The 127,248-nt window shown below is 36.5% G+C and overlaps 5 protein-coding genes across 6 annotated transcripts; 1 reads left to right on the top strand and 4 right to left on the bottom strand.

Annotated features, from left to right (window-relative positions):
- The first annotated feature begins 8,259 nt into the window (after positions 1-8,259).
- Positions 8,260-59,431, top strand: LOC127792926 (187-kDa microtubule-associated protein AIR9). The gene is made up of 38 exons (XM_052323589.1): positions 8,260-8,678; positions 9,593-10,430; positions 13,077-13,148; positions 14,138-14,203; positions 14,527-14,598; positions 14,667-14,732; positions 14,844-14,906; positions 14,983-15,048; positions 17,495-17,594; positions 17,950-18,051; positions 19,432-19,664; positions 19,749-19,863; positions 19,960-20,080; positions 20,255-20,430; positions 21,017-21,152; positions 21,933-22,033; positions 22,147-22,194; positions 23,808-23,992; positions 24,074-24,191; positions 25,605-25,732; positions 26,837-27,005; positions 28,595-28,713; positions 28,907-29,075; positions 29,339-29,423; positions 29,513-29,586; positions 29,706-29,825; positions 30,911-31,106; positions 31,206-31,327; positions 31,892-32,099; positions 33,375-33,448; positions 49,002-49,140; positions 51,750-51,931; positions 53,119-53,274; positions 54,418-54,549; positions 56,161-56,219; positions 56,798-56,830; positions 56,964-57,095; positions 58,990-59,431. The coding sequence occupies exons 2-38, from the start codon at positions 9,594-9,596 to the stop codon at positions 59,164-59,166; spliced, it is 5,151 nt and encodes a 1,716-aa protein (XP_052179549.1). The 5' UTR covers positions 8,260-8,678; position 9,593; the 3' UTR covers positions 59,167-59,431.
- A 657-nt stretch (positions 59,432-60,088) lies between these two features.
- LOC127793166 (cationic amino acid transporter 1-like) lies at positions 60,089-61,969 on the bottom strand. The gene has a single exon (XM_052323952.1). The coding sequence runs from the start codon at positions 61,829-61,831 to the stop codon at positions 60,089-60,091; it is 1,743 nt and encodes a 580-aa protein (XP_052179912.1). The 5' UTR covers positions 61,832-61,969.
- A 2,378-nt stretch (positions 61,970-64,347) lies between these two features.
- Positions 64,348-67,643, bottom strand: LOC127793081 (cationic amino acid transporter 1-like). The gene is made up of 2 exons (XM_052323856.1): positions 67,179-67,643; positions 64,348-66,302 (listed from the first exon to the last, which is right to left on the bottom strand). Exon 2 carries the CDS (start codon positions 66,293-66,295, stop codon positions 64,517-64,519), a length of 1,779 nt encoding a protein of 592 aa, XP_052179816.1. The 5' UTR covers positions 66,296-66,302; positions 67,179-67,643; the 3' UTR covers positions 64,348-64,516.
- A 1,235-nt stretch (positions 67,644-68,878) lies between these two features.
- LOC127792966 (cation-chloride cotransporter 1) lies at positions 68,879-118,183 on the bottom strand. 2 transcript variants are annotated; one of them, XM_052323669.1, is made up of 13 exons: positions 117,847-118,183; positions 111,013-111,162; positions 110,714-110,792; positions 109,368-109,459; positions 91,117-91,231; positions 82,118-82,218; positions 81,886-81,947; positions 81,199-81,426; positions 78,046-78,160; positions 76,259-76,453; positions 74,949-75,349; positions 73,757-73,918; positions 68,879-70,163 (listed from the first exon to the last, which is right to left on the bottom strand). In XM_052323669.1, the coding sequence occupies exons 1-13, from the start codon at positions 118,029-118,031 to the stop codon at positions 69,073-69,075; spliced, it is 2,976 nt and encodes a 991-aa protein (XP_052179629.1). In that variant the 5' UTR covers positions 118,032-118,183; the 3' UTR covers positions 68,879-69,072. The 2 variants fall into 2 exon arrangements, with proteins under 2 accessions (XP_052179629.1, XP_052179630.1); XM_052323670.1 differs by lacking the exon at positions 117,847-118,183 and having other exon boundaries at positions 111,006-111,152.
- A 1,030-nt stretch (positions 118,184-119,213) lies between these two features.
- Positions 119,214-125,732, bottom strand: LOC127792967 (BTB/POZ domain-containing protein At1g30440-like). Its single transcript, XM_052323671.1, has 5 exons — positions 125,471-125,732; positions 124,894-125,284; positions 123,247-123,316; positions 120,517-121,731; positions 119,214-120,026 (listed from the first exon to the last, which is right to left on the bottom strand). Exons 2-5 carry the CDS (start codon positions 124,950-124,952, stop codon positions 119,478-119,480), a joined length of 1,893 nt encoding a protein of 630 aa, XP_052179631.1. The 5' UTR covers positions 124,953-125,284; positions 125,471-125,732; the 3' UTR covers positions 119,214-119,477.
- Between the last annotated feature and the right edge of the window lie 1,516 nt (positions 125,733-127,248).

Below are 127,248 nucleotides of genomic sequence, written 5' to 3'. Positions count from 1 at the left end.
CATCAACCTTCACATCGTCGTCGTCGTCAGAGCCGAACGCCTTCATCGTCGGTTTCTTCTCCACCCAACTCCCCTCACTCGTCGTCAAAACATCAACCCTAGCCCTAGGTCCTTGGTGGCTAACCCTCACCTCTCCATCGACACATTGTCGTCCTCGTCGGACTCAAACGCCTTCAAGCCCTTCATCTTCGGAGTCTTCCCTACCCGAGTCCAACACCCAGTCCCCTGGCCCCTACACCCGATAACCCAATACCCAACCCCCCGATCATCAAAGCATCGACCCTAGCCCTAGGTCATTGGTTAACCCTCACCTTGCCCTCGCCGTTAAACCCAAACACCTTCACCTAGCCCTAGGTCTTTGGTTCGTTGATGCTTTAACTTGGCTTTGTGATTTGGTTCATTGGCTTTACGAAGTCGTTGTTTCTCTTTTAATTTGTAAGTATATTTTATGTGTTTGTGTTTTGTGATTTGACTTCAGATTTGGTTATGTTTTGTGATTTGTTGTTTGTTTAACCTATAAATATATCATAATACATTCCATGTACCTATTGATTTTCTTCTTATGTAGTTGTGCTTTCTGTTACTGTTATTGTTTAATTTGTCTTGCGTTCTGCTGTTATTGTTTTGATATATAAGTGAATTGTGCAACAATGAATGTTTTTTTTATTTTGTTGGTTTTTAGTGTTTGCTATTGGTGTTTTGCAGTGCATATTTGTATTGATCAGGTGAATGTTTTGCAGTGCATATTTGTATTGATCAGGTATTTTTTCTGTTAATGGGTTTTTAGTGTTTACTGTTGATGTTGGTGTTTTTAATGTTTTCGGTTTTGTTTTTGGATTATTTTTTGATTTAATTAGTTTAAAGTCCAAATCAGTTAATTCAGTTCAATTTTTGACCTATTTTTTCAGTTCAGTTAGTTCAAAGTCCAAATCAATTAATTCGGTTTCGATTATTTCGGTTATTGTATTAAGTCAGTTCGATTATATCCACAACGACAGTTCGGTTCAGTTATGCAAAAATGAGGCGATTTGGTTTGATTATAACTGAATGCACAACCCTTAGCATGGTCCATTCACAAAAATACAACAATGCCTTTGGGTAGCTTAAATAAAAAGAACAAAGAAAAAAAAAAACATGGGGCTTTACATTTGCAAATAAGCAAATAGAAAAATAACAATTTAAAAATTTATTGACCAAATTGAGATAAAAAACACTCTTATATTATTTTTTATAATATAATTATTATAAGGGCTATTAGCACCAAAAAGTCAAACATTTTCGGTTTTGACAATTTTATCCAATGCTTTCAATTTTTGCAATAAGAGCTCAATTTCTGAAATTATTTGCAATTTTAGCCAATATTATCACACGGCATTTATTTTTTTTTTAATTTTTTTCTTTATTTTATGATGAAAAATGCTATCTTTAACATACACACCAACATATACACACACACAACAACAACATGTATATATACACACAACAACATATATACACACAGGAAAAGTCTGATCGAATAAGTATGATAATGAAGGTTGGAATAGTTTGATCAGAAAAGCCCGATCGAAAAAGTCCAATCGGAGAAGTTTGATAACGAAGGCTGAAAAAGTCCGATCGAAAAAGTCTGATAATGAAGGCTGGAAAAGTCTGATCGAAAAGTCCGATTGGAAAAGTCCGATAATGAAGGCCATAGAAGTCTGATAATGAAGGTTGGAAAAGTTCGATCAGAAAAGTCCAATTGAAAAAGTTCGGTCGGATAATTCCAATAATGAAGTCCATAGAAGTCTGGTAATGAATGTTGGAAAAGCCCGATAATAAAGGGTGTAAAAGTCTGATAATGAAAGTTGAAAAAGTCCGATCGAAAAAGTTCGATAATGAAGCCATAGAAGTCCAATAATGAAAGCTGAAAAAACCCGATTAAAAAAGTCCGATTGAAGAAATCTGATAATGAATGGCATAAAAGTCTGATAATGAAGGCTGGAAAAGTCCGATTGAAAAAGTCCAATTGGAGAAATCCGATAATGAAGGGCTTAAAAGTCTGATAATGAAGGCTGGAAAAGTCTGATCGAAAAAGTTCAATCGGAGAAATCTAATAAAAAAAATTCGATAATGAAGGCCATAGAAGTCCGATAATGAATGCCGAAAAAATCCAATTGAAAAAGTCTGATAATGAAGGCTGTTGAAGTCTGATTAGAGAAGTTCAATTGGAGAATTCCAATCGAATTTCTTTGATGAAAGCCGTCGAACTTCATCATTGATCTCTCTCTCCCTCCCGCCAGTGCCGCCGTCACCCCCACCATTGCTCAATCAGTCGTCCGTCACCCTCCCCGTCGTCAGCCACTGCATATTATTGTGTGTGTATATATGTTGTTGTATGTGTGTGTATATATATATATATAAATGTTGTTGTGTGTGTATATAAATATATGTTGTGTGTGTATATAAATATATGTTGTTGTATGTGTGTATATATATATATGTTGTGTGTATGTGTAGGGAAAATAAGAAAGAGCATTTTTCTTCAGAAAATAATGAAAATAAATTAAATGTCAAGTGACATGCCACTTGAGCAAAGCCACAAGTTAGTCAAAATTGATTTCAACATTGGTTAAAATTGTAACTAATTTCATAAATTGGGCTTTTCTTGTTAAAATTGAAAGCATCGGATAAAATAATCAAAATTTCAAAACGTTTAGTTTTTTGTGCTAATAGCCCTTATTATAAATATTAAGATTAGTATTTATTTAGTCAATCGCAAAAGAAAGAAAAATATGGAATGGATAGATGGGCAAGTGAGAAGAACTTTACAGAAAATGTTTAATTTAATTTAAAAAATAATTCATTGGATTTGGTTAGCAACCAAATGTCCTATTAGTAACTATTTATTCTATTTGAGTTTCACGTGGCCTTTTGACATATATAATTTTAGATAAAAAGGTGAATAAACTCATAATATTATCGTTGAAATTTGAATGATAATTTTATAAAATTATTTGATAATATCTATACAGTATATTGAGCCATAGCGTATTGCAAAAATATATAAATTATTTTTAGAGATTGACGGAAAAGTTACTTAGAATTAGATGTGACATATATATATATCTTTTTAAATTGATTTCATCTTTGTTTGTATCTAATAAAGGTTGTTAGAAATGGACCAAATCATAGAAAATTTACTTTATTTTCAATCGATGAATTGTCACGTTAGATGTCAATTGTATTCCTAACCACATAAAGGAAATCCTACCAATCACTTGGAAAACTTGTTGAATATGGTTGTCATGCAAAAAGGTAAAATACCCACGCCAACTACGCCTTAGGTATGGGAGAGTTTAGCCATCATTTTAATGTTATTATAGTCATAATGTCACTTTATACAAAAACCAAGTCCAACATGTATAATTGTAAATTAGGTTAAATATATATTTTTTATTTATATATTTGTACCTTTTTTTTTATTTAGACGCTTAACTTTTAATTATTTCAATTACACATCTCAACTATCCAATTTCGAGTTAAATTTTAATCTCTATATTTTGATATTTTTTTTAAATACTTAAATTTTTTATTATTTCAATTATATCAATTAATTATGCATTTTCGAGTCAATTTAACTCATTTTCTCAAGAGTAATATCTTGCATGATTGGTGCATATAGCATTTGTATTAATTAAACACGAAACAAAATACACAAATACATAAGTGTTATGCTAAATGTCACTTTAAAGTGTCAAAATATAATTTTTTTTAATAAATCATGGTTTTAAATATGTTTTGTAAATTTATAAATTAAATAAATAATTATATAATACTAATTTTTTCGGATATAATTAAAGAAAAAACATTAAAAAACCAACAGAAAATTATATAATTTAAAAAAAAATAAATCTACATATAAAAAAAATTGAAACTTTAAACCAAATGAAATAATTGAATGCAGATACGATGCCATTGTAAAATATAATAAGCTTAAACTTCAATTTTACGCCAATGACCTCTCATTTGGTTTGAAAATTTAATTTTATTATATATATATGCATATATTAAAATATTTATCTAATTTTTTGTTATTTTAATGTTTTATTTTTTAATTGTATATGGAAAAAGTTAGTATTATATAATTATTTATTTAATTTATAAGTTTACAAAATATATTTAAAATAATAATTTAAAAATATAATATTTGAGCACTTTAAAGTGACATTAGTGTAACACTTTTGTATTTGTATATTTTGTCGCGTGTCTAATCAATACAAGTGTTAGATATACCAATAACACATAATAGTACTCCTGATAATGGGTTAAATTGACTCGAAAATGTATAGTTTATACGTATAATCGAAACAGCGGTAAGTTCGAATGTATGCGTAAAAGAAGTTAAAGTATAGGGATTAAATTAATCTTAAATTATATAATTCAATTGTGTAATTAAAATAACGAAAAATTTGAGTGTGAGTATAAGAACAAAAAAACATGTAATTGGCCTTATAAATTACACTAACAATAATGTTTCAAATTATCGCGGTAACAAATGTCTAATGGCCATGGGATGTTTATCCTTTTTGTTTATGACACAACTGCAGTTTTTTTTAAGTTTTGGTAATTATTTGGGAGAATGTGAGATAGTTTTATCTTATTTTGATGGGTTATAACAGTACTGGGATCAATTAATTTCATGTGATATGATATATTAATTTTATGTGATATGATATAACTATAATAGGTGATATTATCCTATTCATATATTTCAACTAAGTGCTTAGTAAACGATTAGTCTTGTGGTACTAAGTGATTGCAGTTGCAATCTTAGGAGTTTACTCCTTGCAATGCTAAGTGAATAGTGATGTAGTGTCGAATATCTACTATTGAGATGGTACGCGATTAGATTTACGTTATATCAACGTTATATCAAGCGAATAGTCTTGCATTGTTATATGATTAATATTGTATTATTATACGATTAATGTCGCAATATTAATAAATGATTATGCTCGTGATTGATACACTATTATTCTTGTGATTAGCTTTTCAATGTTATGTGAACAGTAATATGCCATTAAATGACTGCTCTTGTGATAGTAGTTTATAATCAGTTTTGTAATATCAAGTGATTAATCTCATAATATCACACAATTAGATATACTTAAAGTGAAAAATGAAAGCTCAAAAACGAACACAAAATCAATGAAAGAATTAATAAGTTTTATTGGCTTTCCATAAAATCGTTACACAAATGATAAATAACTTTATTTAGCAATAATAACATGACGCAAGATGTGGACATATCTCACAATGAATCATATTTAATAAGATGTGGCCACCTTGTTACACACATTGTCCAAGCAGCTAGTCAAAAGTCGAATCTTGGGATCAAACCTTTAGTCAGCTCCTTGGCCAGCTTTCGTAACAGTAGTGCAGAGGGACGAATCCAAATTTCTAATGCAGCCAAGGTCCCCTAGGTCTAGCTGCTTCTATTTTGATTTTAATGGGTCGGGTCTCCCGAGGAACATATGATCTGCCCTTCGAGTATTTTATTTTATCCTGAAAATCAATTTTGTAAAACAGCTTTTATAAAAATATACTTTGAGAAATAGTGCTGAGATCTACATTAATTGAAAAATGCATGCATTAGTAACATTTTAAAAAATATATAATGACCATCCTTACACCTTAATATCACATTGTTCTTTTATCTCTTATCATTAATTAATCATAATTTTATATTTAAAATAACCAAATTACCTTCATATATTAAAAACCGATACTCTTCCCTCTCTTATTTTATCTTTCTCCTGCATTATTTATTTTCACATTCTTTATCATTTTCAATTGATGCCGACGACAGAGTCTCTTTATTATCTTTTATTTCCAATTAAACAACAGCAACAAGCTCTATTTGATTTTCAATCAAGCATTTGCGAACTTTTTTTGTCTCTTGATATTTTTATCTCTTTTATTATCTCTATTTTTTAATAATATTTATTAAAATGAGCAAAATAAAATAGTATCAATATAAGATTAAAATATTTTTTAGATTAAGATACGAAATGGTCAAGACAATACTATAAAATATTACAAGATTTATATCAGACTGTTTGTTAAATTTTTTAAAATCTATTGAGAATTGTACTTTATTTTTATATGTTTGTAAATGTATATGATAAACAAAAATATAATAATTTTTTTTATCAAAAATATCCCTATTATTAAATTCATATTAACTGTATGTTAACATCAACAATCAATTTATAATTAAAATAGTATTTTATGATTAATGTGAATTGTCAAAAAATCAAAAAAATTATGTTTTATTTTCTAAATCCATATTCAAAAATAGATTCTAAAAGACTCAACAAATATAAATAATTATTGGTGGAATTATAATAATTCTACATAAATAATTAAAATTTGCCAAAACATATTTTCATAATAGATAATCAACTATAAAATTGAATAAAATAATTTAAAAATCTGTGAAAGGAATTTGTATCATATAGTAAAATATATATGTAGAGAAAATTAAATTTAAAAAATCGATGAAAGGAATAATTTCATTTAAATTTTAAAAATTACCAAAACATATGATAATTTAAAAATGTACTAAATAACATTAATTATGAGACCTAAATAAATATGTTATTTTAAAACTAATCTTATTGTAAAAATAAGACTTAATAACTTTAAATTTAAAAAATATATTAAATGATATTAATTATCCTACAATGATCATATAGATAATTTATACTTATTTGTAAAATATTAGATAAATTTATATGAGGGAGACCATATAAATTTATCTATAAAAAGTAAGACAAAAAATCATGTGAGAGTTTTTTTTTTAGAATATCAAAGAAGTTTAACAAGCACGTTAAAAATTACAAACATCCGAAATACTTTTCATATATAATATTTTTCATCCCGTACATTGGTTAACAAACACTATCTTTACATATAAAATCAATGTATCAATAAACTTTATTTTCTTGGGACCATAAGGAATAGTTTAGTACCAATACGATATTTTCACCATAACTGAACTCCATTCACTATTGACTCCTAATGTCTTAATATTTTTGTTTTCTTTCTCTATTTTTTTTGTTATGAATTTATCAAACCTAAATGATTACAGGTTTGACCATTTTCTATCTATATTACTTGGGTTTATTGAATTCAAACTCTATGTGAGTTTAACAATCACTTCATTTATCAAATTTTAATTTCTATATATTTAATTTTCTCACATTCTATTTATCTCATATCATGATTTCTAATGCTCCTATTTATTTTTATAAGAATTCTAAAAATTATTGGGGTTCGTACTAAAACCCTAAATATTTAGAATTCAATCATAGAACCCAAATGATTCAATGGGGTTTTGTAATAAACCTTTAACGATCACTAATAATGGTAAGTTGTCATCGAGTAACATAATTGATTTTTTTTTTTTGTTATCTTTAATTTTCCAACTACTTTAAAATCAAATGACATTTTGTTGCTTAATCTCTCTTAATCTATTACAAGAATAAGTACTCCTTACTACTTTTAAAACCTTAGCCCGTTTTTTTAATCGCAATGATGATCTTTATAACTTATTCAAACCAAGAATGTTGTGTTGTCCGATGCGGGCTTGCATGAGGGGGTGTATGGGTCTCACCCCCCATTAATTGATTAATACTAATTTGCCTTAGAGCCTCATAGAGAGGCTTGTCAATAAAGGTTAGAAAGACAAAAAAAATTCTCACCCAAATATAAATTTATCCCATTTCTTGGTTTCTTGGTGTAACTTCCCATCTCCTCTCCCCTTTCCATGACCACTATCTCCAATAAACTCTAGCATTCGTGTCGTCTTGCCTCGCCTCATCTCCCGCTAATTTTGTTATTCAAATACTTTTAATTGATCAAAAAATAATCATACTTTTACATACGTTTATTATCTCAAAATTATTATTTTTATTTACAATTAAAAAAATTATCATTTATTAAAATTGGAAAATGTCTTTTATTAACCAAATTGAAATTGAGGGTAATTTTAATTAAATTATTTGGAAAATACTTAAACTCATAGACACATCAAAGCATAAAAATTAAGTTGGGGGTATTCTCATACATTAAAATACATAAATTAAATTAAATAATTTATAAATTTATATTATTTAACACAAAGATGGGCAGAGAGTCCGCCATTTTTGCAGGCGGAATTTGAACAGGAAGTGGCTTATAAGGATTGACCACAGCGTCCGCCACTTCAATTATTGTGCATGTTTCGAAATTAAATTAAATCAATTAATATGCCTTCGCGAAGGAATGCTCAGTTCTATCTGGAGTGCAGTCGACTGAGCATAGTGCCTAACTGGCTTGCGGCTTCTCCAACACCGTCAGCGTCTACCTGTCGCTCTCAATCCGCCAATTTCCTAATACTTTTATCTCTCTACTCCACCATCTTCGCCTGATTCTCTCTCCTACTTTAATCCGCTTTTTCTCGAGTTTTTTAAGCTTTTTTCCGTGTCACGCCGGGAGAACTTTCGCGTCTTACTATATTGCTACTGATTCTACTCTTCACCAACTACTGTGGAACCCTAGAGGGAATTTGCTTTGGGGTTTGTTGTTGCCTGTTGTTAGGGGTCAGAGTCCTCGTGGCTTCCGCCGGTTTTCTCCAGATCTGGACGCCATTGTAGGTGAGAACAACTCTGCTTACATTCCGTTTCTTCTGCTCCTTTTCTTTGTTCAGATTTGTTTTCCTGCGGTGCTGGGTTTTGGCTGGATCGGTGAAGGATGGTTGAATTGTCGAGGCAAAGGGGCTGCATTTTGTGCTTGATGCAAGTAGAGTGATTGCAGTTCTGTGATTGGCTAGTTTATACTGGTTGGACACTTGGTGGTTCTTTTTTTGGGGAGAGGGTTATCTTTGTGCTGTAATGTTAGGCCATGTTTGATGAAATTTGGACTGCATAAAGTGAAAAGAACACCTTTACTAGACCGAATTGCTGAATTCAGTCTGGTTGTGTACTAAGCTAAACTGGCGAATAATTAGAATAGCCAATCTCTATAGACGTCCCTGCAGGTAAAGGAACCCACATCCTCTCTCTCTAATTGTGTTATTTTGGTTAGATTAATGAAAGGAGCAGCCTTTCCCTTTTGTGCTAGATCCAAGTATAGTAATTGCTGTTCTATAATTTGTTAGCTACGGTGCTTGGGTTTCATTCTGGATTCTCTTTCAGTTACAGCAAGCTCTAGTTGGTTCAGGAGAAACGTTATGAAAAGAACATGCATTTGGACTGGAATGTTATGCATGGTTCCACAAAGTGAAAAAAAACACGAATAAAGTCAGATTGCTGAGTTATGCTCAGTTGTAGGTTCTATAGAGCTAGATTGTTGAATTACGTTCAGTTGGAGAAGAGTTTTATTTGTTTATCTTGAACCCAATTTCATTTGACCAACAAAGTTCTGGAGCTTATTTATTGTTGTTGTTGTTGCTGCTGTTTTCTGCAATATTCTAATGTGAAATTACACGATTCTCAGTTGATGCAACATGATTGTACTTGGATTAGACTATTTATTGCTGAATAACCAGAAATTTTGAGTTTTGAACCAGAATGGATGACATATCAGTTCAATCTGGAGAAGATCCAGTTGAAATGCCCCAGAAGACAGAATTGCATAAATCAGCAGAGACTGTGAAGAGAACACCAAAAACTTTAAAACCTAATTCCACTGCAGCTCGAAGGGATTCAGGAGCAACTGGGACTACAAGAAAGAAAATGGAAGCAAAGAACAGCTCAGAATTGAGTACACCTGGAGCTAAATCAGCTGCAATCAAATCTAGCTCTTCAAGGAGTACAAATTCAGTTCCATTGAGTAGGAGGAGCAGCACTGGAGGTTTGCCTGAGAAGCAGTCACTCTCAGTTACTAAGCGGCAAACTAGTGTTAGTTCAATTGCAGACAAAAGAGCTAGCCCTCTGGCCTCAGAACCATTGAGGCGGTCTCTTCCTGAAGTTCGGAGGAGTTCATTGCCTGCTGTTGCTTCTAAAACAATGGCACGTTCAAGCATCTCAGAGACTAGAATGTCAGCTCCCTCTGTACCTGTTGTTCAAACTTCAAGACCATTGCCTACTTCCAATGCAAAGAAACAAGATTTGGGAAAGAAACCATCTGTGAAACCATCATCATCATCAGTTTCTTCCTCAAAGAGACTTCCTTCTTCTTCATCTGACAGCACTGCCAGCAGCTCAACCAAAAGGGTGCTGTCAAAGGTCTCTTCTTCATCACCTCGGACACCTTCAGGTACCAATGGACCAAAAGGTGGCACTTTCTCTTCATCAAAGAACAGGAGTTCTGGTTTATCCAGTCGTGGGAAAGTGGCAACTCCTGAAAGTCGGGACTCTCGTCTCATAATGCTTCCACAGGTGGAGATCAAAGCTGGTGATGATGTGGTAAGAACTCTAAAAACAAACCTTGAGACAGACTTGGATAATGACACACACACACACATGACCAACTACCAAGTTTGATATATTATCAGGTTTGCTCCAACTTTTTAACTTGCCAAATTCATTTGTTTGTGGGCATCTCAAATACCAGAATATGTCATTAATTGAGTGGGGTATTAGTCGTCGTCAATCTTTTACAATCTTGGGCAGACACATAACTATTAAGTGCTTCAGCAACCAAGATTAATGTTAACTACCTGCATGGCAATAGCTAGAAACTTAAACTTCTTACATTGATATAAAACAGATACCCATACCTGCCAAATTTGACCAGTGTCATATCTGCAAAAGCTTACAATAGACACTACATTAGTTAATATTAGATCACTGAGAAAGCATAAGGCTGTTGGGAAATGGGTCATATTAAACCATATAACTCTTAAGAAATAATGACAACAATCCCAAGCCTTAATCCCACTAGACAGGGTTGGCTACATAAATTCTAGCTACGCAATCATCTCTATTTAAGATATGGCCATTCTAACCCTTGTCATATTGAAGGGTTTTCCATCAAGTTTTTTTGATCATTTTCTACCCCTTTTGCCACACTCTTGTTTCATTCCATCCACTTGCTTGATAGGTGAGTTTATTGGTCTTATTCTCTCTTGTCCGAACTATCTGAATCGTGATTGTGCATTTTATCTTTTAATAGGCTCCACTAAAACCTTATCATGTATAAATTTTGGTTTCAATTCTATCTTTTTTTGTATGGTTGCATATATTTTGTATGTGCCAATATTTAGTGTGATGCCTTCAGAGAGAGTCTTGAAAACTGTGCCATGTGAAATGAGATTTTGAGTATTTTATGACAGTTTGAGGTACTTAACTTTAGGAAAATTTGGAATAATCATTTTAAATTATTATTTAAGGACTTAGGATACACTTGAAGATGATACCGGAAGAGAAAAAATGGTAATTCACCACAAAGGACAAAATGGCATACCGTAAGGATAGAAATGGGAAATTCAAAAATTTGAGGAAAGGGCCTGTATGTTAGATGGATTGCTTAGGAATAGAATTTGGGCCCAAAAACCATAGAAATCAGATTGCATAGTGGTTGTTCCATGAAATTTGTGAGTGAAGTCACTGCAGTGTGGCTGACGAGCCAAATTTGAAGCTGATTTTGGTTGACCAAGTGAACAAATGTTGATGCCAAAACTTTACTAGATAGTATGGTGTTGTGAGTGTGGAACTAGTAAGTAAACAAATTTCATTTTTATTAAAGCGTGATGGGTTGAACATAGTGCCAAAGTAGGCCACTTGCACAGGCTGCACATGCAAGGGCCTAGGTAAAAAAAAAATGCCTGTGCGTGGCAGTAGGGTGATATTGTGAGTTGGAATGTAAATGGGTCCCCAATTAATCCCATTTACATACTTGTTTTAATAAATTTTCAAATAAGTTTTGTACCTCTATTCCCATTTCGTACTTGTTTTAATTTTAAATGGGATTAATTGGGAACCATTTTCATCCCTAATTATGAGGGGTAACTGTGGTATTTCTTCACCCGTTCTCAGGAGAATAAGGTAATGTTTGTAAAAGTGGAATGAAAAATGTACTATGTGTATCTGTAAAACATTATTACTACGTATATATTACTCTCAACGGTTCTAAAACCAATCCTTCCCAGTTTGAAACTGAGCCGTGAACACATGAAGTTCCCTATTTTTTGTTCATTTTCTCATACTTTTCCTTCAAAATAACTTCTAAAAACTCGTAAAATTTAATGAGGAAACGTGGTATTACAAAGGTGGTGGCAGTGTTTCCATAGTGAGTGCCTTGATAGTGCTTTTGGTTTTTGGTCAAGTACATACTTATTTTGATGATGATGTTATGATGGATGTATGATCATACAAGGTTGTGGAGGCTCCTATTGAAGATAAGAGGTGTGATACACAATAAAGATAGTTTGGTTATGCAAGGAGAAGACTGATAAATGTTAAAGTGTAGAAAATGGAAGAAGTTGTTAGCCAAAAAGGTAGAGGAAGACCCAAAAAATAAAGGGTAGAAAACTATTAGGCACAATTATAATGGGTTTACAAAATATTTAGCCATAAATGGAGATGATTGGCAAGTTAGAATTCATATAGCTGACCCTAACTAGTGGGATAAAGACTTAATAGGTTGTTGTATATGCTTATTTTGATGATTTTAGGCTGTAAATGAAATGTAAAATGTATTGCAATGTAATTTGGTCATTGATTAGTGTCTAAGGGCTTTGTTATGTTTCATGTGGAGGTTGGGGGTGACCATAAATGATGTTGTTTTGTGGTTGCATCTATTATTTTGTGGTGGGGACTTTGCATGAATAAATGGCAATGGCATTGTTGGTTTAGTTGCTTATATTTACATGCATGCATGCTATGATCTAAGAAGCACCAACATGGTAAGCTAGAATTCATATGACCAACCCCACATTTTTGGGATTAAGGCTGATATGTTGCTTTTATTGGTATTTTTATGCATTTTAGTGATATTATTAGAGGCAAGCACTTATTAACAATTTTCATGCTTATCTCTAGTGTGCTTATGTTGTTCAAACCCTCATTTGTACTAATCATTGCTTATTGTTAACTTCCTTCTCATGTCAGAGATTGGATCTTAGGGGTCACCGAATTCGAAGTCTCACAACTAGTGGGTTGAACTTGTCACCTAATTTGGAGGTCTGCTGCTCGTATACTTTATTTCTCTTGTAGTGTTTACTTTTTTTTTCCCCTTATTGTGTTGTTGGAGCTATAAACATTCAGGTTTTCCTCATATTAAAAATAAATGTGTTTTTTAAGCTTACTCTATGTATGGCATACAGTAACAGCGCATTCTTAGTCTATGTGGTTGGGTTCCTTTGGACTAGTAATTGATGAAATTTTGATTATTGAAGTTGACACTTAAGGGTTTTTCTCCCTCGTTTTACAAGTAAAATGTTAGTATATAACAATGCTGATGTTATGCATCAGGTTTCAGGTGCTTTCCTTCCACATTTGGTGGTTTACTAGGATGTAGTTTAGCTTCAGCTGATCATTGCACACTTGATATATGCATATATTTCATGATTTATGGATTATTTTAGCGAAGGACATGGACACATTGGTCAAAAACTACTTCCCAATAAAATAATCTAGAAAATCTTGCACAACTATGGAGCTAAGATGTTCCTAACCCTAAAATTGAACATGGAAAAGAGACATTCAGTTTTCTGGTTAGTGCATATCCTATCTTTTGTCATATCTGAACCTTGTCAATATTTTCTTTGTAATGTTAAAACATATTTATCAGGGACTACTGTCTATTTTAAGATCAACAAACTGCTAGTTTTGGTGCCTATATTGTTCAAATTTCAAAAGTATTAGTTTTATAGTAACGTAGTGGAAACTTAGCTAGCAGGGCTAATTAAAGCATGTTATTTTGGTTCAGCACTTAAATTTCTATAACTAAACTTCCAATTTGATACTCAATCCATGGCAAGACAAGTAAATGTTATCATAATTATTTTCCTCGTCACTTTGCAAATTTTTTCATAAAAGCATTTCTTTTTGTTTCATGATAGCAAATAGGAATAGGCCTGATACACAAGGTGCAGCATAAGTTTTATATTTATTGCCTTGTTTGCATGGATATTTATTGCTGATGCCTTAACTTACTCTGCTTGTTGCAGTTTGTCTATCTCAGAGACAATCTCTTATCCATGCTGGAAGGTGTTGAAATATTGAAGAGGGTGAAGGTTTGTTTTCCACATATACTTGTCATAATTTCATCCTTATTATATCAGGCTATTCTTTTTTTTTTTTTTGGTTTGATTCCCCCAAAAAAACTGTAGCCTTTTTCAATAAGTTTCTTGAGTTTCTATTGGAAGATGTTCTTCATGTGTCTAGATCATGCTTTTGGATGTAAAAAGTATTAGTTTCATAGTTTGACATGCTCTTTCTGCCTGAGGTTTGGTGTACTGATGTTTATCATGTGCTGATCATCTATCCAGAAAAGCAAATTTTTAGTTTGTATTTTGCTGTGTTCTAGACTAAACCTCAGCGTAATATTTCTTTTCAGGTTCTTGATTTGAGCTTTAATGATTTCAAAGGGCCTGGGTTTGAACCACTTGAAAATTGCAAAGCCTTACAGGTTGTCTACCATATCTTTTCATATGTGCTAATTCAACAATGGCCTAAAGTAGTTTCTTATTCTTGTAGCAACTCTATCTTGCTGGCAATCAAATTACATCACTAGTCAGCCTTCCTGAGCTTCCCAATTTAGAGGTGAACATTTATAATTCTTCATTTAAGATCTTTCTGTTTAAGGAATTTTATCATGGTCTTCAGTACTGTTTCCACAGCTAATATCCTCTCAATTGCCTCTCCCCTTTCCAGTTTCTTTCGGTTGCACAAAATAAGTTGAAGTCTCTTTCAATGGCCAGTCAGCCTAGACTACAGGTTTGTTATTCATGTAATAGGTTGGTAATGTCTTCTTCAAATTCCTCTATGAATCATATCTCCTCTTCTTGCACAGGTGTTAGCTGCAAGCAAAAATAGAATCTCAAGTTTGAAGGGTTTCCCGTACTTACCAGCCCTTGAGGTTCGTTCTATATATCTAACTGGGGGGCCTCATTATCATTTCATGTTATTCTTTTGTAACCTGTTATTTGTTTTATGCTTCAATGTTTGATGGATCATTCTGAAACCCATTTTCTTAACTGCCTATCCCTCTAAACAAGAGGAAAGGAAAAGAAACATCTGACATGATAGGAAGCACCAGTGAAGTGAGTTTGCCTCTGTATTGCATAAAATCCAGGCACCTGTTGAGAAAATAAATGACAACTCTCTCTATAACAACTTTAAGTTTTTCAGGTGAGGCAATGGTCAATTGTTCAACTTGATACCAGATTAGGCAAAATGATTTTGGGTTCAAATCTTCTTGCTGACTCAATAGTACTTGCATTTTCCACTTTTAAATGCAAGTACTTCTAGAAGAAACAATAAAGTTATCCCCTTAGTTGTTTGAATCTTTTAGATGTGATGGTCACTCACAAGTCAATTGCAACCTTCCATGTATCGTATTGTTCATGTTTCAGGATAAGGTGTTTTAGCTAGCAATTCCTTTTTTTTTTTTTAATTTTATTCACTTTAATTTCTAAGCATCTAGAGTAAATTAAGGGTGTTGCCGTGTACAAATATGACCCTCTTTTGACCCTAGCAGAGACGGGAGCTTCATGTACTATGGATGCCTTCTTTTTTTTCCTTTTATTTTTAAATAAAAATTCTAAGCATCTAGTGGGGTTTGCAATTGATCTTTTGTGGACTCTCTTTTTGGTTTTTGCTATAATCTCCCAACACTTGGTTATGATTTTTTCTTCCCTAACCCACTTTGTCATGCCCATAAATTTTTTTATGTACCTGTCAAAATTGTAATATTACCTCTTAACATCCTTCCCAGCAAAATATTCACTTATGTAATTGCTCAGATGCCTTCAATCTGTCTATTAAGTTTTGTGAAGTGTGATTAGGGTTTTGGGTGTAACCCTTTCAGCAACTTGTATTGCATGGACGCCTGGATGTTAGTAAAGGAATTAGTCTAGGATGAGAGATAACGGATTGGATCATGGTCGAACTTTGATAGGAACATTTATAGAAGTGGTGCAGGTAGTAATCAAAAGAAGGATTAATATTATTTGCCTCCAAAGACATGATGGGTTGGGAAGAAGGCTAAAATGTTGGCGGAGTTTGTATACAAGCTTTAGTACTCAGGGAAGAAAATTTTCCTTATTTGATTATGTCTTTCAGTTTTCTGTGGAATTTATATCCCCAAATGCTCTGACATAGAATACATGAACTCTTGAACTTGATGGTACAAGTGGGCATAAGCACCCTATTTATACTTGTTTACCTCTTTACGACTATATAAATTCTCTAGAATAATCCAAAGAGATATGAGATATCTACTTTTCATGCTTTTCAAAGAATATTCTAGGATGCTCCTGTGTACAATTGTACTTTCATGCTATATGGTGTCCATGTAGTATTTTCATGGCATGCATGCAACTTCTTCCTGGGGTTCTCGATGCCTTGGCCCAACTCGTCAAACTAACTTGCTCTGTTGGCTACAACAAGCTCAGCTTTTGCAAGCTGTCCTTCTAAGGTTGCTAACAGTCTGTCAAAACAGATTTATCCTTCTTGCCTTTCCCCGCATTAGGGGTGCAGTCTGTGTAAGTTTCAATTCTGTCTCATTCTCTAGCTTTAAGTCTCTAATATAGTCATGGGCTTGAATTCAACATAATTCAGTACTTGGACAACTTTTTTCTCCTTTTAAAGTGGTTAATAAGCCTTTTCTCTCTCCTGAGCTTGGAAGAGAAAGCTTGAGAGCTTGAAGACAAAGGGATAGTAGATGAACGCTCTTGCATAGAATACTTGAACTCTTGATCTTGATGTTTACAAAATGAGGAGGTTCTCTTATTCATACTTGTTCACCTTGTCAATTGTCAGTTTGGATTAATTTGATTCTATGGTTACAATATATTCTCTAGTATAATTGAAAGAGATATCTATGCTTCATGCTTATTCTAGGACATTTAAAGTGCTCCCTCATATACAAGTGTACTTTAGAATCTAGAGTGTTGTATGACTTGTGGTCCACCATGCAGAATCCTCACAGCATCTATGCAGGTGATGACATGGTGGGCTGTGACACTGGTTACTGGATACTGGATACTGGATAATAATTGAGAGATGTCATTCTATGAGATGATTAAGGAGATTGGCACTCTTGATGACCTGTTCTGTTAGTTTTGCAACTGGAAATAATAAAGCTGGTTGCTGAAGTCGTTACTATTTTAATTTTCTTACCTTTCATTTTGTCTATATTGGTTTCCTTTTTTTTTTTTTCGTTCTTTTTTTTGAAGTATGTGGTGGGTGGTGGATAATGGACCAATTTGAAGAAATCCAAACATTGGGAATTACAAAATATTAGTCTGTCTGTTCTCTTAACATGCATGCAATTAAATTTTTGCTAATGTGATTGGCTGCAGCATCTGCGGGTGGAAGAGAATCCTATACTTGAAATGCGGCATCTGGAAGCAGCTTCTATTTTGCTTGTTGGACCAACTTTGAAAAAATTCAATGATCGAGGTACTGAAATTATTTATTTCTTTGCTGTAGTATTTGTTTGCTATGGTATTTGTTTTCTATGTTTTCCTTTTTTGTTTTTTTATTTTGTTTTTGTGGAGCATGGAAACTTGTTAGTTTTGATGTGCTTCAATCCCAAACCTTCTTCTGTTGCAATCCATACTGTTTTTTTTCCTTTTTTCTATTTAATATTTCTTTCTTTCTGTTTTGAATTAGGTGCAAGTAAGCTAATTCATTTTGTTGCCAGATCTTTTTCTCCTTTAAAGAGTGGCTTCAAAAATGTTCATCTTATTTTTTTCACCTTACAAATTAACTTGCTATAACAGTCTCTAATGTACAAATCTGAAAATTCTTATAGATCTTTCTCGAGAGGAGCTAGCATATGCAAAGCGTTATCCTGCACAAACTGCCTTATGCATTAGAGGTGGTTGGGAGTTGTGCCGTCCTGAGCATGCTCTTGGTTAGTTCTTGAGAAATGCCTATTGCTTTACTGGTTTTTTTTTATGTATTATCTATAAATTGATTCTCTCTTACCTACTCCAGAAACTCTCTTTCCACCAACGCACACAATAAAGGAAAAACTGGCTACATATGACAGCTGTGGAACTCAATTATTTTCACCATTATCAATGTGTAAAGGGTTTTGTCATTGGCCTTGGGTGGAGAAGTTGCTAATGCATGTGGCTGCAATTAGTGGACATAGAGAGCATATAACTATCATGTTCATGTTTTAATACTTACTATATTGTTTATGGTTGGAAGAAACAATGAGGTGAAATCTTGTTCTTTTGTCCTCCACAAAATGTCAAGGGTATGGTGCCATGGCTTGCTTTACCGTTTTTAAAGCATATATCCAAACAATGTATTGTAGAATGTTTAAATACATGGAAGTGACATAACTGCATGTTAGACAACCAATTTCTTCTTGAAGCTTAAGCTGTTTCATGGTTTGGATAGGAGTTAAATTATCCATTTGTGTTCTAAATGAACTAAAAGAGAGAGAACTTCTATTCCTAATGTGAATTTAGAACTTTTGAAGATGGTTTCATGTGTATATTATTGGATTATCTTTCCTCACTGTGAGAACGATAGAAGTGAATGCGGGAAGAATTATAAAATATCCATTCACTTTGGACAGAACCATGATGCTTAGGAGATTGATATTAATATTATTAGATTCTGTTATGAAAGGAAATGATGTATAGCTATAAATAAAACTTTGAGGGGTTTTTCGAATTTTATTAACTCATTGGAGCTAATGCATGTTCCCTCAGAAGATGGCCCTTTCACTTGGTCCGACTTGTGGGAGAATCCTTCTATGGCTTTCTTAGATGGATTTTTAATTATGGGTGATTGGGAGGCTCAGTTCCCAGTTGCGCAGCTGTTTATCCTCCCAAGAGCTGTACTCAATCATTTGCCCTTATTGGTAGAAAGTTTGGGATTCTGGGCAGGTCCTTCCTTTCGGGTTTGTGAAATGTGGCACAAGAAGCTTGATTTTTTTGGGAATCAGTAACAAATTGGTGGAGTAGCTTTATAGTTAGCAGCTCACTTAGTTTTTTCTTCACTGAGAAGCAAAGATTAGTTTAAGTTTGACTCAAAATGTGTACTATAGCAACTGTTGAATTCATGTCGACTAGCATGGCCAGCATCCTTCTTCTTTAAAGGTTATCAATGTTAATGTGACATATGGAGCTTTGGGACTTCTTAACACAATTAAGAAATATACATTTGAGTAGAAAGTTCATGAGAATCAGTGTTACTCAAGATGTAATTTTCCTGTTTGTTTCTACCCCCCTCTTTTTATCTTATTTTTTCTAATGAAATTGGAATCCTTGAACAGATTCAACTTTCCAATTTCTTTTTGAGCAATGGAAAGATCAATTTCCTCCTGGCTATCTGCTCAAGGAAGCGTCTATTGATCAACCTTTTGAAGAAGATGCTTGTTTCTGCCACTTCAGTTTCATCACAGATAAAACTGGGAGCAATGATTCGGACTTGATCTTAAAGTACCAATGGTTTATAGGAGAGAGAACTCCCTCAAATTTTCTTCCCATCCCTGATGCAACTGGAGAGGTAATAATTATCTGTGTTATTAGATGTACCTTCTTCACATTATGAATGGTTTCTGTATCATGTTGATAATTACATGATGTTTAGGTTTACTGGCCAAAGCATGAGGATATTGACAGGATTCTAAAAGTGGAGTGTACCCCCATCTTGGAAGGGACCAAGTACCCTAAAATTTTTGCTATATCTTCACCAGTTTCACCTGGTATGTTCTTTGCATGATTTGGAGATGATTGGTTAACATTCACATTCATCTAAATCATTCTCCATCAGATCATTCTCATGCTGTTTTATTGCTAAGGAACTGGATGCCCAAAGGTTTTGAAGATTGATGTGCGGGGCGAATTAGTAGAGGGAAATGTTATTAGGGGATATGCTGAAGTTGCATGGTGTGGTGGAACTCCAGGAAAAGGTGTTGCTAGGTATGCCTTTATATCCTTGCTATCTAATAACTAATTATCTCCCCAATCACCCAAATGAAAGAAAAACCTAATATAGAACTGTTTGACTGCTTTATCAACCTTTGTAAAACTATTAGTATTCCCTAAATGTGGACTTTACTCTTCTTCTATGTTTGTTTGATATGAAATTTCCAGCTGGCTAAGGAGGAAATGGAATAGTAGTCCAGTAGTAATTGTTGGTGCAGAAGATGAGGAATACCAGTTGACACTTGATGACATTGATTCATGTTTGGTTTTTATGTATACTCCTATGACAGAAGAAGGTGCAAAAGGAGAACCTCAATATGCAATCACAGATTATGTCAAACCAGGTATAAGGTGGATCAAAATTCTGTATGTATTATTTATGTTTTCCGTTTGTTATTAGTGAACTTCAAAAAAAGATAGAAAAAAACCCTAATCATCTCAATTTGGTGATTGATTTCCTCTCAATTTTCCTACACTAGATCGTATTTGGCCTCGACCCTAACTTTCTCCCTTTTCCATTTCTTTTTTTCTTCAAAAGTTGCCAACATGAAGATCATTCGCAATCTACTAGACCTTGAGAAATTAAAATGACCAAACCTAGTTTCTAGTAAGTCCCACTTAAAATCCTAAATTAGATCTTATATATAAGTATGTAAAATCACTTTCAGGTGCTCCATGTTTCTAAATTTTTGTTGTTTCTGTTGCTTTCTATATGGACTGAACTTTGGTTTCCCTGGTGAAGCTTGTAATTTGTTCTGTTGTTATATTAGATCACTTGGAATTTAAATAGCTCAATACCTTACCTACTTTTGATTATGGTTTATGAAGTAGATATGTTTATAGCAGTTTTCAATTTTTTTGGGTCCATTTTAATTCAGTTTATTACCTGAAAGCATATTAAGGTTTAAAAACTAATTATTCTACTTGCAGCTCCTCCATCGGTCAATGACGTGCAGATTATTGGTGATGCTGTTGAAGGAAGTACTATCAAAGGTATTGGAAAATACTTTGGAGGAAGAGAAGGTCCCAGCAAGTTTGAGTGGTTGCGCGAGGACAAGAACAGTGGGTTAGTATCATTTCCTTTTGTTATGTATCTTACTAACGGTGGACCGGAGGAGACAGTTAAACTTCAACAAGCCATTTTGACCATTATTATTATTTTTTTTCACTTTGCATTTGGAAAATAGATGATAGCCAAACAAGGTTGTTCCCATGGTTTTCTGACATTTCTATTTTAGTTATTGTTAGTGAAAGACATACAAATTATGAACTGAAGCTGCAAAGATTATAAAATACTTTTCTAGTGGGATGCGATGGTCTAAAATTTTACATACACAGAAAATTTTGTTTGATTCATTTTAATTTGGTCATAATTCCATGCTTTGTTAAGCTTAGTGATTATTGGGTGGTCAGGATAAGCTGATTTTTTCAGGAACAACTTGTTCCATAAGAAAGCAAATCCATCAGCTGGGTTATTGTTTGATCAGTATGTTTTAATAAAATTGGATGTAGTTATTCTCATCTATATTGCTATTGTATATGATTTATCCTAAATCATTTTTTCCAATAAGGATAACGCTTTTTCTTCCTTGCTTCCTTCCGAAACTAGCAAATACCGTTGCTTGTTCCATTCTGATCTGATGAGCTGACGTGTCTTTCTACTTTATTTTGTCTATACCTATTGTATCTGGACATTGTATTAACAAGGTCTTTTCTGTTGAGAGTAGAATGCATTACTCACTGAACTACATTACATGAAATAACAGAGTGCTCAGTTTTTCTCAGTCAATTTGTTATCCCAATCTTTTTTTTTTTTAAAATCTAATTTATTGTTTAAATCTGGCAGGGAGTGTTTATTAGTGTCAACAGGTACAACTGACTACGCCTTAACCAAAGAAGATGTTGGGTGGAAATTGGCTTTTGTATATATACCTGTCAATTTTGAGGGTGTGTACATTCTCTCCTAGATTGAAGATAGATATGCTACATTTGCTACATATAATTTTAATGTACCTATAGACGGTAATATGTTTTCTTCTAACTTTTGTTTCATTTAACAGGCCAGGAGGGCAAGTCTGTATCAACATTGTCTCCAACAATTAAGCAAGGCATGTTGATTTTGTATGTGCAATTAAATAATATGTGCATATAATATCTGTTATGGATGTATTTACAATATTTAGATTTGCTTTCTGAATGGAATCTAGAGCCACTGGGACTGAACTTGTTTGTATTCTTTCCCCTCGGAGCATCTGAAATGTTTTTGTATTTACTCCTTTGTATATCATAGACTTGCATTCCTTCTAAACTATGATTTGCCTTATTTTTCTTGTGTGTGTTTGTGTTCAACATTGTATAAGAGGTCTGTCTTTTCTAGGAATGGAACTTGTTAATGTTAAACGAAATTTTAGAAAACAAATAATGAAGGTGCTGTCATCTATTCGTCTAACACAATTATCCAAAGATTTTCCTTGTTCTTTGGCGGTTTTATCTGTATGAATATATCTGTTTAGTTGTTGTTAGATGAAGTATGTCATCTGTGGTTGTAGAAGTGTTGCATAAAAATTAATGTTTTGGTTTTTCAACTTCAAATTGCCACCATGCATGATTACTAAGTTGTGGAAACAAATTAATGTGGTCCCCATCTCCATTGCAAGGTACACCTATTCTGTTTACTTACCTTGGCATGTTAGCGTGGTTGTGACTTGCCATGTCTCATGGACTGACCTGAGTCACAAAGCCTGAATCTTGCGATGGGTGGTGATCAAAACATTTCGTCATTTCATGTCATACAATCAACTGCCTCAGACTGATCAACTTGATGCCGCAACATTTAAGCTTAATAAAGTGACATGCTTAAAAATTACATACATAATATCGTGCATATCTTCTCGACTCATCTGGCCCAGATGGGTCATCCTACCTATCCCTTGCATGCTCTGGAACGATGAAAATGCAATGCATAAGAATACAATCTTAGTATGTTGTTACAAGGGAATGCAACCACATCAAGTGCTCATTGCTTGAACTAGTTTCTACTTCAGACTTCCACACCACTGCAGAGAGGAGCCTATATAAACTTTCTAGTGATTTTGGGCTCCCGTTGTCAACAATAGAGCTACTTTGTGACCGTCAACTTAGTTTCACTTAGTGGATTAAAAATCTCAGGTGTTTTTAATTGATACGTTTAGAGATTGCTCTACAATAATTTTTCTTTCTTAAACCATCTTATTTTTTTGGGAAGCCGATTAGGTTCCAAGACCAACTATATCATTGTGAACTAAGTTTTATGGAACACATTATGCCAGTACACTCAAAATGTTACAAAATGATGCCTCTGGTGGTATCTCTCATATCTCACATTATGCAAAATCAGGGAAAGAAAAAGGTTTACCTAGACTATATATATATTTTTTACTTTCTATCCATTCTCATTTTGTCTTTCTTTCACTGTTGATTTCATCTCAATGTTTTGGAAAGTTGAGATTTTTGAATTGAAAAAGTCTAAAAAAAGTGATAATTTCATCTTGTCCTTGCTTGCCCCATCCTTTTCTACTGAGCACGGGTTATGGTGTGAGAAGATCTTGGAATTTGTTCCATTTTCTTTTCTGCTCAATAGTTTTCCTATCTCTAAAAAGATGATTGCTACGCATATCAGCATCACATTATTGTTTTGCTCTTTAATGCTCTTTATCTTCTGTTTTGCCCTAATCTAATTCAGCTCCTCCAAGAGTAACAAATGTGATGATAATTGGTGACTTGAGGGAGGGAAGTAAGGTCACTGTTACTGGTATGGTGACTGGAGGAACTGAAGGAGCTAGCAGAGTTCAATGGTTTAAAACAGCATCATCAACATTGGAGGGTGAAAACGGTCTTGAAGCATTAAGCACATCAAAAATTGCGAAGGTGCTAGTTGTTATATGTTGGCATTTGTTTTTTAGCCTGTCAGTTAACTGCATGCCTAAATTCACCTTTGACTTTGTTTAGGCATTTCGCATACCTTTAGGAGCTGTTGGCTGTTTTATCGTTGCAAAATTCACTCCCATGACTCCAGATGGTGAATCTGGCGAACCGGCTTATTCTATATCTGAAAAAGCGGTTGAAAGTAAGTAGCATATTTTGCTTTTGTTGATTAAAGTTGGTTGAAAATTTAAATAAAGTGGAAAAACTATGTGGGTAATATGTGGATTAGATTATGTTCGTACAAATACTTGGTGACTGGAGGGATGAGAAAATGGAATCCTCTGTCTCTAGCCTTCCCCGTACCATCTCTCTCTCCCCCCCCCCCCCCCCCCCCCCCCCCCCAAACACACACACACACACTCTCCCTTCACTCTGTTGGCATTTGAATTTTTGGTTTTACACGATGCAATTGAGTTGGTAATTTTATCATACAACACTGTAACATTTGATCGCTTAGGCTTAGAAATGGATATGATTGTTATCACCATTTAATGTTTTTGTTGCAGATCTATTATTTCAACTTACATTATGTGATGTGAGGTTCCTCAACTGCAACAGAAGACTTTATTGATATGCTAAAATTGACGCTACAGTTTCTTTTGCTCATCCGTTAGTCACCACATCAACAATTGAGTTTTAATGGGATTACATCCCAATGTAAAAAATTTAGTAAACAAACATTGACAAGTGGTAATCAAGTTAGCTATGATGGTGGTTCTAGTTTATTAGAGTGGCAATATGATTCTCCATCAATACAAGTTTCTTTTTAAGTTCATGTATCTTGTTCCCTGCATCTACATCTTTCCATAGTTTTAGATTCTTTTCCCTTCCCACCAAAAAAGTGAAACCAGTCTTGCTGGTCATTAACGTGAAATTTCTACAATCTGTGACTGAATTTTTCTGTGTTTATTATTGTCCACATCTTTGCCTGTTGCTAATAATAGATTCATGTGAGAATAGATAATACATAATCACAAAATATTCTATGGATGCAGTTAGGATTCCTATCAAATGGTCTAGTATTTGCTACAAACTTTTGCTAATTGTGATATATTACCATCTTCCCTGCTCCCATTGTCTCTTTAGGGTGTTGCTGACTTCACCTCGTGGGATTAAGGCTTATTATGTTGTCATCACCTTTGTCTCTTTATGGTGTCGATGCATTGTCCTTATCTGATCATAGTGGAACCAATACATTTGGGCTTTTCTCTCTTGGAATGAAATGTTCAATATCTTTTTTATTGAGTAATAAATTTTGATTTGCTTGTATCTTTGTGAGGTCTGGATGCATGTAAAGTTGGATCTTGTTTAAGATAATGGCCACTGTTAGGAAGGTTTTCTTGGTGCTATTTGTTTGCTGGTATGTACATGTATCACTCCATATGGACTTTAGACTTTTATTTTTGTGAATGTTTAAGAATTTAATTGATATTACTTTAAAGTTCATCAACTAGTTCTAATTCTGTTATCCTGTTCAGTACAAATTTGTTCATCAATTTTCCCCCTCTATACTCTGACCATTGCTCACCACTAGTATGTGTAATCATCTTTGCAGCTCTTCCCCCGAGCCTAAATTTCTTATCAATTACTGGTGATTACTCTGAAGGCGGAATATTGACAGCTTCATATGGTTACATTGGAGGTCATGAAGGAAAAAGTATTTATAATTGGTTCCTTCATGAGGTATATGACCCTTTGCTTTATTGATGTATTACTTTTCACCATGTGATGGTTACATTGGAGGTCATGAAGGAAAAAGTATTTATAATTGGTTCCTTCATGAGGTATATGACCCTTTGCTTTATTGATGTATTACTTTTCACCATGTGAAAGCACAACTGTTGTCTTGCATATTTAACTTTCTCTTACATTTTTTCAGTTCCTATGTAACTTAATAAATTCTTCCAAAAAAAAAAAAAAATGATTGTTTGGTGAACCAGCTGAATGTAGCCCAAAAATTACTCTTATCTCTAGCCACCTAAGTGCTTTTTGATGAGTTTGTTGTCAACAATTTTACTAGGTATTGGAACTGATAATAGTCTCTGTTCAAGTTTCACCATCAACTTGATGTTCAAGTAGGTACAAGTGTTTGGTCCAACTATATTGTGAAGTCTGTCATGTGTGAGGACCTGTATTCAGAGTAAAAAAGTAATCTAGAAGATTTACGTTTTTCTGTAATAACTTAATCTTTTAGATAAGTTGGTGGTCAATAATTTGACAATAGGAATACTCATCAGCCTGCAGCTGATGGCATGCATTTCTTTTTTTTTTTTGGCATTTTTATAAGCTTTGATGGCCACATGATGTGCAATGCAATTCTGTTTTGTTCTGGATCCATTATTGCCATGAAGCTAACATGAAAGGAATTTTTTTTTATAGAGAATTGCTTCCAGGTAAGTCCAAAATTGAAATTTCTTTTGTATTAGATGGAAGAAAATGTTTTCAAGGCTGAGGAAGAAGTAGAAAGCTAAAAGCTATTACACCTTCCAAAATTATTAATTAGGCTGGTGATTCTGCAAAACACATTCAGAAAGCTCTTTAGAAAAGTATTTCTGGTTTTGCTGGACATTCTTCTTTTGGTGTCTGATTAACAGTTGCTGTATGGAGATGAAGAATTCAACTTATTTGTAAATTTCATTATTATTTCTGCAAAATATTAGTTATTTGATGATTTCTTGGTTGATCTCAGTTTCAGAGTTTCTTTTTTGACGCACAACAATTTGATTGTGCATATTTTTAGTTTGTTAGGACTTTTTCTTTGATTTACACCTGCCATGTCACATGCAGGTTGAAACTGACTCTGGCAATCTAATACCAGAGGCTTCAGGTCTTCTCCAATATCGGGTTACCAAAGATGCCATTGGTAAATTTATTTCCTTTTCATGTACCCCAATTCGTGATGATGGGATTGTAGGTGAGCCAAGAACTTGCATGGGGCAGGAACGCACTCGGCCTGGTAACTGTTTTCTGTCTAATAATGAATCAATGTTTATTTTCATTGACATATTTGTCTTTATGTGGTTGCCAGAGTATGTGGAACTACAAATGCCTAATGTTTATAGACTGTCAAGAGTAATGTAGCCTTAGTTTTCTTGTAAATTGGAGGTTAAAAGGTTTTTCCATAGCTTAGTGGAAATTGTGCTGTGATAATGCTTAGTACTGTTTCATAGAGATCAATAGATTGGAAAAAAAGGTCAAGTTGACATATAGTATTTGAGACAGAGTTGAAGATGATCTTCACCTTTTCATGTTTAGCCCTTCTGGGAACCCTTCATTTGTTTTTGCTTTACAATTGGCCATTTTTGTATCTTAAAACCAAATGTAAGCTATGCTCTTGCGTCAAGGGTTGTTTAGCAGGAATGACTAGAAATATTATTCAGGGCTTACATTGTGAGAGCAAATTTTCAAGCTTTTGAGTTTGTCATTATGACAATTATCCAGGTACTCTATTTTATCTACTGTACTAAATTTGTGAGGTACCTTTATCAGGCACTTACACATAGGATATATGAGATGTGTCTTGTGTTTTGTTGGACATGTATTCAACAAATATGTTAATGCAAAAAAGGAAAAAAGATTTGACATTTCAAATGCGTTGATACCTGATGCTCTTATCTTAGTCCTGGTGACATAGTTGCTTGTTGGGGTCTGGTTTTTGTCTGCAAGATGAGGATATAGTCACATGCAGAGGTCCTTGCTTTCTAGATCGCTCTTGAGTTCCCTTTGTTGGTGTTGTCAATTGCCATAAATTTTACTAATTTTGCATTCAATCCCTAAGCCTATTCTTTTGTTTTAGTTGTTTTTGATAGTTATTTGCGTTAAGTATCAAATAATGCTCCAAAACACACATGGACAGAGACACAGACAAATAAACTCACACCTAAAGGACAAATGCGCAATGACTGAATTGGATAACATTTAATCTTGTCAGGATACCTCCAGGGTTGGACTTACTATGTCCAAAGGTTTCCCGTCTTTGACAAACTATTTCTAGTTATTGACCCTTCAAATTTTAATCCTCTGGTCTGCAACCTGTACAAATTTGCCTGCTTCGAAGCTGACCTTTTGACTGTTCTCTAACTTCTACAAACGCCATCTATGGGCACACGACTCTTGTTTCTGCTAAGTAGTGAACAATTTATTTGTCAAGCCCTATGCTTTCTACTGTTTTATTTCAATAGTTGAGTTATTGAACAATAATATATCTACTCTTTCTAAATTCTGTTGCTTCAGAGTTAAAAAACATGTACATATTTATGAAGAGATGAGGTTACAGTAACTATCTTGTTGCAATTGCTCTGATTTTCCCTTAAAGATTGAGATCAGGATAGTTGAAAACAGTTTATGTTTTACAAGGATTTTATGTCTCTCATCCTTGTAAAAAATGTTTGTGCTCATTCACACACCACACACACTAAGGATAATGGCACAGAATTCACACTTCCACCCTAAAATCATGTGCAGGTCCTGTGTGAATACTTATGGGACTAGTATGGGTAGTGATTATAATCACTGATGTCTAAAATGACTGCGGTTGGTTACCAGGTAGCCCAAGATTACTTTCTTTGCAAGTAGTTGGAACTGCTGTTGAAGGCTGTACGCTGACTGTTGATAAAAAGTATTGGGGTGGTGAAGAGGGAGACTCAATTTTTCGTTGGTTCCGGGTACTTTTGTTTGACATAAGTTTGTCGTACTCCCACCAATGCACATTTCCATAACCTGATTCTAAAGAATCAGTTGATTGTGTTCATTTTATGCTGTTAACTTAAGTAATTGGTCCATTAACTTCAATTTTTGTTCAATGACAATTGATTGTTGGCTGCTTCACTTGCTGAATAATAGAATGTGCTTGTGCAGACTAGTTCAGATGGCACTCAGACTGAAATTAAGGATGCTACTACATCATCATACATACTCTCTGTTGATGACATTGGCTACTTTATATCGGTTTTATGTGAGCCTATAAGGAGTGATTGGGCTCGTGGTCCAATTGTGCTTTCTGAACAAATTGGCCCAATAATACCTGGTATGGAAATGTGTCATTTTGTTGCTTTTGATAACATAATGGTCACGCTTCTTCAGTTCTTGCTTAATAAACTGGACCAGTAATGCCTGGTCTGCAAGTGATTTCTTTGCAGCAGTTTCTGATAATGTGATGTTCGGGCATTAGTTGGTTGCAGTTTTCTTTTCCTTTAAGAATGTAGTGGAGTTGGTGAAGCCAATCATTCGATTTGCTATGCTGATGATGCCTATGTATGTTCCTAGTAGTAATATCATTCCTTATTGCAGGACCACCTACTTGCTGGTCGCTTGAATTTCTTGGATCATTTGTGGAAGGAGAACGCTTGAGCTTCATTGCTTCTTATAGTGGAGGGTGAGATATCTGGTCAACTGTCTTATTGACTACTTTTATTTCTGAACTTGATTTGCCCCAGAAATTGAAGCATTTAAATCTTGATTCAGAGAAAAAGGAGAATGCTTATACGAATGGTTTAGAGTGAAAAGTAATGGAGTCAAAGATAAACTAAATGCTGGTGGTTAGTTATCTTTCTTTGATATTATTTTCTTTATCTACTTCTTGTTTGTTCATTCTTTTCTTGTTATAACATATCTTATTTGAGTATTAGATTAAATGCTTAAAATATTCCATTAGCAGACTTCTTGGACTTGACCTTGGAAGATGTGGGAAGATGCGTGGAACTTGTGTACACACCTGTTCGCAATGATGGAATGAAAGGGTGTGCTAAGAGTGTGGTCTCTTGCGTGGTTGCTCCTGGTAAGTAATTCTTTCAAATGGAAGCTTTGGCTTACAAGAGTAGTGAATATTTAGCTATTGTTCTTTAGACAAGATATTGAGCATGTTATATACATCCTATATTGAGAAAGGTTAATAATAATAAAAAAACAACCAACATGTTGCTACATTATATGTTTAACTTTTTGTTTGCTTTTTATCTGTTTATATTTTAGTTTCAGATTGTGCTACAATGGAACATCAACATGTTGCACCACCAACTCATTTTTGTATATTTACATCACAGTTGCTACATTAAATTGTTTAAGGAACTCATTTTTGTAGAAAGTGTTTTGTAGTTGGAGAGATTTGTCACATGGGTTCTTATTTGTAGATATCCCCCAGGCTTCCTCCTTCCTATGAATTAGGGAAGATTTTCCTTTTAGTCTCTCTTATTTTATGTAGTTTGCATATGTAATGTAAGTTTCGTTATTCATCTTCATTTTGGGTTTGCCCCTTTTTATTTAGGTTTTTTCTACAATAATTTACTGATAAAAGAAAAATGTCACGTACCTCTCTTATCTGGAAAATAGAGGTTGGCTTTCAATAAGACTGCAAAAACTTTTTTCTTTTAATAAATAAAGCAATATTAAAGTTGGTGAACCCTATGCAGCAAAATAAGATAACAAAGTTGAAATTACAGCAGGTCATCTAGAAAAAGAAAAAAAAGAAAGAAAAAGAAACAGAAAATGATCCAAACTCTGGGACTACAAAGATGAGTAAAGGAAGAATTGAGTCCTCGATGTGATGAGTTGAATGCTTAATCTATTCAAAGCCTTTATTGTTCCTCTTCCTCCACAAATGCCATATAACTGCAAATGGAATAAGAGGCTATTGCTGCAAAGCTGGATATCTCAGTAGGGAGAACAGTTCCAAATATCATCTCTAGCGACATCCGAGCAGAAAAAACCCCCTGTTCTTCTCTCTCTCTCTCTCTCTCTATATATATATACATATACATATATATTTGTATATGCATACATATCTTAATCTCTCGCTGTCACCTTTTTCTTTTGTTTATACATTTGATTATTTTCTTTACATTAATATAATTTTTTTTTCTACAGCGGATCCAGTGGGTATGGAGCTTGTAATTCCTGACTGCTGTCAGGACAGGACAGTGTTCCCTAAAAAAGTATACTTCGGTGGAGAAGAAGGTAACGGGGAATTTGTTTGGTATAAGACTAAGAGCAAATTGCAAGGGGCGGCTCTCATGGACATAACTATTGATTGTGAAGATGTCTTTATATGTGGAAGAACACTGTAAGTCAAAAATGTAGTTTTTTTTTTTTTTTTTTTTCAATTTACAGAACTGTGTATGTGCTGCAAATATGTTACAGAAATTGACATCCTATTGTGCAGAACATACACACCATCACTGGAAGATGTTGGGGCTTATTTGGCTTTGTATTGGGTGCCAACTCGTGCAGATGGGGAATGTGGAAAGCCCTTAGTATCAATTTGTGATTCTCCAGTTACCCCAGGTACTACCTTTTTGTTCTATAGTTATCTTTGCAAAGTGTATCTGTCCACAGGACCTGTTGCATTGTTGAGAGTTTTTTTTACTAGTCATTGATAGAGCTAGAGAGGGCAAGCCTTGGGCCCAATGATAAGGTTGCTTCCTTATGACTGGAAGATCCCAGGTTTGAGTTTGGTAACAGACTCTTTGCAAAAAAAGCAAGAGAAAGGCTGCATACAAATACAACCCTTCTCCCACCCTCATAGAGTGGGGAGCTTTGTACACTAGGACACCCTTTTTTATTATTCGTAGACCAACTTACCATTTATTTTGTACTGACACTGACTTTAATGAATGAAGTTTCATTTATTTCTGTTTGGTTACATATTGTTTGCTGCTTTATGCACCATGGATATAAGTACTTATTTGCAATTGATTGTTTTAGACTTAGAGATTTGCACATGGAAGAGACTGAAAAGTTATTCTACTTGGTCACTTTTGACCAATTGTTGTCATTGATTTCTTTTGGCCTCAATTATGCCTTGTGATTTTTTGTACTTATTTGTTCCAAACATTTTGAATGTGGCAGCTCTTCCTGTAGTTTCTAATGTTCATGTAAAGGAATTGTCTTCGGGCACTTACTTTGGGGAAGGAGAATATTTTGGTGGTTATGAAGGGCCAAGCTTGTTTAGCTGGTATAAAGAAAGTAATGAGGGAACTATCATTCTTATTGAGGGAGCAAATTCTAGAACTTACCAAGTTACAGATTTAGAGTACAATTGCCGTTTATTATTCGGGTAACCATCCAGTCTACTCTTTTTTTTTTTTTTTATGTAAATGCTAAATAGTTGCTGCTAAAATATTTTGCTTCTAAACTGATGACTAGCTTTATATATATTGTCCTGGGGTGCTAAAAAGCTAACAGTATTACCTCGAAAAAGCAGTGATTTCCCAGTGTATGTGCTAAATATTCTGTTTTTATTTTACTAGTAATTGTATGTTTGTGTTCTTTCATATGAATAATTTGAATTTTTAAATTACACACAATATGTCCTAAGTCAATAATTGTGATAAATCTCTAAATAAGTCACATTTCAGCAATTTGTTGCTCTATTGAATTTCATAACTATATGAGCATCTTGCTAAATTGATTTTAGTTTGATCCTCCTTACAATGGTATTGGAAAAGTCTTATTTGTTTATTTATTCGTATATGTGTGGGTGCTGCCCCTCACAAGCATTCTAGTATTAGTCAATATACCATGGGGTAAATGTTGAGTTTTGTTGAGAGTAAAACTATCATTTGTAAAAAGTAAAATTATCCAACACCCCTTCCCCCCCCCCCCCCCCCCCCCCCAAAAAAAAAAAAAAAAAAAAAAAAAGACCACCTTTTTTAGATGAGCTGGTAGTGAATAATTTGACATGGTATTAGAGTAGGTAAAGGTCTTGCATTCAAATTTACCATCAATCCAATAGTTTGAATGCGTTTGGTTCAGCTTTGAAGGAGTATATGGCAACGTGCCAGGGGGACCTTGTTAAGTGTAAAAATAACAATATAAAAGATAAAACTATTAACAGCTTAAACTTCTACATAAATTTGTCGTCAACACTCTTTAACAAGTTGAAAAGTTTTGCAATTAACAGAGATTTCACATTTGTATTAATATAAGGTCTTTGACCATATAAGGGTCTTCAAGTGCAATTCAAAAGCCCAAACACTTGGTTCTCACACTTGTAACCATATGTATTGGACTCGGAACATGTCAGACACGTTATGAATATAACCATTCATTGGTGTTCGATGGTGTCACCAATTTTCCAGTATCAAATTGGTTTTACAATTTTTAGTAATGCAGCAGCCTAATACTCTTGAATTTAATGGAATTACTAGCTTTTCTAATTCCCGATTTGTCTTTGCACCAGAAAGCTTTGTCTTTCTTAGTTGGCTTATCATGGTGCAAACAACTTTCATGTATATTGGTGGTTCCTGAGCTCATTATCTTAAAAATTTGTTATGTTGATTCTTTTGCAGAAGTAGTACATATTTTGAAATACTGGTTTTATGCATGACAGATACACACCAATTCGTTCAGATTCAGTTGTTGGAGAGCTCAAATTATCTGAGCCAACTGGCATTATTCTCCCTGGTAAGTTTGTCTCATCTTATAACAGTGTGGAATCTTGATATATGATTTTTCTGAAATGGGGGGCATGTGATCACCAAATGAATTCAAAATTTGCACGTTATTATGGTTGTCATATTTGTACCTTTATGCTAACCTTATTTATGGCCAGTAATTTGTCTGGGTCCTAGTTCTAGATTCTTTTTTCTCATGGGGTTCTCTTTCTCGGTGTTTTTGAAGACACTAAAAGTTGTGAAAATTTCACTGAAATTAAAACCTATAGAATACAAAGTTTTTTAATTTTCTTTATGAATGCAAATTTCTGAAACACTATTTGAAATTTTTATTCTTGTTTTTCTGCCTTGAATAATGTGAAAAATGATGTCTTACAATTTTTGATATAAAAATGTGAGAGTATAGCGGGCTTATTATTGTATTTTTATGTTGCTGTATTATATTGCTGCTTCTATTTATTTATTGTTGTTAGGTGGTTATAAGGTGCCTCGGTGTAAGGGCTCTTTAATAAGGCAGCTGCTATAAATAGCAGTGTCTCTTCTTTGATTTGTATTGTATTCATTTTTTATTCACTGGTGAATATTGAGAGTTTCTTTTCTTCTCTTTGTTTTCTGTTCTAAGTTCTTTTCAAGCTCTTGCATACTGTTTCATGGTATCAGAGCCTTTGACGTAAGTCATGAATCCTTCGCCCGTTCAAGGTGCTTCCTCCCCTTCACCACCTCGCTCATCATCTACCTTTTCTCTTTCTTCGCAATCTGATTTTGGTGCAATTGCGAAGGCCTTCCAATTCATTCCTATCAAATTGGATTTTGGAAACTATATTTTCTGGAAGACGCAACTTCTAACTACAATTCGTGCCTATCTTGTTTCCATTATTGAATAAGGTTTCACCACCGCCTAAGTATGTTGCTGAGTCTGGTGATAAGGAAGCTGGAGGACCGATGTTGAATCTAGAGTATATGGTGTGGTTGCGATCGGATCAGCTCCTCCTTGGCTGGTAGTTCTCCACAATTGATAAGGACGTACTGGCGCATGTAATACACTACGAGTTGTCATCTGAGGTATGGTCTACACTTGAGAATTTGTATTCGAGGCAAACTATTGCTAGATCGTTTCAGCTTAAGCAACAGCTATGACTAGTTAAGAAAGATGATATGTCGATTAACGACTATATTCACAAGATTAAGACAATTGGACATTTGCTAGCTGCTATGGGTGAACCTTTGGATGACAAAGAATTGCTTTTTGCAATTCTTAATGGTTTAGACCATGACTACAAAACTGTAGTCAGCCTAGTGACATACCAGATGAATGATGTAGATCTGGATAAGGTCCAGTACTTGCTGTTAATGCATGAACAAAGATTAATTTCTAAGAATTTACCATAGTTGACGGTTAGTTTTGACTTAGTCACACCTTTAATGCAAGTTAATTTGGCTGATTATAATAAGAGAGGACGAGCTAATAATTTTCAGAATATGAGAAGAGGTCAAAATCAGAGAGGAAGTGGTTTTGGTACACGAGGAGGACGTGGCTGATGCCGTCAGTCTGGTAGACGTTTTTATTGCCAATTGTGTGGCAAACCAGGGCATCTGGTCGATCGATGTTATCATCGCTTTGATAGAAATTTCCAAAGATCCTTTGGATCTGTTCCAAGCCAGAACAGGTTTGGTAATTCACCAGTGAATACACAGTCAGATTCTAGCTCCCTAAGTGACTCTAATGAGGGCTACATGAGTGATGTTGGTTCAGTCCAGAGTGCTCACTATAATCATTTTTCTCAACAACCTTTTGACCGTCAACCACCTATTTCTGATCAGTCGTGGTTTGTTGATTCTGGAGCAACAAATCACATCACCACCAATTTTTAAAATCTCTCATTGCATACCCCTTATAGTGGTGGAGATAAAGTATCTGTTGGTAATGGTAAGAAACTCTCAATCTCAAATGTTGGCCTTGGACAATTGTATTCTCATTCTCAGCCTATGTTTTGTATTACCTTACTTAATGTTTTACATGTTCCTAACATGCGGAAAAATTTAATCGGTGTCTCTTAGTTAACTAAGGATCATGACCTTGTTGCTGAATTTGATTCTCATACTTGTGTGATTAAGGACAAGAATACTGGGCAAGTGCTACTCAGAGGGCAGCTTAAGGATGGGCTATATCAACTAAATTCAGTTGTTGCTTCTGCTGATTTCAGGCTTCCAGCTCATTCTTTAGTCCTAAGTCTCTTGTACACAATACATCTCCTTCAACATGTAATCATTTTTCTTTTCAAAATTGTAAACAGTCAGCTTCTTCTAATTTTGGACTGTCCTCTACTATAAATGTAAATGTTGCCTAAACTAATAATGCTTGCAAGCAGTGACATGCAAAACTGGGGCATCCTTCATTCAATGTACTGCGATTGGTGTTGAATAAAATTCAAATTCCATTTTCTTTGTCATCTCTTTCCTTTTGTGATTCTTGCAAAGCTGGTAAGCTCCATCAGCTTCCTTTTTCTGATTGTGAAATCACAGTAGTTAGACCACTTGAACTGGTCTATTCTGACCTATGAGGGCCTTCTCCCACTTTATCAATCGAAGAATATCGTTATTACATTATTTTTGTTGATGCCTACACTCGCTATACTTGGCTATACCCTCTAAAGTTAAAATCTGATGCTTTGTTAGTTTTCATTATCTTTCATAAACTAGCTAAACTTCAGTATAATGCTAAGAAGCTCTACAAACAGATAATGGGGGAGAGTTTAGAACTTTTCTACCTTATTTACATTCGCGTGGCATTCAATCTCGTTTTACCTACCCTCATACGTCTCAGCAGAATTGTGTGTCACAACTCATGGGTAGCGAGAAATGCATTATTGTAATAAGGTTGTAGTAGTTAGTAGGAGGTATTTTGTGAGTTGTTAGGAGCACATGGGTGCTATTTTCCAGATTTCAGTTACTATTGAATAGCTTATAAATAGGCCCTAAAATGTAGAGAAAGGTATGTTGATGAATGAAGTGATTCATATCTCCCTAATTCTCTCTCTCTTGTTTCCTCTCTAATCTCTCCCTCTAACTCTCTCTCTTTGAATTCTCTCTCCCTCTATTAATTCTATCATCCTGTTTCGCTCCCAAATTCCAGTCACAACCCTAGGTAACCCTAGGTATGTGACAAATGGTATTAGAGACATCGTTCCTCAACGGTTTTCTTGTTGATTAATTTCCAACTGAAATCGACGGCTGATGTCCGAGGCAGTTGATTCTCAGAATTTGATTTCGACGTCAGGCCGCGTGTTGATCGATTTAATTGAAGTGCGCCAGAAGGTGTTTGGAATGGCGGAAGGCGATCGATGAATCACTTCGAGTCCAGTGATGATTCGAAATTAAACGTTGATGTTCCAATGATTCGAAAATTGAAGCGAACATTGCTGTTCGGACGATACGAAAATTGAAAGCGTACTGGAAGGCCTCTTAACAAGAAGGAACGTGACTGGAAGAGACAAGGCGTGGAAGCAGAACAAGTGAGTCCTTCGATTAACTTTCGGTGGACTTGAAGGCGCGGAAAAGGTCTGGGCTAGCGCGAAACCCCAATGATTTCGATTGAGATTCCAGTGAGGAAGGAAGGCGGTCGATTATAGATCAGTTGCAAGTGGTGAGGCCAAGCAAAGCAATTTCGGCTCGGAATTGGAGACGAAGCAGCTAGGTGAGTTCCGACAGTGACTCTGAGAGAATCTGAAGGTAGTTCAGGGTGGTGTGGTTGGAAGTGGACGCAGGCTTGGGCGATTACAAGCGATTACCATAAGAATCCAGGCGATGCTGGAATCCGCAACGAATCTGATATAGAACAGGAGGATCGTGATCTGCATGCGGCCATAGGCTATTGCTCTCAGTGACGAAATCAAATTAGGTAAGGAGGAGTTACGCAGCGGAAGTTGCTTCAAAAGCAAGACGTTGGTCGGTGATTGGGTGTGGAATCGAACAAGTTACGGAAAGAGATTCAAGAAGCAACAAACTTTGGGAAATTCTGGAGCAAATTGGACGGTGATTGGGCATGGGTTGGGGCGATTGTTGAATCTGATTGACCGAAGGAAGCTAGCAACCGATTCAGAAGCCTCTTATTGATCCTTGAATCACTTTGATTCTGGCAAACTAGTTGTATGTGGTTGAGGCGAGAAAGCTGAATGCGGTCAGGTGCGGAAGTTCAGGTCTAGGTCAATGCATGTGACCGAGTAGTGAAAGAAGGTGCCATCGGAAATGGTCCAGAGGAGAATTCCGCAAGCAGCGATTCTTGTTTGCCTTGATTTTGATTGTAATCCTCAACTTAGATTTGGAAGTTGAGCGAGAGGTGAGTCCTAGGCGAATTCTAATTTGACTCGGGCAAGAAGTGAAGAAGTCTCGCGGCTGTGAATTTCAGCTCATATTTGAATTGCCAAAGCGAAGCTGGTGGAATCCTTGGCTATTTGACCAAGGCGACTACTATGAGGTGGGTGATTCTCCTAGGCGACTACTATGAGCTGATTTCGGACATAATTTCGGTGACTTGGGAAAGTGAGAGTCGGCAGTTCACAAGAAGTTGCAACGGGAGCCAATCAAACTGTTAAGAAGCTGAAATTTAGAAGGCGACAGTCCTTAGATACTCCATCGTAACTAAGGCAGAGGTTTTGGGTGAGTTGGAAGCTGATAGTAGGCTAACTCGAAGGCCGAACAAACTCGATCAGATCTCGGAGATTGATTTGGAGGACATTCAACTGCAGCTAAAAAGCTGATTCAGGTTTAGGCTATTGCTAGGGCAAGGTCTGAGGCGATTAAGGTTGCTGAATTGGAAGTAACAATTGTATTGGCTTGGGTTGCTGAATTTTAGTACAAGAAAATTTCGGAAGAGATTTTTGGAAGCTGATCAAGAGGCGGTTGCAAGGTAATTTCAGGGAATTGAATTGAGGAGATGGCCGAAGGATTAATTGCTGCAACAAAAGAATTTAAGGACCTCCGTAGGCAGTTGGACGATTTTTTAATCCTGCATTCACATAAATTTTAGACTGCTAATCGGACTTTGTTGACTTCAATTCCAAGTGCTGATTTGCCCACTCTTGCTCCATTGGCTATTCTGGTGTTTGACAGGGATAGGCCAAAATGGTGGATTCAGCAATGTGAACGAGCATTCTACCAACACCGAGTGGCTGAAAAGGAGAAGGTAAAAATGGCTGCAACTAATCTAAGTGGAATTCCATACATTTGGTTCCAGAATTGGAGCTGGGGAAGGGTGGAATTGAGTTGGCCGCAATTTGTAATTGACTTGAGTAATCGGTTTGGAGAAAGGACCAAAACCTATATGATCAATGGAGCTTCTACGGCTGTTAATTTGGAGATGCAAGAAGCTGATGAGGAAGAAAAAGAAGTAGTAGAAGGGATCGAAGAATTGGGGGATGGCAGTCCAACAATTGGCAGCATCTCAAGCACTCTCACTGATACTGAAAATCCAGCCGCTAGAATCCTCAATATGACACCGTTGGAGGAGGTAACTGTTGAGGATAAAGTTGAGATGTTAGCTAACAATCTGGGAGCCAAAGATCTTGGAATGGAAACGCCCACAACAGCCTTAGATTGTGGAGATTTTAAATCTATTTCCCTCAAAAGAATAGGAATGGAAGGAGTGGCTGAATTACCTACTCTGAATCAGGTAACTCCAACTGGGAAATCAGTCAATTGGAGGGAAATTTGTGCCTTCATCGAAATGGATAACCAATGGAGGGCAGTTAAAGAATGGTTAGAGGTTAAGGGAGGATGCTTGCATGAAATTGATTACACTAAAACCTTCCAGCAGTATGTTTCTGATTTAGAGCAATGGAGGATGCAGAAGGATAAGGTGAAACAAGATGAAAGGAAGAAAAGGAAGGGATTCTTTGTTGAAGGAACCGAGACCCTTGTTGTTTTGCTTACTCATGTTTCCATTGGTGTGGCAGCAAGACATACTACTGTTGCTGCTGAGGAGACGGAAAAAAGAAAGCAAAAGAGAAGGGAAAAACAAGATAAAAAGAAGGAAAAGTGAAGAAGAAACCAATGGGTGAGGACGGGCATTGGATGAAGAAACAATGACTTGGTTGTAATAAGTTTCTTGGGGACAAGAAACCTTTCAAGGGGAGGGGAATGTCACAACTCATGGGTAGCGAGAAAGGCATTATTGTAATAAGGTTGTAGTAGTTAGTAGGAGGTATTTTGTGAGTTGTTAGGAGCACATGGGTGCTATTTTCTAGATTTCAGTTACTATTGAATAGCTTATAAATAGGCCCTAAAATGTAGAGAAAGGTATGTTGATGAATGAAGTGATTCATATCTCCCTAATTCTCTCTCTCTTGTTTCCTCTATAATCTCTCCCTCTAACTCTCTCTCTTTGAATTCTCTCTCCCTCTATTAATTCTATCATCTTGTTTCGCTCCCAAATTCCAATCACAACCCTAGGTAACCCTAGGTATGTGACACTGTGTTGTTGAAAGAAAACACTGTCACATAGCTAAAATAGGACTCAAGTCATGCTGCTATGCCTCTTAAGTTTTGGGTTGAGGCTTTCCAAACTACAATTTATCTTATAAACCTGCTTCCCTCAGCTCCTCTCAAGTTTTGAACACCCTTTGAGGTGTTATCTCTTAAATCACCCAATTATCTCATCCTTCAGCCTTTTGGCTTTGCATGTTTTCCCTATCTTCGTTCCTATGCCAAGCGTAAGTTCAGTTTTCATTCCACTAAATGTATCTTTATTGGGTATAGTCATGGTCATGCAGGCTATAAATGTTTGCATCCTTCTGGTCGTGTCTATGTTTCTAGACATGTTCTCTTTAATCCAGATGATTTTCCTTATACTAGTTTGTTTCAGTCTGCTTCTTCTTCATCTGGTGTTCTTTCTACTATTCCTGGTCATCCATCTACTTTGGTATTTCAGTTGTTTCCTTCTTTTTCTTCCTCGTCCTTTCCTTCCTCTGCAGTAGCACAATCTTCGGGTTCTTCCTCCATATCTTCTTCTCCACCTTCTGCAGCTTCATCTCCTGCTGCTTCTGCTTCTCAACCTTTACCTTCTGTCCCTCAACCTCATTCTCCTGTGTCCTCGTCATCCTTGTCCTCTCCATTGTTGGAGCCTCCTTTGGTATTGCCAACAGCCTCTCGTGTTCCTAAACCTTTTGTTCATCCTATGGTCACCCGATCCAAGGCTAAACTTCTTACCACTTCATCCCCTCATGCCTTAGTGAGCTCTTTGGAACCTACTACTGTTCGTGAGGCCTTCTTAGATTTACAATGGGTTAAGGCTATGGAAGAAGAATATACTGCCTTACAACGTAATCACACTTGGGATTTAGTTCCTTTCTCCAAAGACATGAATGTTATTGGTTGCAAGTGGATTTTTCGGATTAAATATAAGGCAGATGGTACAGTTCTTCGTTACAAAACACGTTTGGTGGCCAAGGGATTTCATCAAAATCCCGACATTGACTATGCCGAGACTTTCAGTCCTGTTGTTAAAGCCCCAACAATTCGAGTGTTGTTTTCTTTGGCTGTTACTTTTGGCTGGGACATCCAACAAGTGGATGCCAACAATGCTTTCTTGAATGGTGATTTGAGTGAGGATGTCTTTATGTTTCAACCGGAAGGGTTTGTTCATTCTCAGTTCCCTACTCATGTTTGCAAGCTGAAAAAATCTCTTTATGGATTAAAACATGCACCAAGGGCCTGCTATACCAAGCTGAGGGTTGCCCTGCAGTCTTGAGGTTTCATTAGAGTAGTTTCAGATGCCTCATTGTTTGTTAAGAGAACTGCTAAGTTTGTGCTATTTGTTTTAGTCTATGTTGATGACATACTGATTACTTGTTCAGATTCTTCAACCCTTAGAGCTTGTATTAAGGATTTGAATACACATTTTGCTCTCAAAACTATGGGTTCTGTCAGCTATTTTCTTGGTTTTGAGGCTCACCGTAACACTGATGGACTTTACCTCACTCAAACTAAGTATACAATTGATCTGTTAAAGAAAATTGCCATGTTAGATTGTAAGCCTTGTGAGAATCCAGTTAACATAGCAGACTCTTTAACTGATGAGGGTGAGTCTTTCTCTAATCCTTCTCTCTATCGCACTGTAATTGGCTCCTTGCAATATCTCACCTATACCAGACTGGATATTGATTTCATTGTTAATTGGCTCAGTCAGTTTCTTTCAGCTCCTAATCATCAACATTAGGTTGCTTGCAAGCGTCTGCTTCGGTATCTTAAAGGTTCCCTCAGTTTGGGGTTGTTCTTTTCTCCCTCCTCAGCTAATCTCTCTCTCACAGTGTATACAGATGCTGATCATGCCGGTTGTCAGGTCACTCGTCGATCTACCAGTGGACTGTGTGTGTTTCTTGAAAGTAATTTGATTATATGGAGTTCTCGTAAGTAGTCGGTTGTAGCTAGGTCAGTAGGAGAAGCCGAATACAGAGCAATTGCTCAAGGTGTGATTGAAATTATGTGGTTAAAATCCTTGTTTTCAGAGCTTGGCTATCCGTGTGCTCATGTTCTTGTTCTCTGGAGTGATAACCTAGCTGCTAAAAGCATTGCTGAAAACCTTGTTTTTCATGCTCGCACTAAGCATTTGGAAATTGACATTCACTTTGTGCGGGAGAAAGTTGAGAACAAGGTGGTTGAAATTCGCTATGTTCCTACTGACTATCAAATTGCAGATGTTTTTGCTAAAGGCCTAGCTCGAAGTCGTTTTCAACTTTTATGTGATAAGCTACGTCTAAGGATGCCTCTTGTTCAGAAGCCTGATCTCCTAGGAGTCTCTCTCAAGTCAACAGTTAAGGAGTAGCTTGTTTGTTGTTTGCTTATTGTCTGCTGATTCTCCAAGTTGCTCAAGGATCTAAAGTCCTTACTCTATGGGGTCTGATTTGAGGGGGAATGTGAGAGTATAGCGGGCTTCTTATTGTATTTTTATGTTGCTGTATTATGTTGCTGCTTCTATTTGTTTATTGTTGTTAGGCGATTATAAGGTGCCTCGGTATCAGGGCTCTTTAATAAGGCAGCTGCTATAAATAGCAGTGTCTCTTCTTTGATTTGTATTGTATTCATTTTTGATTCACTGGTGAATATTGAGAGTTTCTTTTCTTCTCTTTGTTTCTGTTCTAAGTTCTTTTCAAGCTCTTGCATATTGTTTCAAAAAAGAAGTATATGAATATGTTGAAAGTAAAAGTAATATAAAAAAATATTTATGAAAAAAAAAAAGTAATATAAAAGATAAAGTTAACCCATTATCTACCTATTTATGTTTTTAGATGAGATAGTGATTAACAATTAGACATGATATTAGAGCAGACAAAAATCTTGAATTCAAATCTCACCATTGATCTAATATTTAAATAGTTGTACATGTTTGGGCTAGTTATGCAGGCTTCACATGTGAGAGGGCATGTTGAAAGTAAAAATAATAATATAAAAGATAGCTTTTTATTTACCAGCTTAAACTTTTAGATTAGATGGTGGTTAATAGTTCAACATCATAGATATTTGTAAGATGAAAAAATCAAGGATTTGTAAGAAGTTGCATTGTACTTATAAAAATTTGTTAATTGTCAATGTCTACTTACAATGCTATGTACTTTTTTATTTTTCTATTATAAAATATCATATCATTGTTGCATTTTTGGTCTTGTACTGAAGTCTTGCTTCTTTGGTTTCTGCTTTTACTTTCTTTGTTCCTTCATGTGTGAGATGGATTCCTTATCACATTATTTTGCATTCCTTGTGATGTTGTCTGATGATTGGTCTTGAAGTTGTGGCATCCATTCCTCTCATGAGCTTACCTGCTTGGGTTATACATTTCTTTCATGCTATGATTCTATCTGATCCCTGTTGTATACTTGCTCCTCCTTGGTCATTCAAACGCTAAAGTTTACGTAGCTATTCCTCTGTAGTCCTTTTTGTATTAATTATTATTGGTTTGATGTTTGAACTAGTTGATAGGATGGCCTTTTAAATTTAGTTCCACCAGAAAGAAATTAAAAAACCTAGAAAAAATGATCAGTTGCACTTAGGTTATATGGACTGTTGTAGTTGTTTCTAAATCCAGCCCTTCATAGGTACTGTTGGAGGAAGCTAAGGAACTATAAGAGGCTCGGGATTACAGCTTCGTGTAATCAGGAAATTCAAACAGAAAGATAAGGTAGAATAAGGATAATTTAGTCATAAGTTATCCAAATTGTTGAGTGGTCTAAATCGGTAAAGTAGATAGCAAAGTGTTGTAATCTACTCCTATAAAATAGGAGAATAGTTAGAAAAATTAGGAGGATTTTTAGCAGATTTTTTAGGACTTTTGAGTATATATTTTTTTTCAGATCAATGAAATTATTTACGGTGGTTTGATTCCCTAATTCATCTACCTAGTTTCTTCATAGTATCAGAGCCATGTTCTTGTGGCACCCAATAGCTAGTGTTCTATTTCAGATAGGACTCTTAAGCTCACGCAATGGATGAGATTCCAACAGCAAGCGAGACTTCAACCACCAATCCTCTTCCAATGAAGAACAATCTAGTTCCAATTACTCCAATAACTCTTGATAATCATTCACTCCAAACTACTCTATACAAGCTGAATGGAACCAACTTCCAAGAGTGATCCCAATCAGTTATGCTGGTTGTTCGATGGAAGGGTAAAGTAGGCTATCTAACAGGAGATATTGCAAAACCAAGTCTCGAGTCAGCAACTTATGAAGTATGGGAAGCTGAGAATGCTATTGTTATGGCCTGGCTGGTAAACTCTATGGAGTCTAAGATTAGAAGAACTTATTTATTCTATAACATAGCTAGTGAGATTTGGAAGGCTATCACGGAGATTTACTCAGACCTTGAAAACACAGCCCAAAGTTTTCAAGTTTGGTTTATCATCCGAACCACAAAGCAAGGTAATAACTCTGTTATTGAGTATTATAACACCTTAACTGAATTATGGAAAGAGATGGATCTCTTCTATGAGATTACATGGGAGTCTCCCACGTATGGAAGAAAGTATGACAAGATGGTGGAGAAAGAAATAGTTTTTGACTTCTTACATGGTCTAAACTCAGATTTAGATGAAGTAGGGGGGAGATTACTCGGAACTAAGCCCTTCCCATCTACGAGAGAGGTGTTTGCTAAAGTAAGATGAGAAGAAAGTAGGAAGAAATTGATGCTGCCTAGTCATTCAAATAGCGAGGTATATCTTCAGAATTCTACCCTAAACATATCTCAAGGAAAATTTCCTATCTCAACTAAAAGGTGAGATGCAAAACAACGGTGTGACCACTGTAATAAACCCTATCATAGTAGGAAAATCTATTGGAAGATATATGGAAAACCAGCAAATTGGAAACCAAGAAATCAGCGAAAGGGAGGTCAGTCCACATATATAGTAGAAGTTGAAAAAGGGAATTCAACTATGGTTTCTCTAACAACAGATCAATTGGAGGCCCTACAACAGTTACTAAGCCAAACTAAGGTGCATAAGGCGACTGAAAGTGCAGACAACAATCTAGTGGTGTCCTTGGCAAAACAAGGTAATGCCAGTCACTTTCTACTTCTCTCAAAGGTTTTCTACAAACTTTTGGATCATAGACACTGGAGCATTAGACCACATGACAGGTTCCCTTAAAATTTTATCCAATTATGAACCTTGTGATCAAGGCATTGCTGTGTTTATGGCTGATGCCACAACCTTCCAAATTTAAGATGCAATCTATTATCAGTAAGTAAAATCACTAAAGGAATTGCTCAATGACATTTTTTCACTCTCATTGTGTTTTTCAGGACATATCATCGGGGAGGATGATTGACAAAGCTGAGGAGAAGGGAGGACTTTATTAAATTTCAAGACTTGATCATCCTACAAAATTTAGGTTATCTATTCAATCCTCTTTAGTTACTGTTTCGGAATCAGAATTAATGTTATGGCATCAACGATTAGGACATCCTAGCTTAGAGGATCTTAGAGTTTTGTACCCTTCTCTTTCTAGCAATAAAATTCATAATTTCTATTGTGAACATTGTATCCTTGCAAAGCAAACCAAGAATTCTCATCCTAATCATACCTATAAACCTTCAAAATCATTTCATTTGGTTCATAGTGACATTTGGGGACCAGCTAAGACTCCCAACCTAACAAACACACGATGGTTCATCACTTTTATTGATGACCACACAGAGTGTGCTGGGTGTTCCTAATGAAAGACGAATCTGAAATCTATCTTGTTTTCAAAAGGTTTCATCAAATGGTCAGAAATGTTTTTCAATCACCCATTCATATATTGAGATTTGATAATGGTCGAGAGTACTTCTCCAATGAATTCAATCAATACCTAAATGAGTATGGTATTATTCATCAAAGCTCATGTCCCTATAATTCCCAACAAAATGGGATAGTTGAAACAAAGAATTTGCATCTTCTTGAGACAACAAGAGCCCTAATGTTTGCTCAATCAGTTCCAAATGTCTATTGGGGAGAAGTTGTCCTTACTGCTACCTATCTCATCAATAGACTCCCTTCAAAAATTCTAGAGTTTAAAACTCCCTTGAATGTGTTTCTTGAATCCTTTCCCCATAATACTAGGGTCCTAAATTCTCTTCCTCTTAAGGTTTTTGGATGTACTGTTTTTGTATACAAAAACCAACTCACTCAATCCAATTTGGACCCTAAAGCACTCAAGTGCATATTTGTTGGTTACTCTCCTTACTTAGGAAGGCTATAAATGTCATAACCCCCATAATCGAAAATTAATTGTTTCTTGTGATATCTCTTTCATCCAGCATAAACTATTTTTTCAAAACACCCCTCAGCAAGAAAGTACCTCCAAAACAAAAGATGTTTGGAGTACAATCACGCCTATACTTGATCATTCTTCTCCTACTCCTCTCACTGATCGATTACCAAACCCTGTCCTTAATCTTGAAACCCTTCAAATCAGTCTTGAATTCAATTTAAATTCCATTCCTCCAGCCCTAAACCATCAAGGGGGAGAGAAAGAGAACACCAAAATTCAAGAGGATGATCAGGTCCAAACTAAACCACCCACCACTAATGGTTTACTTGAGAAGGCCTCGTGATCTTCAGCTAACTAAATCATCTAATCTAGAGATAAGTCTAGAAAATGTGGCTGCAAGAGATACTGAGGTACAAAACAGATTTGAATATGATCTAGGTATTCCAATTGCTTTAAGGAAATGGGTAAGATCTTGTACGAAACATCCGATCTCAAATTACCTCGGATGCTCAAGATTATCTCCCCAATGCAAATCATTTACTATCAGTCTTGATAGTGTGGCTATTCTTAGAGATATTTATCAGGTACTATAAGGTGAAAATGGAGGGCAACAGTCATGGAAGAGATGAAAGCCTTGGAAAAGAATAATACATGGGAAGTTATGGAGCTACCAGAAGGAAAGAAAACAGTAGGTAGTAAGTGGGTGTTCATTATGAAGTACAAATCTGATGGGAGTATTGACAGGTACAAGACAAGACTTGTTGCTTAAGGATTCACTCAAACTCAACGCTTGGACTACGAGGAAACATTTGCTCTCGTGGCTAAACTAAATTTCATCCGGGTTTTATTATCATTGGCAGTAAATCTAGACTGGAGACTACATCAATTGGATGTCAAAAATGCTTTCTTGAATGGAGAGCTGGAAGAGTAAATCTTATGAACATACCACCTGGTTTTGAGAAAAATGACACAAGAAGGAAGGTATGCAAGTTAAAGAAATCACTATATGGTCTTAAATAATCTCCTAGAGCTTGATTTAAGAGGTTTAGTGACACCCTACACGAGCTTGGATACAAGTAAGGGCAGTCTGATCACACTCTTTTCACCAAGATTGAAGAGGATGGAAGGAGAACAATCTTGGTAGTTTATGTGGATGATATCATCATCACAAGAGACAACAACCAAGAGATTGAGAAATTAAAGCATCAACTAAGACAAACATTCGAGGTAAAAGAGCTAGGGAGGAATTAAGATACTTCCTTGGGTTGGAAGTGGCAAGAAGCAAGGAAGGCATATTCATATCTCAAAGGAAATACGTCCTAGATTTGCTAAGGGAAATAGGCAAACTACGGTGTAAACCAGCAACTACTTCCCTAGAGCCTAATTGGAAGAATAAAGAAAAGAGAGAAGAATATTAGGTTGACAAAGGAAGATATCAACGCTTAGTAGGAAAGCTTATCTATTTGTCTCACACAAGGCCAGATATTGCTTATGCTGTGAGCATCATTAGCCAATTTGTGCGTCTACCAACTAAAGGACATCTTGAAACTGCTTACCATATTCTCAGGTATCTCAAAGGAATGCCTGGAAAAGGGCTGCTGTTCAAGAAAAGTCAAGATAAAGGAATTATTGGCTATGTAGATTTTGATTGGACAGGTTCCATTGAGGATAGTAGATCCGCATCAGGATATTGTACCAAGTTGTGGGGAAACTTAGTGACTTGGAGGCGCAAGAAACAAGTTGTTGCTCGTAGCAGTGTGGAAGCTGAGTATCGAGCCATTGCTCAAGGGATTTGTGAGATAATATGGATAGAAAGACTAATGAAAGATCTTTTTATGCCTATATCATCTCCTAAGTTACTCTATAGTGATAGCAAATAAGCTATTAGTATTGTAAACAATCCGGTGGAGAATGACTAAATGAAGCATGTCAGAATTGACAGACATTTCGTCAAGCAAGAGATGGAAGAAGGAGACATAAGACTCACTTATGTTCCTACTGAAGATCAAGAAGCAAACATCCTAACTAAAGCCATGCAAAAACAAGGTTTTGAATCTCTTAGAGGCAACCTGGGAATAATTGACATCTATTCCTCAGCTTGAGGGGGAGTGTTGGAGGAAGCCAAGGAACTATAAGAGACTTGGAATTACAGCTTCTGTAATCAGGAAATTCAAACAGAAAGATAAGGTAGAATAAGGATAATTTAGTCATAAGTTATCCGAATTGTTGAGTGGTCTAAATTGGTAAAGTAGATAGCAAAGTGTTGTAATCTACTCCTATAAAATAGGAGAATAGTTAGGAGAAAAATTGGAAGGATTTTTAGCAGATTTTTTAGGACTTTTGTGTGTATATATATCTTTCAGTTCAATGAAATTATTTATGGTGGTTTGATTCCCTAATTCATCTACCTAGTTTCTTCATATACTTTGAGAAATGTCCTTGCTGATCGTGAAAACAATATTGTGTACACAATGGGTTGTCGAAAACACAGAGGAAAGACATGTAAATATTACCTGAATTCTGTTGTGTAAATCAGAAATGGAAACCATCACTAAGCAAAACTGATAGAGACTAGTCCAAATTGGGGTTGCAACACCAGTGCCAGAATGATATGGTCTAATTCTGGTATCCAGAGGATAGTCCTAAGGCTCGTGCTGTTTTTTTTTTTTTTAAATTTGTTTACTTGTTAAATCTCATGAAGGATATACGGTTTTAGGTGTAATGTAGCTTTCATGCCATCCAGTTAAACAAGCATCCTATTGAAGTCTGAATCAGATAGTTTTTGAGACGTTTATTTCAGCTGCCTATATCTTTTGAATTTTGCAGAGCTTCCAGAGATCGAGATGCTTGCTCTTACTGGAAAGGCAGTTGAAGGAGATGTACTCACTGCAGTTGAAGTAATTCCAAATAGTGAAATTCAGCAACGTGTTTGGGGCAAATACAAGAAAGATGTTAAATACCAATGGTATGGTTTAACATATGAATATTAATAGAAGCCTGTTTTTCATATGCTTTTCGGTAACTGTTTGAAAAACCTGAATGAAATTCAGTAACATGTTTGGGGCAAATACAAGAAAGACGTCAAATACCAATGGTATGGTTTAACATATGAATACTAATAGCGGCCTGTCTTTCATATGCTTCTCGGTAACAGTTTGAAAAACCTGAATCTTAGTCACAAGAATATTGCAGATATTGGGTGCTTCATGAAGACATTCTTTTTTCATCCCTTTTAAAGTTACCTTTGCTTATATAGTCATGAGGAAAGCCTATTAATAGTGGAAAAGCAAGTACATGTTTGTCATGAATGATATTTCAGTGACAGATTTTGGGTCTTAAATTTACTGGAAAGCCTATTAATAGAGGAAAAGCTAATGCCCCATTTGCAACGGCTTCCATTTTGAATTTTCTGTTCTCATTTTGCAAATTTTGGAAATAAAAACAGAAAATGGTGTATGGTTACCTATTTTTGTTTTGAAAAGAAGTGAAAAAATGGACATAATGTAAAAACCCAGTCCAAAAGTAAGCCATTTAATTTTTCATAATATTTCCATGGGGTCAAAAATTTTCATGAATTTGATTCTCAAACTCTGATATCATTTACTCTTGGCGACCTCATGACTTAAATCTCATATCTCAGCTGGATGCCTTTCTCCAATTGAAGACGACACAACCAAAAATGTAGTTGGGAATATCCTCAGTCACTGCCGGTCGGCCATTCTCTAGACAAGGATGGACTAGTGACATCATCCCCACTTAGTGTATTTAGGGTGAAAAGTTTTAACTCCATAAGTTGGATAGGGTCTAACTTGGCTGTATCTCATCCTTTTTTTTTTTTTTTTCATTTTTACATCAATTTTAATTCTTTATTCTACTCCAGTCTACTTACCTGTTGATTGTTGTTGACCCATTGATCAAATTCTCAGTAACAGTCTTGGACAGTCACTCACTCACAATTGATAATCCAGCAACCATCTAACCCATTAGTCAACTCACCTAGCACCTGGACCACCCATAGTCAACCTCACAGTCAACTGTCAGTTACTCATAACCCTTAAGTCACCTGGACCATCCTTAGCCGATCCCCTAGTTGATTGATTGACTCATAGAAGATCTTATAGCAACTTCAGCTTTACAGTTGATCCTGAAGTCGTCTGTTTCTCTTGATGGTTGAGCCCTCAAGCTTTTTTGGGAGCTGCAGTCTACTCTCCAATTGAGTTTTGGCTTTTTGGATGCCTCTTCCAAACTTTATTACCAACTTGCCAATATGTTATCACAAACCTCATTCATTGCTTATGTCATACACACTTCCAACACATCTTGGACCATATCCCTTATAATCTTATTTAACCCAACTGACTTCCCTTCTACCTGAAAGGGTATACTCAATGTCACAACTCACTGTGGGCTCCAAGACTGACACTGGCCGTGAGGCAGGTGTGGTGCCCACAATGGGATCATCAAATCTATTGTAGGTCTTTTTGATGGATAGGATCAATCTTGTGAATGACCAGATAAAGCCCTACAAGAATGCCTCAGGCATGGTGTGATGATTAACTGGAAGGCTCTAAGAGTAGCTTTAAGCATGTAATAACATGAGTAAGGTGACAAATCTACTCTATAATCATTTCAAGTACAGCTATGTGCATACTTATAACTAAATATACCTTGTGTATGTATTAATGTCAAGATATCAAATGAATATATCCTCTGGGTGGACTTGCCCGATCATCATGTACGGGTATCATCATCAAAATAAAGACTAAATAGTATTTATTTGTGAGAATGTGTGGTGTCAATGTACGAAATATCCATGTAGTGTGTATCTGGTGACATATATATGTACATCCTAGAAGTGTGCCTGTAAAATACCAAGTGGGAGTACTGGGCTGGCATTGCGGAGGAGGAAGCAGACAATGGAAGAATGGAGAATGATTGGCTGTCATTGCTGGGCAACAGATTCTGACTGGAAAATATGAAAAAGACAAATTTGTATGAATAATGACAAATTGTGTCAATATTAATTGATTTGTTTTACGTAAATATTTAATCACTGGATGAAATAAATATAATTTGTGTCAAATACTTTAGTTTTTGTTTTCAAACTTTTGCAAAAAGGTAAAGTTAAATTTAGTTTTCATTTTTTTTATAACTGTAGATAGAAAGCGAACACAAGAACAAAAAAAAGCCTAACAGAAATCACAAAATTGAAAGTGCTGTCAAATGATCCCTAACTATTTATTTGTTGTAAATGATAGTTTAGTGCCACAGTTTAATCTGTGCCTTTTATCTTACATCTCGTTTCCATAGACTTAAGAGTCGTGTAGTCTCATTTTTGTCTGAATGCTGTCAAAGGTTTTTTTCATGCTTGTCATGAGGCTGTAATTGCAATTATTGATATGGTTATACAAAATTGAGCATGGGATTACAAGCAACATTAAACGTTTGATGAGTTTCCAGGAACCACAAAAATTTTTCCTTAACTTTTGGGGTATCAAATAAGTTAAAAATAATACTTTCTTTACATGATAATTCACTTAATTTTTCCAGTATATGACAAGAGGTATGGTGCAGGTTTTGCTCATCTGAAGCAGGAAATGATTTGTCCTTTGAGCCTTTAACTTCTCAGCGTTCGTGCTCCTTTAAGGTGCGACTAGAGGACATTGGTCGGTGTCTGCGATGTGAATGCATTGTGACTGATGTGTTCGGAAGGTCAAGTTACCCGGCATATGCTGAAACTGATCCCATTTTACCAGGTATTTAGTCTCTTGCCAACTGCTTCCAGTTATTCAGTTTGTTGATGAGAATACTTCTTGTTTAGTTCTCAAGAGAAGGAAAAAAACTGTGTTCCTTCTGAAGCAAGAGCTTCTATGTAGGAGAAAGAAAGAAAAGAAATGAAAAAGAGAAGGGGAGAGAGAGAAACTGAAACTTTGCTGACAACTATTTCTCAGTGACCAAATCAGAAGAGCAGTTGGGTATATATATATGTGTACTCAAAAACTCTGTTAGAGACAACTGTACAAAAATAATTGGAAAAGCAGTAACTGACTAACAAACTTAACCATGACTGACAAGCCCTAACTAACATACTTAACTGATTGAATAGCAACTACAAGCAACTGTACTGCAGCTAGTACTTCTTTTATGCTGAACAAATAACACTACTTCTCTTAACACCTTCTACCTTTTCATTTTAATATTAGCTAGTAAATGCATATTTATGCAGCCTACATGGCAAGTAGCACTTGTCGTTTTTAAAGCTTGACTTTGAAATATGCATGAATGAAATTTCTTTTGCTTTTTGACATTTTTGATGATGTAGATTTCATTAATATAACATTCACTTTCATAGCTCATCCTTTTGAGTTTGACCCTTGCTTAATACTGTTTGATCAATCAGGTCTTGTTATTGCCAGTCAATTGTAGCTTCTTTATTGAAGTTAAGATGACCTGTTGTCCTAGACCCTTTGCTGATTCTTTACCATGTGATTGCTGTCCATTTCTTTTTATCCTGGATTTCATTAGCATAATTTTTATTTTAGTTGTTGGATTATGTTTGACTCTTTCTGAACTTTCCCATTTTGCTTGCGGAAATTTAATAATTGCTTAATATTGGTTTCAAAACAATTTGTTTTCATGAAAAATAGGGAAGTAAACGAGAAACAAGCATGGAGAACATATCTTTTCACTTAGAAGAATTTTTCAAAAAAGATTCATCCTAAGGTCATCAGGTAGAATAGGTATATACATTTAAAATAAAAAACCATTTTTTTGGTTTATAATTATGCATGTTTGAGAGCTTGTTGTCAGAGAAATAAAAATTTCCAAAGATATATAATGATCTATTGCTTTGTGGATGGGTTCAGTGTATCAATTTGAAACAAATCTTGAACATGTTTGCAGACATGACTTAATGTTGCCCATATCTTTGGCTTTTTATCAGGCATTCCTCGAGTGGATAAGTTGGAGATTGAGGGTAGAGGCTTCCACACCAACTTATATGCTGTTCGTGGTATTTATAGTGGAGGAAAAGAGGGAAAAAGTAGAATCCAATGGCTTAGATCAATGGTTGGAAGTCCTGATCTTATCTCTATTCCTGGTATGATATCATTGAGTTTTATTTTTTATTATTTTTTTTTTGGCTAAAACCCTGACTTGATATTACACAACTGATTCTCCATGTTGTGATTGGATGATCTATTATTTGCATTGATTTTTTTTTTTTTTACTATGTATTAATGTGTGAATATATATGTAGAATGTGTACTGCTTAAAATCACTAGTTCTGGATGATTCATCTCCCTTTTGGTCTGTTATTGGGTTTATTTTAAGTATTAAGTTAATCTATCGGACATCTTAAAGAAAAACAAAGAAGCTTTAGATGTTTATTGTGCATTACTTATTTGAGAAAAAGGATGTGCATAGATATTGTGCTTTAAAATTTTTAATAATAGATTACTGGTAGCCTTACCTAGTGGGATAAGGACTTGGTATGTTGTAGATTATATAAAATAAGACACTTCCCACCATATGTTCTGTTACTTTTTTAGTTTTATTTAAAATGAAACATTCGGAGGATATGTGTTCTGTTACTTAATAATGTGCACATGAAACACATTGTATGTTCGGAAAATAATCTAGAATTTGTTGATAAGTTCCGAACATATCAATTGTTAAATTATTAACCACCATCTCTTCTAAAAGCTTAAATTGTTGTATAGAGAGCTAACTTTATCTTTTTTATGATCATTTTTACTCTTAACATGCCCCTCTCGCGCGTGGCCAGCTTCACTATTGACTGGTCCAAACACATGCAACAATTTAAATACTAGGTTAGTAGTGAGGTTTAAACTCTGGACTTTTGCTTGCTCTGATACCATGTTAAATTGTTAGCCACCATCCCATCTAAAAGCTAGCTGTTAGATTGAGGGTTAACTTTATATTTTATATTATCATTTTTACTCTCAACATGAATTAGTACCTTTTAATTTCTTGTCTTTCGAACTTGTTCAATCGTAGATACAAAATTTTCATTTTATTTAGGGATTGATCTCTTTAAGTACATTAGAATATCTTCAAGGACAATTCATGCATATATGGATTACCAGCTTGGATCTTGTTCAAACTTGTTAAATAATTTGTTGAAAGTAGCATGCTCCCAAGATTCTATCCTATCAGTGCCATGTCCATATCCATGTCTCTGTAGGATATTTGCTTGTACTAACATGATGCTGCATTGCAGGGGAAACTGGGAGGATGTATGAAGCTAATGTTGATGATGTGGGCTACAGGCTGGTGGCTGTATATACTCCTGTAAGAGAGGATGGAGTTGAGGGTCAGCCTGTTTCTGCATCAACCGAGCCTATTGCAGTTGGTAAATTATCTGCTCCTTTCCTTTTTGCTCTCTTTGTAGCTGTTTATTTACTTGATTGCTTCCTAGAAATTTTGATAATTTTTACTTAATATTGTTGCAACCATTGCAATTGCATTTGTGATTTTGTTTGAGTTTTCTTACGTATTCAATTTACTTTTCATAAAGTAGATCAACATATATTCCAATATATCATGTAAATAATTGTTGCAAAAACACTAATCTGGGGACAAAAAGAAGTTGCACAAGCATGTCTATCTTTGCAATTTGCTTTTGTTGGGTGAAACTAGACATCATTCATTTCAAGATACCATTTATATACTGCAATTCTTATTTCTTACTCAGTTGAATTGATTTACTCCAACCTGGCATTTCTAGGAACATTTTGATAATCTTAATTTTTTATTTATCTAGTTTTTAATTCCTTTTTTTTTGTGTGTGTGTGTGTGTGTGTGTGTTCAGTGCACAAGGTCTGTGGGTACCTTACAGCATGGTTCTTTTGAAGCTGATTTTCATTGCTGGACTGCAGTTTGCTAATTTCTTCTCTTAGGAACGGAGGGGGTAGTACCTTACACCTAGGGGCTTGGGAAGTGCCTAGAATATCATATATATATATAGGCTGACTGCCTGCAATACCAGATTAAAATAACTGGAATTATTATTATTGATTGGAAAAAATTCATATTGGGAAAGAGGAGTCGTGGTTTTACTAGATAGTAATTTAAGTTATTTTACAAAAAGGAAAGGCATTAATTAGGAGTCAAAACTGCCAGTGATCATCTTATGGGCATTACTTGAGCTACTACTTTTTAATCCCTTCTAGGAAACACAATTCCAGGACAAGAATCATTGATTCTGCTGCAAATTGAAATAAGGTGTTTTCCTTTTAGATACTTCTGAATCATGTATGCTGGCAATTAAGTGGAGCAACAGTTGGATACAATTAGACTTGTGCTGAAGCTTGAGCTGGCATATGTATTACATCTCTAATTTTGGAGCTCATGTTAGCCATTCAAGCCATGTATTATGAAATCAGTAATATTTAGTTAGAGATACATACTAAATTGTGCAATCTGTATCTGTCTCAGAGATACTTGGGCTGTATTTATATTTTCCTTTAACATGCTTGTACAGACAAACTTGCTTCTATCCTTGCCAATTGTCATGAATAGCAGTGTTGCTTTCTTAGTCTTGACCTTTTTTTTTTATGGCACTATAGTTTCCTTCAATTTTTTTTTTCGATTTTCTTTCAACTTAATAAATAGTGTAATGGTTAAAGGAAAATTGCCTATGATGCATGTAAATAAATAGTGCAAGATATATGTGCCTATCTATGTACTATCAGAATTTAGACTGTACTATGCTTGACTTGAATTTCATGTCTTGGAATGGCATATATTACAGATAATACAGCTTTATTTTTCTGCAACTATGCTGTATTTGCATGTGATTCTTAATTGCTTCTATATCTTTTTTGGTTTTCTGTATGATGTGTCTTTTTTTATATTAGTATCTTTATCATTGTATTTGGTTACCTTCTTTTTCCGTTTATTGTGGTGCTCTCTAGTTTGTGTTTTTCTTTTGCATCTGATTTAGTCTTTGATTGAATCACAGAACCTGATATTCTCAAAGAAGTGAAGCAGAAGCTTGACCTTGGATCTGTGAAATTTGAGGTGTGACAGCAGTTCTTATTTTTATATCTATTTTTATTTTCTTTCTAGTATATACAAGTTTTCGAGTAGCCTCTTTTTTGTTCAAAAAATAAAATATTTGATTTTCCTTGGGGAGTGATAGATCTTTTCTATTTCTTTCAAATATTGTCTTGTTGTTGTAACATTGTTTGAGATTTGGATGCTTGTCCATTCTTTAGGGGTTCATTATTCATTTCCTCCATGGAATTTGTGGAAAACAAAATGTTAGTTGCTTATATTTTTACCTATAATTGGGAAGTAAAACTTTGTGTATGTGCATCAAATTCCTACCAGTGTTTAGCATTTACATGTTGAAGTCGTACCCATAGACCTGACCTGATGGAGCAATCTTCTCATGTGTAGCATAAGTACCAGCTGTGGATATGTATTGTCTGCAATTGCTGGCAATGTTATTTCTTAAGTTGGTCAGGGCATTTTGTAATATGTGACACTCTTAATGGACTGACTTATTAAGATATCTAAATGAAGTTCTGTATGATAAATATATGCTTACTAAGATATCTAAATGCATCGACTCACAACCTATCTCTTTGGAACAGGCATTGTGTGACAAAGACAGATCTTTGAAAAAGGTATTTTACCGTATATTCCATTTTCCAACTGAACCTTTGTTTTTATTTCTGTTCATTTGTATGCTTTTTTAGAATGTTCTGTCAGTAATTGGTAAAATATGTTTTAATGACTTCATCTTTATTGATAATCCAGGTCCCTGGAATTGGTAGTCTTGAGAGAAGACTTCTGGAGGTTAATAGAAAGAGAATCAAGGTTGTGAAGCCTGGTTCTAAGACTTCCTTTCCTACCACTGAAATACGGGGAAGCTATACTCCTCCATTCCATGTAAGTTTTTAGTTAGAACTCAATCTGAATTTGGTTTTGGAAGCTACCAAATTTTCTAATTTTATCTCCCAGTTATCTGAGCATCTATTAAGGATTTTAGTTGTAGAAAGCTTTGGACCAAGAAATTTTGAACTTGCCTTGTTCCTAGATGGTCCATGTAAATTGAATTGGGTTAATTTGTTCTGCTAAAGAACCATACAGGTATGAAAATAGAATGGTTTATATGAAAGTTCTGGCACCATATCTGAGCCTTCCATGCCATTTTGTTAGTCTTGTTAATCTGAGAAGAAGGTTTTTAATTGGATGGAAATACTTGATGAGGCCGGTTTTGTTCTAGCTCAGTGGAAAAGTGGATAGAATCAAATATAATGATTTTGAACTGTCTTGACTCCCTGGAAAGCAATTTCTTTGTTTTTCTTATTAATTTTTTTGGTAGATATATGTTGCTGTCTAGTAGTCAGGAGCAGCAAACGTCAGTCACTCCTTGACATCAACTCCCTGTCTCTTTGTAATTGATGATGCGGTAGCCGATCACCTTCGTCTGCCTCAGCCCTAGTACTTGCGATGGAGGTGGGGACTTGCTTCCCCGCTCTCACTCCGATGTTTAAGTCAGCTTACCGGAATATCTTTAACACCGAAAAGTGCAATTTTAGAGTAGAGAGAGAGAAAAGATCCGATCCCTTACCCGTTGCTGGTCCTCTTCCTTTTATCCTCCTGCTAAGGTAAGGATCTTCTTTCAAATTACTGGGATCCTCATCCTGTTCTTCGCGGAGCTGAAATCTTAGTGATATGGATTCCCTAATTGCTTCCGAGGAGTTTGGGGTAGCTCCCATCTCCATGATCCTCGGCGGGATGGTCAGTCCTGAGGAATCCGGAGAATCCTTGTCAGGTAACAAGCTAGCTAGTGTGGTGATATGCATTTGTCGCGTGTCCCTTTCTGGACTCGGGTAGGATGACATCAGCAAAGTATCTCATCAGTGGGCACGTGGCACTATTGCCAATGGCTATATTTCTGTGGTATTGGAGTAATTATGGACCCGAGGGTGTTTTCCCTTATCAGTAATGTTATTTAGTAAATCAAAATCAGATTTTACTTCTTCTTTTGGATGCCAATCCATCACTATATGGCTATAGTTAATAGAGAACAAGCCTTTGTACCATCCAGGGGGTTGGGGACTTGAGGTCTGAAGATCCAGTAGTGTGCCTCTCAGTTGCTTGGGCAGTCGCTTGTGGCATGCCGTATGGTTCACAGGTTTAAGATGGGGGGCAAGTGGCAGTGCCTCAGGTTCCTCATAACAGGGGTTTTCTCAGTTGTCCTAGATGGCCAGTGTGGTGACCCCCACTAGGTTAGGAGGCAACAAGCTGTCGTTTTGGTCACCCGGATTTCTCCTTTTTAGCTTAGCAAACAAGGAACAAACTTTTCTTGGTGGTTTGTAACACCTAGTGGCTTTTGTCAAAAGCATAGCCCTTTGAAACTGATGCTAAGATTCTATTGCTGTGAAGACATGGTATCAGGTCATGCTCCTTGTGTTTGTAGCTCATAAATTTCTTTAGTTCTTGTTATCTTTGGAAAATTAACCCGAAAAGAAAAATAATAATAAAAAAAACTCAGCAAGAAAGGGGAAACTTTTGATGTAATGACACAAGATTCAGAATTTTCCAGTGCTGTGAAACGATTATAAATAAAATGTTCATGTTGCAAGGAAGATTGCCCAATGCCAATAGTGTCTAATAAATAATACTATAATGGACCATTCATGCATATATGGACTACCAGCTTGGATGCGTTAATGTTTTAAATCACCAAGTATTATTTTATCTTATTTTGTGTGTATCTATTTATGTTGTATGATATGAAGTACTCAACTCAAATATGATGTTGGTGAGAATATAGGTGGAGCTTTTCCGGAATGATCAGCACAGAATTAGAATTGTAGTGGACAGTGAGAGCGAAGTGGACATTCTGGTGCAGACCCGGCATCTGAGAGATGTTATTGTACTTGTGATCCGAGGCCTTGCTCAGCGTTTCAACAGCACTTCCCTCAACTCTCTCCTCAAAATAGAGAATTAAACTTGGGTAAATATTTGTAAATTGAATCAATATCAAGTGTGTTTGAGCTGCAACTGATAATACTCTGGCTTTGACTGTTGAGCTACTAATGATGCCTCTTTCTGGCTTTCGTTTGCCCTCTCATATTGCTTCATTTTGCTTGTAGGGCATTCCTTTTAGTAGAATAGCCATGTATATTTACTTGTAATTTACAAGAAACCTTGTGCAAAATCAGAGTGTTCTTGAATGTGGAATTGCTCAATGGTATGGTACCTTATCAGGACAATACTTAATATGTAGTGGATTTGCTCAATGGTGTGCTTGCAATTTTTCCTTTCCTAATGCCTGCATTACTCGTTCGGTAGCCAATAATTGTTTCTTTGTCTAACTGCTAGAAGCAGTTCAATTACCAACTAATGATGCTATTGCATTTTCACGTGCAAGTGTGCAAATATATATCCAATTGATATCTCGATGTAAAAGCATTTTTAGAAATTGTAACTGGCTATAATCTTCCTCTACGAGTGGTGGTGAGCCCATCCATAGATTTTTATATATTTACATGATGCATGTGGTTCGAGACTACGATCGTGCTTGGTGAGTTTATGGAATTGACAATTCATGGAATCGCATATAATCAAGGGTTACAGCCGTAGATCTATATAGGGGTTCTTAATTTACTCAACTTCAGTAGCTAAAAACTAAGTGTCACTTCATACGCCCGTCCCCCTTATTATACGGTGACAATTAATGATATTCACATTGTAGAATGCTTTTAACTTCTCTACACCTTAAGAAGACATTTGACAGGTAAAATGTTACTTCTGAAGTTGGATTCATTGAAGCAAAATAAGAAAAGAAAAATTAATATTCTTATAGCGCATATGTAAAAATGAACGTACCCACATTCCCTTTTCTTTCTTGCCAAAAATCATAAGATAGTCTAAGCATTTGATCTCACTCCAGGCTCCCCATCTGTGCTTTCCTTGGCTGCATCATATGAAGCATGCAAGCCCACGAGTAAATAGTAAGTGAGCAAAGCCACTGTCCAAACTGCAAACCTCAGAAAGGATGCCCCATCTATGGAACCCATTATGAACACATTGATGGCTATGCTAGCAGAGGGCAGCCATGGAACCAGTGGCACTCCCCATACTTTGGGTTTCCTCGCTTCCTTCACTGTCAGCTGCAGTCCCAGTGTGGCCAAAAACCAAGTTCCAGCAGTGAATATGTACCCGATCCACCCTGTTTCGCTTACCGCCCAGTAAATAGCCGAGCCTACTGAGGACGCTATTATAAATCCCAGGAATCCGATCAGCTTGGTTCTATCACAGTTTGATGTCTCCCCGGTGACATAGTACCGCCTGACTAGCAGCGCCAAGGCGACAAGTGAGAAGACAAACAGCGTGGCAATGGACAGGAGGCTCACTAGAACTTCCAGGCCAGTAAAGAAGGCGACAATGGAGTTCACGACCGCCATGACAACCGTGGCATACACAGGTGTGCCAGTCTTCTCGTTGATGACTCCTAGAAATGGCGGAGCCAGGTGTGCTCTGGCAATGTGAGTGAAGTACCTGGCTTGGCCTATGATGCTTGTCAGCAGCACCGTTGTCATGCCCTTGAGCGCCCCAAACGCCACGACAAACTTGGCCCAGTTCAGCCCGGCGGCCTGAAACGCCACGGTGAATGGGGCATCGGCGTCAATTTGGGTGTATGGCTGCATCAGGCAGAGGGTTGCTGCCAGAAGGCAGTATGTTGCTATGACTGTCACCATGGAGCCAATGAGCCCGAAGGGGATGTCTCTTCCCGGGTTTCTGATCTCCTCTCCCAGAGTCGCGACTCCATCAAATCCCAGGAACGCGAAAAACAGCACTGACGAACCTTTCAGAATCCCGCGAATGCCAAATGGCGCCAAGTCTGAGAAGTTGGCTGGATTGGCTTTCGTAAGGCCAGCCACAAGGATGAACAAAATGACTATAATATGCACAATGGTGGCAACTGTGTTGAACCTTGCCGAGCCTTTGATGCTCAGGGATGCACCAATGCTGATCACAACCGCAACAGCAATGGCAATTGGATCCAAATGCCTGTAGTTTTCAGCCAGGAATGAGACATTTATGCGGAAATCATTAGGTTTATGGTCGCATAAAGTGGCAAAATACGAGGTCCATGATCTAGACACACTGGCCACGCCTACAACATACTCCAACATGACATTTCCCGCGGCAATGAAAGCGATGAAATCGCCAAGTTCGACCCTCAGAAAGGCGAATGAGCCCCCAGCGACTGGTATGTCGACTGAGAATTCAGTGTAACAGAGCACAGCCAGCAGCGCAGCGCAGCCCGAAATGAGATAAGAGATTACAACAGCCGGGCCAGTGTCAGTCCTGGCCACTTGGCCGGTGAGGACGAAGACTCCAGCGCCCATCACAGCGCCAATGCCGAACCAGAAGAGGTCCCACCAGTTCAAGTTCTTCTTCATCTCATGCTGGCTGCGAGTTTTCATTTGGTTGAGTTCCAGGTGGTCCAAGGATCGCGCCAGGAGGCGATCTTTGAGCCTCGTTTTCGTGTTCTTCAAGGCGTTGACGTAGCTTCCCCAGCTTTGGAATGATTCCTCCGGTAAGAAGGTTTCCTTGCTGCATCCAAAGCCCCTTTTCTTGGCCTCATTCTCTCCAGTAATTTCCATATGTTGTTACCCCAGAAGAAAACTCCGAAGAAGAAAAAGAACAGTGTGTGTGTGTTTAGAGTTTAGACGACCACCCAACCCGGTAGAGTAGTCCAAGAACAATGCCAATTGATCATCCTGATCGGCTAGTTGGTTGATTTTATGAGAAATTTTGGGGTGAGAAGTGGGAGATGGAAAATGCAGTTCTTGATCTGATCAAACTAAATGATTCTTTAGACGGCCTATAAATGCGGGTTTTGCATCAAAGATGCATGGTTGTTGAGATTTCATTAACTCCCGGATAAACTCATGAAGTGGTATATATTATGTGTAATCCTGTAAATATGATTTTAACAATTTTGTAAAAAATAAAAGTTATGATTTTTAATAAAATTAGAGGACAAATCCAGATTTAGTGTAATTTAATGAAGTATAACAAAGATCAAGTGACAATTTCTTTTATGCCCATTGATTTCCCCTTGAATATAGGCGCATTGCCAAAATCATGTTAAATTTATATTACATAAATATATAATAAAACATATTTTTATTTACAACAACAGTGATATGGGTTGCATTAATAGATGTATAATTCACTCTAATAAAGCATATTCTTATTTCCAAATTACTTATCACTGACAAAACAACAAACATGATCATACACAGTTCAAATTTGAAACAGTAAACCATCAAGAGAGAGCACTGTCAATCATGCAGACAAGATGCTTATGTATTCATAAAATGAAACAAGAGAAAAAAAAACATTATTTGTCAACGTTAGAGAAAAGGAATTTAAATATTTTGTACCAATTACATATGAAGTAGTTGAAAAAATTGTCACAACTGATTCAAGTACAAGAAATCTAGAAACATGAAAGTATCAACACCTTTCCTAGTTTGTACTGAACAAAGATGAGCTGAATCAAATGATACTTTTGGAATTAGGATTTACTGTTGAATTATAACTTAAGATGCTACTAATTCTGGAAGATGCTGCTAATTCTGTTTTGAATAAGTCAATTGTTAATTAGACTATGACATGTTATTTATGTTATTTTGTAGAGAAAATATTTTATAATTTGATTAGCAGATTATTCTATTATTGATCTTTTATTATATAAATACTTCAAGTTTATGCTCAATAAATATATCTCTTTTTCCATTGTTCCTTGTACATTCTCTTCATTTTTCTTCTTTCTCCATAAAAAAAACCAAGAAGTTGGTATCAGAGCCCTTCTTCTTCTTCTTGAGAGACCTGTGATATTGAGTGAGCTAAAAGGCCCAAAACACAAATCAAAACCCTCCACACAAACACAACACACAAAATATGTGATCAAATGTTGTAAGAGAGATTATTCCCATTAGTTGCACCACCAGTCTTTGATGGTGACAATTATCAAGCCTGGGCTGTCAGAATGACAGTTCATCTGGAGGCTTTGGATTTGTCAGAAATAGTGGAGAATGCCTACGCAGTTCCTGCATTACCCGACAATCCAACAATTGCTCATATCAAGAACCATAAGGAGAGAAAGACTAGAAAATCAAAAAGCAAATGCTTGCTTGTACTTTATAGTTTCAAGTATAATTTTCTCTAGAATCATGAATCTAGAATCTACAAATGATAGTATCTCAATAAGGAATACTAAGGCAATGAGAGGACAAAGAATATGTAGGTGCTGAACCTAATCAAAGAGTTTAAAATGCTGAAAATGAAAGAATCAAAAACCATCAAAGGCTACTCCAAGATGCTGTTAGGCATTGTAATTAAGGTGAGGTTGCTTGATAAGGAATTCTCTGATGAACGAATTGTACAAAAAATTCTTAAGTTTGTCGGAAAAATATGAATCTAAAATCTCTTCACTAGAAAAGTTTAAGGATTTGTCAAGCATATCCGTGGCAGAATTAATAAATGCACTACAGGCTCAAGAACAAAGAAGATTGATGAGAATAGAAAGCTCTGCGGAAGGGACTTTTCAAGCAAAGTCAATGAAGAACAATGAGGGTAATCATCCTATTTGTCTTCATTGTAAAAAAACAAATCATCCAAAGAACAAGTGTTGGTGGAGATCAGATGTCAAATGCAGTAAATGTGGTTAATTGGGTTATGTGGAGAGGGTATGCAAAAATTAACAACAAAATGAAGCGAAAGCAGCAATGAATAGCCAATCAGAGGAGGAAAGGTTATTTTAACTCTACTCAAAATCATATTCATGCCTATGCCCCATAATCATACCTATGCCTCATAACCATAAACCATAAAATGTCTATATGCCTATATCTAAGACATCCAAACTTAAAAATTTGCATTTGCAGTCTCAAAGTCAAGTCACAAAGTCAATGATGAGTGTTGAATTATGACTTAAAATGTTGCTAATTCTGGTTTGAATAAGTCAGTTGTCAGTTAGATTATGACCTGTTATTTATGCTATTTTGTGGGAGAAAATATTTTCTAATTTGATTAGCAGATTATTCTACAAATCTGTGGATCTTTTGCTATATAAATACTTCAAGTTTATGCTCAATAAATATATCTCTTCTCCCAATCTATTATTTGTTGCTTGTACGTTCCCTTCCTTTTTCTTCTTTCTCCATAAAAACCAACATTTACTTACAAAAGGAAAATAAGAGAGGAAAATTAAATTCCTACCTGTAAGCAAAAATGCTCATAGATAAAATAAGATAGAAAATTCATTTTCCAAATATAGGCTAAGTAGCAGTATTTGTTGTCACGCCAGGTTCAACATCTGTGGCTTCAACTGCAGTAGTTTCCTTGGCTGCATCATATGAAGCATGCAATCCCACAAACAGATAGTAAATCAGCAAAACCAAAGTCCAAATTGCAAATCTCAGAAAGGAAGCTCCATTAATGGAGCCCATTATGAACACATTGATGGCTACGCTAGCAGAGGGCAGCCATGGAACCAGTGGCACTCCCCATACTTTTGGTTTTCTTGCTTCCTTCACTGCCAATTGAAGTCCCAGTGTGGCTAAGAACCAAATTCCAGCAGTGACTATGTACCCGATCCACCCGGTTTTGCTAACTGCCCAGTAAACAGCAGAGCCGACTGAGGACAATGCGATCAATACCAAGAACCCGATAAGCTTGTTTCTATCTCGGTTTGATGTCTCACCAGTGACATAATATCGCCTGACTATAAGCGCCAAGGCGACAAGCGTGAAGATAAACAGTGTAGCGATGGAGAGGAGGTTGGCCAGGACATCGAGGCTGGTAAATAAGGCGACAATGGAGTTTGCGATTGTCATGATGATTGTGGCATTCACTGGTGTCCCGGTCTTCTCATTGATGATTGCTAGGATTGGCGGAGCCATGTGTGCTCTTGCAATGTGAGTGAAGTACCTGGCCTGGCCTACGATGTTCGCTAGCAGAACTGTTGTCATGCCCTTGAGGGCTCCAACCGCGACGATATACTTTGCCCAGTTCATTCCTGTGGCCTGAAATGCCAGGGTGAATGGCGCATCGGGGTCAATTTGGGTGTATGGCTGCATCAAGCAGAGGGTTGCAGCTAGAAGGCAGTATGCTACTATGATTACTATCATGGAGCCAATGAGCCCGATGGGGATGTCTCGGCCCGGGTTTTTGATCTCCTCTCCCAGGGTTGTGAGTCCATCAAATCCCACAAATGCAAAGAAGAGAATCGATGAACCTCTAAGAATGCCTTGGAAGCCAAATGGGGCAAAATCTGAGAAGTTGGCAGTGTTGGCTTTCATAAGTCCTGCGACAAGGATGAACGCGATGACTACAACATGGACGATGGTGGCAACCGTATTGAACCGTGCAGAGCCCTTCATGCTCATGCATGCCCCAATGCAGATAACACCTGAAACAACAACGGCAACTGGATCTAAGTGTCTGTAATCTTCAGCGAGGGATGAGACATTTAGGCGGAAATCATCAGGTGTGCGGTTGCACAACGTGGCAAAGTATGAAGTCCATGACCTTGCCACACTAGCCCCGGCTACTATATACTCCAGAAGGATGTTTCCAGCCGCAACGAAAGCAATGAAGTCGCCAAGCTCCACTCTTAGATAGGCAAATGAACCTCCGGCTACTGGCAATTCGACTGAAAATTCAGTGTAACAGAGCACAGCCAGTAGAGCAGCACAGCCCGAAATGAAATATGAGATCACAACAGCAGGTCCAGCCTCAGCCCTGGCTACTTGCCCTGTGAGGACGAATACTCCAGCGCCCACTACAGCCCCAATCCCAAACCAAATCAGGTCCCACCAATTCAAGGTCTTCTTCATCTCGTGCTGGCTACGCGCACGCATATGATGTAGCTCCAGGTGGTCTAGGGATCGCGCCAAGAGACGATCTTTCAGCCTCGTTTTTGTGCTTCTTAATGCTCTGCCATAGCTTTCCCAGCTCTGGAATGATTCCTCTGGTAAGAAGTCATCCTTGTTGCATCCACAACCCCTTTTCTTCACCATACTGCCGTCGCCACCGGTCTCAGAACCAATCACCATTACTATCCTGGAAGGAAATTTTGAAGATGGAAGAGGACACAGGACATTATACAACATCACCTTGTAATCCAAGAATAATATCAATTTATCATGATCAGCCTATTATTATTATTTTTTCTAACCCACAAATTCATTAAACCAAACACAAACACCAAAAAAAGGAGCGAACAGCCCAGCAGTTGATTTCAAGATTTGCAAGGTCATCTTTTATCATATAGATCTGATCTTGAAAATGTAAGTTATATGGAACTTTGATACCATTAACATCTAAGAAATTCAACTTTTATAGATCCCAATGAAAGGAAGTAGGAATATATAAGAGATCAGCATCGACCCCAGAAATCCTAATCAACTTTTTTCTTTTGTGTTGAAAATCCTAATCAACAATTTCAAGTTATATAATCATCCTTAATCAATACAGTATCTTTACACAGTTAAGATTGTTTGGTTAATTATAAACTCTCTCTCTCTCTCTACACACACAAACACACACACAGACACTATTATATCATAAATGTACGCGCGCGCGCGCACACACACACAGAGATCACATAAACCCTGATCTTGAAGGATGCATTCACAAAGGGTTTCACTCAAATCACATAAACATCGACCTTTAAGGCCACTGGAGCATGCGTGGCTTTCATCGTGCGCGCGCGTGTACGTAGAGAGAGAGAGAGAGCTTATAAAAAATGGTAAAAAAAAAACCCAAAAAAAAGAAAGCAAGTAATCTTGAAATAGTATGAAACAAATAGATTTGGACCAATGCAGTTTTAGAGTGAAAGCGAGTACTAAAGTTGAAGGAGAACACAGAAAGAGAAATTTGTAGAGTTGCAGAAAGCCGTGGCAATGGAGGCTGCTAAGAGGAAGAAAACAAACGTACCTTTAAGCCAACAGAATCTGATCAGAAAAGACGGATGGAAAGCAAGCAGGCCTTGCTCCCCCGATAAAGCAAATGACGGGAAGAACGATAAACGTAGATTAACGCTCAACTTGGTAGGAAAATTCAGGTGTCTTCTGATGATGGTATTACAGTCTACAGAGAAATAGATCAAATCGTGGAAAGAGTGATCTTTTCCAACAGTGTAAAGAGTCGTATCAATTTGGGACTGATTGCCGGAGGAGTAGTATCACCGTTGGGAAGATCTATAAACGTGGGATTGTAGTCAAATAAATATGGCAGTTCCATTATATTCTAGCGCCCCGTTTGGCGGTGTGGTAGACTCAATACTTACTCTCTTTGGCTTGATTGAGGAATCAGAAAACAAATAATGAATGTTGTAATGAGATCAACAAATGAATTCAAAACAAATCCTAAAAGTGGGATTTGTCTAACGCAAATATCTAACTCAAACCAACCAAGAGAATCCGATCCTAATCCTTGACAACTAGTTTGATCTTAATCTTTCACATAGCTCACATATCCTTCCTTGGTGAAGATATGGTATATTCTAAAGTTTGTATCAATAAAGTTGAAGAAAATATTTATTATAAATAAGATTAATTACCAAAAAATAAAAACTCCATCTTTTATAATGTTTCAATTATGCACCCAACTTTGAATTATTTCAACAGGACCAATTGTTTTTAATTTATTTTAAACTTGTACCATTATCTTCTTTCATTAAAATTATTTATTAAAAAGCAAACACTCTTGAAAGCTATGCATATTCACCATGCCGAAATGTAAAATTCTTAGTTGACATCACCTAAATGTCTAATTTAATCCATCTTATTTAGCAAATAAGAGATTTTAAATAAGGTAATATGACATTTAAAAAACTATTCTATTAAGTCAATTCATTTTTTTTTTAAAACAATATCATTTAATTGAAAATAACATGCTAAAAATTAACGATCTCTTTTATCAATAAATTAATACATATTTGATACAAATTGAAGTTTAAACCTAGTATTCAAAAAATTGAAAGTTCAATGCATAATTAAAAATACAGTAAAAAATGAGTTTTCTTTTTTGATAATTAACTCTTACAAGCATTGATATTTTGTACCATCCTTTGCCTATAATACTATTCTCTGAAGCGACCAATTCTAAACACACTATGGACTGAGACATGACATGACACTTGACCTTTGTAAAAAGGACATTAGTAGAGAATTAGCTTAGTTTACAAGTTATTCTCTTCCGTGAAGACTCTTTAAGTCATTTTTAATTCTTTGTATGGTGAAAATAACACGACGTACATCAACATGATTGGTATTTTAACGGCAAAATTTACCGAACGTGAACAACAATTCATAATTAAAACCAAATAAATACAAAATATTATTATTAAACAAATACAAATTTGATCAAAAATTTAAAAATTCAAATAAAGTTTTTTTTTTTTTGGGTGACTTGATAAAAACTGAGTTAAATTTGTCAAATAACAAAAGGAGGGGGCTTTGGAAGCCAAAAGAAAACAAGAGCACAAAATCATTTATTAGCCAAAACAGGTCCTCGCATGCTGATTATGTTTTCATGTTATCAATGATGAACCAACTTCCCCCAGAAACAGAACCTCAAAAGACAAAAATTGAATCAATCTAGCACCGAGAAATGATCGACAAAGCTCAAGCACATCATCCCAAAAACTCATTTCCTTGGTTTTCAAAACTTGAGCTGATATAAAATGTTAACAAGAATGATTGTGAAAGAATGGGGCTAATCTAAAGTACAAGAATTAAAGGTGGGTTCTCTTTTTTGGCGCGGAAAGGGCAAGCAATGGACAAGAAAACTAGTAATTACAGTCCGATTAAGGGTGATTAAAAGACAACTATGTGAACAAGGTGACAACATCCCTTCGATATCCTCGTACAATTAACATTCTAGGCACATTTTCGACCAAAAGATCCATGTACTCCATGTAAAAGTACGCCGGGTGATTGAGAGGCGGAGGAGGTAGACTCACAAGCACTACAGCAGCCATTCTAGAGTAGTGTAGTATTGTCGAGTTCAGCTTCAAGGTGGTGTAGAGGAATTTTTCGACCTGCTGCTCGTTCACAACCACGGGCTTACCATCAGCCATCAGAGGCGTCCCTTCTTTCTGCGCCTTCTGCTTCATCTCTGCTAGGTGACTAGCAATTCGTCGCTGAGCAGCAGTGAATGCATCTACTGATTCATCTTGTTGTGAACCGCCCTCCACCTGGACGTCCCACGACTTCATTGATATAACAATCACTTCAGCCTGCATCCTTAGATCGTAAAGGAACTTCTTGACATCAGCCTTTAGCCCCTCCGCATCATCCTCCTCCTCTGCAATGCAGAAAACCTGAATCTTACAGCTCTCGAAGGTCTCCTTGGTTAGGAGAAGCTGGGAGAGCAAGAGCATGAGACCACCATCCCTCACAATCCAATACAAATCAATGGTACCATACTGCCTCTGATACTCGTTAGGCCACTCGTCAAGTCCCTTGACGATAACAACTGCCTTGTTTGCAACAATGCAGTCATTGATTATCCCTACAAAGGTGGCAGGAATTTCAATTAAGTTCTCACGTCGCCATATTTCAGGGTACCGCATCACCACAATGTTGGGCTTAAGATGCCCAAGGCCCATGGTTTGGACAATGCCACGGAAACCATCAGACATACTGGGAGCTACAACAATCTCTGCTACACCTTCACACCTTTTGTAGTCGATGTAAGTACTGAGCTGTTTGCAGGCAGCCTTGGCATCTTCAGCATGTTCATGGTAGTCTCCATCTAGTATTGACACAAAGATGGACATTCCCCTGCCCTTTTTCTTCATGCAGTTGGCAAAGTCAGCAAGCTTGGGATGGCAAGGAACATTCTCTGGTAGCTTGCCCCATGGCCGGCAGAATATGAGGGGAATAGGATACCAATTTTTTGGGTGAACTTGGTTTGCTGCATTGGCAAGTAGAAGCAAGTTAAACAGACAAAACAGATATTTCTACTTCACACTAACATGTATATGTAGCAGAGAAAAATTAGGATGCTGCATCGACAAGAATTCCAAGTCCAACACAATGTGTTCCCCATATCTCACAATAGAACTAATTCTAGCTTGCAAGGCGCAAGTGTGCACGCCCATCAAAGGATAAAGTGTGCAAGTTAAACTTAATTCCAAAACATTTGGTACTTGAGGATATCCCAACTAAACAGTGTAAAGACCAAACCATAAGTAGATACATCCATACTAACCAAGAATATGGTACATTCTGAGCCATGATAAGGGAACAGGAACAGGTACGTAGTATGTTAGTATGCTAATTTTGAGGTAAGGAAAGAGTAGGCTAAATTCGTTTGTTATTTGGGGTCTTGGTACATTTTATAGTTGTACTAAAGTCTAAATTTGGTAGATTGATACTTTTCTATAATAGAAGTAGGTTGAAGTTAGGTAGATTGATACTTTTCTATTATAGAAGTAGGTTTTTTTGTTTTTTGATTTCTTTTGTGTTTTTTGTACCAATTATGGAATAAAGAATCCTATGCAAAGGAAGTTAGATTTGAATATAATTCAAAATCCAATAAAACATGCAAGATAGTGAGATAGGCAAGCATTTTTCTCTAATTTCCTTTGAAAATTATTCTTACTTTAAGTTTCTTCCCTTTAATTGTTTTAATTTAACTCATGCACTATTTGGGATCCCCATTCTTGGGGATTCAGATTGCATTCCTTGTGAACCCAGGATGCAAAAGAACCACTATTTGGAACAGTGTTCTAAAACGCATTAGGTGCTAGTCGGGCACCACACTAGGGCCTAGCGCTTAGGATGCCTAGGCGGACTGCTATTTTTTTTTTTTAAGTTTTTAATGTAATTTCATGTTATTTTCAGATAAATTAAAGTTAAAAAAAAAAATAAAACTTATATATATGTTTATGTATATAAAAAGATAAATATATAAGTAGATTTATTAATATATTGTTTATATATATACACAAATAGATAAATATATAAACAGATCTGTTTATATAGAAACTGGGATGGCTAGGCAACGGAGATGGAGCTCGAGTCAACGAGGACGCGTCGGCAAGGATGGAGCTTGATGGCGGCAATGGTGTAGAGGAGGTCGCGATGGAGCTGGAGGCAGCGATGAGGTACCAACGGCTTTGAGGCAGAGACGTTCAAGTAGCGGCGGCCTTGGGCTAGAGAAGGGGGAGACGCGGAGAGATAAGCAAAAAATTAGGCGTCCCAGGCGGTGTCTAGCCGCCTGGGCCACCTAGGTGCCCCCGCCGATTAATCGGGCCAGTGCCTAGGGGGGCCGACTAGGCCAAATTCGCGGTGGCTGCCTAGGCCGATTTTTGGAACACTGATTTGGAAGGTGTGATCCAGATCTTAATTCCAGGGGGCTAGGAGGGAAGCCAATAACTATGGATTCATGCATCCGTTTGCAACTATGCATGCCATCACATAAGTCATATTATCAAAACTATATTGCCAAAATGGAAATAGAAATTACAATTGATAACATGAAGTGAAAATATGATGCATGTTCAACAAAAATGGTAAAGATTAGACAAAACAAAAACTAAATATGGTAAGTTAAAATTTAAAATTATAAAAAAAAAGAGAAGCATTTTAGATCATCAGAATGATATTAAGATTAGTTAATGCAAGTGATACAAACTGCCCAGAAAAAAATTTACATAAGTCAACATATTATTATAGAAAAATAAGCAGTATGAAAAACTAGTAGAAAGATTATAAACTCTAAATGACCTATCCAAGAGAGTTTCCTAGCAACTAAAACATGTTTTTTACTACCACATAGTTCTAAAATGACCGGAAGACTAAATGAACTCCATGTTACACCTCATTCTAAATTCTAACATGGATCATAAGGTAAGAATTGATAATTACAGTATTCATGTACCTTTTGTCTTCCCTCCCCTTGTGGCTAAGTATTTTTCTCATTTTTGTTGAGGGGAAAGTACACGCTATTCTTACTTTATTATCACAATCACAAGGATCCCAGCAGCTGAACGAACCAATTTTTGACAAGACCACCAAAGCCTTCCCTCATCACCCCCCCCCCCCCCCCCCCCCAACCCCCCTTTTCTCTCCATTGCTATGTATTCTTGATTTAGTACACAACCCTTTCTGTTTGTCTCCATCATACAATTTCGAAATATTTTGTCATTTTTCTAGCATGAATTCCTGGTTTTCATTATTTTGGACAGGGAAGATTCTTTCATGCATCTTGTACTTATCAAAATAAATAATAGTAAGCAAGAAGTTGAAATCCAGGCATGAAGTTCAGACATAAAACAAACATCACATGGCATGGAAGGTAGGTGATATCATGTTGCCCTATTTTCAGAAAAACAGTTTCAATAGTTTCAACAGGAGTACAATAATTGACACCAAAAACTGTATTGCATGAGGCTGAGAGACAAAACAAACATCACATGGCATGCAAGGTAGGTGATATCATGTTTCCCTATGTTAAGAGAAATAGTTCTATTTGTCCTGTACAAAGGAATATTAGCTGCAGTTATTGTTAAGTGTAGTTATAGTTTAGTTAAGTTTGTTGGTTAGGACTTGTCCACTTGTCTTTGTACAGCTATCAAGTTTAGTTGTATCTCTAACAGAATCAGTTGAGTTCACAGTCTATAAATACTCATATGCTCTTCTGTTTCTATTGTCAAGAATCATTTTCAGCAAATTTCAGTTTCAGTTCTCTCTTTTCAGGTTCTTTCTTTTTCTTCATAGAAGCTCTCACTTCACCCCATTTTCACAAAAATAGTTTCAAAAAGAGTGCAATAATTGATACCAATAATTGTGTTGTTTGCCACTTTCAAATATACATATTCTTCTCATGTTACACTGTTTCACTGGAGACCAATCCCTATGATTGAAAAGGACACATGTTTTATTTAGTCTGATCCAATAAATGCATCTCTTTATTCTCTCTCAACTTTGTGCAATTCATAGATGACATACACTTGTATATAGACAATTGATTTCTGTTTGTATAGGGATTCCTTGTTATTGTTTTAATATAGTTTTATCTATCACAACAAAGAAAGAAGAAGAATGGTTTCAACTATCACATTTGTTTCGTAGGTAAGTACTATGGCTAATCAGTAATTTCACTAAGTATAACTTGTTAATATGTAATATATTCTTTTCAAATTTTAACAAAGAGTTTGGCGTCTTGAACTAATGAAACAATAAATACAGAGATACAAATGTTAAGTGATGTCATTTATTCTTTTCCTGTTGCCAAAACAGAATCAAATTTAAAATAAAAACAACCACCTTTGATGGCTAATGATAAATATATTACAAAATTTTCATACCCAGTTGATAATTGTGTGCATACTAAAGTCTGATCATACCAAACAAATACAGGTTCAGGTGATCCAGAACTTGACAAACAACCACACATTGAGTGCATGATAATTTACTATAATACCTTCAAGCATTATTGAAATTATAAAATTTGAAGAATTATAAAAAAGAAAAAATAATAATCACTTTAAGCATACACACCTCCTAAGGATCGAAGACTTCGGAGTGCTAACTGAAAATATGCACTTTTGAAACCATCACCCCAGTCTCCAGCTTTCCCCTTGAGGCTCACATAATAATATATGAGACTAGCCAACGCTAGAGAGACCACAGTGAAAGACCAGGAAATGAAGAACATGATCACTGCAAGAAACAAAAAGAAGGCAACAGCAGAATATGTTTCAGGAACGTGTGAAAATAACACATGCAAAGAAATGCACGCAAGCCCAAAAAAGGCATCTTGTGGCAAAGTAAGACAATAGACTCCTGGTACATAATAAGTGCTTCCTTTCATCCACTTATAGCATCACTGAGTAAACAAATCTGAACCTTTTTAAGTTGTTCTTAGTGATACTCGCTGTAATGACTTCTACAATAAAAGAGAGGAGAGGAAGAGAAAGAAAACAGGAGAAACCAAGCTATCTATGTAAACTAGAACTATCTTCCTGACTCATTCTTCTTAAAAAATATCCAATCAACATAATGAGTTAGATTTCCTTAGTATGTGCTGAGAATTTGGCCTTAGCATGGTTTCAGTTGTACGTGGATATATTTATGGTCCGCTACACTCCATTAACATCTGGGCTATTTGCGATCCATTATCTCTTCGAAACCAGAGGCTGAAAGATGTATAACATCTATAAACAAAATCTTTCATGGATTCAGCAGGGAAAGAAATTGAATGCAATGGAAATCTATATTCCTGGCTTGACATCCATGGACAACAAAATAAGAAAAAGAAAATAATAATGGTAGAACGACAGAACTTGGATGAAAACATCATTTTCAATGATTTCTCATCATTTTACATTATTTATTTATTCAAACAATTTTTAAGCAGGGGTCAAACATAAAGGGAAAAAAAGCATTTCCTCCTGCCTTCTAAATAAGGGTACCAAATGAAGAAACAGAGTTTCCTTTTTCTTTTTTGCTCCAAAATAGAGTTCCCTGTTATTGCAGGAAAAGAATATATAAAATAGCCAATAGAATACCATTTCCTGTTACTACATGAAAAGGATTGTACAAGCTAGTAAGATATAAATGTCCCAGCAGATCAACAGCTATTTTTTCTCTGCCTAATACATTTAAAAGGTTTCCTCAACTAAGCCCAATCAAAAATAAAGAGGTAAGGTACAAAGTAAAATAACAGTGATCAGATGTCAAGGATGCATACCTATACAAAGTGATGCTCCAAGAAGAGAGAGACTCCAGTGGTGAAATTTCCACCGAGGCCGCCAGCTGGGAGCATCTAAAAGATCTAGAAGGAAGCAAGATAAGTTCACACCAGCATAGCATAGGAGGAAAAACATAGTTATAGTGGGTGTGATAAGATCCAGATTCCCAATTATGACACAGCAAACACAGATGAAGGCAGTAAAGAGGGTGGCAATATAAGGTTCATTCCCATCTGCAACCTTGAAGTAGTTAAGAACAGGTAGGATGTCATCATTAGCTATTGCTGCAAGCAGACGTGGAGCACCTGTCAAGCTCTGAAGTGCTGCACCTAATGTTGAAAGGATAATTCCTAATTGCACAATTGCAGGAAAAGGCCATGCAACTGTAGCTGTTAGTAGCCTGCACAAGTAGCTCCAGTTATGCCCTTAAAAGAAATAAGTTAACCAAATGAAGTTCAAACAAGCATCTTTTCTTATTAATTCATAGCATCAATAAAGGACAGATTGACCAATAAATCTTTCAAATTGTCACAAATATTCCAAAACCAGAGCTGTTAATTTTGTTTTTTCCAATATGAATCAAGTTTTGGAAGGAAAAAAAAAAAAAACATAGCTAAAAAGAAATAAATGAAAACAAGATCATAACGACAATTAAAAATCTCAAGATTAAACACTGAGGACAGTTCAATATAACTTAATGCTACAGTTCTACAAGAAGTTCAAATACAAAAGCAGAAAATCAAAAAACCCTACAACTACTTTGCCTTTTGTTTTATAAGAATTTCCATAAAATGTTAGCACTCATTAACATGTTAATCCTTTCTGTCAGAGGTAGCAAAAAGGTGTATAGACAATGAATATGTGCTTTGCTAAATAAGTGGAACTATATATATATTTGTGAATATGGGAAATCATCTATCATACATCCCAACCATGCAGCTTTCAAGAAAAGCAAAGATAATGTGCATGCCAAGGTTCCCAACACAAAATAAATTCAGAACAAAGCCCTTTGGCTGGAAGACAGTTGCTCTTCTATTTGTTAATTAAAAAGCATTTGATAGCAGATCCAGTTTACCAAAGTGAAAAAAACACCCATTCTATTACAATTAACACACTGCATTTAGAAATTATTAACTAAATTGATATTTGGAGCACTCATAGTACATTAATTAAAAAAACACTGATATAACCCTGAGATAAACAAAAATTCTTAAGCACATCCATGATGCAAATACAATTAGAGATAAAGAAAGAAGAAGTTTGCCTTTCTCGAGGCAGCAATTTTAAAAACCATACAAAAGACAACTACCTGTCTGTCAAAAGCTTTTGTCTGGTTGCAAGAGCTCCAAATAAAAACACAGAAATAAAATATAAGCCGGATGTTGAGAGAGTTGCAGCAAGAGTTCCAAGAGGAATAGAACTCTGAGTGTCTTTTAGTGAGGCAGATCGATTTGAACCTGCCATAATTCCTGTGACAGCAGGGAAAAAGAGACCAACCAAGGCACTGAAAAGAAAGGGCAATTATAATTACTTAGAACAGCCAAAAACTCCTATTGCACATCCAATTTCAAAACACTATAGGAACAAACTTCACCAGTATTCAAGGTTAATACACTTAAACAGCTTAGCCTCAAAGTAATAGCAGTGACAACAAACAATGATTTGAATTAATAAAACCAGACCAATGGTTAAGAAGAAGCAAAAGTTATAGAATTAATAGAATAAAATAAATGTGCGCACACATATTTTAATAATATAGAGCCTCTAAAATATAAAGTTAAAAATAAAAAATGGAAGAGAAAAAAAAAAGGTACTAAAATTGCACACTTCAAAGCTTAGGCACTTCTATGGAGATGCAAAGTCTGCATAGGATGTCAGAACTTCATGGACATACAAGTCATCAGTCAAATATCCTGCAAACATGTCAATTATTTGGGAAAAAAAAAATTCATTACTTGGACATCCTAATGCACACATCTCAAATATTTCCTGAAACAGCACCGAAAGTGCAAAACCTTCATTTCTTTTCATAGATACTTATACATTAAGTACATGGCAGTCAAGCATGCAATGTGCAATTTTTCATGAGTACTGGAACACAATCGGAAAGGGAAAACATTTCTTAATGAGTGAATAAATCATATTAAAGCAATATTTCACCTAACTATTATGGAAACTAAGCTCTCTTATAAAATCATCAAAAAAATAAAAAATGGAGGAGCAATACTTGGACAACAATCCTCAAAGCTACAAATGAAAAATATCAAATAAAGACATCTTTAATCAATGTATTGCCAGCTATACATCCTCAGAAGTGCATTAATTTACCATCTTGACCACATCAAGGAAAAAGGCCAAATGCCTCAACTTTCTTCACTCTCTTCCCACCACATCAAAAACAAAGATGCCATTGTATACTCCCTTCACCCTCTTACACGCTAGAAACCCCAAAAGCTTACAGAGTTGTTAGGGATTTGTTCAAAGCTAAGCTAGGATGCAAGGCAATAAGGAGAATGATAAAATAAAAATTTGGTCGGTTGGGGGGAGGAACAGTATGTAAAGTGATATGAGCAAGCTGGAGTGCCCACTAAACAATGGAGTAAAGAAGCAAATGTGGCCTGAAAGGAAAACAGAATATCGCATCAATTTGAGGATCATCATCTGGAATTAAGGGATTTGAATGTGGAGAGGTTTGTCAGTGAATGCTCAACTAATAGATTGAAGGTGGATGTTGCGTACACTCAAGAGAAGAGAAGGAGTTACAAATTGATCTGGTGAGAGGTACTGTAGGTGGAAAATCTATGGAATGAATATATTTGCGCCTGTAGGCAGTGGAAGTGGTGTTTCAATTATGTGGAATAGGAGGGTGCTAGGATGGAAGGATAGTGAGAGGGAGCTTTTTCCTTATCATGCATATTCAGGTGTGTTGAAGACACCTTCAGATGGGTGATCTCTGGTGTCTATGGTGATCCAGAAAGAAACAATACCAATTTCATGAACAATATCAAAATCTTAACGTTTGAAAATATGACAAGATGAATCCATAGCACTCAACATAAATATATCACAAGAACTAGAATTGTTGGGAGAACTTACTTAAAACTCCAGTCTATTTTCCCATTTGGATCAGGAATTCCAGCATTATTTGTATGCTGATAATCTGAGCTCCAGTTATCTTTGAAGGTTTGCAAACTCAAACCCGTGATTCCAGCTACATCAAGCATTGTAAGAGAAGTTAGTGAATTTTCTATGCTCGCTTCACTACAAGTTCAATAAGATAAAGATCAATAAGAGTAATATGACACATAAAATTATGGAGTTTTTTTATGCCGTTTCTTCATTATTTCTAAAAACCGTACACCGGTTTCTCACTTCATATCCCAATTCAAAAAGCATAAAAGTATAACCAAAAACCGCTATACAGTTTTCAAAAATAAGGAAAAAACCATATTACCAGTTCCTTCACTATTTTTGAAAACCGTATAACTGGTTTATTTTTTATTTTTGAAAACCATTTACTGGTTTTTTACTTTGTAGCAAAAAACAATCTTAAACATAAAATAAATCGTGAACAGGGTTTCTTTAATTAATCAGTAAACCAGTAACATGATTTCAAAATTTTTAGTGGTTCCAGTTTACTCAATATTTGTTTTTGATGTCAAAATGTTCTTTAAGAAACCAATTTTGCGGTTTTCCTTTATAAATCAATAAATTGGTATCTAACGATGAACAAACTGCAAATGGTTTTTCAAATTTTTGTATTTTCTTCATAAACCACTTTTCCTGTTTATTCATCATTGAATAAACCACAAAACCAGTTTATTATCTATGTATTAACAATCCCCAAATTCTTAATAAAATTGGGGGAAAAAATAAAATTTGAAACATGTGAGAAATCACTGGTTTTTTCTTTATTTTTGAAAACCATATAGCTGTTTTTAGTTATACTTTTATGTGGGATTTGAGGTGAAAAACCGATAAAAGTATAATTAAAAACAGCACCGAATTTCTTCTTTATTTTTGAAAGCCATATGCGGTTTCTTCTTTATTTTTGGAAATTGTATAGTGGTTTTTAATTCTGATGCTTATATGTTTTGGATAAGGGAGATGAAAGAACATTCAAATCATAGAGTTTTTGAGTGGTAAATATTCTAGTTGGAGTTTTAGATTGATAACTTTTTAAAAAAAAAGAAGAGTTTTAAATATAACAAAAATCCTAAAATTATAGTAAATTCTTGGATAAAGCCACTGCAGCACAACTATTAGTTATTCAAGCTATAATAGAAGTTTAGCTACACTGAAAATTACAGTCTGCTTAAGATACTGCAACCAATTTGACAAGGCGATCAAAAGATACAATTTATTAGCTGTAAATAAGCAGCACACATCATATTACAAGGTGATCAACAATTGATCGCTTTGTGTGAACCTGTCCAGTAGTGAAATTACTGCTGTTAGGGAGGTGTAAAGGGTGGCAAGATTAGCTTCCAATCTATGTTTTAAGGTGGGTTATCTTCCCTGTGTATTTAGGTTTGCCTTTATGGTCAACCTTCAAATCAAAGGCTATGTGAAATACGGTAGTTGAAAGGTCCAAGAAAAGGTTGGCCTCATGGCAGAGGTAACACCTCTCAAAAGGCAGGAACCTAACCCTAGTAAAGACTGCTCCATGCAGTTTCCCACTTACATTCTTCTATCTTTAATCTTAACCCGTCTCTTAATAGTTACACAAATTGTAAAGGTTGCAGGATGGTTTGCAGGATGATTTCTTGTGGGCTGGTTAATAGAATAAGATTTAAGTTTCAGGCCAAGAGGGAGCAGTAATGCATGGCTAGGAAGGGGGTGGGTTAAGAATTATAAGTTTGGACAAGTTCAACAAAAATGTTGCTGGGGAAGTGGCTTTGGAGATTTATGTTAGAGACAGAAACTATGGAGGGAAAGTGATTGCTTGTATATATAAGAGTAAGTGGTGGAGGAGGACAGGCGGAGACATAGTCTCTTCCCCTTATGAGTAAACAGCTATTCTAGAGTTTGGGGCGAGTTTATTCAACTTTTCAATATTAGGGTAGGGGCAACTTTTCCATATTAGGATGCTGCTGGAATCTGACGTATGAATTATATCCTTGACTCTTTGAGGTGGTACCTGACAAAATCATAATGATTTCACACCATATAAAGGCTATTTGGAATGCTTCCTCATCACATAAAACATGTGCGGAAATTGGTGCCTCTATATGCATCAAAGAGAAAGTTCAGTTTCATGTTTAATTAGTTTAAATTAATAAAGTTACATGTTCAATGTAGTTTACATTTACCATTTTGATATTTTAGGAGACACAATAAATTATCATTTCAAATTGATGTTATTATTTTGGTTTAGGTTTAACTATACCAAAAGTGACTAGGAAACTTATTTGAGCTTACAATAAAAGATAGTTATAATTGAATTAATTTTTCATAACCATTACCATTTATCCTCAGTTTATGTCACTATCTAAAAGACACTCCCATTATTTGCATATCATAAATACCATAGCTGGTGCAACTTTTTCCCAACTATTACTTGAATTTAGCATTTTTTATGAGCCCATAACACTAATTAACAGTTTAAAACTTTTTATTTGTTTCTAATATTTATTAGGTTGTAACTTTAGTATGGTTCTTTTTATTATAAAAAAAATTATAACATGTTTGCAGAAAATATGTCTTAAATTTTAGGAGCAGTTCAAACTTTGCTTATGACTAAGATTACAATTATTATGTTTGGTAAATTGGTACATTTATGCACTTGAAAAAATCAATTTGTTTGATGTCTCTTACTGTTTTTTGTTGAATTAATTTCAAATTGATTGTCCATGCCCTTACATTAAAAGGATGAAGAGACTTAAAACATGTTTCAATTCTTTAATTATTGCGAGCATGCAAACATTCTATATAGTTCTTACTACATTTTCAAATACTTTTATATGCTTCCAATACCTTCTCATTTTCTTGTGTTTTTCTAAGGTTTCAGAATCACATCCATATTTGAGCTAACTGAAACAACATATTGAAGAAATGTTTTCATCCTTGTTTCTAACTGTGATTTATGCCCAAAGACACTGAGTGAGAGGCTTAATATGCATTATTTCATGATTGCCATTACTTAACATGCATTACGACCACATTTTTGATTTAGAGAACATGAAAGTTAAAAAAGAAAACTGAAAAGGCTAGAAGGAAGAAAAGGCAAAAAAACAAATACACACTCACCTTCTGGATGATCCTTCCTTGCTGCAGCAATCCCCACAAATATACAGAAAATTGATAGTAAAACAGGTATAAGAAAGGCAGGTGCAACTCGATTGATTATTTTCACGCCACCGAACACAATAAAGCACAGAAGGATGGTAACAATAATCCCATAAATTTGCAAGTCATGTAAACTTGGACTTGAAATAGGCTCCGCAACTTCTGTACCGTTAACTTTTGTTACAGTTTCTGCACAGAAAGGGTGGGAAGCAAAGTTAAAGTTGTGGGAGCACAATGTGTTGAACTTTTTCCAACTGTCGATTCATAGCCTAATGAGAACTCATGCAATGCGTAGAGACATGCACAAGGTGTGATAGGGGAAAATCAAAAATTGACATTTCAGAGCCTAATGAGAAGACTCTGACAGGTATAAGGGATCTTCAGGATAAGAAAAACAATGTGCTCCACTATACTATCCCAAGGTATTCCAAAAAAATGAAATAAACCTATAGATGAGAGTAATAATTGAAATTTCAAGCTACTCATGAAATTGCCGAAAAAAAGTGTATACTTAGACAAAGCCACACGTTCATTAAATTTCTACACAAGAAGTTCCAAAGGGCCATTATCCAGAAAATGAAAGCAAGAGTAAGATTAATTTAAACCAAATATCTGAACAGCATCTCCTTCGTCATCTTAAGACATTACCTCTGAAAATACCAGCACTTGGTATAGTTTTTAGAAAAGTCTCTACAGCTCCCAATACATAACTGAAAAGCATAAAAGAACAAAAAACAAGAGCCACAGTGTTAAGCAATTGGGTTCTAAAACTTATGACAAATTAAAAGCAATAATTGTTAGGTCACATTTCCATAATCCATCTTGACCTCAACCATAAAAAAAGTCATGTCATTAAAAATAAAGTCCTATATACACTCACAGAGCTCCAGCAACTGCATTCCCTAGGAAAAAGCATAATCCAATGCTGACTCCAACCTCTGGACCCAAAGCTCGACCGATGAGGTAATATGGTCCCCCACCCTACAAGCAAAGTAGACAGATCAAGAAAGTAGATCAGTAAAGACTTCTGTTAAAGAATACCAGTTAATTTTTCTTTGGATAAGTAACAAGAGACCATATAAGTTTCTAGGTGGGTCTATTAAAACCATTAGTTTGAATGTCTTAAGCATCTGTATCAGGAACAAGCACAGGAAGGGGGAAAATTCCAACAAGAGTAGATCAAAACAGAACAAGTTCTCTCCCACCATGGCCAATCAAAGAATACATTGTTATACTACACTAAAACTCCAGTGTAAAATCATAATGCTGTAAGGCAGAATTAGTTGAGTTAAACTTTATAAAAACAAGATCAATCATCCCTGGCTTAAACCTAAGTCTGGTACGTGTGAATAAATTGTCAATAGTCAATACTTGACTATTGAACCACACTAACTTGCTTCTAGTACCTAATGGCAGGGAGTGGTCACTAATTACTTTTAAGATCAGTCTATGATGTCACAATTTCAGTTGAACGGATAGAATTTGCCCTCAATATCCCTGGTTGACAAAGGAAAAAAAAAAAAAAAAAGATATATGATATGCAGAGAGCAGGGGGAAGGAGATCAAGGTTCGAACACTTTTGAAGATTATTGTCATCACAAGCCTTAATCACACTAGGTAAGGTCCACACAATATGGATTCCATGTGGGAACGATCCAATGATTTTTTAAGCTAGTTGCCAGCTACCTAACACAACCATGCCCTTTTATCAAAGCTTGGAATAACAAGCATTCAAAATGTATGCATGGATTCTTGTGTTACTTTAAGAGAGGAGACAAGGGATAAGAAGAAGAAGACCAGTTTACTAACACCATTATGGCCAATGCACCTTATAGACTTCTACATTTTTGTGGGGCCCATAACTTTTCAAAGTAATTACTTTTCTCGGGTCAACTCATTGAGCAGGCATGACACACTTCCATTCCTCTTTTTTAATTAACTTTTTACATCATTTATCAGAATATGAAATGACATCATCAATAATTGAATAAGCTAACAACTCTACTACTCTTCAAAAAGGAAATTTATAATAACACCCCTTAAGGTTTCTGAAAATTGTGGGAACACACATGAGGGGTCTGCAATAAACAATAGTATAATTGAAGAAGCATGTACTTTTCCCTTTCTCGTTAATTATATAATTTTACTTGTACACAGCACAAATAGGATTTTTTGCCCTTCTCCTTACCTGTGACATCCCATAAATTTATTAATAAGCATGGGAAGAGGATCCCAATGAGAGAAGAGAGGAGTTACACCAAAAATTTGTTGAAGCAAAACAGTGCAAAGTGGCAGCCAGGATTGCTGAAGCAGGTGAAAAACCTCAAGTAAGAAGCTGAATTTAGAATCAGTTTTGGGGACTAAATAAGGAGATAAATATCTGCATTTTTAATATGTTATTAGGCATAAAAAGAGGATTCTAATGATATAAAAAATATTAATTTTGGTTAAGAATTGAGTGGGTTGGATTAAGGATTTAATTAAGAAGATTATGGTCAAATAACCAAGGATTATTTAAGTCCCAGATCTAGTATCTTGTAAAAGGTTCTAGAAACATGACGAGGAAGTTGAATTACTGAAGCATACAGGTGAAATGTCTCCCTGCAAGAAAGGCTTACATTTAAGGCTAGGTGGCAGCAAGAAATGAGGAAAGGGTGGCAGCTGCTTCAGATGAAACAGATAGTTGGCCGTTCCTCTAGGAAACTGCCACCAAACAAGGGCTAGTCTAAGTGGCAGCCAGGGGCTGCCACACACTCAGCTGTTTCAGCAGCTTGGAAATACCTATAAATAGGCCTTCAACCTCTCATTTTCAGCACAAGTGAGTTAGACTGAGAGACCCTCGCAGGAAGGCATTATTGCAGTGTCCCGCCCCTGGCCAGGTGCCATCCCATGACCCCCCCCCCCCCCCCCCCCCCCCCCCCCCTTCCCCCCCTCCCCAAGTGAAGGCAGAAGGGAATCTTCCCACCAAATGGATGTCTCTCTGATACCTAGGCATGTAGGCCCTCAATTCCCATTTCAGTCCCAGGTCTAGTTTTCATTATTGGGGGTTTCACTGTTCTCACATCATAACATTGAAGCAAGGCAACGCCAAGCATATATTTATCATAAATCATCATTCTATTTATCTCATGTATAGGTTTAATACATCAACATACAATTTAACATACATCATTCTACATGACTTTATACAATACTTCCAACCCTTATGTGGCCCAAGCTGATCTTCTTTTCCATCTTCTGCATGGTCTGGATTGTTAAAATGCAATGCATGAGAATAAGATTCTCAATAAGACATGGTATAGCAATGCAATCATACATCACGCTGGTTAGTAACAAATTTCATGAAGACAACCCTTAACCATGACCTCCCATTCCCCTAGTGCACCCCTTCCTAGATTAAAGCTCCCTTTATCCTTGGCATCAATCCCGCGGCCTAAGGGTTCCAACCCTGGCTAAACATTAATAACCATTGCACAAGGGTTATTGCAACACATTTATGGCTTGAACCTTCATTATGCATACATGTCATTTTATGCATTAGGCTGCCATAAAATCATTTTATGTCATGATGCCAACATAAAATAACCATAACCATGTCCTTACCTCAGTTTCCAGCAGAACTTCCTCATTTTCTTTAGCTTTTTCACTCCAAGACTCATTTTTATGGAGGGCTTCTCACTCTAACTTCATTTGTGTTGTGAAATGAACAGAATTGGTTCCTATGGAATGGAACCTGAAACTAACAACTGAGTTTGTGGAAATCAAACTCCTTACTTGAATTTCAAAGAAAGGAATAATATATACAGAATTCCTATACTATCTTCTCCTAAATTCTAGCTGATAATGTTCTCTCTTCCTAACACCTAGCAGATAGAATACACCATTATTTGAAGTTATTTACAAGATAATGTACAAAATCCTATTCCTACAATTTCTCCTGATTTTTAGGAAGTTTATCCCTTCAGTTCTTCTTCTCTGTCTTGATGCAGCAGCCCATAATCGAGGCCCATATCTTCATTAGTCTCCTCTTTTGTTTAATACTCTATCCCACAGAAAGACTCCTTAGAATTCTAAGACTGACTCTCCAACACCCCCCCCATATCTCTCATTCCTAGCTTGCTAATCAAGATCTCAAAACCAGGTCTTGACATGACTTTTGTTAGTACATCTACCACCTGCTCTGCTGTAGGAATATAAATTAGATTTATACCTCCTTCCCCGATTTCCCTTTGGATGAAATTTCGGTCAATCCTGACGTGCTTCATTCTATCATGCTGTACCAGGTTTATTAACAATGCATATGGCTAATTTACCATCACTGTATAGCCTTGTTGGTTGAGTTAGAGGCATTTGTAGGTCCTTCATTAATCTTATCAACCAAATAAACTTGCATGTACCTTGGGCTATTGCCCTGAATTCTGCTTTTACATTGCTTCTTGTCACCATTGATTGTTTTTTGTTTCTTCACGTGACTAGGATTTCCCATAATTTAGTGCAAAGCCCAGATGTTGACCGACTATCCATAACTGATCCAGCCCAGTCTGCATCGGAGAACCCTTCAGCCCCTCTTTCATCACTCTTTTGAAATAATAGTCCCTTATCAGGAGTTCATTTTAAATATCTCAAAATGTAGTATACTGTAACACTGTTGCCATATGTTGTTGAGTAGGAGAATCATAAATTGGCTCACAATGCTAACTGCGTAGGCTATAACTGGTCGGGTTAGAGAGATAAATCAACTTCCCAACTATCTTTTGATACCTCTCTTTATCTACCAATAAATCATCATCTTTTTTCACATATTTCCAATTTCTTTCTAGGGGAGTATATCTAGGTTTACAACCCAACATTCATGTTTCCTTTAAAAGATCAATAGTATATTTTCGTTGGGAGATCACAATACCTAGTTTGCTCCTTGCCACTTCCATTCCAAGGAAGTACTTCATTGTTCCCAATTCTTTGACTTTAAATTCGTCCTTCAACTTCTATTTCAGGGCTGCAATCTCAAGAGTATCATCTCTTGTAATAATTATATCATCTACCTACACAATCAAAACATGTTTCTTTCCATTAGAAGCATGTTTAATAAAGAGGGTATGATTAGCCTCACCTTGTTTATATCCAAACTTAGTGAGAGTAGAGCTGAATTTCTTGAACCATGCTTGAACCATGCCCTTGGAGACTATTTTAATCCATAGAGAGATCTATGTAGTTTGCACACTTTTCCATTTCCCTCTTCTTTCTCAAATCCGAGTGGAACCCTCATATATACCTCTTCTTCTAACTCCCCATTTAGGAACGCATTTTTTATGTCAAATTGGAACAATTCCCGATCCATATTTACAGCAATAGATAGTAGTACTCTTATTGAATTTAGTTTTGCAACTGGTGCAAATATCTCCTCATACTCTATCCCATAGGTTTGAGTGAAACCTTGGGCAACCAACCTTGCCTTATATCTGTCCACACTCCCATCTTATTTGTATTTGATTGTGAATACCCATTTGCATCCTATAATCTTCTTGTTTTCCGAAATATCAACCACTTCCCAAGTGTGATTGTCTTTTAGTGCCCTCATTTCCTACATTACCGGCTCCATCCACTTGGGATCCATCAATGCTTCTTGAATATTTTGAAGTATAGTTGTTTCATCTAAAGCAGTGGTGAAAGCCCTGAACTGAGGAGATAACTTGGAATATGTCAAGTAATTTGATATTGGATGCTTCACACATGATCTCACCCCTTTCCTAATAGCAATAGGAAGATTCAAATCACTGTCAACTGCATTGTTTCCTTCTTCATTTGCTGGACTTTCCCTCGGTTCTAACAATTGGCCGAGTTGAGGAGCTAGGTGTTTACCTCTCCTTGAATAAACTTTCATTTGCTTTTTCGGGCCCAAGTCCTCCCCTAAGTCAGTTTCCATAGGCTCTACTGGGATTTGGGGTTCTTAAGAGGATGATAAATTCGGATAATTAGGCTCAACAAGTGTTGGCTGAGAATGATCAGCTGCAGCCTTTTGAATAGAATTATCATTAGGAATAGAATGAGGGATTGGTAATGGAATGGGCACAGACATGGTAGGATCCCAATGATTGTCTTCCATTTATGATGGAATATTTGAGCAATAGGACTCATTCTCCACAAAAGTTACATCACAAGAGATTAAGAATTTTTTGTGATGTAGGGCAAAAGCATTTATACCCTTTTTGGGTAGGAGAATACCCAATGAATACACTTTGATGCCCTTGGTTCAAGTTTATTTCGATTTGGACAGGTTTGATAAACATATACCACACATCCAAATACTTTGGGAGGAAGAGTGTTTAGAATCCAAACATTGGGGAAAATGGATGTTAGGTTGTGCAAAGGGGTTTGGTACTTTAGGACTTTGGAAGGCAGCCTATTGATTAGATAAGAGGTTGTTAGGACTACCTCCCCCCCAATATCTATTAGGAATAGAACTAGTGAACATAAGGGATCTAGCCACCTCAAGCAAGTGGCGATTTTTTCTTTTAGCTATCTCATTTTGTTGAGGAGTATAGGGACAAGTACTTTGATGGAAGAATGGGTGAGAGAAGTATTCCTGGCCATTGTCAGTCCTAAGGATACAAATAAAGGACTGAAAGACATTTAAAATGGGTTTATGGAAATTCTGAAAAATTGTACATGCCTTAGATTTTTCTTTCATTAGATATACCCAACACACTCTTGTGTGGTCATCGGTTATAAACCATCTAGCACCATTTAGGTTAGGTACTCTAGCCGGTCCCATATATAGCTATGAATCAAATGAAAAGGTTTAGAAGGAATATATGGGCTAGGTTGATGAGTACTATGGGTTTACTTGGCAAGAATACAATGATCACACTTAAGTACCAACTTTTCTTTATTCATAAATAAGTTAGGGTACAAGTGTTTCAAGTATGAAAAATTAGGATGATCAAGATGTCTATGCCATAATAAAATTTCAGAATCCAAACTAACAGTAAGAGAAAACCTATATGGTAGTTGACTAAGGGATTTCTTGTTATCGGAAAGCCAATAGAGTCCATCCTTCTCCTTGGCACTGCCAATCGTCTTCCCCGAAGATCGGTCCTGAAAAACACAATGGGAAGAAAAGAAGGTCACAATACAATCCAAATCCTTTGTTAGTTTGCTTACTGATAACAAACTATAACTTAGGTTTGGCACATATAACACTGATTTGAGTAATAAACCAGCCACACAAACACTCCCCTTTCCTTTTACCAGTGATTGTGTTCCATTAGCCATCAGTACATTTAGATCCTCGTCTCCCATCTAAAAATTATCAAGTGTTGTAGTAGATCTGGTCATATGATCGGATGCCCCAGTATCTACCACCCAATAATTTTTATTCATTATCCTAACAATCAAGGAAAAGGCTGATTACCTTTTTGTGCCATAGAAGCTGAACAACTTGGTGTTGCATCATCTGATTCTTTTGCAATATGAGAGCTTTGCAACAGTTTCTGTAGGAACTCAATTTGATCATTAGTTAAACCCATACCTGGTCCTTTCTCACTTGTGGGAACACTTGTTGCTGCATATGCAGATCTTTCTTTCTCCCTCTTAGGTCTAGGCTTCCAGTTTGGGGGTCTCCCATGTAACTTCCAGCAGGTACTCTTTGTGTGATAGGGTCGATTGCAATGTTCGCACCATTGCTTCTCCCTTGGGTTGTCTTCCCTTTTTGCAACAGTGAGAGTCAATCCTGAATTAGGTTCAGTTGGTGTTGACAACATGACTCTCTTTCGGCTTTCCTCCCTCCTTACCTCTGCAAATACCTCTCAGAGAGATGATAAGGGCTTGGTACCTAAAAGCCTTCCTCTCACCTCATCCAAATCTAGATTGAGTCCTTGGAGGAAGTCAAAAATCCTCTCCTTTTCCAGCATCTTGCTATATTTTTGGTTGTCCTCTGCCCACTTCCAACTAGGATCATAAAATAGATCCATCTCTTGCCATAGCTCCATTAAGTTGTTGTAGTATTTTGTTACTCCAAAACTGTCTTGCTTGGTAGTTCGAATTGCAGCTCTAATTTCAAAGCATTGAGCTGTATTTTCTAGGTCGGAATAAATCTCCTAGATAGCCTCCCAAACTTCTTTTGTTGTCTTGTAGAATAGATAGGGTCGGCCTATCTTAGGTTCCATTGAATTGATAATTCAAGCCATTAAGATTGAGTTCTCTACCTCCCATCATTGATAATCTCCTGAATTTTCTGGGGGAGTTGGAATTGCATCAGTTAAGTAGCCATATTTCCCTTTGCCTTTGATCACCAAGGTTACGGATTGAAACCATTCTCTAAAGTTTCTACCGTTCAACCTATGTTGGGTGATCTGCAAGGTACGGCTATCTAAAATGATGTTGTTAGACGCTACAGCAGTCAGAACTGCCGGTTGTTGAAAAACTGAACTAATGGAAGTCTCCGCCTCTGTTGGAGCTGCATTCCCATGGCCTTGAGGATCCATCTGCCTTGGATCTTTAGGTTAGACAGAGCCTAGCTCTGATACCATGAACATAATCGGTTCCTATGGAATGGAACCTAAAACTAACAACTGAGTTTGTGGAAATCAAACTCCTTACTTGAATTTCCGAGAAAGGAATAATATATACAAAATTCCTATACTATCTTCTCCTAAATTCTAGCTGATAATGTTATCTCTTCCTAACACCTAGCAAATAGAATACACCATTATTTGAAGTTATTTACAAGATAATGTACAAAATCCTATTCCTACAATTTCTCCTGATTTTTAGGAAGTTTATCCCTTCAGTTCTTCTTCTCTATCTTGATGCAGCAGCCCATAACCGATGCCCATATATGCATTAGTCTCCTCTTTTGTTTCATACTCTTTCCCACGGAAATACTCCTTAGAATCCTAGGACTCTCCAACATGAAATGGGTGGAGAATGGCTTACTTATAGCCAGAAATAGGCAGCTCTCCAACAGCTGGACACTCTTCTTTCTTCTAAGTTTGCCACCTAGGCCTAAACCTACAACTGAACACTCATCTTTCTTCTAAACCTTCTACCCAGACCAGAAAATCTGTAGCTGGAAATTAATTCATTTTTCTTCTAAGAAGCAAGATGTTGTTTCCAGGTCAAGTGCAGAAGTTCAATATTGTGCTATGACTTTGGCAACATGTGAACTTATATGGTTGAGGCAATTACTTCAAGAATTATAGTTTGGAGAGGTGGTGCGAATGAAGTTAATTTGTGATAATTAAGCAACGTTGCATATCGCCTTTAATCCAAATTTTCATGAGAGGACCAAACACATAGAAATTGATTGTCACTCTATATGAGAGAAGATTTTGTCTAGATGTATTGCTACCAATTTTGTCAACTCTCCTAACCAACTAGCTGATATCTTTACTAAATCTCTCAGAGGTTCTCGCATTGGTTTCATTTGTAACAAGCTTGGTGCATATGATCTATATTCTCCAACTTGAGGGGGAGTGTTAGAATAGTGTATATACATATATTATACCCTACACTTGTACTACATTTGTACTACACTTGTTCTGCACAGTTACTTCCAGTATATATTTGACTCAGCAGTATCAATAAAATACAAAAAATATTCATCCATAGGGTTTTTCATTCTCCTTCACTTGCATGCAAAAAACATAATGTAAAAGCGTCTCAGTTTGTGAAGTACATAGAGAGAGAGCAAAATATATTTTTGATTTTTTAATTTGATGTCTTATAAACCACCTTCAAATTTTTCAAAAGAACTGGTTTTGTGACGGAAGGACCAGATCTTCCTTTCTGGAATCAAGATTTGAGGACATTGGTCCAAAATATGTTGCATATGGGACACAGAAAGTTAGTGGAACAACCACAAAACAATAATTATCTTACCTTCATTGCACCATTAGTTGCAATGGCACTCAATGAAATTGCAGTCAGGAAGGTACATGAGCCACAGAAAGCAACTACCAGCAATGATTCACCAATTCCACCCATACCAATAATCCTGCCATTTTCACAGCAACAGAAAAGTATTAGGTTCAAAATATTTCCAAGTAACATCCTACACTCAAAAAGAAAGAACATGCATCAACCTATAAACATAGAGATAATATGGTCATTAGCAAGCAAAATTTTGGCTCAGTCTGATACTATATATTTTCTATATATGTAGCAAATATAACGTATGTTACAAAATATTTACCTTGTTGGCAAGATTGAGGAGTTTTGAAGTTGATAAAGATAAGCAAAATGGAAGATAAAGAGAAGATTTAAAGAAGTGTATGGCAGATAAATCAAGATAAAGGGACAGATAATCCAAAGAGGACACGAGATTAAGCTAAAAATCTATTCCTACTATTTAGGAGTTAAACACTCCTAATTTTTAGGAGATATGTAGTCTAATATTTCTCCTATTTTCTAGGAGAAAAGATAGCAAGTATTGTATATAAATTGATACCCTAGATCAATGTATTTTCTAAGTAAGCTTTCGAGATCTTCAAAGCTTGTTTTATGGTAACAGAGCTTAGGTTTCGATCATAAACAACATTGCCATATTGGTTGTTCTTCAAAGATCATGGCTGAAGCACAAAATCCAACTTTAACCTAAGCCTCTGCCACAAACTCTCTGAGCACCATTCCTTCTTCCTCTCCGCCAACTTTCCCTACAAATCCTATTGATAATCATCCTCTATAAATTATCCAACACAAATTGAATGGGAGTAATTTTAGAGAATGGTTTCAATCGGTGATGCTGGTAATCAAAGGAAAGGGCAAAGCAGGGTACCTCACTAGTTCCATCCCTACTCCACCAACAACAGCAGCCTCTTATGGTGTTTGGGAAGCAAAAAATTCAACTATCATGGTGTGGCTTATAAATTCTATGGAGCCTCCTTTTTTACAAAACAACAAAGGAAATATAGGATCCAGTCCAAGATATGTATTTAGACTTGGAGAATTCTTCCCAATGTTTTGAAATCAGGTCAGACATTAGAACAACCAAGCAAGGTAATCTTAGTGTTACTGAATATTTTAACATTTTGGTGGAATTATGGCATGAAATTGACCTATTTTATACTCTTAGTTGAGAATGTCCAACTGATAGTATCAAATACAATAAGATGGTTGAAAAGGATAGGGTTTTTTATTTTTTCCATGGCCTAAACTTTGATTTGGATGAAGTAAGAGGAAGGATTTTGGGTACAAAGCCCTTGCCTTCACTTAAAGAAGTATTTGCAGAAGTAAGGAGGGAAGAAAGCAGACAGAAAGTGATGCTGCAGAATAACCAAGGCCTCAGTCATCAGAATTCGGCTCTTGCTACTATCAACCAAAGGGAAGCTTTATTAAAGAATCAAGGAGAGAAAAGCTGGGGTGTGATCATTGTAAGAGGCCATATCATACTAAAGAAACATGCTAGAAGATTCATGGCAAACCAGCCAACTGGAAGCCACGAAACAAGAGGAAAATTCCTAGGTCAGCCTATGTAGCGGAGGTGTCAACTGAAAACAAGAAGTGCACTAACCTGAATCTTTCAAAATAGCATAAGCAAACCCTATACAGGTTGTTAAACCAAGGTATAAGCCTCTCATGCCCTTCTAATCCTCATCCCTCTGCATCCATAGCCTTTCAAGGTAATTCTCATTACTCTTTGATTTCAAGAAAGCTTCCTATGAGTGTTTGGATGGTAGATACCAGGGCATTAGATCATATGTCAAACTCTGCTGACTTAATAACCGAATACACCCCATGTAGCACTTCTACTGATATTTCTATGGAAGATGGCACAACCTCCCTTGCCATGGGAGTTGGAATCGTGTGCATATCAAAATTAAAACTAAATTATGTCCTACATGTAGCGGGACTGCAATACAATCTTCTCTCTATTAGTAGAATAACCAGAGACATGAACTGTATCTTTAAATTCTTTCCATCTTATTGTGTGTTTCATGACCAAGCTTCAGGGATGATGATTGGCAATGTTGAGGCAAGAGATGGTCTTTACTATGTGGCAAGAAATGTTTCGAGTTCTTCTAATAAGGTTGTCCTAAATGTAACTACTAATGCCAAGGTCTTACTATAGCATAAACGTTTAGGATACCCTAGCTTTCCTTATCTTGAATCTTTGTATCCGCAACTTTTCAATAAAGAACAGATTCTTAATGTGAGTAGTGTACTCAAGCCAAACAACCTCACTCTCATCATTCTATTTAGTCCTATAAGCCATCTAAATCCTTCCATCTGATTCATAGTGATATATGGGGTCTCTCTAAACACCCAAATATCACTAGTTCTAGATTATTCATAACATTCATTGATGATCATTCTAGAATTTGTTGGGTGTATCTTATTGTCACGCTATGAATTTGACCCTAGGAAGAATTTTTAATTTCTTGTTTCTTTTACTGCTATAATTTCCTTATTGTCGTTTTTACTTACTAGTGTAATTTCAATTCTATTAGAGATTGTTAGCCTAGGGAATCCACATGCATGTGGATATAGCTGGCAGTAGACGGTTACAACCGCCTTGCTATAGGAATTTGCCTTGGCAAGCTATATAAATCGTCTCCTAACGATTCCTTGGGTATCAATGAAGAATATATGAAGATTTCATCCTCTCTCTCTCATTCTTACTTTCTCTCTCAACTCTCTCTTTCTCTCCTCCTTTCCTTTGTTCAGAAGGAAAAATCAGGCTTAGGCCGTGACACTTATGAAGGAAAAATCAGAAGCTAGCAACATTTTCAAAATGTTTCACAAATTTATTTTGAATATGTTTCGAACTTCTATTCATGTCCTTCGAACTGATAATGGTCGAGAATATTTCTCCCATGATTTCCCAAATTACCCATCTGAACATGGTATTTTGTATCAAAGCTCATGTCTATACACACTCCCACAAAATGGTGTAGCCGAAAGAAAAAAAAGACATTCTAGAGGTGGCTCGAGCTATGATGTTTATTACTAATGTTCCCTTTTTTTATTGGGGGGAGGCGATCCTTACACTGCCTATTTGATCAATCGCTTACCCTCTAAAATCCTATAGTTTCAAACCCCTCTAAATACACTTTGTGATCTATATCCAAATGCTCCCTTTCTTCTTTCAGTTGAACCTAAGGTATTTGGATGCATTGTCTATGTTCACAACAACTCTCTCTCTCAAACAAAATTGGACCCCAAAGCTCTCAAGTGCATCTTTATTGGGTATTCTCCATCCCAAAAAGGATACCAATGTTATTACCCTACCACCTGAAAGTTCTTTGTATCCATTTATGTCATATTTTATGAGGATCTCCCATTTTATTCTTCAACCACTTTTCAAGAAGAGATCCCTAGCTCTCACATTGATCCCTTGATTTCTCTCCCACCTCTCGAACCTTTACTACCAATATGTTCTCAAGAGGGAGCATCTTCAGCTTCTACTCCTAAGAACATACTGACAAGTTCCTCCTCAGTTCATGACCCTCAACTACCTAACTCTCTTGATCCCTCTCCTCTACCCATTACCTCTAAGCCTATTGTTGAACTAACTGCTCCTACTGCCACCAGCAGCCCCCTGCAAGTCCACTCTAGAAGGCCCAAAGACCATCGAGAACCTTAGCAAGGTTAGCACTCTCTCCGAAAGGTTGGTCGGGATGGCTCCTATGGCTCCTATAAGGGTGATACTGCTATTGACACTGCTACTGACAACATGGACAACAAGTCTACAAAGGGAGATAGGTTAGACTGGGATGTTCCTATAGCCTTACGAAAAAGGGTAAGATCATGTGTCAAATATCATATTTCTAACCATCTGACCTATGCTAAATTAAACAATTCAGGGGTTTTGTGGCAAAAATTGACAGCATTGAGATTCCAAAGAATATACAGAGTGCTATGAATGATCCTAGATGGAAGGTTGTTGTTATGGAAGAAATGACTGCCTTGGTGGAAAATCATACTCGGGATATTGTGCAACTACCTTCCAACAAGAAAGTAGTGGGTGTAAATGAGTGTTCACTATGAAAACCCATGCAGATGGAAGCATTGAAAGATATAAGGCTTGATTGGTGACACAAGGGTTTACCCAAACATATGGGATCAATTATGCGGGGACCTTTGCTCCTGTGGCTAAGCTAAATTCAATACAGGTATGACTATCACTTGCAGTTAATTTACATTGGCATTTATTCCAATTGAATGTTAAAAACGCTTTTCTTAATGGTGATTTGGATGAGGAGATATACATGAAGATTCCCTCGAGATTTGAACATGAGGTTGACAATGGAAAGGTTTGTAGACTTAAAAGATCTCTCTATGGTTTGAAGCAATCACCAAGGGCTTGGTTTAAGAAATTCAACATGACCCTAAGCCAATTAGGGTATAAACAAGGACAAGCAGACCATAACTTGTTTATAAAGCATGCTGAAAAAGGAAAAAGAGCTATATTAATTGTTTATGTTGATGATATTATTGTAACAAGAGATGATACGCAAGAAATTGACAACTTAAATAAGCAATTGAGGACTGAATTTGAAGTCAAAGACCTAGGGATCATGAGATATTTCCTAGGAATGGAGCTGGTTCAGAGCAAAGAAGGATTATTCATCTCACAAAGAAAGTATACTATGGATTTGCTAAAGGATACAGGAATGCTAGCATGCAGACCCGCTGGAACTCCCTTAGATAAGGGCTAGAAGTTTGAAAAAAAGGATGATGATCAACTAGTGGAAAAGGAAAGATACCAAAGGTTGGTTGGGAGATCGATCTATCTATCACTTACTAGGCCAGACATAGCCTATGCAGTAAGTATTGTCAGTCAATATATGCATTCTGCTACTCAAAAATATATGAATGCAGTTTTTCATATTCTAAGATATCTTAAAGAAACTCCTAGAAAATGTTTAATGTTTCAAAAGACTGATGAGAGAGGAATTGAAGGCTTTATTGATGCAGATTGGGCAGGTTTCACTGCTGATAGCAAGTCAACTTCTGGTTATTGTACCAAAATATGAGAAAATGTGGTCACATGGAGGAGTAAAAAGCAATCAGTGGTTGCTTGCAGCAATGATAAAGAAGAATTCTGAACTATAGCTCAAAGAATTTGCAAGGTAATATGGTTAGAAAGACTAATGGAAGACTTATTGATACCTATATCCCAGTCGACTAAGGTATATAGTGATAGTAAATCGACAATTAGCATTGTGAGAAATCCTATTCAATATGATCGAATGAAGCATGTAAGAATAGATAAAAGTTTTATAAAGAGAGAGATTGAAGAAGGCAGGATTGACTTGTCCTACATTCCTACAACTGATCAAGTAGCTAATGTGTTTACAAAAGCTATGGCAATATTAGGATTTGAGACATTGATTGGCAAGCTGGGAATGACATATCTATTCTCCAGCTTGAGGGGGAGTGTAGGCGAGATTGAGGAGTTTTGAAGTTGATAAAGAAAAGTGAGATGGAAGATAAAGAAAAGATTTAAAAAAGTGGATGACAAATAAATCAAGATAAAGGGACAGATAATCCAAAGAGGACACGAGATTAAGAAAAAAATCTATTCCTACTACTTATGAGATAAACACTCCTAATTTTTAGCATATATGTAGTCTATTATTTCTCCTATTTTCTAGGAGAAAAGATAGCATGTATTGTATATAAATTGATACCCTAGATCAATGTATTTTCTAAGTAAGCTTTCAAGATTTTCAAAGCTTGTTTCATACCCATAATTATATATATTCATAAAAGAAACAGGATATAAAAGCAAAAAAAAGGTGACAGCAACACACCAAGCCTTAATCCCACTAAGTAGATCTGCTAGTTGGCTGCCTAGCAATAGCTTTGTTGCTTCCGTTCCACAACACAACAATATACCAAACCCTAATCTAACTAGGTGGGCTTGGTTACACGTATTCTAGCTCGTTGATCATCTATTTCTGTTTCAGTTCTACATATACACATACAATGGTATTAGTCAGTTGATTTAAATCTTACTAATACTATACACAATCTATCATGGTATACAGTATTATTACAAATATATATAGATTTAAGTTTAATCTATCCATATGTACAGGTAAAGCATAAATGGTTGAATGAATTTGCTTACTATAGACAATAGGCTCCTACGGTATCTTAAACGTACACCTCGTTTGGGTTTCGTCTTCACTCAGTTAAGACCCTAAGGGCATAGGAGTAATTGTTCTATTGCATGTAATTTTCTTTGTTGTACCTTTGGCTGTTGTAGTGTTATACTTGCAGTTCGTTACTAATTGAAGGGATGTAACAGCCTATAAATAGGCTAAAGTAGGAGAGAATAAGGCATTGATGAATGAAAACTTGCACGGAAAAGCTTAGTATGTTTTATTGATATGTAGCCCTAATTATAGGGTTGAATCTGTATATCTTTAGAAAGTATACACTGGGAATGATTTACAACAATTAAGGAAAGATTATACATTGAAAGATTAGGAAAGTATTCTAATCTAATTTAGGAAACTAAACAAGAATAGCAATAAGGATTTGCCGCCTCTTCTCCTTTCCTTCTAGAAGACTGATTTCCATCCCCTTTTACGCCAACACTCTCACTCAAATTGGTGAATAAATATCCATCATTCCTAATTTACATACTACGCCTTCAAATCTTCTAGTTGCCAATCCTTTTGTTAGGAAATCAGCCGCCTGTTGCTCAGAAGGAACATAGGTAATCTGTATTATACCTTTCTCAAGTTTTTCCTTTATAAAGTGCCGATCGATCTTGATGTGCTTAGTCTTGTCATGTTGTACAGAATTATGCGCAATGCTTATAACCGATTGGTTATCACAAAATAACTTGGTTGGTTCATTGATAGCTATCTTCAAATCTTCCAGCACAATTCTCATCCATAGAAGTTCACATAACCCAAGTGTTATAGCTCTGAATTCTGCCTTAGCACTTGACCTTACCACTATGCTTTGCTTCTTACTTCGCCAAGAGATCAAATTGCCCCCTAAGAATATGCAGTAGCCTGTAGTAGATCTCATATCAGATAGAGATCCAGTATAATCTGCATCCGTATATCCCTATATATCCAATGATCCTCCTGTTTTAAATAGAATTCCTTTACCCAAGGTTATCTTCAAATAGCATAGTATTCTTCTGGCAGTTTGCGTATGACTCATAGTAGGGTAATGCATAAATTAACTTACTAAACTCACAACATAAGCTATGTCTAGCCTAGTGTGAGATAAGTAAATCAACCTCCCTACCAACCTCTAATACCTTCCCTTGTCCACTGGTGGGCTCTCAATGTCTCGTCCTACTTTTGCATTTAATTCTATTGGAGTGTTTACTCCTTTGCTTCCTAGTACCTTGTCTCCTTCAAAAGATTCAACATGAATTTGAGTTGGGATAGGAATATACCTTCTTTAGAGTAGGCTACCTCTATTCCTAAAAGATATTTGAGTGACCCAAGATTCTTGATTTCGAAATTTTGAGACAACTTCCTCTTTAGATCTTGCTGCTCCTCCACATCATCCCCTGTCACAATGATGTCATCCACATACACCAATAAGGTTGCCACCTTCCCTTTCCCTGAGTGTTTAAAGAAAAGGGCGTGATCCCCCCTACTCTGCCAATATCCCATATGTCTCATGGCTCTAGAAAACTTGTCAAACCAGGCTCATGGTGACTGCTTGAGACCATAAGTGCCTTTTTAAGTCGACACACCTCCCCTCCTTTTCCTTCTTGAAATCTGGGTGACTGCTCCATAAATACTTCCTCCTCTAACTCACCATGGAGAAATACATTCTTCACATCTAGCTGATGTAATCTCCACCCATAGCATGCTACCAAAGACAAGAGAATTCTTACCATGGTCATCTTTGCTACTAGTACAAACGTCTCCAAGTAGTCTATCCCATAAGTTTGGGTGTAGCCCTTCGCTACTAACCGAGCCTTGTATCTTTCCAAGGAACCATCTACATTGTACTTTAGGTTGAAAACCCATCTACAACCCACTGGAACTATTTCTCTCGGCTTAGGCACCAGATCCCATGTATTGTTTTTCTTTAATGCTCTCATCTCCTCTTGCATGGCCATCCTCCAATTTTGATCCTTTAAGGCCTCTTCCACAGACTTAGGAATAACAGTGGAGTCAAGAGAAGTCAGGAAGCTCTTATGTCTTGGGGACAATCTGTGGTAAGAAAGATAATTGGCTAGAGGATGATGAGTGCATCTCCTCACTACTTTCCTAATAGCAATAGGGATATTCAAATCAGTAGAAAAGGAATGAATAGGGTCAAGAGAGTCAACCTTTTCAGTACCTGGCTGAGAGTAAGATGTTGCTTCATGTTGAGGTGAAGACATGAACTGTTATTTCCTATGATAGACAAAAGGAGTACCCTTGAATTTGACCAGGGATGGGAAATCTAATTGCCTGGCTTGGTTTGGGCTTAGGTTGGGAAGAGGAAGAGCATGGTCACTATCCTAATCGGTGGTTGAAACTAGTTGATCAATGGCTATAGCGGGATGAGTAGCAGGGATAGCTCTAGAAGTATCAGTCAAATTTGTGGGAAGAACAAGATCTAAGTTAGGAAGGGTTGCGGCCGCTTGGTCTTCATTCCAAGGAGTCTCCCCCTGAAGACCAAGATTAGGAGGACCAAAGAAGGGTTGAGATTCAACAAAAGTCACATCCTTCGAAACAAAGAACTTCCTAGTAGGGGGGTGAAAACATTTGTAACCTTTTTGGGTAGGAGAGTAATCAAGGAAGAGACACTTAAGAGCCCTTGGATCTAGCTTGTCACAGGCCTGTTGAGGGATATAAACAAAGGCTATACAACCAAAAACCCTAAAAGGAAGAGGGGTATGTAAGTTGATGGAAGGAAAAAATGAGGAAAGACACTGAAATGGAATGGGCTGCAATGATCGAGAAGCTTAGATGGCACTCGATTGATTAGGTAGGCTGCAGTTAAGACAACCTCTCCCCAAAAACTTTTAGGGACATTATGAGAATGAATAAGGGATCTGGAGATATTTAGGAGGTGTCTCATCTTCCACTCGGCAACTCCATTTTGTTGTGGAGTGTTAATGCAAGACGATTCATGTATAACTCCTTTGTCTTGAATTTTTTTTTTGCAAATGCTAATTACAATAATCCCTAGTGTTATCAGTCTGAAATTTCTGAATATGAGAGCCAAATTGAGTCATAATCATAGAATAAAAGTGAGGTAACACAGTGCTAACAGCTGCCTTATCCTTTAAGAGAAATACCCAAGTCATTCTAGTGTAATCATCAATAAAAGAGATGAACAATCTACCCCAGAACAATTGGGAGTCCTATATGGTCCCCAAACATATGAATGTACAAGAGCAAAAGGATGAGCTGATCTTTTATTACTAATAGGATAAGAGATTCAATGACGTTTTGAAAGTTCGCATACATCACAATGGAAAACACTAGAATCTGATTGTTTGAATAAAACATAAAAAATAGCTTTTAGTAAGTAGAAAGGAGGATGCCCAAGACGGTAATGGTGAAACCAAATATCCAAATGAGAGGACTGGGAGAAGCAGGCTGCTTTAGGTGGAAATTTGACAAGTTGCGGCAGCTCCTGTTTAAGGACATACAGTCCATGTTTTTCCTCAATAGCTCCAATCATCCTCCTCGTAGCCATGTCCTGAAATTCACATGAATGATGAGAGAAAATTACTAGGCAATTGAGATCTCTAGTGAGTTGGTGAACAGAAATCAGGTTTGTGGACAAATTAGGGAGACGTAAAACTGTCTTAATAGAGAGATTAGGGTTAAAGTCACTTGTCCCTGACCTTTGATAGGAATAGAAGTTCCATTAGCAATCACAATCTGTTTGGGTATTTCAAGAGGCTTATAGGTGGTAAAAACATTGGAATCATAAGACATGTGATCTGTAGCTCTCAAGTCTAAAATCCACATGTTATTCCTATTAGTTTTAGAGGCTATTAAAGAACTCAAAACACTTTTTACCTGACTGTTCACCTTGCTGGGTAATGGAGCATGATCCTCTTTGAATTGATTTCAGAAACTCCTCGAGTTTGCTGATTTCATCAGCATTAAGTTGTTGCAGCTCCAATTCTGCCTCCATATCAGTCTTTTCCATCACATCTCCTGGCTTATTTGAGAGATAAAGCCTGATTTTTAGGCATGGCCTGATTTCTTAAGGACACATGTTTGAATCCTCCTAGCTTCTACAACACAACATCATTTCCATGCAACTTGAAGCATGTCTCACAAGTATGCCTCGGCTTCTAACAATAGGTGCACCACAAGCCTTCCTTACCGTGCACTCGGGGTTGTCCTTCTACTCTTCCCTGCCGCATTTTGAACTTTGATCCTTCACCTTTATTAGTGAACACTGTTGATCCTTCAGCACTGATATTTCCCAGCATCACTATTCTCCTATTTTCCTCACTTCTTACTATTGAAAAAACTTCATTAAGGGATGGAAATTTTTCCCTTCCAAGGATTTGAACATGTACTTGGTCATATTCAATATTGAGGCCGGCAAAAAATTCCACGATTCTATCTCTTTCAAGAATAGAATGGAAGGTGGCTGCATCTCTTCCACATTATATTTTAATGTTCTGGTAGTGGTCAAGCTCTAGCCAATACCCATTCATTTTATTATAGTATTTCGTGATAGTCCAAGCCCCTTGTTTTGTGCTACTCAACTTCATTTTAATCTCAAAAATAATTGACACGTCTTAAACCTTAGAATAGGTTCTCTTAACCGTGTCCCATATTTCTTTAGCAGTGGATAAAAACATGTAATTTTTACTAACCTCTAGCTGCATTGCATTCCACAACCATGACATGATCATGGAATCCTCTATATCCCAAGCTTGGAACCTTGGATCCAATTCCTTGGGACTCAAATCTGTCAAGTGAGTCATCTTCCCTCTCCCCTTTAGGAACGTCTTGACCAATTGTGCCCACTGCAGGTAATTTCGATCATCCAATCGATATGATTGGTGCATCCTTGGTAGATCGCCAGTTTGCAATGCTCCAATTGAAGTAACCATAGTTAAAGATAATTGACTTCCATTTCCCTCTCAAATTCTCTCTCCCTCTCTGTTTCGTCTAAACTCTCCCCCTTTCTTCTGATTTCTCCCTCCATTTTTGTCTAATTCTCCCTCAAATTCTTCCAATTTTCCATCCAAACCCCCTAGGTCATGACATTTGGTATTAGAGCATGGCTATCCTTAGAAGCTGATTGAAGGCGATTTTCAAGAAGTTGCAACATAGGCGATCAATTGTAGAAAGTGCTATCAGAGTCAAGCCTGTTTCAGGAGATTGTTTTCGTAATTTTCGAGGGTTTCAACAAGACAAATCTATTAGGCCAGGAAGCAAATAGTGATTGCGATCATCGACAATATCCAACTATTTCTAGTTGTGATTCCAACATTTCTCAACTGTTGAGGCTATGATTCCAACTATTTTTGGACGAAATGAGCTAGGTGATCTCAACAACGATCCAGAGCTCCTGTACAAATTTTGAAGGCGAAGCAGGTGAGTGCGAGCAGCATTTCTAGTCCAATTATGAAGAATCAAAGGACAGGTCATAATTGAGAGAGCAAAGCAACTCACGGTTTAAAATTGAGGTGAAGCAAAGTCGGCAATTTCTGGCAAAATTCTAGCAAATTCAATTAGCAGTTACAAGCGAGTAAGGAAGGCACAGATTTGAAGCAAATCTAGAGGATCGCTAATTTGCAACGATCGCAATCAACAGTAGTGATCAGAGGCGATACCTACATATAGATCAGAATCAATCAATTGGCAGATTACGTTTGCTAAACGTGAAGCAATGACTTGAGGCGAACTTCATATCTATAGATTTAGGTGGATTTGAGAACTAGAACAGTTTTTTGCGCATTTGCTGATAGGTGATCCCTTGCAGTGATCGGAAGTGATAATTTGAAGTAGACAACTTGTGGAAATGGCATTGACCAGAGGAACTGAGAAAACTTGGTAAAGTAGTGTGCAATCGTGGGAGAAAGATTGCGCTAACTTCAAGCAAAAGTTGGACTGAATGCACGAATTGTTGATTCAGCTCGCTAGGATGTATCAGGTCAGTATACCAGTGGATTATCCAAGATCCACTGCAGAATCGATTCTAGCTTTTGTTGGAATCCTACCTAAGAGCTTCGATCCACAGGAAGTTGCCGAAGTACCCACATTGAATCAGGAAATTCAAGATGCCAAGAGAGGATTAGTAGTTGATGCAGTAGCTGCTACAACAACATTGGAGGAGAAATCAACGGAAGATGAGGAAGTAAAAGACGTTGTGAACTCGAGAAAATATATGGTCATAGCAATTTTGGATTTTATAGAATTTCATAAACTAAAACAGGTCAAATCAATGATGGAGTATCAAGGCTAGTTTGAAGAATTAAGGTCCTTCATGTTGACTTCGTAACCTATCTTAACGGAGTGGTACTTTGTTTCCAATTTCATCAGTGGCCTTAAAGATGAACTACGATCAACCATCAAGATGATGCAGCCTGCCACTATTAAGAAGCCTACCGAAAAACCCAGGTTATAGGAGCTTGCTTTAGAAGCGATATACAGAAAGCATGGGCTGCAACTTAAAAATTATTCAACGAACAACCAACATATTGACGATACTTCTAAGGCTACCAATCAAGTAGTGCAGGAAGCTAATGAAGTAGCATTGAAAGAGGAGGATTGCGATGAAGATAGCGTTCATGTAGCTGATGAGAGATATGAGGCTGATGAGGTCCTAAGAATAGAAATGGTAGTTGCAAGGAATGAGGAAAAACTTGAATTGGATCAGGCAATTCAGGATGACAAGAAAGGAATGGTATTGTTGAAGAAGCTACTGAGGTTCTACTAGAGGAAAAATCTGTTGAAAGTGAGCCTTTGGTGTACATTAGCAATTAGGAAATAAAAGATACTCCAATTGAGGAGATCTCTACCGAAGATGAGGAAGGAGAAGATGTTGTGAAGATGGGAGAGGAGACGACTACACCAACCTTGAAATTTGAAGATTTTAAGTTTGTTTTTCTTAAAGGCATAGACAATCAATCACCATGACTGGAAGAAGTTGTTGAATTACCTACATTGGATAGGGTAACTCCAACTGAAAAATCAGACAATTGTGAGGAAATCTGTGCCTTGATCAAAGTGAATGACCAATGGAGTACAATTCAAGGTTGGTTAGAGATTGATAGAGGATACTCGTGTTTGGAAGAAATTGATCACATTGAAACCTTGCAACAATATATTTGTAATATAGTGCTAATTCATCAACTCTAGGCGACTCATAGGAGCAAGTTCTGAAGCAAATTCAGCAGATTCCCGAGCGGCTGGTCTTGGTAGTTGAATTTGATAGCGGTGATATCATGAGTCTGTTCCTCTACTGTTAATTGAAACAGCGCTAAGCAATTTCTGGCAAGCTAGATTAGAGCCAAGATATCATCAGAAATCACCCTTGCAGGAAGTTGGATTAGAATCAACTTTCTTGATTCCTCAAGAGACTGCAACAAAGCTATTCCTTGGCCGTTGACTTTTTCTACTGCAGTTAATTAAGGTCCATAATTGAAGGCAAAGCAAATCCAGATCTCGGCGGATTCTATTTGAGGCGGAATTAGGTTGGCTGAACTTGAAGCCACTAAGGAGGCGGACAAGGTTTATCAGACCAAATTCAAGTTTCCTAGGAGATTCTTAGAAGCTGATCAAGAAGTTGTTACAGGGGAGAATTTCCAAGGATTTGAAATGGGAAGATGGATACAAGAATTGCGAATACTTTGGACATAATTGGTAGCACTATGGACAAAATTGACAGCAAAATTGAAAGGTTTATCAAGTAAGTTTGATGAATTTTTTATAATGTTTACTAAGGAAGATCAGGTCGAAGATGAGAGTTACAAAGAGAAGTTCAACAAGCTGAAACAAGAGGGCTTCAATTATGGAGTACTTGGTTAGGTTTGAGAAATTGAAAGCACTTAGTGCTCAATTCCCATCCAACCTTGACCAAGTCTTATTTTGTATCAAGTTTCATTAATGGACTTGATGATGCGTTGCGGCCTGTTATGTTATTATCTTGAGTATAGGATAAAGTCGTTCCTAGAAGATCAGTGAAGGCAGTGCACATAAGTGGCTATTGAAGGTTTAGATAGGAAATTGTATCCCATGTGAAATTAGTGAAAGTTATGAGGTTAAACTGTAATTATCTATAGTCTTCATTGGGATGTCCGCCCTATTCTATAAATAGAAGGCTTAGGGCGAGGCGGTCGGGATGATCATTTGTTGTCTCTGAATGCGAGTGATATTGCTATAAAAGAGAGGAAAGGCTTTGTGAGAATGAGAGTTCTTTGTAATCTCTGTGTGTGCAATGTAATCGTGTGATAAAGGATAGGGATCTTGTATTGTTTCTACCGGATTTCTAGTGGAATTGCTCTCGGACTTGTGGCTGGATGTAGGCCTGTTTCCACAACCTGAACCAGGATATATCACGTGCCTCTTGTGTTGGTTCGGTTGTTTCTTTCACTATTTTTCATTCCTTTAATTCTGTTCTTACATTTCAGTTTCTTATTTCTATTGATTGGGTTGATTTCAGGTGAGGAGTGTGAGAGATTGGCATGTGTAAACATTGATTGAGTTGTCTAAAGAACTCCTAATCCCAACATGGCCTACAGTGAAAATGATGTGTCCTATAACGATACAACAAGTAGCTGAAAAGGCTAAGTTGCAAGAGTTGGCATTGGAAGCCATTCACAAAAAGCATGGGTTGTCGCCCTAAAAGTTATATTAAGAGCAACCAACATATTGAAAGAGCTTCTGAGGCTGCAAATCAAGAAGAGTAGGAATCTGAAGAAAAATCGGAGTTGGACCAGCCAGTTATAACTAAAGACTCCGATAAAGAAGAGAGAGTGGACAAGGATATCGATGAGGATCACATTTTATAATTGCGGGAAGCTTATGAAGTAGCATTGGAAGATAAGGATGGTGATGAAGACAGCGTCCATGCCTCTGATGAGAGACAGGCATGCAATGAAGACTTGGACCAAAGGAAGAAGCTGGAGGTTGAGGAAAGGCATTCTTTCGCTCGAACTTCTATTAGGAGGAATGGTTTTAAGGAAGAGGGTCCAAAGGATATTGTTCATTTGCATTTGGTTCCAGCTGAGGAGTTCATGGGTTGGGTTAAAGTAGGTATCAAACCATGCCTAGTGCTAGTTTTGACAGAGAAGGAACAATTTAAGTGGATTAAACAGAGGAACTGCCATACGGATAGGAAGAAGATGGAAGAGGAGGTTGCTATCGAACTGCTTATTGTTACAACTTACTGGCACAATTTCTATACGAAGACCTTTGAGGGATACATTTAACATTTGCAAGAAAAAGAAAAGAGAAGGAACATAAACATGAAGAGGAAGAGACCTAGAAGGAGAAAAGAAAGAAGGATAAATTAGATAGCGAAGACAGGGATTGGATGAAGAGCAGGGCTAGAAGCTGTGAGTTTTTTGGGACAATAACTCTCTCAAGGAGGGAGGAAATGTCACGACCTAGGGACAATAAAGGGGTAATATTGTAATCGAGCTACATATATTGTTTGTAATTTTGTTAGGTGCACATGGCTGTTGTTATTTTCGTTTGTGTTTTCAGTTACAATAATTGAAGAGCAGCCGCGGCCACTTGTAAGAGGATGGGGATTCATTGTGAATGAGAATTGAATCTTTTCCCTCTGCTATTCTGTTCTCTCCCTCTCTCTTGAACCCCTTGTCAGTCTAATTCTCCCTCCAAATTTCTCTCTAATTCTCAAGTTCTTCTCTAAACAGCCACTGTCAAATCTTAGGATCTGACACACTCCTTCACCTGATTTGGCTCTTGAGGTATTCACAGATGTTGATCATGCTGGTTGTAAAGTTACGAGGAAGTCTAATAGTAGACTGTGCATGTATCTTGGTAAAAAAACGTGGAGTTCAAAGAAACAATCTGTAGTAGCAATGTCAGTTGGGGAAGCTGAATACAGAGCTTTAGCTCAAGAAGTTACTGAAATCTTGTGGTTGAAGTTTTTATTCACTGAACTAGGTCATTCTTTTTCTAATTCACCAGTTCTTTGGTGTGATAATACAGCAGCTAAGGGTATTGCTAAAAATCCTGCGTTTCATTCCAGGACAAAACATATTGAGATAGACATTTATTTTAATAGGGAAAAGGTTGAAAATGGTGATGTTGATATCAGACTGCTTATATTTTTACCAAAGGATTGCCTCAAGATAGGTTTTAATCTCTTTATAAAAATTGTGCTTGAAGGTTTCACCTCAGTTTATTTTGAAGAAAAAATGTTGAGCTGAAGATGCTGAGATTCAGAACAAGCAAAGCAAAATTGAAGTGGGTGTCCTTTGAGAGGGAATGTTGAGAATAATTCTTGTTATCATTATGTACAACTAAGAGAAGGAGAAAGAAAGGAAAACAGCTGGTGTAGTTAGATTTAGTTTTCAGTTTGTGTTTCTTTTGTGAGAAACTGATTGCTGCAACTTGCAGCTAGTTTCTTCCTGCCAGCTGCAGTGTTCTAAAAGGCAGCCGGCACCGCCGAGGCGTTAGGCAACCCTTGGCCGTCCCGAATAATTGCTAATTGGCACCCCTAGACACTAGGCCAATTAATCAGGCCCAATCAGCGCCTGAGTCGCCCAGACGTGCATGCATGTATGCTAGTATTGAGTTGTTTGGTATTTCCCCTTTCTCTCTCTTGTCATGCGCCGCCTGGGTCGTCTCTCGTGGACTCACCGCTTTCTCTCTCTCACTGCTTCGTAATTTCTCCATTGGTTTATACTCCACCTTCGGCTACACCTGGCGCTGCCATGGAGGTAAGAAGAACCAGTCCGGCGGATTAAGCAAATGGACAGGAAAGAGGAAGAAGACAATTGGAGCACTGAGGCAACGCTGAAGAAGCAGAATGCACACTCAAGCATTCAGGAGGGTTCGGGGAACAGAAAGACAGACCCTGGAGAAGGCTGTTGCTGCTACCTTTTATTCATCCTATTTTAATATCATATATTATTATACATATATATAGATATATATATTCAAGTGGCACATGGGAGAGAGAAAATGCCGGAGGAGGTGGAAGCCTTTGTGCGTCAAATATGCTGGAAATTTCCACCAGCTGCTCTAATCTTCTCATTCCCCTACTATTATATGATATTAATATATTATGTTAGCAATATATATATTTATATATATATGTTATTAATATAGTAGTTGCTATTATATATATATATATTACATCTTAATATATATATAAGTTAGCCACGGCAGTCTCACCCAATTCCCAACTGCCTTTCATTTCCCTTTTAACATTATTTTTTTTTTTAATATAATAAATGTTACCCAATACCCAACTGCCTTTCAGTGTGTTATAGAGAAAGATTTATATATATATATATAATTTATATATAATCTGTTTATATATATATAAATATGAATTTTATTTAAATTTTAAATAATTTTTCTAGACACCACCTAGGCGGCCTAAGCGCTAAGCCCCAATCTAGTGTCCAACTAGCACCTAGCACATTTTAGAACACTTGCCAACTGTCCAGAACAATTAATTTGTTAGAGCTTTTGTTGAGTAATATATAAACTCAACAGCCGCTTGTCTTTTGAGGCTTCATTTTTCAAGAATACATCTTCTCCCTCCTCTCAGTTTTCTTTCTCTGTTTCTTTATTAATTTTCAGGTTATACTCTCTGCATACCCATTTACTGGTGGCTAAACCAAACTATATCTTGTGGGTAACTGGTTCTTAAACAATATTCTGCGCCACAGGAAACTGTCATGACTCATGATGGTGAGTAGGAGATATCATAAAATAAAATAAAATAAAAAGTTTGAAGTTTGATTCATGAATCAAATTACCATCAAAGGGAAAAATCAACAGGAAAATACTACTAAAAAAATATGTGAGCCATGTCATGTTACAAACTCAAGATAAAATATGTAAGTTCCTTCAACATAGGCTCCCAAGATATTCATTCAAGATAACAAATGGGAGAAAGAACCTTACCAAGATAAATAAAAAGCCCCAGCTTATTAAGAGATGTGCATGGATGCAGGCCCTTATATATTGGAGAAAAATAAATAATTGCAAAATCACCAAAATAAACACCATTGACATAAAGGTTACCAGGAAAACCGAATATAGTAGATTATTCCCAAAATGTTCTGCAAGCATGGAACAAAAACTCCCATCATTGTCCCCAGTTTAACAGTAGTAGTCTGCACCAACAGGTCACATGAGACACCTTAAAAAGCATATAAATTGCAGTTTATACCACAGAGGAACAAATTAAGAACTATAGATGAGCTAATGACCAACGTATCAACCTTAACAAATTTTCAGCTAAGCAGGAAGGTGAAATTATGGCAAAAAATTATATCATAGCAACAAAGGCAAAAATGAACCATTTCCATGCATCTAATTCTATTGCATCTTACCTAAGAATCTTTTAAACTCTTCCCATATTGTAAAGATCCAATAAGCTCCTCATATTTTTCTCTTTTTAAAGCTATATCACAGAGCCTGAAAAGCCCTTCTTTACCACAATGGAAGACATAATAGACCCCTTTTAAATCAACTGAAAACAATTATTTCAGAAATTAAATACCAGCCATTTCTGTAACAGCTATTTCCATTTAAAAGACAAAAATGAAACAGCTAAACCATTTTAAAATATTGCACGTTCAACTAGTTTCAGAAATCCAACGTCTTTATTGCCATATATTTCAAATTCCTGTTTATATAAAAAACTGTTTTCAAACAAGTTAATCTTTTCCATGGTGGATAAGCAGGAAGACTTGACTAGCTACAGTACACAGAGCAAAATTATAAGTGAAAAATACAAAGCTTGGAGTGATAACAGAGCCTGGATTAAACCATAATTAGAAGTTCCACTATCTTTCAGTTCAACAAGGGAAAAAGTGAAGGATGAACTCAGATGGGCAGATGGTTCACACAGCACAGACAGTTCATTCATCAAAGGATCATTACATAATCCAAAATGGCTTGTTTAATCCTTCTTCTATTTTTTTTTTTTAAAAAAACTGAGTGGCACATTTTGCCAAGACTTTATACATGATACAACTTAATCTAGATTGTCATATTCTAAAATCAATGCCACATTTTGCACAGTAGGAAGTTGATAGTTCATAACTAAAAGGCAATTTTTTTTTTACCAAAAGCTAGTTAAATTAATTTTTTTTATATTTTTTTATATAGTTAAATTAATTTGAGGCACCAATCAATTGGTCCCTGTGTTACTTGAGGTAACTGGTAACCCATGGAAGAATATTTTATCAAAAATGGAACCTTTAGTAATTTGTCAAAGTTATGTTTCATAAAGTAACAGAAGCTATAAATTAAAAACAAATAATATGCCCATTTATTAACTATCACTTTTATCCTAGTAGAACACAGAGAGGGAAGGGAACATTACATATAACTATATATAATATGCTTAAGAAAATTCATACCTTTGGACGTTCAAGAGTTATAGAAACATCCTCCTGGTCTCTAGGACTAGAAGGTGCTTGAACCTGTTCCGTTGTCATACTGAAATGATAATTTTATCATAAGTTAAAACTACATATGAATTAAAAAATAATGGACACAAAAACCAAAAAATGAACAACTGTAAAGGGTTGACATGAAGCCAATTCCACAAACACCCCCCCCCCCCCCCCAAGAAAAAGAAAGAAATGCATAAGTTTAACTCAAAAGAGAAAAACTCGGAAAAAGCGACAGCAATGGAAATGTATTAGTTACCTCTTACCTCTTAAGGCCTAAAATATTCACAAGAGAATCAAACCCAAACAATTCCAATTTGGATTCCCTGTGAGAGCCATTGGCACCTACATGAGTTGGGAATGGTTCTTCTATCACATCAGAACCCTTGCTTGGCTGGCTGCTCACTTTTATTTTCCTGCAATAATACATGAATCAACATATAAATGAACAACCATTGAGCGGAGTTTAAAAAGAAATACATATTTTTTGAGAAGCAGAACAACCCAGTAAGTAAGAGGAGAACACAGGCTTAGTATCTAGTATTGTTGTCTTGTTTGTTTTTAAGGTTGAGGAATAGGAAACATTTGAAGGTGCCCAATCCCTTGTGTGTATGCTCAAGCAATCTTTTATCCAGTTTTGGTTGGTTGGCTAACACGCAGGGTGCACCATCATTTGAGTCAATTTTCACAGAGGACATAAAGCATAACAAACTTATATAGAAGCCCTTCTTTCAGCCTTGGTTTTACTTTTTGGTGTACTCAATTGCACTTCCTTTGATGCTTTTTTGCAGTTATATATCTCTTTTCAAGAGAAGATAAATGCATGCGTAATTTATATGCATTCATTTGGAACTTGATAGCTCCAAAAGTATAAATTAGCATTAAAAAAATCAGAAGTATATGCTTGCAATGATAGATAAACATGTTGTGCCAAATTAAGGAGGTAATTTGAGACAGTATCACATATGTTAAATAATTTTTCTAATAATTTAGTGTTTATTTTGTAGCTTTTCTTCTTGTTGTTTCCCATCTTAAAAGATCCTTCTTTTTCTTTTCAATTCTCTATATCTATGAGTTTATTTTGCTAATGCTTATCAGAGCATATGGACATAAATAGTTATCTCCACATGGCTGATTACATATAACTTCAAATGCATAAAGAAAATACACGGTATCCAAAGTGGCCTCACATTATGCATATGCATTCATAACAACCAAAGGAATTAGGGGCAATCCCCTGACAACAGAAGATGTAAATTAATTAATCAAACAGAGGAAGCATAAATATCCAAGAAAAAAGGCCACATATGAGAAGGGAAGTAATTGTTAAAATTCAACATAAGTTCACATTAATCATAGCTGAGAAAGAAATCATTCTACAATAAAGCACAACCTAGCATATCAAATAATTGGCTATTCATTCTTCCATGCCTTAGAGGGTGAGAAAGATACACATACACGTACATAAAGGTAATCATCCAGTTCATGGTGATGGATACTGATACAAAAAGATCTTCAAATATCAGACTTTGTCTTTTTCTTAAGAATTCCTCATATCCAAGGCAGCTTAAATAGTAAGACACAGACATACTGACAGAGAAGAAGAGGAAGGAGGAAAAGAATAAGCATGCATCCACAAATATGATGAGCATGAGTAGATATATGGATGGATGTTACAGTGAGAAAGAGGGCCTTGCATGTGCATATGGTCGATGAGCTCGTGTCTAATAGATTGCTATACTTATGAACACAAATGAATCACATCGAAAATTTTATATCTGAAAACCTATAAAAAAAATAATGTAATGAAATGCTTATATTAGAATTATTAGTATAATTAGATATATTGCATATTGTTGTATGTGTTTTTATTTATTTATTTGTTATAACTATGTGTAATTAGGCTAAGCCCATGTCATCTCCCTAGGAGGATTAGAAGGGTAATATTGTGATAGGGATATAATAAAGGGATAATATTATACTAGGCTTATATTAGTTTGTTAGGAGATATTAGGTTGTTTGTTAGGAGCACATGGGTGCTGTTAGAAATTAGTTAAGGAGCTACCTATGCCTATAAAAAGAATCATGCTAGATGTACAACTTTTTTGTACATCTTGGGCTACATAAGGGAGTATTATGACCAAAATACCCCTCGCCTCACATGCGCCTCACACGGCTCATGAGGGATTTTTTTGTCATTAGTACACCCTTATATAACCCAAGGTGTACACAAAGGTGTACCAATAACATTTTCCCTATAAAAAAGCCCATTGTAATAGGAGATATTTGGTTGTTTGTTAGGAGCACATTCTGATTCTCTCTACAATTCTCTCCCTTCTCCCTCTTGTTTCTCTCTACATCCTTCCCCCATTTCTGTCCAAATTTCCCCCTTAAATCATTCTATTTCAGTCTTATTCAATCGGATCTTTCTGATTGCCAATTCCAAACTTGTTATGAACCCTAGGTTCATGACAAATGGTATCAAAGCCAACGGTTCTTGGCTATGATTCCGTCAAATCCTATTCAACGATCTGAGTTTAGCGAATTTCGGTAGTTCTAGAATGATTGGGTTGTAGCTGTCCCTAGCTTGGGGCCCGATTCAATTAGAAGGCTACTGAAATTAATTTTAGTGATTAAAACCAGAGGACAGAGGTGGATGATCCATTGCGTTAGGCGATTCTGATCAGCAATTTAGTTGCAGATCAGAGGCACTCATGTTTGAGTTTTGAAGACGAAGACGGCCATTGAATCTCGAAATTGATTCTGACACACAAGGATGTGAGTGTCGGCTCAGATCTGAAGGAGAAGTAGGAGGAGTGACTTCGGCTAAGACTCTGAAGGTCAAGTTGAAGGAAGTGATTCGAAGCATTGTGGATTTTTGGAGGCAATGCTGACAGTGACGCTTGGTTGTGAAATTCAAGCGTGTTGCCGACTTTTGGAGGCGACTTCAAAGGACGGTATCAGGCTAGTGAATTTTCAGATCCGATCGTGATAGAGGAGGTGAAATATAGCCATGATTCTCAGCAACCCAAGCGAATTCAATGAGCTATCTACTAGTGGTCCTCGGCCCAGAAGGTCGTGACTGGAGTGGGTGACAGAGGTCGACGCTAATAGGCAGGAGGTCGCAACTAGTGCTGGAGTTCTAGGCGATCACGATCTGATCAGGCAAGGAAGTGGGTGTTGCAGCTGAGTTAATTGCATTAGGTCTAGCGACTGTGCAGCAGGTTCTTCACTGTGGTGCAGTGGGTGTCGCGGCCACTTTCATGGTCGGTGATTGGGCAGAACCAAAGGAAGGATCCAAGGTGAGTCCACCAGTCTAGGCGAACGGATTGAACACCTCCGATCAAAAATATCGCCCAATTAGGATTGGAAGGAGTTCCATTGACTCTTGGCTGCAAATCTCAGTAATTCTTACTCGTAACTGATGTGTGAAGCAGGTCAAGCAATTTCTGGCTTGAATCCGACAAAGTGTATCAACTGCATCAGAGTTTATCAGCATAGAAGACGGATTCCGCTAGGCAATTCTAAATTGGAAGGTGATTGGGTGGCGACCGATGCAAGGAAGGCACTGTCGGACTTGAAATTGGAAGGTGATAGAGATTGGGTCAGACGTGGAAATGGGAGTCGTAGCTAGTAAGGACGGTGATTGGGTAATAGCAGCTCTTGGTTGCGGTTTTGATTTGAGTTGAAGGCAAAGAAATCAGTTTATGTAGTTAAAGGTTTGAGTCTTGAAGAGGAAGGCGGACAGCTGAGGCCGAAAGAAGAAGCACGACTGGGAAGATCATTGAACCAGTTCAATTCCGGCGAGCAGTGAAGTGGACGTAGGTCTGAACGATCTTGAATCTATAGCGTTCGGAGGTTGTTTATCCATTGGGTTAGTCAGCTCTAATTGGCAATTCAATGGCAGATCGGAGTGGCGCAACAAATTCGACAGATTCCATGAGAGAAGTGGATTATTCCAGCTTGTTGATTGTTGGTGCTTGAGGCTGTGAGCAAAGGGAAGCAAGGGTTAATTCCAGCTTTGAATTTTGATTAGCTTGTTTGAAGAAGAGAGGTATGTATAGAACCCCTATCCCTTGGTCTTGTTCGTGAGATGTCGGCCATGGGTCTTAATTGCAGCCAAAGGATGCTGCATTTTCAATGGGATGTCCTACTCGTGAAGCCTTGGGAAGCAGTGCACTTAGGAGACCATTGGAGCCTCAATTGCAACAGATGAATGCTTCATTTTCAACTAGAATGGAGCTTCAATGGCAGTCAAAGAAGGCTGCATTTTTAGTTGACAGCGACAAGGATAAGTAGCAGTGTAGCCAGAAGAATCAACCATGGGGAAAGAAGATTGAGAATGAGTCTAGCCGAAGGGACAAAGGAACAAGCAATGGGATTCATGAAGAGTGCGAGAAATTTGGCCGTATGTTCCACGAGAAGCTTCAGGAGTTTGCAATGATACTAATCAAGAAGTATCATTACAACTTTCCCATTGAATACTTCGATGATTATCGCGAGAGTTTTAATAAGGAGGAATTCCTTAAAGTGGAGCAGTCGAAGGAGGACATCCTTGCTAAAAGTAAATCCTTAGTGTACTCCAACTACCAGCAAGTAAAAGTATTTCCACTAGAGAAGGCCCCTACTAAAGATATGAAAGGGTCTAAACATACCACTCCCTTGGTATTGGCTATGGAGAAGGCTGAGGAGTACATGGAAGAAAAGATTGGGGAGGAGAAAGTGGAGGATGGCACTCAATCAATTGGCAGTCTCTCAAGCACTACCACTAGGAAACTCTTGATGCCATTGATCTCCTGAAACAGCAAAATAAAGAGTCTAAAGATAAGGAACAAAGGATTGCACCGGACACCTTGCTTGGAACATCCCACATGTATGTCATTGGCACGGGCACACAAGACAAAGCAAAGTTAAAATTGCAGGCCGAAGAGTTAGAGGATGGGGTTGTAGGATTGACAGCGCATCTGGAGCAATGGAGGACGTAGAAGAATAAAGCCAAACAAGATGAAAGGAAGAAAGGGAAGGACTTCTTTGTTAAAGGGACCGAGACCCTTGATGTTTTGCTCATTCATGTTCCCATTGGTGTGGCAACAAGCCATAAGGCTGTTGTTGCTAAGGAGAAAGAAAAGAGAAGGCAAAAGAAAAGGGAAAAACAAGATAAGAAGAAGGAAAAGCGAAGAAGAAACCACTAGGTGAAGATGGGCATTGGATAAAGAAGCAACGGCTAGGTGGTAATAAGTTTCTTGGGGACAAGAAACATTTCAAGGGGGGAAAATTGTCATGTCCCTAGGAGGATTAGAAGGGTAATATTGTAATAGGGATATAATAAAGGGGTAATATTGTAATAGGCTTATATTAGTTTGTTATGAGATGCTTGATTGTTTGTTAGGAGCACATGAGTTTTGTTAGAAATTAGTTAAGGAGCTACCTATGCCTATAAAAAGGCCCATTGTAAGAGGAGATGATTATGCATGAATTGAGGAAATGAAATTCTGATTCTCTCTACAATTCTTTCCCTTCTCCCTCTTGTTTCTCTCTATTGTTCTCTCTCATTTCTCTCTACATCCTTCCCTCATTTCTGTCCAAATTTCGCTCTTAAATCATTTTGTTTCAGTCCTATTCAATCAGATCCTTCTGATTGTCAATTCCAAACTTGTTATGAACCCTCGGTTCATGACAGCCCGTAGCTTATTAGGCTCATTGTGCCTATTAGGCTATTATAAATAACACACTTAGAGGCTAATCTCTTAGATTTTTCTCTCATAATTATTTTCTCACAGCTTATAAGCCCATTTGGTTTGATAAATTTTTTGTCCTTCTTTCTAGTTCTTATATGGGCATGCACATTAAATGAGGAGCAAAAGAGAACTATAAATATGAAAAAAAAAAAAACTCATATGAGAGAAAAGGGGTAGTAGGAAGGGCAAAGAAATGTGAGCATGTCTCTGCCAGTAGAATCATGCATGAGTTTGTGCATGAGTTTATGGGACACCCAATGAAGCAAGTCAGTAAGCATGTTTTTATGAATATGACATGAGTTTGTACAAAGGAAATCTTTGAGCCCAGCCTTAAGAAGTAAAACATAATTTACATAAATAAATAAATTGACCCACCAAGTGAAATTTTTGCGGTGAGTGGGGAGTAGGGAGCGGGGGAAGGTTGACTGAGCAAGAGAGGGGAACAGGTCTCCCATCCTAAACCTGCCCTGTTACTGTTACTATCAATACTCTTGCTCGTATAAAAAAGGGAATAATGTCACTTCTCATGGACTTGAACACTATATTATTAGGGCTACCCCTAATCCATCTACTCATTCAACTAGGATTGAGTCACTCCATTTCAGTTTCAGTGCGTTAGTGGGCTAAGTTATAACTTATCAAACCATAACTATTCTTCATTAAACAACGAAGGAATATGCTACTCTTTAGTACTGCATTTACTATATCAGTGTGTTTCCTAATTACATACCATTTTGCATCATGAATTCCAGTTGCCTTTAGGGCTATTTTACTACATCCAGCAGTGGGGATGACATCCCTCCACAGAAGAAGATCCAGTCTTTTTAAGAGAGATCTAAACTGGGGTTTTAACAGGAGAGAGGAGTGATGCAAATAAACAAAGCTTCGATGGCGCCCCCCCCCCCCCCCACACACACACACACACCGGGGGGAGGGGGGGATGATGGATGATGGTACGAGTGCCACCAGTAGTCACCATTGGCTACAACAACGTATAATGCTCGCACTAAACAATGACAATTGGTGGAGAAGAATTAAAGGGTAGTCTTGTGTTCCAATCAGATTACTTAAATTTTTAGCATAAAGGTGTATTAGTAGTGCCCAATTGTTCAAACCATGTTGCCTGTCTCCTGATCCTTATTTTGTGAGTGTCCTAAAAACCAAAAACATCAATTGACAAACAAAACCCGTCAACCATCCAAGAACCGTACAAACACAACCAAGCGTGTTGAGATGAAAACAAAAGGAGATCCAAGAACCCCCAAAATTCCAACTTCTTCAGTGCACGAGAAACGACACCCACAAAACGAAATCAAAACAAAAGAAATTGAAAAACCCAGATGGAAAATAAGAGGGTTTTACTTGAGGGAATGCTGGGGATTGGAGAAAGACGCAGAGGAGGAAGATCCAGGATCCAGCGACGACATCTCCACCACAGCTCGATCGTTATCGTGAGCAACCACCGGCCTATACTGGCGCCCACCCAAACCACCCTGTGACGGTGGGAATTCGCTGTCCTCCGCCCCCTCAATCTCCCCATTATTCATTGTTCTTCTCTTCTGGATCCACAGATCCGAATTCAATCCCACCCAGATGCGGAAAGATAAAGAGAAGATCTCAGAAGATCCAAGATTCGAAATTTAGCAAACGCAGAGAACAGGGTTGAATTCGGAAGGAAAGAACGAGACGCCTCCTTTGAATTGCGTAATAAGAGGAAATGGAAGAAAAAAAATTATTTTTATTTAATATAGAAAGAAAATTCCACGCGCCGCCTAGGCGCGTATACACTTTTATTCCTTCGTTTGCTTTTCTTTTCTTATTTTGTTTATGTAAAATTCAATTTTTCCTTTTACTTAATTTAAGGTCTTCTTAATTTAACTTCTTTTGTTTGACAAATCCGTCCACCTTCTATTTATACTTACGTTGTCAGATTTTTTGTGCTCTATTTTTAACTCAAAAAAATAGATATTAGCTATATTTAAATTACTTCATAAATAATTATTAATCTTTAGAAATATAAGGTTACGAATAAAATAATTAATTTTATTTTTTAAGAAAGCGAGTGTCTTGTGTACTAATTAAGTCCTTTATTAATTGTGTTGAATAAAAAATAAAATAATATTATTAAATAGTTCTTAATAAAAAAAATTACAAACACTACATTTGAGATTTAAAATAATTATAATAATTAACTTTATTGTTTGAGAAAATACACCTAATATCTTTAAGATTTAATGTTATATTATTATCACCCCTTTATTATTAGTTAACTCCAGTTAAATATTTATGCATAATCAAAATATCATTATATTTAAAAAGTTTGTTCTCTTCCCATCATCTTTTTTAACAATTAAATCGTTGTTATAATTGGTTTTAATATTTTTCAATCTATTATTCTTCTTTTTCATCTCTATTCCCAATTGTCTATACTCTCATCATCATCGTTTGTGCAACAATCAAGACCGTAGCCATCACCATCATCCACCTCTATTGTTATTTGACTTGAGATATCTTATTCTTTTATTTTTTATTTTTTTATCTTTTTTTTCTTTCACCTCTCTTTTTCTTTTCTATTTATGATGATCGAATCTAAATACTTAATGTTCAAGGACTACTAATTGTCTTTTTTTTTTTAATTTTATTTCTTTATAAAATCAGATGAGGGAGGAGAGAGAATTAAGATAGAATGGTCATTTTATCTACTTGTTTAAGGGCATGGGAGATTATTTTTATTTATAAAATATGAGAAGTAATTCTTACAATTACATAAAATTTCATTTCAAGAGTGAGTATTACAATTTTTTCCCGACAAAACGAAAAATACAAGACTTCACTTAAGCGAGAAATCCCAAAACATAGGTCAGACAAGAATGCTATGAAGTACCAAATTATATTTTGCATTTAAGACAGGTCCTTAGTCTCCTAAACTAAAAGGTACAGAAACAAACAATAAGAACTCGGAAAACATTTCAAGAAGTAACAGAAAAGAGGGGTCAGCCATCCAAAGACAAGCTCTTCTTATGCTTTCCATGATTGTCTTTTGCCTTCTCAAAATTTCCAACTCCATTGTTCGGGTTGCTAACAGAGCCCTCTTGAGCACTGCATATTTGAGACCTCGTCCTGAACCTGAACTTCTTGGGCACGCTTGCCCACAAGCTCGTTCCCTTCGCTTGACCCAACTTTTCGATCTCTCTCCTCATGTTCAAACACTCCTTCTCCAGCTCAGAAACCTGCATCCTCATGTTATCCATGCCTACCTTTAAAACCTGGTTCTCCTTCACGGCTGTAGCCCAGCCGCCTTCTGTAGACCCCACCAAGCCGCTCTTGAATTGTCTTGAACTGTCAAGGCTGTCAGACACAAGGAAGCAATCCGCAATCGAAGTCCTTAGCTGAAGCTGCTCAAAGAAGAGCACTTGGACTACTACTCTAAGGGGCAACCTCTCATTCTGCGCAGCATGGGTACATGCTTCCAAGGATAGCTTCTGGCAGTTCATCAGCCTGCAAAGTTGCTCCCGATCGGAGTCTGCCAACCATGGGTGTGACTGCAGGAAACACAAAATGGAGGTTGACAAGTCTAAGCTAACATAACAAATCTGCACAGGCCAATTGTTTTATCTTTATCCTTAAAAACATAAAAATGATTTTAGGCTATGATAAGTCGTGTGACCAAAGCAGCATTCGTTTTGAGCTTCACCTTTTCCGTAATGTCGTCCTCCTGGAACCAAAACCCTACCCACAGATGCCTTCCCGACATGTCTGTTCTAGTTTCATTACAGGAGGTCCATGAAGGTTGATAATAACCAACCTAAGGTCATGCCAACTATGGTTCAAATATTAGTTGAAGTGACCCAAAAATAAGATCTTAACTGCATAGAGACGTCATGGAGCAGAAATTTTTGTGTGGGTATATTTGGCTTGTGGCAATAGTACCGTGAATGATCTGTGAATAATAACTTAAATTTCTAAAAGGGGCATTCAGAAGTTGAGTTATGCATGTTGAGTCTTTCCAAATAGTGATAGAGAGAAATTTACCTTCAGATAAATGTCAATTGCGCGATAAAGACCATCATCCAATGGCCTGGCGTAGTCAGGAGCAGCAGCAGCAAGAGACATAAACTTGGGGAGCTTCAGATTACTATCTGGGGCAACCTCTGCAAGGTATCCATCCATTAACTTGGCTACCATTGTGATTGGTGCCAAAGAAGGTGACTCCATCAGCTGGCCTTCATCAACTGAACAAGGGGAGGCCCCACCAGTCACCTGGTCGATGGCCAGAAAGTGCTGAAGAATTCTCTCCACACATTCAATATTGTAAAGAGTCTCCATGGAATACGAGAAGTTGGGCATCAAGAGATCTTCCAAAGTTGCCTGATCAAGCTGCATCCCTGTCCTCCTTTCTAAGTTTGCTATGCAAGAGGAACTTGCCTGAAGAATGATGGCTGTACGGAGCAGACCAAAGAGGAATTTTTCAGAGACTAAGCCCTTCTGCATTGGAAGCAGTTGGTCCATTTCTTCAATTAAAAGCTTCTGATCTTCTTCAGATGGCGGGGTGGGAGCCAGATGAGTGCTAGCTTCACTGGTATCCTGACGCCGATATAGTCCTGGGAGGTATCTTTTTGCATAGAGAGTGAGAGACCCCGCAATAATCTCCTGCTTGATTCCATGAGATTCCATGGCAGAAATTAATCTCTTGTAAATGGGAAAACTCAAATTTGACACATCTCCATACCACCAATCTGATCTAGACCTTTTTGGCCTAGCCCCTGTACTTATGCCATTCCACAATATACTTCCTCCAGGACTCTGCATGGGTCCACCATGTTCTATAACAGGCCATCCAAATACATTTGGGTCAGTGCTTGCCTTTGCAGCTAAGGACTCGATGCATCTCTTTGTGACATGGAGTTTGTCAGCGTGAAGGAGAATATCATCACAGGTTTGAAGTGCCTTCAGAGCCTCTTTCCAACTATGGAGGACAACTCGGTTTAGAAATATTTCAGTGTGTGAAATAAGATTGCCCTCCCCATAGCGTTCTGTCATTTCAAGATGCTCAGCAGCACACCGAAGGTACACAACATTTGAGGAGGTTAATTCAAGTTTCAGCCCATAGCAGAATTTGGCTACAAATTCAAATGTTTTAGCCCCGCCAGGGATGTCAGGGAGCTTGATGATGCAGCCCTCTTCCTCTCTCTCAGATGCTTCCACCATTAATCTTTCCATAACCCCACTTCTAGAAAGTAAAGGAAACTGTATAACATGAATATTGAAAGGTTAATTGACATGGAAAGTTTTAGCCAAAATATGTCCATCTCAAACCCCTTCCCAAACCACAAAACCATGAGCACGTTCACATTTTGCACTTCAGTCATTACAGTCCATGATAACTTGAATACAATTCTACGAAAGCAAGCTTAAATTGGTGCAGAAAGTGAAGTAACCATAACAAAATTCTCATTCTCACACAGTATTTGGTGGGGGTGAAGAAGAAAGAAAGAAAACAAGAAACAAAAAATGCCTAAATATTCTTTAAAAGAAACCCCTCCAATGGTAATAAATAGAGAACAAGATGGATTTTGACCAGGTAGGCATAGACCTAAACCCATTTTTCCTTGACCTCTTTTAAAGACAACCAACCTTGCTTTGAATATGCATGATCTCACACAAAGCCCCCAACCCAAGTGTCTTGATTGCAGCCTTGACTCAATTAGCTTGCCTCATCATTCTGTTTTATTTGTCCAATTTATAGACACCTACACTATTTTTGTTTGGGGGTTCAGGAGGGGGAGATTGGATTGACAATTCCCATGTTTGCATGGGCAAAGTTCCATGAGACTGTTTTGTTGTTGGGAGGGGCGGGGGGGATCCTTTAACCAAGTGCTCAAACCTGAATTCCCTCTACATACATGAGATTTCAATTCCAACCCTGAATCCAATTCAGAGACTCAAACTATTGGATATGGTAGGAGTACCCATTCAACCAGAGTCCCTGAGCATACCCAAGATTTTTCCAAGTGAATTGTCAATCAGAATTGGCTAGCAAAACGAATTGATAGCCAGAGTTTTTGGACAACTTTACTTTCAAAACCTCCATACAGTCTAAACTAGATTGAATGAAATATAAAAAGAACTGATATCCAACCTGGTAGATATGAATTCAATATATCCAACTCCAAATCTGATTAAAGTTGCACAAACTTGAACTTAGTAATGCCCAGAAGGTGGGTGTCATTCAGTTCTGTTAGATCCATATTAGGATCTGTTCTACTTATATCCAAGCTAACTTATGATATCTGATAATATGATCAAGGTCAGAACCAAATTGAACACAGATCATCGATCAAACTCGGGAGAGAATTTTTAACATCTATTTTGAGCATACAATTGCTGTCCTAAATCTAATAACTTGATTAGGAATATAAGAGATAAAAAAGAAAAGAAAAGGATCAGCAGAGCAGAATAGCATGTGCACCAAATTGCTTCCTTTCTATCAAAAGGAAACTAAGGATCCATGTGACATTTTTTATCAAGATTGTTAATAGGAAACTAGCATAAACTTCTGTGTACATGTTCAAAGCAAGTTCAATTTTACAAGCAAACACGACCTATTCACTTCAAAAACTTACACCACTTAAAATTAAAAAGAAAAAAGAAAAAAACAATATAATAGGATCCAGCAGCTATATTATTTCACAGTTAAAACACATTCAACATAATATTGTAGGGAACTTAATAATTAGCAACATTATTTCCTAAAAATGTCACCTTGTGGAGATGGAAAGACATCTCCCCAACTTCAACAATAATATCACTTGGCAGCCCGGTTGTGCAGAACCTACAATCATATTTACAGTTGAAAGGTCAAATCACAATGGGAAAACGTTTAAAACACTTGCTGTGAGGTCACATGCTTATAAGTTACATCTACAAAAAAAACTGGATCAGATCTCTTTACATTGAATGACCGACGAAATAAAACAATGAGCAAAGCAGATCTCAACCATACTGGTAACGGTAGCATGCATATGAATTTTCCATAAGGATGCCCATGAGCAGAAAAAACTACATCTAATCTGTCCTAAAAACATGGTATGCTCAAATAACTGATCTTGATGAATGCTCCCTGTATGTATTCCATAGGATGCAGATTTCTCCTTGACAGACAAGTTAATGGCTTCCAACAAACCAAACAACCCTACATTTGATGGAAGGAAACGAGTAGAAGGAAGCAAAGGTAATAGAAGTCATGGGAGATGGTTGTTATACTGACTCACAGGCACATAACAGTGGCCCAGTATCTCACTGTATACTCCTCAAAGTGGAGCAGGTGCTACTATACACGGCAGGGAATGATAATCTCATTCTTTTTGAATCATAAAACTAAACACCGAAGCTTTATAACATAACACTCAACCAGATTTTCTTCCCCTATCACTTCAGTGCTACTAAAAGGGTGAAGAAAAGAAAGAATCATCATCACTGAGGTGTTTTCTGCATTTTGAGAAATATAAAAATAAAAAGAAAGAAAAGACTCGAGTCTTAACAAGATATTCAAGTCATAAAAAAATAATTTTATAAATATTTTTCTGTCAGAATATCAAATTTGATGGCCACATCAAAAAAGTTCCCACATCAAAAAAGTTCCCAATAAGCAGCCTTAATTTCATTTTATTGGAAAGTATACAAAGTCAGCAAGTGATCTAATCCCTAATAAAATTATCATCTTGGAACCTTTTTCATGTAATGGACAGCAAAATTAGTTTTTTGTTAAATACCCACTAGAATGCATCTTTCACCCCAGACGCACAGCTTACATCACAAAATTGTCAAGGCAAAATACAAAGACGGAAAGTGGACTCTAACCAAGCGTCAACCATATACACAAAAACAAGTGTATCTCAGATGATAAGTAGAACTCTGGCCAAGCAACCGAACATGTACATTCAAAATGTTTATTAATCTATTAGCAGAGTCAATCCAGCCTAGTAGATGAACGCCGGAAGCATTCCATCAGATGTAGAAATGGGAAATTGGTGAGAAATTACCTAACATTACCTCATTAGATCAAACTAAGGTAAAAGATTTTCAAATGGGTTAAAAAAACTAAGGAGCTAAAAGCTTCCTTAGAACACAAAAGAGGTCGGGATGCTAAAAATAAAATATAAAAACTAAATAAATAATAAAGATGCAAAACTTTAACGAGAAAAGGCAAAGAATGAAGTGGGATCGCACCAAGTTTCAATTTGCAAACTAGCTGGTCCATTTTTATCAGTCTGAAAACATACGAACGTAAATGCACTAACACTTGCAGCCTGTAAATTATATCTTGAAGTGCCACGGAGATGGGAAACATACTGAAGTACGTAAGCAACTTATCTCAGAGAAAGCAAACCACGGAGATGGGAAACATACCAAGCTTGCCCTTGCCTCTGGAATGCATCAGTTTTGGATCCCAATTTCGTACAAGCCATATTTCAAATGCAGGATGAATAAAACTTCCAGTAGCAGAGCTTCAGCTAGAGAAACCCAATTTAAGAGCCGAATCAATCCTCACAAACCTCAACAAACCATCCCATTTTCATGCTTAAAACAAACTCCACCAATCTTTTGCCCCCAAAACTACCACTCTGAAGCAAATGTCACCCAGAAACCCAACCCCAAATTTATCTCCTTTCTGAAACTGCAAAAACAAAGACAACTACTTCAGAGAAACACCAATTGTGGGGCAAAACAGCAACTCCCTAATCTCACTTAAGTTGCCTGATCAGGACACAAGCTCTAGGTCAACCCCTCCTCCTTCCACCTGCCCAAAAAAGAAGAACCACCCTATTTTATTTGTTGTTCTGGTACAACCGCCGCACACGTAAACCACAAACAAGATTCTAAAATTCAACCCTAGATTGCAATTGGGAAACTAAAAACTCTCACACCCAGTAAAATAAAGAAGAACAGAAACTGAAGAAAGAAACGAAACCAGTAAATGCCTGACATAAGGGGAAAGACCCATCTCTTAGAGTGGAACTTGGGGAACTCAACGTTGGGTAAATCAACGGCAGTTTCAGAAAAATAACAAAAACGACCCTAATCCATGTGGCCCGTTTTGCTTAAAACCTACTCATCATTGCTGCTTTTCTAGAACAAATTGAGTCCCAACATTTGAAAAAGTCCCCGGAACCAGTGCCGCTGCTGGAGAATAAAAGAATGGCTTAAAAGGTGATGCATGGAGTTCGTTGGGGAAATTCTTTTCCCATCAATGGCTCTTTTGACAGTAACAGATACCTGCTTAAACAGCTGGGCCATGTGGATACTTACCTTATTCAGATCGACCGCCAAATAACAAAATTGGTATTTGCATGCTGATACTGTGTTGTTACATTTTATGTGACTTTTTTTATAATAATTATGTATACAGTTATTTATTTTACATAATATTTAATACTAATATATTATATATTTATTTATATAATAAATAACTTTATACCAAAGTAGTAATATCCAAATTAAATATAAGACAGAATATAGTAACTTCATGTCCCAATAATAAAACTAGCCAAATAAACATTATGTTACAAATTTCCAACTACTACAATAAAATATCCATAAAATTCAAGTGTTTTGTCTCATGCAACAAGTGGGGACCAGAAGCCTTAACTCCATGAATATTTATGTATCATGTTGTAGTGGTTAAACTATCAAAGGCCATACATTTAGGTTGCATACATTTGCTTTTATTTTTTCTTAGTAAATTGCACCCACTTTTTGTTTAGGCCATTTGTAAGGATATTTTTTGTAAATTAAAAATATCTTTAAAAATTCTTGTAATTCTTTTTATAAAGTCTCCCCTCTATTAAGTATAAATTATTTATAAAATTTTATGTTTTTACTTTAAATTCCACATAAATTCTTGTAATTTTTAAAATATAAATTTCACATGAGTTATTTTCATTTTTCATCATTTAAATCTAATCGTAAAAACAATCTATTTGAATTATTGACTTAATGACATGTGTAACAAAATAATAAAAAAATAAGAATTAATAAATAAGTGAATTTTATTAATTATATTACAATTATAACGATAGTCGCATAGTATGTTGACATCAAATATTAATATTGAATTATGATAATTATTTTTTTCCTTAAAATTTGAGTTAAACTAACTAATTAAACTGAAAATTTGTAGAATTCAAGATAAAAAAACCTAATCGACAAATAATTGGCTATTTTTTATGAATGACAATTGAATTAAACCAAATTTACGTGTCAAAGTAAGTGAGATATTCTTTTTTACTTTTTAATTTTGTTGTTAAATATTAAAGTATATCATAAGGATTTGAGATACTTTTAAAGAATTATGCTCACTGTTTTGTTGTTGAGTTTTTTTTTTTTTTCTATTCTTTTAATTAGCAAAATTTGAGTTCAAGTCCTTTTATTAGCATTATTTTTTTAATCAAATAAATTAATGTCGGGAGAAATTATGACATAATAATTTACTCTAGATGAAAAATATCTCAAATTTAATGAAGTTCAAATTAAAGTCTCTAATGAATTTGAATTAGAGTCAAGTTTTGTAACTACAAAAATGGATGAAATTATTTGGAAAAATTAAAAAAACCTTACTAACACTTAAGCTTTTATTATTATTTTTTGGGGGAGGGGGGTTTGGGGGTGTCCAGGGAGAGGTTTATTGTATTAACACATCTATAAATCTCTATTTTTTTTGGTAAAGTTAACTGACTTTATATTTTAATTTTTATGTCTTTTACT

Source organism: Diospyros lotus, unplaced genomic scaffold (assembly GCF_014633365.1).
Source record: "Diospyros lotus cultivar Yz01 unplaced genomic scaffold, ASM1463336v1 superscaf1, whole genome shotgun sequence".
In the NCBI taxonomy this organism is placed as follows: Eukaryota; Viridiplantae; Streptophyta; class Magnoliopsida; order Ericales; family Ebenaceae; genus Diospyros; species Diospyros lotus.
This window is presented reverse-complemented; position numbering and strand designations above follow the sequence as displayed.

Excerpts from the sequence above, each read along its gene's own strand:
- LOC127792926 (XM_052323589.1), top strand. The coding sequence starts at position 9,594 with ATGGATGACATATCAGTTCAATCTGGAGAAGATCCAGTTGAAATGCCC. Across the intron at positions 14,204-14,526 it reads AAATATTGAAGAGGGTGAAG|GTTCTTGATTTGAGCTTTAA; the intron begins GTTTGTTTTCCA and ends ATTTCTTTTCAG. Across the intron at positions 33,449-49,001 it reads AACTGGCATTATTCTCCCTG|AGCTTCCAGAGATCGAGATG; the intron begins GTAAGTTTGTCT and ends TGAATTTTGCAG.
- LOC127793081 (XM_052323856.1), bottom strand. The coding sequence starts at position 66,295 with ATGGTGATTGGTTCTGAGACCGGTGGCGACGGCAGTATGGTGAAGAAA.
- LOC127792967 (XM_052323671.1), bottom strand. The coding sequence starts at position 124,952 with ATGGCTTGTACGAAATTGGGATCCAAAACTGATGCATTCCAGAGGCAA. Across the intron at positions 123,317-124,893 it reads CAGAGGCAAGGGCAAGCTTG|GTTCTGCACAACCGGGCTGC; the intron begins GTATGTTTCCCA and ends ATATGATTGTAG. Across the intron at positions 120,027-120,516 it reads CAATTGACATTTATCTGAAG|TCACACCCATGGTTGGCAGA; the intron begins GTAAATTTCTCT and ends TGTTTCCTGCAG.
- LOC127793166 (XM_052323952.1), bottom strand. The coding sequence starts at position 61,831 with ATGGAAATTACTGGAGAGAATGAGGCCAAGAAAAGGGGCTTTGGATGC.
- LOC127792966 (XM_052323669.1), bottom strand. The coding sequence starts at position 118,031 with ATGAATAATGGGGAGATTGAGGGGGCGGAGGACAGCGAATTCCCACCG. Across the intron at positions 91,232-109,367 it reads TACTATATTCGGTTTTCCTG|GATTATTGGTATGGGTGGAA; the intron begins GTAACCTTTATG and ends TGAAAATGGCAG. Across the intron at positions 70,164-73,756 it reads AAGTCTTCGATCCTTAGGAG|CAAACCAAGTTCACCCAAAA; the intron begins GTGTGTATGCTT and ends TTGCCAATGCAG.